This window comes from Cervus elaphus, chromosome 16, assembly GCF_910594005.1.
Source record: "Cervus elaphus chromosome 16, mCerEla1.1, whole genome shotgun sequence".
Lineage (NCBI taxonomy): Eukaryota > Metazoa > Chordata > Mammalia > Artiodactyla > Cervidae > Cervus > Cervus elaphus.
The window spans coordinates 46,937,661-47,081,839 of NC_057830.1; positions in this window are offsets into that span (position 1 = coordinate 46,937,661).

The window sequence follows — 144,179 nt, forward strand, 5'->3', positions numbered from 1 at the left end:
CACCTCAAGAGGAGGCTTCTCTCAGCTCTAGGTATGTGAGAGGGACCCTGAGTTTGCGGCCTCAAGTGGAATGGACACCGCGATGCCCTGACTCGAAATAAGGCCGGATATCCCTGCAGTGACTTGAATGCAGGCTCGTCTTGCATCTCCCAAGGCGAAAGGATGTCTGAATCCCCTGTGGAGACCACAGAGAAAGACCTAGTTCCCCACCTCATCGCGACCGGAGGCCTCACATCCATTGAAAACTCCAGAAGTACGCGGAGATCAATGCCTCCAAAGGAGACGATGCCTGACTCCTCGTGAAACTTGATAGGAGTCCCAGGATTCCTGTGGCACATGGAAAGGTACCCTTGGTCTCCCGCCTCAGGTGGAGAGGCGTCCCAATTGCCCTGCCAAGCCTCGAGGAGAATCCCGAGTTGTCCCTCGCAACTAGACAGGAGTCCTGTCGTCACTGAAGAAACACTTGTGTGGAAGGGCCATCCCCGTCTTAACTCGAGAATATACCCCAGGTTCCCGCCGCAACTCGAGAAAAACCATGAGACTTCCCACTCGCTGTGAGATGAGGCCTGATTCCCCTGCACTGCGTGCAGAGCAATTCCGTGTTGCACATCACACATGAAAGGAGCCTTGATTTCCTTGATGGCACTCCAGAGAAACCCCAAGAACACTGTTTCAAGGCTAGAGGGATCCTGAGGTCACTGTAGCAACAAGAAAGAGCTCCTTGGACCAAAAATCAACTCGAGATGAGAGGTTAGTCCCTGGCTTCGACTCCAGAGGAAACCACCTTACCACAAGCACCTCAAGAGGAAACTTCTCTCAGCTCTAGGTATGTGAGAGGGACCCTGAGTTTGCGGCCTTAAGTGGAATGGACACTGCAATGCACTGAGGCAAAATAAGGCCGGATATTCCTGCAGTGACTTGAATGCAGGCTCGTCTTGCATCTCCCAAGATGAAAGGATGTCTGAATCCCCTGTGGAGACCACAGAGAAAGACCTAGTTACCCACTTCATGGCGACCAGAGGCCTCACATCCATTGAAAACTCCGGAGGTAAGCGGATATCAGTGCCTCCAAAGGAGACGATGCCTGACTGCTCGTGAAACTTGATAGGAGTCCCAGGATTCCTGTGGCACGTGGAAAGGGACCCTTGGTCTCCCGCCTCAGCTGGAGAGGCGTCCCAATTTCCCTGCCAACCCTCGAGGAGAATCACGAGTTGTCCCTCGCAACTAGGCAGGAGTCCTGACGTCGCTGAACAAACACGTGGGTGGAAGCGCCATCCCCGTCGTAACTCGAGAATATACCCCAGGTTCCCGCCGCAACTCGAGAAAAACCATGAGACTTCCCCCTCGCCGCGAGATGAGGCCCAATTCCCCTGCACTGCGTGCAGAGCAATTCTGTCTTGCACATCACACATGAAAGGAGCCTTGATTTCCTTGATGGCACTCCAGAGAAACACCAAGAACACTCTTTCAAGGCTGGAGGGATCCTGAGGTCACTGTAGCAAACAAGAATGAGCTCCGTGGACCAAAAATCAACTCTAGATGAGAGGGTAGTCCCTGGCTTCGACTCCAGAGGAAACCACCTTACCACAAGCACCTCAAGAGGAGGCTTCTCTCAGCTCTAGGTATGTGAGAGGGACCCTGAGTTTGCGGCCTCAAGTGGAATGGACACCGCGATGCCCTGACTAGAAATAAGGCCGGATATCCCTGCAGTGACTTGAATGCAGGCTCGTCTTCCATCTCCCAAGACTAAAGGATGTCTGAATCCCCTGTGGAGACCACAGAGAAAGACCTAGTTCCCCACCTCATCGCGACCGGAGGCCTCACATCTTTGAAAATTCCAGAGGTACCCAGAGGTCATTGCCTGCAAAGAATACGACGCCTGACTCCTCGTGAAACTTGATAGGAGTCCCAGGATTCCTGTGGCACGTGGAAAGGGACCCTTGGTCTCCCGCCTCAGCTGGAGAGGCGTCCCAATTGCCCTGCCAAGCCTCGAGGAGAATCCCGAGTTGTCCCTCGCAACTAGGCAGGAGTCCTGCCGTCGCTGAACAAAAACGTGTGTGGAAGGGCCATCCCCGTCGTAACTCGTGAATATACCCCAGGTTCCCACCGCAACTCGAGAAAAACCATGAGACTTCCCCCTCGCCGCGAGATGAGGCCCTATTCCCCTGCACTGTGTGCAGAGCAATTCCGTGTTGCACATCACACATGAAAGGAGCCTTGATTTCCTTGATGGCACTCCAGAGAAACCCTAAGAACACTGTTTCAAGGCTAGAGGGATCCTGAGGTCACTGTAGCAACACGAAAGAGCTCCGTGGTCCAAGAATCAACTCGAGATGAGAGGTTAGTCCCTGGCTTCGACTCCAGAGGAATACCACCTGACCACAAGCACCTCAAGAGGAGGCTTCTTTCAGCTCTAGATATGTGAGAGGGACCTTGAGTTTGCGGCCTCAAGTGGAAAGGACCCCGCGATGCCCTGACTCGAAATAAGGCCGGATATCCCTGCAGTGACTTGAATGCAGGCTCGTCTTGCATCTCCCAAGAAGAAAGGATGTCTGAATCCCCTGTGGAGACAACAGAGAAAGACCTAGTTCCCCACCTCATCGCGACCGGAGGCCTCACATCCTTTGAAAACTCCAGAGGTACGCGGAGATCAGTGCCTCCAAAGGAGACGATGCCTGACTCCTCGTGAAACTTGATAGGAGTCCCAGGATTACTGTGGCACGTGGAAAGGGACCCTTGGTCTCCCGCCTCAGCTGGAGAGGCGTCCCAATTGCCCTGCCAAGCCTCGAGGAGAATCCCGATTTGTCCCTCGCAACTAGGCAGGAGTCCTGCCGTCGCTGAACAAAAACGTGTGTGGAAGGGCTATCCCCGTCGTAACTCGAGAATATACCCCAGGTTCCCACCGCAACTCGAGAAAAACCATGAGACTTCCCCCTCGCCGCGAGATGAGGCCCGATTCCCCTGCACTGTGTGCAGAGCAATTCCGTGTTGCACATCACACATGAAAGGAGCCTTGATTTCCTTGATGGCACTCCAGAGAAACCCTAAGAACACTGTTTCAAGGCTAGAGGGATCCTGAGGTCACTGTAGCAACACGAAAGAGCTCCGTGGTCCAAGAATCAACTCGAGATGAGAGGTTAGTCCCTGGCTTCGACTCCAGAGGAATACCACCTGACCACAAGCACCTCAAGAGGAGGCTTCTCTCAGCTCTAGGTATGTGAGAGGGACCTTGAGTTTGCGGCCTCAAGTGGAAAGGACCCCGCGATGCCCTGACTCGAAATAAGGCCGGATATCCCAGCAGTGACTTGAATGCAGGCTCGTCTTGCATCTCCCAAGAAGAAAGGATGTCTGAATCCCCTGTGGAGACAACAGAGAAAGACCTAGTTCCCCACCTCATCGCGACCTGAGGCCTCACATCCTTTGAAAACTCCAGAGGTACGCGGAGATCAGTTCCTCAAAAGGAGACGATGCCTGACTCCTCGTGAAACTTGATAGGAGTCCCAGGATTCCTGTGGCACGTGGAAAGGGACCCTTGGTCTCCCGCCTCAGCTGGAGAGGCGTCCCAATTGCCCTGCCAAGCCTCGAGGAGAATCCCGAGTTGTCCCTCGCAACTAGGCAGGAGTCCTGACGTTGCTGAAGAAACACGTGTGTGGAAGGGCCATCCCCGTCGTAACTCGAGAATATACCCCAGGTTCCCGCCGCAACTCGAGAAAAACCATGAGACTTCCCACTCGCCGTCAGATGAGGCCCGATTCCCCTGAACTGTGTGCAGAGCTATTCCGTGCTGCACATCACACATGAAAGGAGCCTTGATTTCCTTGATGGCACTCCAGAGAAACACCAAGAAAACTGTTTCAAGGCTAGAGGAATCCTGAGGTCACTGTAGCCACATGAAAGAGCTCCGTGGACCAAAAATTAACTCGAGATGAGAGGTTAGTCCCTGGTTTCGACTCCAGAGGAAACCACCTTACCAGAACCACCTCAAGAGGAGGCTTCTCTCAGCTCTAGGTATGTGAGAGGGACTCTGATTTTGCAGCCTCAAGTGGAATGGACACCGCGATGCGCTGACTCGAAATAAGGCCGGATATCCCTGCAGTGACTTGAATGCAGGCTCGTCTTGCATCTCCCAAGACGAAAGGATGTCTGAATCCCCTGTGCAGACCACAGAGAAAGGCCTAGTTCCCCACCTCATCGCGACCGGAGGCCTCATATACTTTGAAAACTCGAGAGGTACACTGAGATCAGTGCCTCCAAAGGAGACGATGCCTGACTCCTCGTGAAACTTGATAGGAGTCCCAGGATTCCTGTGGCACGTGGAAAGGGACACTTGGTCTCCCGCCTCAGCTGGAGAGGCGTCCCAATTGCCCTGCCAAGCCTCGAGGAGAATCCCGAGTTGTCCCTCGCAACTAGGCAGGAGTCCTGCCGTCGCTGAACAAACACGTGTGTGGAAGGGCCATCCCCGTCGTAACTCGAGAATATACCCCAGGTTCCCGCCGCAACTCGAGAAAAACCATGAGACTTCCCCCTCGCCTCCAGATGAGGCCCGATTCCCCTGCACTGTGTGCAGAGCAATTCCGTGTTGCACATCACACATGAAAGGAGCCTTGATTTCCTTGATGGCACTCCAGAGAAACCTCAAGAACACTGTTTCAAGGCTAGAGGGATCCTGAGGTCACTGTAGCCACATGAAAGAGCTCCGTGGACCAAAAATTAACTCGAGATGAGAGGTTAGTCCCTGGTTTCGACTTCAGAGGAAACCACCTTACCAGAACCACCTCAAGAGGAGGCTTCTCTCAGCTCTAGGTATGTGAGAGGGACTCTGATTTTGCAGCCTCAAGTGGAATGGACACCGCGATGCGCTGACTCGAAATAAGGCCGGATATCCCTGCAGTGACTTGAATGCAGGCTCGTCTTGCATCTCCCAAGACGAAAGGATGTCTGAATCCCCTGTGCAGACCACAGAGAAAGGCCTAGTTCCCCACCTCATCGCGACCGGAGGCCTCACATACTTTGAAAACTCGAGAGGTACACTGAGATCAGTGCCTCCAAAGGAGACGATGCCTGACTCCTCGTGAAACTTGATAGGAGTCCCAGGATTCCTGTGGCACGTGGAAAGGGACCCTTGGTCTCCCGCCTCAGCTGGAGAGGCGTCCCAATTGCCCTGCCAAGCCTCGAGGAGAATCCCGAGTTGTCCCTCGCAACTAGGCAGGAGTCCTGTCGTCGCTGAACAAACACGTGTGTGGAAGGGCCATCCCCGTCGTAACTCGAGAATATACCCCAGGTTCCCGCCGCAACTCGAGAAAAACCATGAGACTTCCCCCTCGCCGCCAGATGAGGCCCGATTCCCCTGCACTGTGTGCAGAGCAATTCCGTGTTGCACATCACACATGAAAGGAGCCTTGATTTCCTTGATGGCACTCCAGAGAAACCTCAAGAACACTGTTTCAAGGCTAGAGGGATCCTGAGGTCACTGTAGCAACACGAAAGAGCTCCGTGGACCACAAATCAACTGGAGATTAGAGGTTAGTCCCTGGCTTCGACTCCAGAGGAATACCACCTTACCACAAGCACCTCAAGAGGAGGCTTCTCTCAGCTCTAGGTATGTGAGAGGAACCCTGATTTTGCGGCCTCAAGTGGAATGGACACTGCGATGCCCTGACTCGAAATAATGCTGGATATCCTGCAGTGACTTGAATGCAGGCTTGTCTTGCATCTCCGAAGATGAAAGGATGTCTGAATCCCCTGTGGAGACCACAGAGAAGACCTAGTTCCCCACCTCATCGTTACCGGAGACCTCACATCCTTTGAAAACTCCAGAGGTATGCGAAGATCAGTGCCTCCAAAGGAGACGATGCCTGACTTCTCGTGAATCTTGATAGGAGTCCCAGGATTCCTGTGGCACGTGGAAAGGGACCCTTGGTTTCCCGCCTCAGCTGGAGAGGCGTCCCAATTGCCCTGCCAAGCCTCGAGGAGAATCCCGAGTTGTCCCTCGCAACTAGGCAAGAGTCCTGCCGTCGCTGAACAAACACGTGTGTGGAAGGGCCATCCCCGTCGTAACTCCAGAATATACCCCAGGTTCCCGCCGCAACTCGAGAAAACCCATGAGACTTCCCCCTCGCCACGAGATGAGGCCCGATTCCCCTGGACTGCGTGCAGAGCAATTCCGTGTTGCACATCACACATGAAAGGAGCCTCAATTTCCTTGATGGCACTCCAGAGAAACCCCAAGAACACTGTTTCAAGGCTAGAGGGATCCTGAGGTCACTGTAGCCACACGAAAGAGTTCCGTGGACCAAAAATCAACTCGAGATGAGGGGTTAGTCCCTGGCTTCGACTCCAGAGGAAACCACCTTACCACAAGCACCTCAAGAGGAGGCTTCTCTAAGCTCTAGGTATGTGAGAGGGACCCTGAGTTTGCGGCCTCAAGTGGAATGAACACTGCGATGCCCTGACGCGAAATAAGGCCGGATATCCCTACAGTGACTTGAATGCAGGCTCGTCTTGCATCTCCCAAGATGAAAGGATGTCAGAATCCCCTGTGGAGACCACAGAGAAAGACCTAGTTCCCCACTTCATGGAGACCAGAGGCCTCACATCCTTTGAAAACTCCGGAGGTAAGCGGACATCAATGCCACCAAAGGAGACGATGCCTGACTGCTCGTGAAACTTGATAGGAGTCCCAGGATTCCTGTGGCACGTGGAAAGGGACTCTTGGTCTCCCGCCTCAGCTGGAGAGGCGTCCCAATTGCCCTGCCAAGCCTCGAGGAGAATCCCGAGTTGTCCCTCGCAACTAGGCAGGAGTCCTGACGTCGCTGAACAAACACGTGTGTGGAAGCGCCATCCCCGTCGTAACTCGAGAATATACCCCAGGTTCCCGCCGCAACTCGAGAAAAACCATGAGACGGCCCCTCGCCGCTAGATGAGGCCCAATTCCCCTGCACTGCGTGCAGAGCAATTCTGTCTTGCACTTCACACATGAAAGGAGCCTTGATTTCCTTGATGGCACTCCAGAGAAACCCCAAGAACACTCTTTCAAGGCTAGAGGGATCCTGAGGTCACTGTAGCAAACAAGAATGAGCTCCGTGGACCAAAAATCAACTCGAGATGAGAGGGTAGTCCCTGGCTTCGACTCCAGAGGAATACCACCTTACCACAAGCACCTCAAGAGGAGGCTTCTCTCAGCTCTAGGTATGTGAGAGGGACCCTGAGTTTGCGGCCTCAAGTGGAATGGACACCGCGATGCCCTGACTAGAAATAAGGCCGGATATACCTGCAGTGACTTGAATGCAGGCTCGTCTTGCATCTCCCAAGACTAAAGGATGTCTGAATCCCCTGTGGAGACCACAGAGAAAGACCTAGTTCCCCACCTCATCGCGACCGGAGGCCTCACATCTTTGAAAATTTCAGAGGTACGCAGAGATCATTGCCTGCAAAGAATACGATGCCTGACTCCTCGTGAAATTTGATAGGAGTCCCAGGATTCCTGTGGCACGTGGAAAGGGACCCTTGGTCTCCCGCCTCAGCTGGAGAGGCGTCCCAATTGCCCTGCCAAGCCTCGAGGAGAATCCCGAGTTTTCCCTCGCAACTAGGCAGGAGTCCTGCCGTCGCTGAACAAACACTTGTGTGGAAGGGCCATCCCCGTCGTAACTCGAGAATATACCCCAGGTTCCCACCGCAACTCGAGAAAAACCATGAGACTTCCCCCTCGCCGCGAGATGAGGCCCGATTCCCCTGCCCTGCGTGCAGAATAATTCTGAGTTGCACATCACACATGAAAGGAGCCTTGATTTCCTTGATGGCAACCACAGAGAAACCCCAAGAACACTGTTTCAAGGCTAGAGGCATCCTGAGGTCACTGTAGCAACACGAAAGAGCTCCGTGGACCAAAAATCAACTCGAGATGAGAGGTTAGTCCCTGGCTTCGACTCTAGAGGAATACCACCTTACCACAAGCACCTCTAGAGGAGGCTTCTCTCAGCTCTAGCTATGTGAGAGGGACCTTGAGTTTGCGGCCTCAAGTGGAAAGGACACCGCGATGCCCTCACTCAAAATAAGGCCGGATATCCCTGCAGTGACTTGAATGCAGGCTCGTCTTGCATCTCCCAAGACGAAAGGATGTCGGAATCCCCTGTGGAGACCACAGAGAAAGACCTAGTTCCCCACTTCATGGCGACCAGAGGCCTCACATCCTTTGAAAACTCCAGAGGTACGCGGACATCAGTGCCTCCAAAGGAGACGATGCCTGACTCCTCGTGAAACTTGATAGGAGTCCCAGGATTCCTGTGGCACGTGGAAAGGGACCCTTGGTCTCCCGCCTCAGCTCGAGAGGCGTCCCAAATGCCCTGCCAAGCCTTGAGGAAAATTCCGAGTTTTCCCTCGCAACTAGGCAGGAGACCTGCCGTCGCTGAACAAACACTTGTGTGGAAGGGTTATCCCCGTCGTAACTCGAGAATATACCCCAGGTTCCCGCTGCAACTCGCGAGAAACCATGAGACTTCCCCCTCGCCGCGAGAGGAGGCCCGATTCCCCTGCACTGCATGCAGAGCAATTCTGTGTTGCACATCACACATGAAAGGAGCCTTGATTTCCTTGATGGCACTCCAGAGAAACTCCAAGAACACTGTTTTAAGGCTAGAGGCATCCTGAGGTCACTGTAGCAACAAGAAAGAGCTCCGTGGACCAAAAATCAATGCGAGATGAGAGGGTAGTCCCTGGCTTCGACTCCAGCGGAATACCACCTTACCAGAAGCACCTCAAGAGGAGGCTTCTCTCAGCTCTGGGTATGTGAGAGGAACCCTGAGTTTGCGGCCTCAAGTGAATGGACACCGCGATGCCCTGACTCGAAATAAGGGCAGATATCCCTGCAGTGACTTGAATGCAGGCTCGTCTTGCATCTCCCAAGACGAAAGGATGTCAGAATCCCCTGTGGAGACCACAGAGAAAGACCTAGTTCCCCACCTCATCGCGACCGGAGGCCTCACATCCTTTGAAAATTCCAGAGGTACGCAGAGATCAGTGCCTCCAAAGAATACGAATCCTGACTCCTCGTGAAATTTGATAGGAGTCCCAGGATTCCTGTGGCACGTGGAAAGGGACCCTTGGTCTCCCGCCTCAGCTGGAGAGGCGTCCCAATTGCCCTGCCAAGCCTCGAGGAGAATCCCGAGTTGTCCCTCGCAACTAGGCAGGAGTCCTGCCGTCGCTGAACAAACACTTGTGTGGAAGGGCCATCCCCGTCGTAACTCGAGAATATACCCCAGGTTCCAACCGCAACTCGAGAAAAACCATGAGACTTCCCCCTCGCCGCGAGATGAGGCCCGATTCCCCTGCCCTGCGTGCAGAGTAATTCTGAGTTGCACATCACACATGAAAGGAGCCTTGATTTCCTTGATGGCAGCCACAGAGCAACCCCAAGAACACTGTTTCAAGGCTAGAGGCATCCTGAGGTCACTGTAGCAACACGAAAGAGCTCCGTGGACCAAAAATCAACTCGAGATGAGAGGTTAGTCCCTGGCTTCGACTCTAGAGGAATACCACCTTACCACAAGCACCTCTAGAGGAGGCTTCTCTCAGCTCTAGCTATGTGAGAGGGACCCTGAGTTTGCGGCCTCAACTGGAAAGGACACCGCGATGCCCTGACTCAAAATAAGGCCGGATATCACTGTAGTGACTTGAATGCAGGCTCGTCTTGCATCTCCCAAGACGAAAGGATGTCTGAATCCCCTGTGGAGACCACAGAGCAAGACCTAGTTCCCCACCTCATCGCGACCGGAGGCCTCACATCCTTTGAAAACTCCAGAGGTACGCGGAGATCAGTGCCTCCAAAGGAGACGATGCCTGACTCCTAGTGAAACTTCTTAGGAGTCCCAGGATTCCTGTGGCACGTGGAAAGGGACCCTTGGTCTCCCGCCTCAGCGGGAGAGGCGTTCCAATTGCCCTGCCAATCCTCGAGGAAAATCCCGAGATGTACCTCGCAACTAGGCAGGAGTCCTGACGTCGCTGAATAAACACGTGGGTGGAAGTGTCATCCCCGTCGTAACTCGAGAATATACCCCAGGTTCCCGCCGCAACTCGAGAAAAACCATGAGACTTCCCCCTCGCCGCAAGATGAGGCCCGATTCCCCTGAACTGCGGGCAGAGCAATTCCGTGTTGCACATCACACATGAAAGGAGCCTTGATTTCCTTGATGGCACTCCAGAGAAACCCCAAGAACACTGTTTCAAGGCTAGAGGGATCCTGAGGTCACTGTAGCAACAAGAAAGAGCTCCGTGGACCAGAAATCAACTCGAGATGAGAGGTTAGTCCCTGGCTTCGACTCCAGAGGAATACCACCTTACCACAAGCACCTCAAGAGGAGGCTTCTCTCAGCTCTAGCTATGTGAGAGGGACCCGGAGTTTGTGGCCTCAAGTGGAATGGACACCGCGACGCCCTGACGCGAAATAAGGCTGGATATCCCTGCAGTGACTTGAATGCAGGCTCGTCTTGCATCTCCCAAGACGAAAGGATGTCTGAATCCCCTGTGGAGACCACAGAGAAAGACCTAGTTCCCCACTTCATGGAGACCAGAGGCCTCACATCCTTTAAAAATTCCGGGGGTAAGCGGACATCAGTGCCTCCAAAGGAGACGATGCCTGACTGCTCGTGAAACTTGATAGGAGTCCCAGGATTGCTGTGGCACGTGGAAAGGGACCCTTGGTCTCCCGCCTCAGCTCGAGAGGCGTCCCAAATGCCCTGCTAAGCCTCGAGGAGAATCCCGAGTTTTCCCTCGAAACTAGGCAGGAGTCCTGCCGTCGCTGAACAAACACTTGTGTGGAAGGGCTATCCCCGTCGTAACTCGAGAATATACCCCAGGTTCCCGCCGCAACTCGAGAAAAACCATGAGACTTCCCCCTCGCCGCGAGATGAGGCCCGATTCCCCTGCACTGCGTGCAGAGCAATTCCGTGTTGCACATCACACATGAAAGGAGCATTGATTTCCTTGATGGCACTCCAGAGAAACCCCAAGAACACTGCTTCAAGGCTAGAGGGATCCTGAGGTCACTGTAGTAACAAGAAAGAGCTCCGTGGACCAAAAATCAACGCGAGATGAGAGGGTAGTCCCTGGCTTCGACTCCAGAGGAATACCACCTTACCACAAGCACCTCAAGAGGAGGCTTCTCTCAGCTCTAGGTATGTGAGAGGGACCCTGAGTTTGCGGCCTCAAGTGGAATGGACACCGCGATGCCCTGACTCGAAATAAGGGCAGATATCCCTGAAGTGACTTGAATGCAGGCTCGTCTTGCATCTCCCAAGACCAAAGGGTGTCTGAATCCCCTGTGGAGACCACAGAGAAAGACCTAGTTCCCCACCTCATCGCGACCGGAGGCCTCACATCCTTTGAAAATTCCAGAGGTACGCAGAGATCAGTGCCTCCAAAGAATACGATGCCTGACTCCTCGTGAAATTTGATAGGAGTCCCAGGATTCCTGTGGCACGTGGAAAGGGACCCTTGGTCTCCCGCCTCAGCTGGAGAGGCGTCCCAATTGCCCTGCCAAGCCTCGAGGAGAATCCCGAGTTTTCCCTCGCAACTAGGCAGGAGTCCTGCCGTCGCTGAACAAACACTTGTGTGGAAGGGCCTTCCCCGTCGTAACTCGAGAATATACCCCAGGTTCCCACCGCAACTCGAGAAAAACCATGAGAGTTCCCCCTCGCCGCGAGATGAGGCCCGATTCCCCTGCCCTGCGTGCAGAGTAATTCTGAGTTACACATCACACATGAAAGGAGCCTTGATTTCCTTGATGGCAACCACAGAGAAACCCCAAGAACACTGTTTCAAGGCTAGAGGGATCCTGAGGTCACTGTAGCAACACGAAAGAGCTCCGTGGACCAAAAATCAACTCGAGATGAGAGGTTAGTCCCTGGCTTCGACTCTAGAGGAATACCACCTTACCACAAGCACCTCTAGGGGAGGCTGCTCTCAGCTCTAGGTATGTGAGAGGGACCCTGAGTTTGCGGCCTCAAGTGGAATGGACACCGCGAGGCCCTGACTCGAAATAAGGCCGGATATCCCTGCAGTGACTTGAATGCAGGCTCGTCTTGCATCCCCCAAGACGAAAGGCTGTCTGAATCCCCTGTGGAGACCACAGAGAAAGACCTAGTTCCCCACCTCATTGCAACCGGAGGCCTCACATCCTTTAAAAACTCCAAAGGTACCCGGAGATCAGTGCCTCCAAAGGAGACGATGCCTGACTCCTCGTGAAACTTGATAGGAGTCCCCGGATTCCTGTGGCACGTGGAAAGGGACCCTTGGTCTCCCGCCTCAGCTGGAGAGGTGTCACAATTGTCCTGCCAAGCCTCGAGGAGAATCCCGAGTTGTCCCTCGCAACTAGGCAGGAGTCCTGCCGTCGCTGAACAAACACTTGTGTGGAAGGGCTATCCCCCTCGTAACTCGAGAATATACCCCAGGTTCCCGCCGCAACTCGAGAGAAACCATGAGACTTCCCCCTCGCCGCGAGAGGAGGCCCGATTCCCCTGCACTGCATGCAGAGCAATTCCGTGTTGCACATCACACATGAAAGGAGACTTGATTTCCTTGATGGCACTCCAGAGAAACTCCAAGAACACTGTTTCAAGGCTAGAGGCATCCTGAGGTCACTGTAGCAACAAGAAAGAGCTCCGTGGACCAAAAATCAATGCGAGATGAGAGGGTAGTCCCTGGCTTCGACTCCAGAGGAATACCACCTTACCAGAAGCACCTCAAGAGGAGGCTTCTCTCAGCTCTGGGTATGTGAGAGGAACCCTGAGTTTGCGGCCTCAAGTGGAATGGACACCGCGATGCCCTGACTTGAAATAAGGGCAGATATCCCTGCAGTGACTTGAATGCAGGCTCGTCTTGCATCTCCCAAGACCAAAGGATGTCTGAATCCCCTGTGGAGACCACAGAGAAAGACCTAGTTCCCCACTTCATCGCGACCGGAGGCCTCACATCCTTTGAAAATGCCAGAGGTACGCAGAGATCAGTGCCTCCAAAGAATACGATGCCTGACTCCTCGTGAAATTTGATAGGAGTCCCAGGATTCCTGTGGCACGTGGAAAGGGACCCTTGGTCTCCCGCTTCAGCTGGAGAGGCGTCCCAATTGCCCTGCCAAGCCTCGAGGAGAATCCCGAGTTGTCCCTCGCAACTAGGCAGGAGTCCTGCCGTCGCTGAACAAACACTTGTGTGGAAGGGCCATCCCCGTCGTAACTCGAGAATATACCCCAGGTTCCAACCGCAACTCGAGAAAAACCATGAGACTTCCCCCTCGCCGCGAGATGAGGCCCGATTCCCCTGCCCTGCGTGCAGAGTAATTCTGAGTTGCACATCACACATGAAAGGAGCCTTGATTTCCTTGATGGCAACCACAGAGCAACCCCAAGAACACTGTTTCAAGGCTAGAGGCATCCTGAGGTCACTGTAGCAACACGAAAGAGCTCCGTGGACGAAAAATCAACTCGAGATGAGAGGTTAGTCCCTGGCTTCGACTCTAGAGGAATACCACCTTACCACAAGCACCTCTATAGGAGGCTTCTCTCAGCTCTAGCTATGTGAGAGGGACCCTGAGTTTGCGGCCTCAACTGGAAAGGACACCGCGATGCCCTGACTCAATATAAGGCCGGATATCCTTGCAGTGACTTGAATGCAGGCTCGTCTTGCATCTCCCAAGACGAAAGGATGTCTGAATCCCCTGTGGAGACCACAGAGCAAGACCTAGTTCCCCACCTCATCGCGACCGGAGGCCTCACATCCTTTGAAAACTCCAGAGGTACGCGGAGATCAGTGCCTCCAAAGGAGACGATGCCTGACTCCTCGTGAAACTTCTTAGGAGTCCCAGGATTCCTGTGGCACGTGGAAAGGGACCCTTGGTCTCCCGCCTCAGCGGGAGAGGCGTTCCAATTGCCCTGCCAATCCTCGAGGAAAATCCCGAGATGTACCTCGCAACTAGGCATGAGTAATGACGTTGCTGAATACACACGTGGGTGGAAGGGCCATCCCCGTCGTAACTCGAGAATATACCCCAGGTTCCCGCCGCAACTCGAGAAAAACCATGAGACTTCCCCCTCGCCGCAAAATGAGGCCCGATTCCCCTGAACTGCGGGCAGAGCAATTCCGTGTTGCACATCACACATGAAAGGAGCCTTGATTTCCTTGATGGCACTCCAGAGAAACCCCAAGAACACTGTCTCAAGGCTGGAGGGATCCTGAGGTCACTGTAGCAACAAGAAAGAGCTCCGTGGACCAAAAATCAACTCGAGATGAGAGGTTAGTCCCTGGCTTCGACTCCAGAGGAATACCACCTTACCACAAGCACCTCAAGAGGAGGCTTCTCTCAGCTCTAGCTATGTGAGAGGGACCCGGAGTTTGTGGCCTCAAGTGGAATGGACACCGCGACGCCCTGACGCGAAATAAGGCTGGATATCCCTGCAGTGACTTGAATGCAGGCTCGTCTTGCATCTCCCAAGACGAAAGGATGTCTGAATCCCCTGTGGAGACCACAGAGAAAGACCTAGTTCCCCACTTCATAGCGACCAGAGGCCTCACATCCTTTGAAAACTCCAGAGGTACGCGGCCATAAGTGCCTCCAAAGGAGATGATGCCTGACTCTTCGTGAAACTTGATAGGAGTCCCAGGATTCCTGTGGCACGTGGAAAGGGACCCTTGGTCTCCCGCCTCAGCTGGAGAGGCGTCCCAATTGCCCTGCCAAGCCTCGAGGAGAATCCCGAGTTGTCCCTCGCAACTAGGCAGGAGTCCTGACGTCGCTGAACAAACACGTGGGTGGAAGGGCCATCCCCGTCGTAACTCGAGAATATACCCCAGGTTCCCGCCGCAACTCGAGAAAAACCATGAGACTTCCCCCTCGCTGCTAGATGAGGCCCAATTCCCCTGCACTGCACGCAGAGCAATTCTGTCTTGCACATCACACATGAAAGGAGCCTTGATTTCCTTGATGGCACTCCAGAGAAACCCCAAGAACACTCTTTCAAGGCTAGAGGGATCCTGAGGTCACTGTAGCAACAAGAAAGAGCTCCGTGGACCAAAAATCAACACGAGATGAGAGGTTAGTCCCTGGCTTCGACTCCAGAGGAATACCACCTTACCACAAGCACCTCAAGAGGAGGCTTCTCTCAGCTCTAAGTATGTGAGAGGGACCCTGATTTTGCGGTCTAAAGTGGAATGGGCACTGCGATGCCCTGACTCGAAATAAGGCCGGATATCCCTGCAGTGACTTGAATGCAGGCTCGTCTTGCATCTCCCAAGACGAAAGGATGTCTGAATCCCCTGTGGAGACCACAGAGAAAGACCTAGTTCCCCACCTCATCGCGACCGGAGGCCTCACATCCTTTGAAAACTTCAGAGGTACGCGGAGATCAGTGCCTCCAAAGGAGACGATGCCTGACTCCTCGTGAAACTTGATAGGAGTCCCAGGATTCCTGTGGCACGTGGAAAGGGACCCTTGGTCTCCCGCCTCAGCTGGAGAGGCGTCCCAATTGCCCTGCCAAGCCTCGAGGAGAATCCTGAGTTGTCCCTCGCAACTAGGCAGGAGTCCTGACGTCGCTGAACAAACACGTGGGTGGAAGGGCCATCCCCGTCGTAACTCGAGAATATACCCCAGGTTCCCACCGCAACTCGAGAAAAACCATTAGACTTCCCCCTCGCCGCGAGATGAGGCCCGATTCCCCTGCACTGCATGCAGAGCAATTCCGTTTTGCACATCAAACATGAAAGGAGCCTTGATTTCCTTGATAGCACTCCAGAAAAACCCCAAGAACACTGTTTCAAGGCTAGAGCGATCCTGAGGTCACTGTAGCAACACGAAAGAGCTCCATGGACCAAAAATCAACTCGAGATGAGAGGTTAGTCCCTGGCTTTGACTCCAGAGGAATACCACCTTACCACAAGCACCTCAAGAGGAGGCTTCTTTCAGCTCTAAGTATGTGACAGGGATCCTGATTTTGCGTCCTAAAGTGGAATGGACACTGCAATGCCCTGAGGCGAAATAAGGCCGGATATCACTGTAGTGACTTGAATGCAGGCTCGTCTTGCATCTCCCAAGACGAAAGGATGTCTGAATCCCCTGTGGAGACCACAGAGAAAGACCTAGTTCCCCACCTCATCGCGACCGGAGGACTCACATCCTTTGAAAACTCCAGAGGTATGCGGACATCAGTGCCTCCAAAGGAGACGATGCCTGACTCCTCGTGAAACTTGATAGGAGTCCGAGGATTCCTGTGGAACGTGGAAAGGGACCCTTGGTCTCCCGCCTCAGCTGGAGAGGCGTCCCAATTGCCCTGCCAAGCCTCGAGGAGAATCCCGAGTTGTCCCTCGCAACTAGGCAGGAGTCCTGACGTCGCTGAACAAACACGTGTGTGGCAGGGCCATGCCCGTCGTAACTCGAGAATATACCCCAGGTTCCCGCCGCAACTCGAGAAAAACCATGAGACTTCCCCCTCGCCGCGAGATGAGGCCCGATTCCCCTGCACTGCGTGCAGAGCAATTCAGTGTTGCACATCACACATGAAAGGAGCCTTGATTTCCTTGATGGCACTCCAGAGAAACCCCAAGAACACTGTTTCAAGGCTAGAGGGATCCTGAGGTCAATGTAGCAACACGAAAGAGCTCCGTTGCCCAAAAATCAACTCAAGAAGAGAGGTTAGTCCCTGGCTTCGACTCCAGAGGAATATCACCTTACCACAAGCACCTCAAGAGGAGGCTTCTCTCAGCTCTAGGTATGTGAGAGGGACCCTGATTTTGCGGCCTCAAGTGGAATGGACACCGCGATGCCCTGACTCGAAATAAGGCCGGATATCCCTGCAGTGACTTGAATGCAGGCTCGTCTTGCATCTCCCAAGACGAAAGGATGTCTGAATCCCCTGTGGAGACCACAGAGAAAGACCTAGTTCCCCACCTCATCGCGACCGGAGGCCTCACATCCTTTGAAAACTCCAGAGGTACGCGGAGATCAGTGCCTCTAAAGGAGACGATGCCTGACTCCTCGTGAAACTTGATAGGAGTCCCAGGATTCCTGTGGCACGTGGAAAGGGACACTTGGTCTCCCGCCTCAGCTGGAGAGGCGTCCCAATTGCCCTGCCAAGCCTCGAGGAGAATCCCGAGTTGTCCCTCGCAACTAGGCAGGAGTCCTGCCGTCGCTGAACAAATACGTGTGTGGAAGGGCCATCCCCGTCGTAACTCGAGAATATACCCCAGGTTCCCGCCGCAACTCGAGAAAAACCATGAGACTTCCCCCTCGTCGCGAGATGAGGCCCGATTCCCCTGCACTGTGTGCAGAGCAATTCCGTGTTGCACATCAAACATGAAAGGAGCCTTGATTTCCTTGATGGCACTCCAGAGAAACCCCAAGAGCACTGTTTCAAGGCTAGAGGGATCCTGAGGTCACTGTAGCAACACGAAAGAGCTCCATGGACCAAAAATCAACTCGAGATGAGAGGTTAGTCCCTGGCTTCGACTTCAGAGGAATACCACCTTACCACAAGCACCTCAAGAGGAGGCTTCTCTCAGCTCTAAGTATGTGAGAGGGACCCTGATTTTGCGGCCTAAAGTGGAATGGGCACTGCGAAGCCCTGACTCGAAATAAGGCCGGATATCCCTGCAGTGACTTGAATGCAGGCTCGTCTTGCATCTCCGAAGACGAAAGGATGTCTGAATCCCCTGTGGAGACCATAGAGAAAGACCTAGTTCCCCACCTCATGGCGACCGGAGGCCTCACATGCTTTGAAAACTCCAGAGGTACGCGGAGATCAGTGCCTCCAAAGGAGACGATGCCTGACTCCTCGAGAAACTTGATAGGAGTCCCAGGATTCCTGTGGCACGTGGAAAGGGACCCTTGGTCTCCGGCCTCAGCTGGAGAGGCGTCCCAATTGCCCTGCCAAGCCTCGAGGAGAATGCCGAGTTGTCCCTCGCAACTAGGCAGGAGTCCTGACTTCGCTGAACAAACACGTGGGTGGAAGGGCCATCCCCGTCGTAACTTGAGGATATACCCCAGGTTCCCGCCGCAACTCGAGAAAAACCATGAGACTTCCCCCTCGCCGCGAGATGAGGCCCGATTCCCCTGCACTGCGTGCAGAGCAATTGTGTGTTGCACATCACACATGAAAGGAGCCTTGATTTCCCTGATGGTACTCCAGAGAAACCTAAAGAACACTGTTTCAAGGCTAGAGGGATCCTCAGGTCAACGTAGCAACACGAAAGAGCTCCGTGTCCCAAAATTCAACTCGAGAAGAGAGGTTAGTCCCTGGCTTCGACTCCAGAGGAATACCACCTTACCACAAGCACCTCAAGAGGAGGCTTCTCTCAGCTCTAGGTATGTGAGAGGGACCCTGAGTTTGCGGCCTCAAGTGGAATGGACACCGCGATGCCCTGACTCGAAATCAGGCCGGATATCCCTGCAGTGACTTGAATGCAGGCTCGTCTTGCATCTCCCAAGACGAAGGGATGTCTGAATCCCCTGTGGAGACCACAGAGAAAGACCTAGTTCCCCACCTCATCGCGACCGGAGGCCTCACATCCTATGAAAACTCCAGAGGTACGCGGAGATCAGCGCCTCCAAAGGAGACGATGGCTGACTCCTCGTGAAACTTGATAGGAGTCCCAGGATTCCTGTGGCACGTGGAAAGGGACCCTTGGTCTCCCGCCTCAGCTGGAGAGGCGTCCCAATTGCCCTGCCAAGCCTCGAGGAGAATCCTGAGTTGTCCCTCGCAACTAGGCAGGAGTCCTGCCGTCGCTGAACAAACACGTGTGTGGAAGGGCCATCCCCGTCGTAACTCGAGAATATACCCCAGGTTCCCGTCGCAACTCGAGAAAAACCATGAGACTTCCCCCTCGCCGCGAGATGAGGCCCGATTCCCCTGCACTGCATGCAGAGCAATTCCGTGTTGCACATCAAACATGAAAGGAGCCTTGATTTCCTTGATGGCACTCCAGAGAAAACCCAAGAACACTGTTTGAAGGCTAGAGCGATCCTGAGGTCACTGTAGCAACACGAAAGAGATCCATGGACCAGAAATCAACTCGAGATGGGAGGTTAGTCCCTGGCTTCAACTCAAGAGGAATACCACCTAACCACAAGCACCTCAAGAGGAGGCTTCTCTCAGCTCTAGTTATGTGAGAGGGACCCTGAGTTTGCGGCCTCAAGTGGAATGGACACCGCGATGCCCTGACTCGAAATCAGGCCGGATATCCCTGCAGTGACTTGAATGCAGGCTCGTCTTGCATCTCCCAAGACGAAAGGATGTCTGAATCCCCTGTAGAGACCACAGAGAAAGACCTAGTTCCCCACCTCACCGCGACCGGAGGCCTCACATCCTTTGAAAACTACAGAGGTACGCGGAGATCAGTGCCTCCAAAGGAGACGATGCCTGACTCCTCGTGAAACTTGATAGGAGTCCCAGGATTCCTGTGGCAAGTGGAAAGGGACCCTTGGTCTCCCGCCTCAGCTGGAGAGTCGTCCCAATTGCCCTGCCAAGCCTCGAGGAGAATCCCGAGTTGTCCCTCGCAACTAGGCAGGAGTCCTGACTTCGCTGAACAAACACGTGGGTGGAAGGGCCATCCCCGTCGTAACTCGAGAATATACCCCAGGTTCCCGCCCCAACTCGAGAAAAACCATGAGACTTCCCCCTCGACGCGAGATGAGGCCCGATTCCCCTGCACTGTGTGCAGAGCAATTCCGTGTTGCACATCAAACATGAAAGGAGCCTTGATTTCCTTGATGGCACTCCAGAGAAACCCCAAGAGCACTGTTTCGAGGCTAGAGGGATCCTGAGGTCACTGTAGCAACACGAAAGAGCTCCATGGACCAAAAATCAACTCGAGATGAGAGGTTAGTCCCTGGCTTCGACTCCAGAGGAATACCACCTTACCACAAGCACCTCAAGAGGAGGCTTCTCTCAGCTCTAAATATGTGAGAGGGACCCTGATTTTGCGGCCTAAAGTGGAATGGGCACTGGGATGCCCTGACTCGAAATTAGGCTGGATATCCCTGCAGTGACTTGAATGCAGGCTCGTCTTGCATCTCCCAAGACGAAAGGATGTCTGAATACCCTGTGGAGACCACAGAGAAAGACCTAGTTCCCCACCTCATCGCGACCGGAGGCCTCACATCCTTTGAAAACTCCAGAGGTACGTGGAGATCAGTGCCTCCAAAGGAGACGATGCCTGACTCCTCGTGAAACTTGATAGGAGTCCCAGGATTCCTGTGGCACGTGGAAAGGGACCCTTGGTCTCCCGCCTCAGGTGGAGAGGCGTCCCAATTGCCCTGCCAAGCCTCGAGGAAAATGCCGAGTTGTCCCTCGCAACTAGGCAGGAGTCCTGCCGTCGCTGAACAAACACGTGGGTGGAAGGGCCATCCCCGTCGTAACTTGAGAATATAGCCCAGGTGCCCGCCGAAACTCGAGAAAAACCATGAGACTTCCCCTTCGCCGCGAGATGAGGCCCGATTCCCCAGCACTGCGTGCAGAGCAATTGTGTGTTGCACATCACACATGAAAGGAGCCTTGATTTCCCTGATGGCACTCCAGAGAAACCCAAAGAACACTGTTAAAAGGCTAGAGGGATCCTCAGGTCAATGTAGCAACACGAAAGAGCTCCGTGTCCCAAAATTCAACTCGAGAAGAGAGGTTTGTCCCTGGTTTCGACTCCAGAGGAATACCACCTTACCACAAGCACCTCAAGAGGAGGCTTCTCTCAGCTCTAGGTATGTGAGAGGGACCCTGAGTTTGCGGCCTCAAGTGGAATGGACACCGCGAAGCCCTGACTCGAAATCAGTCCGGATATCCCTGCAGTGACTTGAATGCAGGCTCGTCTTGCATCTCCCAAGACGAAAGGATGTCTGAATCCCCTGTGGAGACCACAGAGAAAGACCTAGTTCCCCACCTCATCGCGACCGGAGGCCTCACATTCTATGAAAACTCCAGAGGTACGCGGAGATCAGTGCCTCCAAAGGAGACGATGCCTGACTCCTCGTCAAACTTGATAGGAGTCCCAGGATTCCTGTGGCACGTGGAAAGGGACCCTTGGTCTCCCACGTCAGCTGGAGAGGCGTCCCAATTGCCCTGCCAAGCCTCGAGGAGGATCCCGAGTTGTCCCTCGCAACTAGGCAGGAGTCCTGCCGTCGCTGGACAAACACGTGTGTGGAAGGGCCATCCCCGTCGTAACTCGAGAATATACCCCAGGTTCCCGCCGCAACTCGAGAAAAACCATGAGACTTCCCCCTTGCCGCGAGATGAGGCCCGATTCCCCTGCACTGCATGCAGAGCAATTCCGTGTTGCACATCAAACATGAAAGGAGCCTTGATTTCCTTGATGACACTCCAGAGAAAACCCAAGAACACTGTTTGAAGGCTAGAGCGATCCTGAGGTCACTGTAGCAACAGGAAAGGGCTCCGTGGACCAAAAATCAACTCGAGATGAGAGGTTAGTCCCTGGCTTCGACTCCAGAGGAATACCACCTTACCACAAGCACCTCAAGAGGAGGCTTCTCTCAGCTCTAGCTATGTGAGAGGGACCCTGAGTTTGCGGCCTCAAGTGGAATGGACACCGCGATGCCCTGACTCGAAATAAGGCCGGATATCCCTGCAGTGACTTGAATGCAGGCTCGTCTTGCATCTCCCAAGATGAAAGGATGTCTGAATCCCCTGTGGAGACCACAGAGAAAGACCTAGTTCCCCACCTCATCGCGACCGGAGGCCTCACATTCTATGAAAACTCCAGAGGTACGCGGAGATCAGTGCCTCCAAAGGAGACGATGCCTGACTCCTCGTGAAACTTGATAGGAGTCCCAGGATTCCTGTGGCACGTGGAAAGGGACCCTTGGTCTCCCACGTCAGCTGCAGAGGCGTCCCAATTGCCCTGCCAAGCCTCGAGGAGGATCCCGAGTTGTCCCTGGCAACTAGGCAGGAGTCCTGCCATCGCTGGACAAACACGTGTGTGGAAGGGCCATCCCCGTCGTAACTCGAGAATATACCCCAGGTTCCCGCCGCAACTCGAGAAAAACCATGAGACTTCCCCCTCGCCGCGAGATGAGGCCCGATTCCCCTGCACTGTGTGCAGAGCAATTCCGTGTTGCACATCAAACATGAAAGGAGCCTTGATTTCCTTGATGACACTCCAGAGAAAACCCAAGAACACTGTTTCAAGGATAGAGCGATCCTGAGGTCACTGTAGCAACAGGAAAGGGCTCCGTGGACCAAAAATCAACTCGAGATGAGAGGTTAGTCCCTGGCTTCGACTCCAGAGGAATACCACCTTACCACAAGCACCTCAAGAGGAGGCTTCTCTCAGCTCTAGGTATGTGAGAGGGACCCTGAGTTTGCGGCCCCAAGTGGAATGGACACCGCGATGCCCTGACTCGAAATAAGGCCGGATATCCCTGCAGTGACTTGAATGCAGGCTCGTCTTGCATCTCCCAAGATGAAAGGATGTCTGAATCCCCTGTGGAGACCACAGAGAAAGACCTAGTTCCCCACCTCATCGCGACCGGAGGCCTCACATTCTATGAAAACTCCAGAGGTACGCGGAGATCAGTGCCTCCAAAGGAGACGATGGCTGACTCCTCGTGAAACTTGATAGGAGTCCCAGGATTCCTGTGGCACCTGGAAAGGGACCCTTGGTCTCCCACCTCAGCTGGAGAGGCGTCCCAATTGCCCTGACAAGCCTCGCGGAGAATCCTGAGTTGTCCCTCGCAACTAGGCAGGAGTCCTGATGTCGCTGAACAAACACGTGGGTGGAATGGCCATCCCCGTCGTAACTCGAGAATATACCCCAGGTTCCCGCCGCAACTCGAGAAAAACCATGAGATTTCCCCTTCGCCGCGAGATGAGGCCCGCTTCCCCTGCACTGCATGCAGAGCAATTCCGTTTTGCACATCAAACATGAAAGGAGCCTTGATTTCCTTGATGGCACTCCAGAGAAACCCCAAGAACACTGTTTCAAGGCTAGAGCGATCCTGAGGTCACTGTAGCAACACGAAAGAGCTCCATGGACCAAAAATCAACTCGAGATGAGAGGTTAGTCCCTGGCTTCGACTCCAGAGGAATACCACCTTACCACAAGCACCTCAAGAGGAGGCTTCTTTCAGCTCTAAGTATGTGACAGGGACCCTGATTTTGCGGCCTAAAGTGGAATGGACACTGCAATGCCCTGACGCGAAATAAGGCCGGATATCGCTGTAGTGACTTGAATGCAGACTCGTCTTGCATCTCCCACGATGAAAGGATGTCTGCATCCCCTGTGGAGACCACAGAGAAAGACCTAGTTCCCCACCTCATCGCGGCCGGAGGCCTCACATCCTTTGAAAACTCCAGAGGTATGCGGAGATCAGTGCCTCCAAAGGAGACGATGCCTGACTCCTCGTGAAACTTGATAGGAGTCCCAGGATTCCTGTGGCACGTGGAAAGGGACCCTTGGTCTCCCGCCTCAGCTGGAGAGGCGTCCCAATTGCCCTGCCAAGCCTCGAGGAGAATCCCGAGTTGTCCCTCGCAACTAGGCAGGAGTCCTGACGTCGCTGAACAAACACGTGTGTGGCAGGGCAATGCCCGTCGTAACTCGGGAATATACCCCAGGTTCCCGCCGCAACTCGAGAAAAACCATGAGACTTCCCCCTCGCCGCGAGATGAGGCCCGATTCCCCTGCACTGCGTGCAGAGTAATTCAGTGTTGCACATCACACATGAAAGGAGCCTTGATTTCCTTGATGGCACTCCAGAGAAACCCCAAGAACACTGTTTCAAGGCTAGAGGGATCCTGAGGTCAATGTAGTAACACGAAAGAGCTCCGTGGACCAAAAATCAACTCGAGATGAGAGGTTAGTCCCTGGCTTCGACTCCAGAGCAATACCACCTTACCACAAGCACCTCAAGAGGAGGCTTCTCTCAGCTCTAGGTATGTGAGAGAGACCCTGAGTTTGCGGCCTCAAGTGGAATGGACACCGCGATGCCCTGACTCGAAATAAGGCCGGATATCCCTGCAGTGACTTGAATGCAGGCTCGTCTTGCATCTCCCAAGACGAAAGGATGTCTGAATCCCCTGTGGAGACCACAGAGAAAGACCAAGTTCCCCACCTCATCGCGACGGGAGGCCTCACATCCTATGAAAACTTCAGAGGTACGCGGAGATCAGTGCCTCCAAAGGAGACGATGCCTGACTCCTCGTGAAACTTGATCGGAGTCCCAGGATTCCTGTGGCACGTGGAAAGGGACCCTTGGTCTCCCACGTCAGCTGGAGAGGCGTCCCAATTGCCCTGCCAAGCCTCGAGGAGGATCCCGAGTTGTCCCTCGCAACTAGGCAGGAGTCCTGCCGTCGCTGAACAAACACGTGTGTGGAAGGGCCATCCCCGTCGTAACTCGAGAATATACCCCAGGTTCCCGCCGCAACTCGAGAAAAACCATGAGACTTCCCCCTCGCCGCGAGATGAGGCCCGATTCCCCTGCACTGCATGCAGAGCAATTCCGTTTTGCACATCAAACATGAAAGGAGCCTTGATTTCCTTGATGGCACTCCAGAGAAACCCCAAGAACACTGTTTCAAGGCTAGAGGGATCCTGAGGTCAATGTAGTAACACGAAAGAGCTCCGTGGACCAAAAATCAACTCGAGATGAGAGGTTAGTCCCTGGCTTCGACTCCAGAGCAATACCACCTTACCACAAGCACCTCAAGAGGAGGCTTCTCTCAGCTCTAGGTATGTGAGAGGGACCCTGAGTTTGCGGCCCCAAGTGGAATGGACACCGCGATGCCCTGACTCGAAATAAGGCCGGATATCCCTGCAGTGACTTGAATGCAGGCTCGTCTTGCATCTCCCAAGATGAAAGGATGTCTGAATCCCCTGTGGAGACCACAGAGAAAGACCTAGTTCCCCACCTCATCGCGACCGGAGGCCTCACATTCTATGAAAACTCCAGAGGTACGCGGAGATCAGTGCCTCCAAAGGAGACGATGGCTGACTCCTCGTGAAACTTGATAGGAGTCCCAGGATTCCTGTGGCACCTGGAAAGGGACCCTTGGTCTCCCACCTCAGCTGGAGAGGCGTCCCAATTGCCCTGACAAGCCTCGCGGAGAATCCTGAGTTGTCCCTCGCAACTAGGCAGGAGTCCTGATGTCGCTGAACAAACACGTGGGTGGAATGGCCATCCCCGTCGTAACTCGAGAATATACCCCAGGTTCCCGCCGCAACTCGAGAAAAACCATGAGATTTCCCCTTCGCCGCGAGATGAGGCCCGCTTCCCCTGCACTGCATGCAGAGCAATTCCGTTTTGCACATCAAACATGAAAGGAGCCTTGATTTCCTTGATGGCACTCCAGAGAAACCCCAAGAACACTGTTTCAAGGCTAGAGCGATCCTGAGGTCACTGTAGCAACACGAAAGAGCTCCGTGGACCAAAAATCAACTCGAGATGAGAGGTTAGTCCCTGGCTTCGACTCCAGAGGAATACCACCTTACCACAAGCACCTCAAGAGGAGGCTTCTTTCAGCTCTAAGTATGTGACAGGGACCCTGATTTTGCGGCCTAAAGTGGAATGGACACTGCAATGCCCTGACGCGAAATAAGGCCGGATATCGCTGTAGTGACTTGAATGCAGACTCGTCTTGCATCTCCCACGATGAAAGGATGTCTGCATCCCCTGTGGAGACCACAGAGAAAGACCTAGTTCCCCACCTCATCGCGGCCGGAGGCCTCACATCCTTTGAAAACTCCAGAGGTATGCGGAGATCAGTGCCTCCAAAGGAGACGATGCCTGACTCCTCGTGAAACTTGATAGGAGTCCCAGGATTCCTGTGGCACGTGGAAAGGGACCCTTGGTCTCCCGCCTCAGCTGGAGAGGCGTCCCAATTGCCCTGCCAAGCCTCGAGGAGAATCCCGAGTTGTCCCTCGCAACTAGGCAGGAGTCCTGACGTCGCTGAACAAACACGTGTGTGGCAGGGCAATGCCCGTCGTAACTCGGGAATATACCCCAGGTTCCCGCCGCAACTCGAGAAAAACCATGAGACTTCCCCCTCGCCGCGAGATGAGGCCCGATTCCCCTGCACTGCGTGCAGAGTAATTCAGTGTTGCACATCACACATGAAAGGAGCCTTGATTTCCTTGATGGCACTCCAGAGAAACCCCAAGAACACTGTTTCAAGGCTAGAGGGATCCTGAGGTCAATGTAGTAACACGAAAGAGCTCCGTGGACCAAAAATCAACTCGAGATGAGAGGTTAGTCCCTGGCTTCGACTCCAGAGCAATACCACCTTACCACAAGCACCTCAAGAGGAGGCTTCTCTCAGCTCTAGGTATGTGAGAGAGACCCTGAGTTTGCGGCCTCAAGTGGAATGGACACCGCGATGCCCTGACTCGAAATAAGGCCGGATATCCCTGCAGTGACTTGAATGCAGGCTCGTCTTGCATCTCCCAAGACGAAAGGATGTCTGAATCCCCTGTGGAGACCACAGAGAAAGACCAAGTTCCCCACCTCATCGCGACGGGAGGCCTCACATCCTATGAAAACTTCAGAGGTACGCGGAGATCAGTGCCTCCAAAGGAGACGATGCCTGACTCCTCGTGAAACTTGATCGGAGTCCCAGGATTCCTGTGGCACGTGGAAAGGGACCCTTGGTCTCCCACGTCAGCTGGAGAGGCGTCCCAATTGCCCTGCCAAGCCTCGAGGAGGATCCCGAGTTGTCCCTCGCAACTAGGCAGGAGTCCTGCCGTCGCTGAACAAACACGTGTGTGGAAGGGCCATCCCCGTCGTAACTCGAGAATATACCCCAGGTTCCCGCCGCAACTCGAGAAAAACCATGAGACTTCCCCCTCGCCGCGAGATGAGGCCCGATTCCCCTGCACTGCATGCAGAGCAATTCCGTTTTGCACATCAAACATGAAAGGAGCCTTGATTTCCTTGATGGCACTCCAGAGAAAACCCAAGAACACTGTTTCGAGGCTAGATCGATCCTGAGGTCACTGTAGCAACACGAAAGAGCTCCATGGACCAAAAATCAACTCGAGATGAGAGGTTAGTCCCTGGCTTCGACTCCAGAGGAATACCACCTTACCACAAGCACCTCAAGAGGAGGCTTCTTTCAACTCTAAGTATGTGACAGGGACCCTGATTTTGCGGCCTAAAGTGGAATGGACACTGCAATGCCCTGACGCGAAATAAGGCCGGATATCGCTGTAGTGACTTGAATGCAGGCTCGTCTTGCATCTCCCAAGATGAAAGGATGTCTGAATCCCCTGTGGAGACCACAGAAAAAGACCTAGTTCCCCACCTCATCGCGGCCGGAGGCCTCACATCCTTTGAAAACTCCAGAGGTATGCGGAGATCAGTGCCTCCAAAGGAGACGATGCCTGACTCCTCGTGAAACTTGATAGGAGTCCCAGGATTCCTGTGGCACGTGGAAAGGGACCCTTGGTCTCCCGCCTCAGCTAGAGAGGCGTCCCAATTGCCCTGCCAAGCCTCGAGGAGAATCCCGAGTTGTCCCTCACAACTAGGCAGGAGTCCTGACGTCGCTGAACAAACACGTGTGTGGCAGGGCCATGCCCGTCGTAACTCGAGAATATACCCCAGGTTCCCGCCGCAACTCGAGAAAAACCATGAGACTTCCCCCTCGCCGCGAGATGAGGCCCGATTCCCCTGCACTGCGTGCAGAGCAATTCAGTGTTGCACATCACACATGAAAGGAGCCTTGATTTCCTTGATGGCACTCCAGAGAAACCCCAAGAACACTGTTTCAAGGCTAGAGGAATCCTGAGGTCAATGTAGCAACACGAAAGAGCTCCGTGGACCAAAAATCAACTCAAGATGAGAGGTTAGTCCCTGGCTTCGATTCCAGAGGAATACCACCTTACCACAAGCACCTCAAGAGGAGGCTTCTCTCAGCTCTAGGTATGTGAGAGGGACCCTGAGTTTGCGGCCTCAAGTGGAATGGACACCGCGATGCCCTGACTCGAAATAAGGCCGGATATCCCTGCAGTGACTTGAATGCAGGCTCGTCTTGCATCTCCCAAGACGAAAGGATGTCTGAATCCCCTGTGGAGACCACAGAGAAAGACCTAGTTCCCTACCTCATCGCGGCCGGAGGCCTCACATCCTATGAAATCTCCAGAGGTACGCGGAGATCAGTGCCTCCAAAGGAGACGATGCCTGACTCCTCGTGAAACTTGATAGGAGTCCCAGGATACCTGTGGCACGTGGAAAGGGACCCTTGGTCTCCCACGTCAGCTGGAGAGGCGTCCCAATTGCCCTGCCAAGCCTCGAGGAGAATCCCGAGTTGTCCCTCACAACTAGGCAGGAGTCCTGCCGTCGCTGAACAAACACGTGTGTGGAAGGGCCATCCCCGTCGTAACTCGAGAATATACCCCAGGTTCCCGCCGCAACTCGAGAAAAACCATGAGACTTCCCCCTCGCCGCGAGATGAGGCCCGATTCCCCTGCACTGCATGCAGAGCAATTCCGTGTTGCACATCAAACATGAAAGGAGCCTTGATTTCCTTGATGGCACTCCAGAGAAAACCCAAGAACACTGTTTGAAGGCTAGAGCGATCCTGAGTTCACTGTAGCAACAGGAAAGGGCTCCGTGGACCAAAAATCAACTCGAGATGAGAGGTTAGTCCCTGGCTTCGACTCCAGAGGAATACCACCTTACCACAAGCACCTCAAGAGGTGGCTTCTCTCAGCTCTAAGTATGTGACAGGGACCCTGATTTTGCGGCCTAAAGTGGAATGGACACTGCAATGCCCTGACGCGAAATAAGGCCGGATATCCCTGCAGTGACTTGAATGCAGGCTCGTCTTACATCTCCCAAGACGAAAGGATGTCTGAATCCCCTGTGGAGACCACAGAGAAAGACCTAGTTCCCCACCTCATCGCGACCGGAGGCCTCACATCCTTTGAAAACTCCAGAGGTACGCGGAGATCAGTGCCTCCAAAGGAGACGATGCCTGACTCCTCGTGAAACTTGATAGGAGTCCCAGGATTCTTGTGGCACGTGGAAAGGGACACTTGGTCTCCCGCCTCAGCTGGAGAAGCGTCGCAATTGCCCTGCCAAGCCTCGAGGAGAATCCCGAGTTGTCCCTCGCAACTAGGCAGGAGTCCTGACGTCGCTGAACAAACACGTGTGTGGCAGGGCCATGCCCGTCGTAACTCGAGAATATACAACAGGTTCCCGCCGCAACTCGAGAAAAACCATGAGACTTCCCCCTCGCCACGAGATGAGGCCCGATTCCCCTGCACTGCGTGCAGAGCAATTCCGTGTTGCACATCACACATGAAAGGAGCCTTGATTTCCTTGATGGCACTCCAGAGAAACCCCAAGAACACTGTTTCAAGGCTAGAGGGATCCTGAGGTCAATGTAGCAACACGAAAGAGCTCCGTGGACCAAAAATCAACTCGAGATGAGAGGTTAGTCCCTGGCTTCGACTCCAGAGGAATACCACCTTACCACAAGCACCTCAAGAGGAGGCTTCTCTCAGCTCTAGGTATGTGAGAGGGACCCTGAGTTTGCGGCCTCAAGTGGAATGGACACCGCGATGCCCTGACTCGAAATAAGGCCGGATATCCCTGCAGTGACTTGAATGCAGGCTCGTCTTGCATCTCCCAAGATGAAAGGATGTCTGAATCCCCTGTGGAGACCACAGAGAAAGACCTAGTTCCCCACCTCATCGCGACGGGAGGCCTCACATCCTAGGAAAACTCCAGAGGTACGCGGAGATCAGTGCCTCCAAAGGAGACGATGCCTGACTCCTCGTGAAACTTGATAGGAGTCCCAGGATTCCTGTGGCACGTGGAAAGGGACCCTGGGTCTCCCGCCTCAGCTGGAGAGGCGTCCCAATTGCCCTGCCAAGCCTCGAGGAGAATCCCGAGTTGTCCCTCGCAACTAGGCAGGAGTCCTGACGTCGCTGAACAAACACGTGGGTGGAAGGGCCATTCCCGTCGTAACTTGAGAATATACCCCAGGTTCCCACCGCAACTCGAGAAAAACCATGAGACTTCCCCCTCGCCGCGAGATGAGGCCTGATTCCCTGCACTGCGTGCAGAGCAATTCAGTGTTGCACATCACACATGAAAGGAGCCTTGATTTCCTTGATGGCACTCCAGAGAATCCCCAGGAACACTGTTTCAAGGCTAGAGGGATCCTGAGGTCAATGTAGCAACAGGAAAGAGCTCCGTGGCCCATAAATCAACTCGAGATGAGAGGTTAGTCCCTGGCTTCGACTCCAGAGGAATACCACCTTACCACAAGCACCTCAAGAGGAGGCTTCTCTCAGCTCTAGGTATGTGAGAGGGACCCTGAGTTTGCGGCCTCAAGTGGAATGGACACCGCGATGCCCTGACTCGAAATAAGGCCGGATATCCCTGCAGTGACTTGAATGCAGGCTCGTCTTGCATCTCCCAAGACGAAAGGATGTCTGAATCCCCTGTGGAGACCACAGAGAAAGACCTAGTTCCCCACCTCATCGCGACGGGAGGCCTCACATCCTATGAAAACTCCAGAGGTACGCGGAGATCAGTGCCTCCAAAGGAGACGATGCCTGACTTCTCGTGAAACTTGATAGGAGTCCCAGGATTCCTGTGGCACGTGGAAAGGGACCCTTGGTCTCCCGCCTCAGCTGGAGAGGCGTCCCAATTGCCCTGCCAAGCCTCGAGGAGAATCCCGAGTTGTCCCTCGCAACTAGGCAGGAGTCCTGACGTCGCTGAACAAACACGTGGGTGGAAGGGCCATCCCCGTCGTAACTTGAGAATATACCCCAGGTTCCCACCGCAACTGGAGAAAAACCATGAGACTTCCCCCTCGCCGCGAGATGAGGCCTGATTCCCCTGCACTGCGTGCAGAGCAATTCAGTGTTGCATATCACACATGAAAGGAGCTTTGATTTCCTTGATGGCACTCCAGAGAAACCCCAGGAACACTGTTTCAAGGCTAGATCGATCCTGAGCTCAATGTAGCAACAGGAAAGAGCTCCCTGGCCCAAAAATCAACTCGAGAAGAGAGGTTAGTCCCTGGCTTCGACTCCAGAGGAATACCACCTTACCACAAGCACCTCAAGAGGAGGCTTCTCTCAGCTCTAGGTATGTGAGAGGGACCCTGAGTTTGCGGCCTCAAGTGGAATGGACACCGCGATTCCCTGACTCGAAATAAGGCCGGATATCCCTGCAGTGACTTGAATGCAGGCTCGTCTTGCATCTCCCAAGACGAAAGAATGTCTGAATCCCCTGTGGAGACCACAGAGAAAGACCTAGTTCCCCACCTCATCGCGACCGGAGGCCTCACATCTTTTGAAAACTCCAGAGGTACGCGGAGATCAGTGCCTCCAAAGAAGACGATGCCTGACTCCTCGTGAAACATGATAGGAGTCCCAGTATTCCTGTGGCACGTGGAAAGGGACACTTGGTCTCCCGCCTCAGCTGGAGAGGCGTCCCAATTGCCCTGCCAAGCCTCGAGGAGAATCCCGAGTTGTCCCTCGCAACTAGGCAGGAGTCCTGACGTCGCTGAACAAACACGTGTGTGGCACGGCCATGCCTGTCGTAACTCGAGAATATACCCCAGGTTCCCGCTGCAACTCGAGAAAAACCATGAGACTTCACCCTCGCCGCGAGATGAGGCCCGATTCCCCTGCACTGTGTGCAGAGTAATTCCGTGTTGCACATCACTCATGAAAGGAGCCTTGATTTCCTTGATGGCACTCCAGAGAAACCCCAAGAACACTGTTTCAAGGCTAGAGGAGTCCTGAGGTCACTGTAGCAACACGAAAGAGCTCCGTGGCCGAAAAATCAACTCGAGAAGAGAGGTTAGTCCCTGGCTTCGACTCCAGAGGAATACCACCTTACCACAAGCACCTCAAGAGGAGGCTTCTCTCAGCTCTAGGTATGTGAGAGGCACCCTGAGTTTGCGGCCTCAAGTGGAATGGACACCGGGATGCCCTGACTCGAAATAAGGCCGGATATCCCTGCAGTGACTTGAATGCAGGCTCGTCTTGCATCTCCCAAGACGAAAGGATGTCTGAATCCCCTGTGGAGACCACAGAGAAAGACCTAGTTCCCCACCTCATCGCGACCGGAGGCCTCACATCCTTTGAAAACTCCAGAGGGACGCGGAGATCAGTGCCTCCAAAGGAGACGATGCCTGACTCCTCGTGAAACTTGAGAGGAGTCCCAGGATTCCTGTGGCACGTGGAAAGGGACCCTTGGTCTCCCGCCTCAGCTGGAGAGGCGTCCCAATTGCCCTGCCAAGCCTCGAGGAGAATCCCGAGTTGTCCCTCGCAACTAGGCAGGAGTCCTGCCGGCGCTGAACAAACACTTGGGTAGAAGGGCCATCCCCGTCGTAACTCGAGAATATACCCCAGGTTCCCGCCGCAACTCGAGAAAAACCATGAGACTTCCCCTCGCCGCGAGATGAGGCCCGATTCCCCTGCACTGTGTGCAGAGCAATTCCGTGTTGCACATCACACATGAAAGGAGCCTTGATTTCCTTGATGGCACTCCAGAGAAACCACAAGAACACTCCTTCAAGGCTAGAGGGATCCTGAAGTCACTGTAGCAACACGAAAGAGCACCTTGGACCAAAAATAAACTAGAGATGAGGGGTTAGTCCCTGGCTTCGACTCCAGAGGAATACCACCTTACCACAAGCACCTCAAGAGGAGGCTTCTCTCAGCTCTAGGAATGTGAGAGGGACCCTGAGTTTGCGGCCTCAAGTGGAATTGGCACCGCGATGCCCTGACTCGAAATAAGGCCGGATATCCCTGCGTGACTTGAATGCAGGCTCGTCTTGCTTCTCCCAAGACGAAAAGATGTCTGAATCCCCTGTGGAGACCACAGAGAAAGACCTAGTTCCCCACCTCATCGCGACCGGAGGCCTCACATCCTATGAAAACTCCAGAGGTACGCGGAGATCAGTGCCTCCAAAGGAGACGATGCCTGACTCCTCATGAAACTTGATAGGAGTCCCAGGATTCCTGTGGCAACCGGAAAGGGACCCTGGGTCTCCCGCCTCAGCTGGAGAGGCGTCCCAATTGCCCTGCCAAGCCTCGAGGAGAATCCCGAGTTGTCCCTCGCAACTAGGCAGGAGTCCTGCCGTCGCTGAACAAACACGTGTGTGGAAGGGCCATCCCCGTCGTAACTCCAGAATATACCCCAGGTTCCCGCCGCAACTCGAGAAAAACCATGAGAGTTCCCCCTCGCCGCGAGATGAGGCCCGATTCCCCTGCACTGCATGCAGAGCAATTCCGTGTTGCACATCAAACATGAAAGGAGCCTTGATTTCCTTGGTGGCACTCCAGAGAAACCCCAAGAACACTGTTTCAAGGCTAGAGGGATCCTGAGGTCAATGTAGCAACACGAAAGAGCTCCGTTGCCCAAAAATCAACTCGAGTAGAGAGGTTAGTCCCTGGCTTCGACTGCAGAGGAATACCACCTTACCACAAGCACCTCAAGAGGAGGCTTCTCTCAGCTCTAGGTATGTGAGAGGGACCCTGAGTTTGCGGCCTCAAGTGGAATGGACACCGCGATGCCCTGACTCGAAATAAGGCCGGATATCCCTGCAGTGACTTGAATGCAGGCTCGTCTTGCATCTCCCAAGACGAAAGGATGTCTGAATCCCCTGTGGAGACCACAGAGAAAGACCTAGTTCCCCACCTCATCGCGACCGGAGGCCTCACATCCTTTGAAAACTCCAGAGGTACGCGGAGATCAGTGCCTCCAAAGGAGACGATGCCTGACTCCTCGTGAAACTTGATAGGAGTCCCAGGATTCCTGTGGCACGTGGAAAGGGACCCTTGGTCTCCCGCCTCAGGTGGAGAGGCGTCTCAATTGCCCTGCCAGGCCTCGAGGAAAATGCCGAGTTGTCCCTCGCAACTAGGCAGGAGTCCTGACGTCGCTGAACAAACACGTGGGTGGAAGGGCCATCCCCGTCGTAACTCGAGAATATACCTCAGGTTCCCATCGCAACTCGAGAAAAACCATGAGACTTCCCCCTCGCCGCGAGATGAGGCCCGATTCCCCTGCACTGCGTGCAGAGCAATTCAGTGTTGCACATCACACATGAAAGGAGCCTTGATTTCCTTGATGGCACTCCAGAGAAACCCCAAGAACACTGTTTCAAGGCTAGAGGGATCCTGAGGTCAATGTAGCAACACGAAAGAGCTCCGTGGCCCAAAAATCAACTCGAGAAGAGAGGTTAGTCCCTGGCTTCGACTCCAGAGGAATACCCCCTTACCACAGGCACCTCAAGAGGAGGCTTCTCTCAGCTCTAGGTATGTGAGAGGGACCCTGAGTTTGCGGCCTCAAGTGGAATGGACACCGCGATGCCCTGACTCGAAATAAGGCCGGATATCCCTGCAGTGACTTGAATGCAGGCTCGTCTTGCATCTCCCAAGACGAAAGGATGTCTCAATCCCCTGTGGAGACCACAGAGAAAGACCTAGTTCCCCACCTCATCGCGACCGGAGGCCTCACATCCTATGAAAACTCCAGAGGTACGTGGAGATCAGTGCCTCCAAAGGAGACGATGCCTGACTCCTCGTGAAATTTGATCGGAGTCCCAGGATTCCTGTGGCACGTGGAAAGGGACCCTTGGTCTCCCACCTCAGCTGGAGAGGCGTCCCAATTGCCCTGCGAAGCCTCGAGGAGAATCCCGAGTTGTCCCTCGCAACTAGGCAGGAGTCCTGACGTCGCTGAACAAACACGTGGGTGGAAGGGCCATCCCCGTCCTAACTCGAGAATATACCCCAGGTTCCCGCCGCAACTCGAGAAAAACCATGAGACTTCCCCCTCGCCGCGAGATGTGGCCCGATTCCCCTGCACTGCATACAGAGCAATTCCGTGTTGCACATCAAACATGAAAGGAGCCTTGATTTCCTTGATTGCACTCCAGAGAAACCCCAAGAACACTGTTTCAAGGCTAGAGCGATCCTGAGGTCACTGTAGCAACACGAAAGAGCTCCGTGGACCAAAAATCAACTCGAGATGAGAGGTTAGTCCCTGGCTTCGACTCCAGAGGAATACCACCTTACCGCAAGCACCTAAAGAGGAGGCTTCTCTCAGCTCTAGGTATGTGAGAGGGACCCTGAGATTGCGGCCTCAAGTGGAATGGACACCGGGATGCCCTGACTCGAAATAAGGCCGGATATCCCTGCAGTGACTTGAATGCAGGCTCGTCTTGCATCTCCCAAGACGAAAGGATGTCTGAATCCCCTGTGGAGACCACAGAGAAAGACCTAGTTCCCCACCTCATCGCGACCAGAGGCCTCACATCTTTTGAAAACTACAGAGGTACGCGGAGATCAGTGCCTCCAAAGGAGACGATGCCTGACTCCTCGTGAAACTTGATCGGAGTCCCAGGATTCCTGTGGCACGTGGAAAGGGACCCTTGGTCTCCCACCTCAGCTGGAGAGGCGTCCCAATTGCCCTGCCAAGCCTCGAGGAGAATCCCGAGTTGTCCCTCGCAACTAGGCAGGAGTCCTGACGTCGCTGAACAAACACGTGGGTGGAAGGGCCATCCCCGTCGTAACTCGAGAATATACCCCAGGTTCCCGCCGCAACTCGAGAAAAACCATGAGACTTCCCCCTCGCCGCGAGATGTGGCCCGATTCCCCTGCACTACATGCAGAGCAATTCCGTGTTGCACATCACACATGAAAGGAGCCTTGATTTCCTTGATGGCACTCCAGAGAAACCCCAAGAACACTGTTTCAAGGCTAGAGCGATCCTGAGGTCACTGTAGCAACACGAAAGAGCTCCGTGGACCAAAAATCAACTCGAGATGAGAGGTTAGTCCCTGGCTTCGACTCCAGAGGAATACCACCTTACCACAAGCACCTCAAGAGGAGGCTTCTCTCAGCCCTAGGTATGTGAGAGGGACCCTGAGTTTTCGGCCTCAAGTGGAATGGTCACCGCGATGCCCTGACTCAAAATAAGGCCGTATATCCCTGCAGTGACTTGAATGCAGGCTCGTCTTGCATCTACCAAGACGAAAGGATGTCTGAATCCCCTGTGGAGACCACAGAGAAAGACCTAGTTCCCCACCTCATCTCGACCGGAGGCCTCACATCCTTTGAAAACTCCAGAGGTGCGCGGAGATCAGTGCCTCCAAAGGAGACGATGCCTGACTCCTCGTAAAACTTGATAGGAGTCCCAGGATTCCTGTGGCACGTGGAAAGGGACCCTTGGTCTCCCGCCTCAGCTGGAGAGGCATCCCAATTGCCCTGCCAAGCCTCGAGGAGAATCCCGAGTTGTCCCTCGCAACTAGGCAGGAGTCCTGCCGTCGCTGAACAAACACGTGGGTGGAAGGGCCATCCCCGTCGTAACTCGAGAATACACCCCAGGTTCCCGCCGTAACTCGAGAAAAACCATGAGACTTCCCCCTCGCCGCGAGATGAGGCCCGATTCCCCTACACTGCGTGCAGAGCAATTCCGTGTTGCACATCACACATGAAAGGAGCCTTGATTTCCTTGATGGCACTCCAGAGAAACCCCAAGTACACTGTTTCAAGGCTATAGGGATCCTGAAGTCACTGTAGCAACACGAAAGAGCTCCGTGGACCAGAAATCAACTCGAGATGGGAGGTTAGTCCCTGGCTTCAACTCCAGAGGAATACCACCTTACCACAAGCACCTCAAGAAGAGGCTTCTCTCAGCTCTAGGTATGTGAGAGGGACCCTGAGTTTGCGGCCTCAAGTGAAATGAACACCGCGATGCCCTGACTTGAAATAAGGCCGGATATCCCTGCAGTGACTTGAATGCAGGCTCGTCTTGCATCTCCTAAGACGAAAGGATGTCTGAATCCCCTGTGGAGACCACAGAGAAAGACCTAGTTCCCCACCTCATCGCGATCGGAGGCCTCACATTCTTTGAAAACTCAAGAGGTACGCGGCGATCAGTGCCTCCAAAGGGGACGATGCCTGACTCCTGGTGAAACTTGATAGGAGTCCCAGGATTCCTGTGGCACGTGGAAAGGGACCCTTGGTCTTCCGCCTCAGCTTGAGAGGCGTCCCAATTGCCCTACCAAGCTTCGAGGAGAATCCCGAGTTGTCCCTTGCAACTAGGCAGGAGTCCTGACGTGGCTGAACAAACACGTGTGTGGAAGGGCCATCCCCATCGTAACTCGAGAATATACCCCAGGTTCCCGCAGCATATCGAGAAAAAACATGAGACTTCCCCCTCGCCGCAAAATTAGGCCCGATTCCCCTGCACTGCGTGCAGAGCAATTCCGTGTTGCACATCACACATGAAAGGAGCCTTGATTTCCTTGATGGCACTCCAGAGAAACCCCAAGAACACTCTTTCAAGGCTAGAGGGATCCTGAGGTTACTGTGGCAACACGAAAGAGCTCCGTGGATCAAAAATCAACTCGAGATGAGGGGTTAGTCCCTGGCTTCGACTCCAGAGGAATACCACCTTACCACAAGCACCTCAAGAGGAGGCTTCTCTCAGCTCTAGGTATGTGAGAGGGACCCTGAGTTTGCGGCCTCAAGTGGAATAGACACCGCGATGCCCTGACTCGAAATAAGGCCGGATATACCTGCAGTGACTTGAATGCAGGCTCGTCTTGCATCTCCCAAGACGAAAGTATGTCTGAATCCCCTGTGGAGACCACAGAGAAATACCTAGTTCCCCACATCATCCCGACCGGAGGCCTCACATCCTTTGAAAATTCAAGAGGTACGCGGCGATCAGTGCCTCCAAAGGAGACGATGCCTGACTCCTCGTGAAACTTGATAGGAGTCCCAGGATTCCTGTGGCACGTGGAAAGGGACCCTTGGTCTCCCGCTTCAGCTGGAGAGGCGTCCCAATTGCCCTGCCAAGCCTCGAGGAGAATCCCGAGTTGTCCCTCGCAACTAGGCAGGAGTCCTGACGTCGCTGAACAAACACGTGGGTGGAAGGGCCATCCCCGTCGTAACTCGAGAATACACCCCAGGTTCCCGCCGCACCTCGAGAAAAACCATGAGACTTCCCCCTCGCCGCGAGATGAGGCCCGATTCCCCTGCACTGCGTGCAGAGCAATTCCGTGTTGCACATCACACATGAAAGGAGCCTTGATTTCCTTGATGGCACTCCAGAGAAACCCCTAGTACACTGTTTCAAGGCTATAGGGATCCTGAAGTCACTGTAGCAACACGAAAGAGCTCCGTGGACCAGAAATCAACTCGAGATGGGAGGTTAGTCCCTGGCTTCAACTCCAGAGGAATACCACCTTACCACAAGCACCTCAAGAAGAGGCTTCTCTCAGCTCTAGGTATGTGAGAGGGACCCTGAGTTTGCGGCCTCAAGTGGAATGGACACCGCGATGCCCTGACTTGAAATAAGGCCGGATATCCCTGCAGTGACTTGAATGCAGGCTCGTCTTGCATCTCCCAAGACGAAAGGATGTCTGAATCCCCTGTGGAGACCACAGAGAAAGACCTAGTTCCCCACCTCATCGCGACCGGAGGCCTCACATCCTTTGAAAACTCCAGAGGTACGCGGCGATCAGTGCCTCCAAAGGGGACGATGCCTGACTCCTGGTGAAACTTGATAGGAGTCCCAGGATTCCTGTGGCACGTGGAAAGGGACCCTTGGTCTTCCGCCTCAGCTGGAGAGGCGTCCCAATTGCCCTACCAAGCCTCGAGGAGAATCCCGAGTTGTCCCTTGCAACTAGGCAGGAGTCCTGACGTGGCTGAACAAACACTTGTGTGGAAGGGCCATCCCCGTCGTAACTCGAGAATATACCCCAGGTTCCCGCAGCATATCGAGAAAAACCATGAGACTTCCCCCTCGCCGCAAAATGAGGCCCGATTCCCCTGCACTGCGTGCAGAGCAATTCCGTGTTGCACATCACACATGAAAGGAGTCTTGATTTCCTTGATGGCACTCCAGAGAAACCCCAAGAACACTCTTTCAAGGCTAGAGGGATCCTGACGTCACTGTAGCAACAAGAAAGAGCTCCGTGGACCAAAAATCAACTCGAGATGAGAGGGTAGTCCCTGGCTTCGACTCCAGAGGAATACCACCTTACCACAAGCACCTCAAGAGGAGGCTTCTCTCAGCTCTAGGTATGTGAGAGAGACCCTGAGTTTGCGGCCTCAAGTGGAATGGACACCGCGATGCCCTGACTCGAAATAAGGCCGGATATCCCTGCAGTGACTTGAATGCAGGCTCGTCTTGCATCTCCCAAGACGAAAGGATGTCTGAATCCCCTGTGGAGACCACAGAGAAAGACCTAGTTCCCCACCTCATCGCGACCGGAAGCTTCACATCCTTTGAAAATTCCAGAGGTACGCAGAGATCAGTGCCTCCAAAGGAGACGATGTCTGACTCCTCGAGAAACCTGATAGGAGTCCCAGGATTCCTGTGGCACGTGGAAAGGGACCCTTGGTCTCCCCCCTCAACTGGAGAGGCGTCCCAATTGCCCTGCCAAGCCTCGAGGAGAATCCCGAGTTGTCCCTCGCAACTAGGCAGGAGTCCAGCCGTCGCTGAACAAACACTTGGGTGGAAGGTGCATTCCCGTCGTAACTCGAGAATATACCCCAGGTTCCCACCGAAACTCGCGAAAAACCATGAGACTTCCCCCTCGCCGCGAGATGAGGCCCGATTCCCCTGCACTGCGTGCAGAGCAATTTCGTGTTGCACATCACACATGAAAGGAGCCTTGATTTCCTTGATGGCACTCCAGAGAAACCCCAAGAAGACTGTTTCCAGGCTAGAGGGATCCTGAGGTCACTGTAGCAACACGAAATAGCTCCGTGGACCAGAAAGCAACTCGAGATGAGAGGTTAGTCCCTGGCTTCGACTCCAGAGGAATACCACCTTACCACAAGCACCTCAAGAGGAGGCTTCTCTCAGCTCTAGCTATGTGAGAGGGACCCTGAGTTTGCAGCCTCAAGTGGAATGGACACCGCGAAGCCCTGACTCGAAATAAGGGCGGATATCCCTGCAGTGACTTGAATGCAGGCTCGTCTTGCATCTCCCAAGACGAAAGGATGTCTGAATCCCCTGTGGAGACCACAGAGAAAGACCTAGTTCCCCACCTCATCGCGACCGGAGGCCTCACATCCTTTGAAAACTCCAGAGGTACGCGGAGATCAGTGCCTCCAAAGGAGACGATGCCTGACTCCTCGTGAAACTTGATAGGAGTCCCAGGATTCCTGTGGCACGTGGAAAGGGACCCTTGGTCTCCCGCCTCAGCTGGAGAGGCGTCCCAATTGCCCTGCCAAGCCTCGAGGAGAATCCCGAGTTGTCCCTCGCAACTAGGCAGGAGTCCTGACGTCGCTGAACAAACACGTGGGTGGAAGGGCCATCCCCGTTGTAACTCGAGAATATATCCCAGGTTCCCGCCGCAACTCGATAAAAAGCATGAGACTTCCCCCTCGCCGCGAGATGAGGCCCGATTCCCCTGCACTGCGTGCAGAGCAATTCCGTGTTGCACATCACACATGAAAGGAGCCTTGATTTCCTTGATGGCACTCCAGAGAAACCCAAGAACACTGTTTCGAGGCTAGAGGGCTCCTGAGGTCACTGTAGCAACACGAAAGAGCTCCGTGGACCAAAAATCAACTCGAGATGAGAGGTTAGTCCCTGGCTTCGACTCCAGAGGAATACCACCTTACCACAAGCACCTCAAGAGGAGGCTTCTCTCAGCTCTAGGTATGTGAGAGAGACCCTGAGTTTGCGGCCTCAAGTGGAATGGACACCGCGATGCCCTGACTCGAAATAAGGCCGGATATCCCTGCAGTGACTTGAATGCAGGCTCGTCTTGCATCTCCCAAGACGAAAGGATGTCTGAATCCCCTGTGGAGACCACAGAGAAAGACCTAGTTCCCCACCTCATCGCGACCGGCGGCCTCACATCCTTTGAACATTCCAGAGGTACACAGAGATCAGTGCCTCCAAAGGAGACGATGCCTGACTCCTCGAGAAACTTGATAGGAGTCCCAGGATTCCTGTGGCACGTGGAAAGGGACCCTTGGTCTCCCCCCTCAGCTGGAGAAGCGTCCCAATTGCCCTGCCAAGCCTCGAGGAGAATCCCGAGTTGTCCCTCGCAGCTAGGCAGGAGTTCTGCCGTCGCTGAACAAACACTTGTGTGGAAGGGCCATCCCCGTCGTAACTCGAGAATATACCCCAGGTTCCCGCCGCAACTCGAGAAAAACCATGAGACTTCCCCCTCGCCGCGAGAGGAGGCCCGATTCCCCTGCACTGCGTGCAGAGCAATTCCGAGTTGCACATCACACATGAAAGGAGCCTTGATATCCATGATGGCACTCCAGAGAAACCCCAAAAACACTGTTTCAAGGCTAGAGGCACCCTGAGGTCACTGTAGCAACACGAAAGAGCTCCGTGGACCAAAAATCAACTCGAGATGAGAGGTTAGTCCCTGGCTTCGACTCCAGAGGAATACCACCTTACCACAAGCACCTCAAGAGGAGGCTTCTCTCAGTTCTAGGTATGTGAGAGGGACACTGATTTTGCGGTCTCAAGTGGAATGGACACCGCGATGCCCTGACTCAAAATAAGGCCGGATATCCCTGCAGTGACTTGAATGCAGGCTCGTCTTGCATTTCCCAAGACGAAAGGATGTCTGAATCCCCTGTGGATACCACAGAAAAAGACCTAGTTCCCCACCTCATTGCGACCGGTGGCCTCACATCCTTTGAAAACTCCAGAGGTACGCGGAGATCAGTGCCTCCAAAGGAGACGATGCCTGACTCCTCGTCAAACTTGATAGGAGTCCCAGGATTCCTGTGGCACGTGGAAAGGGATCCTTGGTCTCCCGCCTCAGCTGGAGAGGCGTCCCAATTGCCCTGCCAAGCCTCGAGGAGAATCCCGAGTTGTCCCTCGCAACTAGGCAGGAGTCCTGACGTCGCTGAACAAACACGTGGGTGGACGGGCCATCCCCGTCGAAATTCGAGAATATACCCCAGGTTCCCGCCGCAACTCGCGAAAAACCGTGAGACTTCCCCCTCGCCGCGAGATGAGGGCCGATTCCCCTGCACTGCGTGCAGAGCAATTCCGTGTTGCACATCACACATGAAAGGAGCCTTGATTTCCTTGATGGCACTCCAGAGAAACCCCAAGAACACTGTTTCAAGGCTAGAGGGATCCTGAGGTCACTGTAGCAACACGAAAGAGCTCCGTGGACTAAAAATCAACTCGAAATGAGAGGTTAGTCCCTGGCTTCGACTCCAGAGATATACCACCTAACCAAAAGCACCTCAAGAGGAGGCTTCTCTCAGCTCTAGGTATGTGAGAGGGACCCTGAGTTTGCGGGCTAAAGTGGAATGGACACTGTGATGCCCTGACGCTAAATAAGGCCGGATATCCCTGCAGTGATTTGAATGCAGGCTCGTCTTGCATCTCCCAAGACGAAAGGATGTCTGAATCCCCTGTGGAGACCACAGAGAAAGACCTAGTTTCTCACCTTATCGCGACCGGAGGCCTCTCATCCTTTGAAAACTCCAGAGGTACGGGGAGATCAGAGCCTCCAAAGGAGACGATGCCTGACTCCTCTGAAACATGATAGGAGTCCCAGGATTCCTGTGGCACGTGGAAAGGGACCCTTGGTCTCCCGCCTCAGCTGGAGAGGCGTCCCAATTGCCCTGCCAAGCCTCGAGGAGAATCCCGAGTTGTCCCTCGCAACTAGGCAGGAGTCCTGACGTCGCTGAACAAACACGTGGGTGGAAGGGCCATCCCCGTCGTAACTCGAGAATACACCCCAGGTTCCCGCCGTAACTCGAGAAAAACCATGAGACTTCCCCCTCGCCGCGAGATGAGGCCCGATTCCCCTGCACTGCGTGCAGAGCAATTCCGTGTTGCACATCACACATGAAAGGAGCCTTGATTTCCTTGATGGCACTCCAGAGAAACCCCAAGTACACTGTTTCAAGGCTATAGGGATCCTGAAGTCACTGTAGCAACACGAAAGAGCTCCGTGGACCAGAAATCAACTCGAGATGGGAGGTTAGTCCCTGGCTTCAACTCCAGAGGAATACCACCTTACCACAAGCACCTCAAGAAGAGGCTTCTCTCAGCTCTAGGTATGTGAGAGGGACCCTGAGTTTGCGGCCTCAAGTGAAATGGACACCGCGATGCCCTGACTTGAAATAAGGCCGGATATCCCTGCAGTGACTTGAATGCAGGCTCGTCTTGCATCTCCTAAGACGAAAGGATGTCTGAATCCCCTGTGGAGACCACAGAGAAAGACCTAGTTCCCCACCTCATCGCGATCGGAGGCCTCACATTCTTTGAAAACTCAAGAGGTACGCGGCGATCAGTGCCTGCAAAGGGGACGATGCCTGACTCCTGGTGAAACTTGATAGGAGTCCCAGGATTCCTGTGGCACGTGGAAAGGGACCCTTGGTCTTCCGCCTCAGCTTGAGAGGCGTCCCAATTGCCCTACCAAGCTTCGAGGAGAATCCCGAGTTGTCCCTTGCAACTAGGCAGGAGTCCTGACGTGGCTGAACAAACACGTGTGTGGAAGGGCCATCCCCATCGTAACTCGAGAATATACCCCAGGTTCCCGCAGCATATCGAGAAAAAACATGAGACTTCCCCCTCGCCGCAAAATTAGGCCCGATTCCCCTGCACTGCGTGCAGAGCAATTCCGTGTTGCACATCACACATGAAAGGAGCCTTGATTTCCTTGATGGCACTCCAGAGAAACCCCAAGAACACTCTTTCAAGGCTTGAGGGATCCTGAGGTTACTGTGGCAACACGAAAGAGCTCCGTGGATCAAAAATCAACTCGAGATGAGGGGTTAGTCCCTGGCTTCGACTCCAGAGGAATACCACCTTACCACAAGCACCTCAAGAGGAGGCTTCTCTCAGCTCTAGGTATGTGAGAGGGACCCTGAGTTTGCGGCCTCAAGTGGAATAGACACCGCGATGCCCTGACTCGAAATAAGGCCGGATATACGTGCAGTGACTTGAATGCAGGCTCGTCTTGCATCTCCCAAGACGAAAGGATGTCTGAATCCCCTGTGGAGACCACAGAGAAATACCTAGTTCCCCACCTCATCCCGACCGGAGGCCTCACATCCTTTGAAAATTCAAGAGGTACGCGGAGATGAGTGCCTCCAAAGGAGACGATGCCTGACTCCTCGTGAAACTTGATAGGAGTCCCAGGATTCCTGTGGCACGTGGAAAGGGACCCTTGGTCTCCCGCTTCAGCTGGAGAGGCGTCCCAATTGCCCTGCCAAGCCTCGAGGAGAATCCCGAGTTGTCCCTCGCAACTAGGCAGGAGTCCTGACGTCGCTGAACAAACACGTGGGTGGAAGGGCCATCCCCGTCGTAACTCGAGAATACACCCCAGGTTCCCGCCGCACCTCGAGAAAAACCATGAGACTTCCCCCTCGCCGCGAGATGAGGCCCGATTCCCCTACACTGCGTGCAGAGCAATTCCGTGTTGCACATCACACATGAAAGGAGCCTTGATTTCCTTGATGGCACTCCAGAGAAACCCCTAGTACACTGTTTCAAGGCTATAGGGATCCTGAAGTCACTGTAGCAACACGAAAGAGCTCCGTGGACCAGAAATCAACTCGAGATGGGAGGTTAGTCCCTGGCTTCAACTCCAGAGGAATACCACCTTACAACAAGCACCTCAAGAAGAGGCTTCTCTCAGCTCTAGGTATGTGAGAGGGACCCTGAGTTTGCGGCCTCAAGTGGAATGGACACCGCGATGCCCTGACTTGAAATAAGGCCGGATATCCCTGCAGTGACTTGAATGCAGGCTCGTCTTGCATCTCCCAAGACGAAAGGATGTCTGAATCCCCTGTGGAGACCACAGAGAAAGACCTAGTTCCCCACCTCATCGCGACCGGAGGCCTCACATTCTTTGAAAACTCAAGAGATACGCGGCGATCAGTGCCTCCAAAGGGGACGATGCCTGACTCCTGGTGAAACTTGATAGGAGTCCCAGGATTCCTGTGGCACGTGGAAAGGGACCCTTGGTCTTCCGCCTCAGCTGGAGAGGCGTCCCAATTGCCCTACCAAGCCTCGAGGAGAATCCCGAGTTGTCCCTTGCAACTAGGCAGGAGTCCTGACGTGGCTGAACAAACACTTGTGTGGAAGGGCCATCCCCGTCGTAACTCGAGAATATACCCCAGGTTCCCGCAGCATATCGAGAAAAACCATGAGACTTCCCCCTCGCCGAAAAATGAGGCCCGATTCCCCTGCACTGCGTGCAGAGCAATTCCGTGTTGCACATCACACATGAAAGGAGCCTTGATTTCCTTGATGGCACTCCAGAGAAACCCCAAGAACACTGTTTCAAGGCTAGAGGGATCCTGAGGTTACTGTGGCAACACGAAAGAGCTCCGTGGATCAAAAATCAACTCGAGATGAGGTGTTAGTCCCTGGCATCGACTCCAGAGGAATACCACCTTACCACAAGCACCTCAAGAGGAGGCTTCTCTCAGCTCTAGGTATGTGAGAGGGACCCTGAGTTTGCGGCCTCAAGTGGAATAGACACCGCGATGCCCTGACTCGAAATAAGGCCGGATATACCTGCAGTGACTTGAATGCAGGCTCGTCTTGCATCTCCCAAGACGAAAGGATGTCTGAATCCCCTGTGGAGACCACAGAGAAATACCTAGTTCCCCACCTCATCCCGACCGGAGGCCTCACATCCTTTGAAAATTCCAGAGGTACGCGGCGATCAGTGCCTCCAAAGGAGACGATGCCTGACTCCTCGTGAAACTTGATAGGAGTCCCAGGATTCCTGTGGCACGTGGAAAGGGACCCTTGGTCTCCCGCCTCAGCTGGAGAGGCGTCCCAATTGCCCTGCCAAGCCTAGAGGAGAATCCCGAGTTGTCCCTCGCAACTAGGCAGGAGTGCTGACGTCGCTGAACAAACACGTGGGTGGATGCGCCATCCCCATCGTAACTCTATAATATAGCCCCGGTTCCCGCCGCAACTCGAGAAAAACCATGAGACTTTCCCCTCGCCGCGAGATGAGGCCCGATTCCCCTACACTGCGGGCAGAGAAATTCCGTGTTGCACATCACACATGAAAGGAGCCTTGATTTCCTTCATGGCACCCCAGAGAAACCCCAAGAACACTGTTTCCAGGCTAGAGGGATCCTGAGGTCACTGTAGCAACACGAAAGAACTCCGTGGACCAAAAATCAACTCGAGATGAGAGGTTAGTCCCTGGCTTCGACTCCAGAGGAATACCACCTAACCACAAGCACCTCAAGAGGAAGCTTGTCTCAGCTTTAGGTATGTGAGAGGGACCCTGAGTTTGCAGCCTGAAGTGGAATGGACATGCAATGCCCTGACTCGAAATAAGGCCGGATAAGCCTGCATTGACATAAATGCAGGCTCGTCTTGCATCTCCCAAGACGAAAGGATGTCTGAATCCTCTGTGGAGACCACAGAGAAAGACCTAGTTCCCCACCTCATCGCGACCGGATGCCTCACATCCTTTGAAAACTACAGAGGTACGCGGAGATCAGTACCTCCAAAGGAAACGATGCCTGACTCCTCATGAAACTTGATAGGAGTCCCAGGATTCCTGTGGCACGTGGAAAGGGACACTTGGTCTCCCGCCTCAGCTGGAGAGGCGTCCCAATTGCCCTGCCAAGCATCGAGGAGAATCCCGAGTTGTCCCTCGCAACTAGGCAGGAGTCCTGACGTCCCTGAACAAACACGGGTGAGTAAGGGCTATCCCCGTCGTAACTCGAGAATATACCCCAGGTTCCCGCCGCAACTCGAGAAAAACCATGAGATTTCCCCCTCAAAGCGAGATGAGGCCCGATTCCCTGCCCTGCGTGCAGAGCAATTCCGTGTTGCACATCACACATGAAAGGAGCCTTGATTTCCTTGACGGCACTGCAGAGAAACCCCAAGAACACTGTTTCTAGGCTAGAGGGATCCTGAGGTCACTGTAGCAACACGAAAGAGCTCCGTGGACCAAAAAGCAACTTGAGATGAGGGGTTAGTCCCTGGCTTCAACTCCAGAGGAATACCACCTTACCACAAGCACCTCAAGAGGAGGCTTCTCTCAGCTCTAGGTATGTGAGAGGGACCCTGAGTTTGCGGCCTCAAGTGGAATGGACACCGCGATGCCCTGACTCGAAATAAGGCCGGATATCCCTGCAGTGACTTGAATGCAGGCTCGTCTTGCATCTCCCAAGAAGAAAGGATGTCTGAATCCCCTGTGGAGACCACAGAGAAAGACCTAGTTCCCCACCTCTTCGCGACCGGAGGCCTCACATCCTTTGAAAACTCCAAAGGTACGCGGAGATCAGTGCCTCCAAAGGAGACGATGCCTGACTCCTCGTGAAACTTGATAGGAGTTCCAGGATTCCTGTGGAACGTGGAAAGGGACCCTTGGTCTCCCGCCTCAGCTGGAGAGGCGTCCCAATTGCCCTGTCAAGCCTCGAGGAGAATCTAGAGTTGTCCCTCGCAACTAGGCAGGAGTCCTGACGTGGCTGAACAAACACGTGGGTAGAAGGACCATCCCCGTCGTAACTCGAGAATACACCCCAGGTTTCCGCCGCAACTCGAGAAAAACCATGAGACTTCCCCCTCGCTGAGAGATGAAGCCCGATTCCCCTACACTGCCGGCAGAGAAATTACGTGTTGCACATCACACGTGAAAGGAACCTTGATTTCCTTCACGGCACTCCAGAGAAACCCCAAGAACACTGCTTCCAGGCTAGAGGGATCCTCAGGTCACTGTAGCAACACGAAAGAGCTCCGTGGACCAAAAATCAACTCGAGATGAGGGGTTAGTCCCTGGCTTCGACTCCAGAGGAATACCACCTTACCACAAGCACCTCAAGAGGAGGCTTCTCTCAGCTCTAGGTATGTGAGAGGGACCCTGAGATTGCGGCCTCAAGTGGAATGGACACTGTGAAGCCCTGACTCGAAATAAGGCCGGATATCCCTGCAGTGACTTGAATGCAGGCTCGTCTTGCATCTCCCAAGACGAAAGGATGTCTGAATCCCCTTTGGAGACCACAGAGAAAGACCTAGTTCCCCACCTCATCGCGACCGGAGGCCTCACATCCTTTGAAAACTCCAGAGGTACGCGGAGATCAGTGCCTCCAAAGGAGACGATGCCTGACTCTTCATGAATCTTGATAGGAGTCCCAGGATTCCTGTGGCACGTGGAAAGGTACCCTTGGTCTCCCGCCTGAGCTGGAGAGGCGTCCCAATTGCCCTGCCAAGCCTCAAGGAGAATCCCGAGTTGTCCCTCGCAACTAGGCAGGAGTCCTGACGTCGCTGAACAAACACGTGTGTGGAAGGGCCATCCCCGTCGTAACTCGAGAATATACCCCAGGTTCCCGCCGCAACTCGAGAAAAACCATGAGACTTCCCCCTCGCCGCGAGATGAGGCCCGATTCCCCTGCACTGCGTGCAGAGCAATTCCGTGTTGCACATCACACATTAAAGAGCCTTGATTTCCTTGATGGCACTCCAGAGAAACCCCAAGAACACTATTTCAAGGCTAGAGGGATCCTGAGGTCACTGTAGCAACACAAAAGAGCTCCGTGGACCAAAAATCAACTCGAGATGAGGGGTTAGTCCCTGTCTTCGACTCCAGAGGAATACCACCTTACCACAAGCACCTCAAGAGGAGGCTTCTCTCAGCTCTAGGTTTGTGAGAGGGACCCTGAGATTGCGGCCTCAAGTGGAATGGACACTGTGAAGCCCTGACTCGAAATAAGGCCGGATATCCCTGCAGTGACTTGAATGCAGGCTCGTCTAGCATCTCCCAAGACGAAAGGATGTCTGAATCCCCTGTGGAGACCACAGAGAAAGACCTAGTTCCCCACCTCATCGCGACCGGAGGCCTCACATCCTTTGAAAACTCCAGAGGTACGTGGAGATCAGTGCCTCCAAAGGAGCCAATGCCTGACTCCTCGTCAAACTTGATAGAAGTCCCAGGATTCCTGTGGCACGTGGAAAGGGACACTTGGTCTCCCGCCTCAGCTGGAGAGGCGTCCCAATTGCCCTGCCAAGCCTCGAGGAGAATCCCGAGTTGTCCCTCGCAACTAGGCAGGAGTCCTGACGTCGCTGAACAATCACGTGGGTGAAAGGGCCATCCCCGTCGTAACTCGATAATATACCCCAGGTTCCCGCCGCAACTCGAGAAAAACCATGAGACTTCCCCCTCGCCGCGAGATGAGGCCCGATTCCCCTACACTGCCTGCAGAGCAATTCCGTGTTGCACATCACACATGAAAGGAGCCTTGATTTCCTTCATGGCACTCCAGAGAAACCCCAAGAACACTGTTTCAAGGCTAGAGGGATCCTGAGGTCACTGTAGCTACAAGAAAGAGCTCCGTGGACCAAAAAGCAACTCGAGATGAGAGGTTAGTCCCTGGCTTCGACTCCAGAGGAATACCACCTTACCACAAGCACCTCAAGAGGAGGCTTCTCTCAGCTCTAGCTATGTGAGAGGGACCCTGAGTTTGCGGCCTCAAGTGGAATGGACACCGCGATGCCCTGACTCGAAATAAGGCCGGATATCCCTGCAGTGACTTGAATGCAGGCTCGTCTTGCATCTCCCAAGATGAAAGGATGTCTGAATCCCCTGTGGAGACCACAGAGAAAGACCTAGTTCCCCACCTCATCGCGACCTGAGGCCTCACATTCTTTGATAAATCCAGAGGTACGCAGAGATTAGTGCCTCCAAAAGAGACGATGCCTGACTCCTCGTGAAACTTGACAGGATTCCCAGGATTCCTGTGGCACGTGGAAAGGGACACTTGGTCTCCCGCCTCAGCTGGAGAGACATCCCAATTGCCCTGCCAAGCCTCGAGGAGAATCCCGAGTTGTCCCTCGCAACTAGGCATTAGTCCTGACGTCGCTGAACAAACACGTGTGTGGAAGGGCCATCCCCGTCGTAACTCGAGAATATACCCCAGGTTCCCGCCGCAACTCGTGAAAAACCATAAGACTTCCCCCTCGCTGCGAGATGAGGCCCGATTCGCCTGCACTGCGGGCAGAGAAATTCCGTGTTGCACATCACACGTGAAAGGAACCTTGATTTTCTTCATGGCACTCCAGAGAAACCCCAAGAACACTGTTTCCAGGCTAGAGGGATCCTGAGGTCACTGTAGCAACACGAAAGAACTCCGTGGACCAAAAATCAACTCGAGATGAGAGGTTAGTCCCTAACTTCGACTCCAGAGGAATTCCACCTAACCACAAGCACCTCAAGAGGAAGCTTGTCTCAGCTTTAGGTATGTGAGAGGGACCCTGAGTTTGCAGCCTGAAGTGGAATGGACATGCAATGCCCTGACTCGAAATAAGGCCGGATAACCCTGCATTGACATAAATGCAGGCTCGTCTTGCATCTCCCAAGACGAAAGGATGTCTGAATCCTCTGTGGAGACCACAGAGAAAGACCTAGTTCCCCACCTCATCGCGACCGGATGCCTCACATCCTTTGAAAACTACAGAGGTACGCGGAGATCAGTACCTCCAAAGGAAACGATGCCTGACTCCTCATGAAACTTGATAGGAGTCCCAGGATTCCTGTGGCACGTGGAAAGGGACACTTGGTCTCCCGCCTCAGCTGGAGAGGCGTCCCAATTGCCCTGCCAAGCATCGAGGAGAATCCCGAGTTGTCCCTCGCAACTAGGCAGGAGTCCTGACGTCCCTGAACAAACACGGGTGAGTAAGGGCTATCCCCGTCGTAACTCGAGAATATACCCCAGGTTGCCGCCGCAACTCGAGAAAAACCATGAGATTTCCCCCTCAACGCGAGATGAGGCCCGATTCCCTGCCCTGCGTGCAGAGCAATTCCGTGTTGCACATCACACATGAAAGAAGCCTTGATTTCCTTGACGGCACTCCAGAGAAACCCCAAGAACACTGTTTCAAGGCTAGAGGGATCCTGAGGTCACTGTAGCAAGACGAAAGAGCTCCGTGGACCAAAAAGCAACTTGAGATGAGGGGTTAGTCCCTGGCTTCAACTCCAGAGGAATACCACCTTACCACAAGCACCTCAAGAGGAGGCTTCTCTCAGCTCTAGGTATGTGAGAGGGACCCTGAGTTTGCGGCCTCAAGTGGAATGGACACCGCGATGCCCTGACTAGAAATAAGGCCGGATATCCCTGCAGTGACTTGAATGCAGGCTCGTCTTGCATCTCCCAAGAAGAAAGGATGTCTGAATCCCCTGTGGAGACCACAGAGAAAGACCTAGTTCCCCACCTCTTCGCGACCGGAGACCTCACATCCTTTGAAAACTCCAAAGGTACGCGGAGATCAGTGCCTCCAAAGGAGACGATGCCTGACTCCTCGTGAAACTTGATAGGAGTTCCAGGATTCCTGTGGCACGTGGAAAGGGACCCTTGGTCTCCCGCCTCAGCTGGAGAGGCGTCCCAATTGCCCTGTCAAGCCTCGAGGAGAATCCGGAGTTGTCCCTCACAACTAGGCAGGAGTCCTGACGTGGCTGAACAAACACGTGGGTAGAAGGACCATCCCCGTCGTAACTCGAGAATACACCCCAGGTTTCCGCCGCAACTCGAGAAAAACCATGAGACTTCCCCCTCGCTGAGAGATGAAGCCCGATTTCCCTACACTGCGGGCAGAGAAATTACGTGTTGCACATCACACGTGAAAGGAACCTTGATTTCCTTCATGGCACTCCAGAGAAACCCCAAGAACACTGTTTCTAGGCTAGAGGGATCCTGAGGTCACTGTAGCAACACGAAAGAGCTCCGTGGACCAAAAATCAACTCGAGATAAGGGGTTAGTCCCTGGCTTCGACTCCAGAGGAATACCACCTTACCACAAGCACCTCAACAGGAGGCTTCTCTCAGCTCTAGGTATGTGAGAAGGACCCTGAGTTTGCGGCCTCAAATGGAATGGACAACGCGATGCCCTGACTCGAAATAAGGCCGGATATCCCTGCAGTGACTTGAATGCAGGCTCGTCTTGCATCTCCCAAGACGAAAGGATGTCTGAATCCCCTGTGCAGACCACAGAGAAAGACCTAGTTCCCCACCTCATCGCGACCGGAGGCCTCACATCCTTTGAAAATTCCAGAGGTACTCGGAGATCAGTGGCTCCAAAGAAGCCAATGCCTGACTCCTCGTCAAACTTGATAGGAGTCCCAGGATTTCTGTGGCACGTGGAAAGGGACACTTGGTCTCCCGCCTCAGCTGGAGAGGCGTCCCAATTGCCCTGCCAAGCCTCGAGGAGAATCCCGAGTTGTCGCTCGCAACTAGGCAGGAGTCCTGACGTCGCTGAACAAACACGTAGGTGGAAGGGCCATCCCCGTCGTAACTCGAGAATATACCCCAGGTTCCCGCCGCAACTCGAGAAAAACCATGAGACTTCCCCCTCGCCACGAGATGAGGCCCGATTACCCTACACTGCGTGCAGAGCAATTCCGTGTTGCACATCACACATGAAAGGAGCCTTGATTTCCTTCATGGCACTCCAGAGAAACCCCAAGAACACTCTTTCAAGGCTAGAGGGATCCTGAGGTCACTGTAGCTACACGAAAGAGCTCCGTGGACCAAAAAGCAACTCGAGATGAGAGGTTAGTCCCTGGCTTCGACTCCAGAGGAATACCACCTTACCACAAGCACCTCAAGAGGAGGCTTCTCTCAGCTCTAGGTATGTGAGAGGGACCCTGAGTTTGCGGCCTCAAGTGGAATGGACACCGCGATGCCCTGACTCGAAATAAGGCCGGATATCCCTGCAGTGACTTGAATGCAGGCTCGTCTTGCATCTCCCAAGATGAAAGGATGTCTGAATCCCCTGTGGAGACCACAGAGAAAGACCTAGTTCCCCACCTCATCGCGACCAGAGGCCTCACATTCTTTGATAAATCCAGAGGAACGCAGAGATTAGTGCCTCCAAAGGAGACGATGCCTGACTCCTCGTGAAATTTGACAGGAGTCCCAGGATTCCTGTGGCACGTGGAAAGGGACACTTGGTCTCCCGCCTCAGCTGGAGAGGCGTCCCAATTGCCCTGCCAAGCCTCGAGGAGAATCCCGAGTTGTCCCTCGCAACTAGGCAGGAGTCCTGACGTCGCTGAACAAACACGTGTGTGGAAGGGCCATCCCCGTCGTAACTCGAGAATATACCCCAGGCTCCCGCCGCAACTCGAGAAAAACCATGAGACTTCCCCCTCGCCGCGAGATGGGGCCCGATTCCCCTGCACTGCGTGCAGAGCAATTCCGTGTTGCACATCACACATGAAAGGAGCCTTGATTTCCTTGATGGCACTCCAGAGAAACCCCAAGAACACTGTTTCAAGGCTAGAGGGATCCTGAGGTCACTGTAGCAACACAAAAGAGCTCCGTGGACCAAAAATCAACTCGAGATGAGGGGTTAGTCCCTGGCTTCGACTCCAGAGGAATACCACCTTACCACAAGCACCTCAAGAGGAGGCTTCTCTCAGCTCTAGGTATGTGAGAGGGACCCTGAGATTGCGGCCTCAAGTGGAATGGACACTGTGAAGCCCTGACTCGAAATAAGGTCGGATATCCCTGCAGTGACTTGAATGCAGGCTCGTCTTGCATCTCCCAAGACGAAAGGATGTCTGAATCCCCTGTGGAGACCACAGAGAAATACCTTGTTCCCCACCTCATCGCGACCGGAGGCCTCACATCCTTTGAAAACTCCAGAGGTACGCGGAGATCAGTGCCTCCAAAGGAGACGATGCCTGACTCTTCATGAAACTTGATAGGAGTCCCAGGATTCCTGTGGCACGTGGAAAGGGATCCTTGGTCTCCCGCCTGAGCTGGAGAGGCGTCCCAATTGCCCTGCCAAGCCTCAAGGAGAATCCCGAGTTGTCCCTCGCAACTAGGCAGGAGTCCTGACGTCGCTGAACAAACACGTGTGTGGAAGGGCCATCCCCGTCGTAACTCGAGAATATACCCCAGGTTCCCGCCGCAACTCGAGAAAAACCATGAGACTTCCCCCTCGCCGCGAGATGAGGCCCGATTCCCCTGCACTGCGTGCAGAGCAATTCCGTGTTGCACATCACACATTAAAGAGCCTTGATTTCCTTGATGGCACTCCAGAGAAACCCAAGAACACTATTTCAAGGCTAGAGGGATCCTGAGGTCACTGTAGTAACACAAAAGAGCTCCGTGGACCAAAAATCAACTCGAGATGAGGGGTTAGTCCCTGTCTTCGACTCCAGAGGAATACCACCTTACCACAAGCACCTCAAGAGGAGGCTTCTCTCAGCTCTAGGTTTGTGAGAGGGACCCTGAGATTGCGGCCTCAAGTGGAATGGACACTGTGAAGCCCTGACTCGAAATAAGGCCGGATATCCCTGCAGTGACTTGAATGCAGGCTCGTCTTGCATCTCCCAAGACGAAAGGATGTCTGAATCCCCTGTGGAGACCACAGAGAAAGACCTAGTTCCCCACCTCATCGCGACCGGAGGCCTCACATCCTTTGAAAACTCCAGAGGTACGCGGAGATCAGTGCCTCCAAAGGAGCCAATGCCTGACTCCTCGTCAAACTTGATAGAAGTCCCAGGATTCCTGTTGCACGTGGAAAGGGACACTTGGTCTCCCGCCTCAGCTGGAGAGGCGTCCCAATTGCCCTGCCAAGCCTCGAGGAGAATCCCGAGTTGTCGCTCGCAACTAGGCAGGAGTCCTGACGTCGCTGAACAATCACGTGGGTGAAAGGGCCATCCCCGTCGTAACTCGATAATATAGCCCAGGTTCCCGCCGCAACTCGAGAAAAACCATGAGACTTCCCCCTCGCCACGAGATGAGGCCCGATTCCCCTACACTGCCTGCAGAGCAATTCCGTGTTGCACATCACACATGAAAGGAGCCTTGATTTCCTTCATGGCACTCCAGAGAAACCCCAAGAACACTGTTTCAAGGCTAGAGGGATCCTGAGGTCACTGTAGCTACAAGAAAGAGCTCCGTGGACCAAAAAGCAACTCGAGATGAGAGGTTAGTCCCTGGCTTCGACTCCAGAGGAATACCACCTTACCACAAGCACCTCAAGAGGAGGCTTCTCTCAGCTCTAGCTATGTGAGAGGGACCCTGAGTTTGCGGCCTCAAGTGGAATGGACACCGCGATGCCCTGACTCGAAATAAGGCCGGATATCCCTGCAGTGACTTGAATGCAGGCTCGTCTTGCATCTCCCAAGATGAAAGGATGTCTGAATCCCCTGTGGAGACCACAGAGAAAGACCTAGTTCCCCACCTCATCGCGACCTGAGGCCTCACATTCTTTGATAAATCCAGAGGTACGCAGAGATTAGTGCCTCCAAAAGAGACGATGCCTGACTCCTCGTGAAACTTGACAGGATTCCCAGGATTCCTGTGGCACGTGGAAAGGGACACTTGGTCTCCCGCCTCAGCTGGAGAGACATCCCAATTGCCCTGCCAAGCCTCGAGGAGAATCCCGAGTTGTCCCTCGCAACTAGGCAGAAGTCTTGACGTCGCTGAACAAACACGTGTGTGGAAGGGCCATCCCCGTCGTAACTCGAGAATATACCCCAGGTTCCCGCCGCAACTCGTGAAAAACCATAAGACTTCCCCCTCCCCGCGAGATGAGGCCCGATTCGCCTGCACTGCGTGCAGAGTAATTCCGTGTTGCACATCATACATGAAAGGAGCCTTGATTTCCATGATGGCACTCCAGAGAAACCCCAAGAACACTGTTTCAAGGCTGGAGGGATCCTGAGGTCACTGTAGCAACACGAAAGAGCTCCGTGGACCAAAAAGCAACTCGAGATGAGGGGATAGTCCCTGGCTTCGACTCCAGAGGAATACCACCTTACCGCAAGCACCTCAAGAGGAGGCTTCTCTCAGCTCTAGGTATGTGAGAGGGACCCTGAGTTTGCGGGCTAAAGTGGAATGGACACTGTGATGCCCTGACGCTAAATAAGGCCGGATATCCCTGCAGTGATTTGAATGCAGGCTCGTCTTGCATCTCCCAAGACGAAAGGATGTCTGAATCCCCTGTGGAGACCACAGAGAAAGACCTAGTTTCTCACCTTATCGCGACCGGAGGCCTCTCATCCTTTGAAAACTCCAGAGGTACGGGGAGATCAGAGCCTCCAAAGGAGACGATGCCTGACTCCTCTGAAACATGATAGGAGTCCCAGGATTCCTGTGGCACGTGGAAAGGGACCCTTGGTCTCCCGCCTCAGCTGGAGAGGCGTCCCAATTGCCCTGCCAAGCCTCGAGGAGAATCCCGAGTTGTCCCTCGCAACTAGGCAGGAGTCCTGACGTCGCTGAACAAACACGTGGGTGGAAGGGCCATCCCCGTCGTAACTCGAGAATACACCCCAGGTTCCCGCCGTAACTCGAGAAAAACCATGAGACTTCCCCCTCGCCGCGAGATGAGGCCCGATTCCCCTACACTGCGTGCAGAGCAATTCCGTGTTGCACATCACACATGAAAGGAGCCTTGATTTCCTTGATGGCACTCCAGAGAAACCCCAAGTACACTGTTTCAAGGCTATAGGGATCCTGAAGTCACTGTAGCAACACGAAAGAGCTCCGTGGACCAGAAATCAACTCGAGATGGGAGGTTAGTCCCTGGCTTCAACTCCAGAGGAATACCACCTTACCACAAGCACCTCAAGAAGAGGCTTCTCTCAGCTCTAGGTATGTGAGAGGGACCCTGAGTTTGCGGCCTCAAGTGAAATGGACACCGCGATGCCCTGACTTGAAATAAGGCCGAATATCCCTGCAGTGACTTGAATGCAGGCTCGTCTTGCATCTCCTAAGACGAAAGGATGTCTGAATCCCCTGTGGAGACCACAGAGAAAGACCTAGTTCCCCACCTCATCGCGATCGGAGGCCTCACATTCTTTGAAAACTCAAGAGGTACGCGGCGATCAGTGCCTCCAAAGGGGACGATGCCTGACTCCTGGTGAAACTTGATAGGAGTCCCAGGATTCCTGTGGCACGTGGAAAGGGACCCTTGGTCTTCCGCCTCAGCTTGAGAGGCGTCCCAATTGCCCTACCAAGCTTCGAGGAGAATCCCGAGTTGTCCCTTGCAACTAGGCAGGAGTCCTGACGTGGCTGAACAAACACGTGTGTGGAAGGGCCATCCCCATCGTAACTCGAGAATATACCCCAGGTTCCCGCAGCATATCGAGAAAAAACATGAGACTTCCCCCTCGCCGCAAAATTAGGCTCGATTCCCCTGCACTGCGTGCAGAGCAATTCCGTGTTGCACATCACACATGAAAGGAGCCTTGATTTCCTTGATGGCACTCCAGAGAAACCCCAAGAACACTCTTTCAAGGCTAGAGGGATCCTGAGGTTACTGTGGCAACACGAAAGAGCTCCGTGGATCAAAAATCAACTCGAGATGAGAGCTTAGTCCCTGGCTTCGACTCCAGAGGAATACCACCTTACCACAAGCACCTCAAGAGGAGGCTTCTCTCAGCTCTAGGTATGTGAGAGGGACCCTGAGTTTGCGGCCTCAAGTGGAATAGACACCGCGATGCCCTGACTCGAAATAAGGCCGGATATACCTGCAGTGACTTGAATGCAGGCTCGTCTTGCATCTCCCAAGACGAAAGTATGTCTGAATCCCCTGTGGAGACCACAGAGAAATACCTAGTTCCCCACCTCATCCCGACCGGAGGCCTCACATCCTTTGAAAATTCAAGAGGTACGCGGCGATCAGTGCCTCCAAAGGAGACGATGCCTGACTCCTCGTGAAACTTGATAGGAGTCCCAGGATTCCTGTGGCACGTGGAAAGGGACCCTTGGTCTCCCGCTTCAGCTGGAGAGGCGTCCCAATTGCCCTGCCAAGCCTCGAGGAGAATCCCGAGTTGTCCCTCGCAACTAGGCAGGAGTCCTGACGTCGCTGAACAAACACGTGGGTGGAAGGGCCATCCCCGTCGTAACTCGAGAATACACCCCAGGTTCCCGCCGCACCTCGAGAAAAACCATGAGACTTCCCCCTCGCCGCGAGATGAGGCCCGATTCCCCTACACTGCGTGCAGAGCAATTCCGTGTTGCACATCACACATGAAAGGAGCCTTGATTTCCTTGATGGCACTCCAGAGAAACCCCTAGTACACTGTTTCAAGGCTATAGGGATCCTGAAGTCACTGTAGCAACACGAAAGAGCTCCGTGGACCAGAAATCAACTCGAGATGGGAGGTTAGTCCCTGGCTTCAACTCCAGAGGAATACCACCTTACCACAAGCACCTCAAGAAGAGGCTTCTCTCAGCTCTAGGTATGTGAGAGGGACCCTGAGTTTGCGGCCTCAAGTGGAATGGACACCGCGATGCCCTGACTCGAAATAAGGCCGGATATCCCTGCAGTGACTTGAATGCAGGCTCGTCTTGCATCTCCCAAGACGAAAGGATGTCTGAATCCCCTGTGGAGACCACAGAGAAAGACCTAGTTCCCCACCTCATCGCGACCAGAAGCCTCACATCCTTTGAAAATTCCAGAGGTACGCAGAGATCAGTGCCTCCAAAGGAGACGATGTCTGACTCCTCGAGAAACCTGATAGGAGTCCCAGGATTCCTGTGGCACGTGGAAAGGGACCCTTGGTCTCCCCCCTCAACTGGAGAGGCGTCCCAATTGCCCTGCCAAGCCTCGAGGAGAATCCCGAGTTGTCCCTCGCAACTAGGCAGGAGTCCAGCCGTCGCTGAACAAACACTTGGGTGGAAGGTGCATTCCCGTCGTAACTCGAGAATATACCCCAGGTTCCCACCGAAACTCGCGAAAAACCATGAGACTTCCCCCTCGCCGCGAGATGAGGCCCGATTCCCCTGCACTGCGTGCAGAGCAATTTCGTGTTGCACATCACACATGAAAGGAGCCTTGATTTCCTTGATGGCACTCCAGAGAAACCCCAAGAAGACTGTTTCCAGGCTAGAGGGATCCTGAGGTCACTGTAGCAACACGAAATAGCTCCGTGGACCAGAAAGCAACTCGAGATGAGAGGTTAGTCCCTGGCTTCGACTCCAGAGGAATACCACCTTACCACAAGCACCTCAAGAGGAGGCTTCTCTCAGCTCTAGCTATGTGAGAGGGACCCTGAGTTTGCAGCCTCAAGTGGAATGGACACCGCGAAGCCCTGACTCGAAATAAGGGCGGATATCCCTGCAGTGACTTGAATGCAGGCTCGTCTTGCATCTCCCAAGACGAAAGGATGTCTGAATCCCCTGTGGAGACCACAGAGAAAGACCTAGTTCCCCACCTCATCGCGACCGGAGGCCTCACATCCTTTGAAAACTCCAGAGGTACGCGGAGATCAGTGCCTCCAAAGGAGACGATGCCTGACTCCTCGTGAAACTTGATAGGAGTCCCAGGATTCCTGTGGCACGTGGAAAGGGACCCTTGGTCTCCCGCCTCAGCTGGAGAGGCGTCCCAATTGCCCTGCCAAGCCTCGAGGAGAATCCCGAGTTGTCCCTCGCAACTAGGCAGGAGTCCTGACGTCGCTGAACAAACACGTGGGTGGAAGGGCCATCCCCGTTGTAACTCGAGAATATATCCCAGGTTCCCGCCGCAACTCGATAAAAAGCATGAGACTTCCCCCTCGCCGCGAGATGAGGCCCGATTCCCCTGCACTGCGTGCAGAGCAATTCCGTGTTGCACATCACACATGAAAGGAGCCTTGATTTCCTTGATGGCACTCCAGAGAAACCCAAGAACACTGTTTCGAGGCTAGAGGGCTCCTGAGGTCACTGTAGCAACACGAAAGAGCTCCGTGGACCAAAAATCAACTCGAGATGAGAGGTTAGTCCCTGGCTTCGACTCCAGAGGAATACCACCTTACCACAAGCACCTCAAGAGGAGGCTTCTCTCAGCTCTAGGTATGTGAGAGAGACCCTGAGTTTGCGGCCTCAAGTGGAATGGACACCGCGATGCCCTGACTCGAAATAAGGCCGGATATCCCTGCAGTGACTTGAATGCAGGCTCGTCTTGCATCTCCCAAGACGAAAGGATGTCTGAATCCCCTGTGGAGACCACAGAGAAAGACCTAGTTCCCCACCTCATCGCGACCGGCGGCCTCACATCCTTTGAACATTCCAGAGGTACACAGAGATCAGTGCCTCCAAAGGAGACGATGCCTGACTCCTCGAGAAACTTGATAGGAGTCCCAGGATTCCTGTGGCACGTGGAAAGGGACCCTTGGTCTCCCCCCTCAGCTGGAGAAGCGTCCCAATTGCCCTGCCAAGCCTCGAGGAGAATCCCGAGTTGTCCCTCGCAGCTAGGCAGGAGTTCTGCCGTCGCTGAACAAACACTTGTGTGGAAGGGCCATCCCCGTCGTAACTCGAGAATATACCCCAGGTTCCCGCCGCAACTCGAGAAAAACCATGAGACTTCCCCCTCGCCGCGAGAGGAGGCCCGATTCCCCTGCACTGCGTGCAGAGCAATTCCGAGTTGCACATCACACATGAAAGGAGCCTTGATATCCATGATGGCACTCCAGAGAAACCCCAAAAACACTGTTTCAAGGCTAGAGGCACCCTGAGGTCACTGTAGCAACACGAAAGAGCTCCGTGGACCAAAAATCAACTCGAGATGAGAGGTTAGTCCCTGGCTTCGACTCCAGAGGAATACCACCTTACCACAAGCACCTCAAGAGGAGGCTTCTCTCAGTTCTAGGTATGTGAGAGGGACACTGATTTTGCGGTCTCAAGTGGAATGGACACCGCGATGCCCTGACTCAAAATAAGGCCGGATATCCCTGCAGTGACTTGAATGCAGGCTCGTCTTGCATTTCCCAAGACGAAAGGATGTCTGAATCCCCTGTGGATACCACAGAAAAAGACCTAGTTCCCCACCTCATTGCGACCGGTGGCCTCACATCCTTTGAAAACTCCAGAGGTACGCGGAGATCAGTGCCTCCAAAGGAGACGATGCCTGACTCCTCGTCAAACTTGATAGGAGTCCCAGGATTCCTGTGGCACGTGGAAAGGGATCCTTGGTCTCCCGCCTCAGCTGGAGAGGCGTCCCAATTGCCCTGCCAAGCCTCGAGGAGAATCCCGAGTTGTCCCTCGCAACTAGGCAGGAGTCCTGACGTCGCTGAACAAACACGTGGGTGGACGGGCCATCCCCGTCGAAATTCGAGAATATACCCCAGGTTCCCGCCGCAACTCGCGAAAAACCGTGAGACTTCCCCCTCGCCGCGAGATGAGGGCCGATTCCCCTGCACTGCGTGCAGAGCAATTCCGTGTTGCACATCACACATGAAAGGAGCCTTGATTTCCTTGATGGCACTCCAGAGAAACCCAAAGAACACTGTTTCAAGGCTAGAGGGATCCTGAGGTCACTGTAGCAACACGAAAGAGCTCCGTGGACTAAAAATCAACTCGAAATGAGAGGTTAGTCCCTGGCTTCGACTCCAGAGATATACCACCTAACCAAAAGCACCTCAAGAGGAGGCTTCTCTCAGCTCTAGGTATGTGAGAGGGACCCTGAGTTTGCGGGCTAAAGTGGAATGGACACTGTGATGCCCTGACGCTAAATAAGGCCGGATATCCCTGCAGTGATTTGAATGCAGGCTCGTCTTGCATCTCCCAAGACGAAAGGATGTCTGAATCCCCTGTGGAGACCACAGAGAAAGACCTAGTTTCTCACCTTATCGCGACCGGAGGCCTCTCATCCTTTGAAAACTCCAGAGGTACGGGGAGATCAGAGCCTCCAAAGGAGACGATGCCTGACTCCTCTGAAACATGATAGGAGTCCCAGGATTCCTGTGGCACGTGGAAAGGGACCCTTGGTCTCCCGCCTCAGCTGGAGAGGCGTCCCAATTGCCCTGCCAAGCCTCGAGGAGAATCCCGAGTTGTCCCTCGCAACTAGGCAGGAGTCCTGACGTCGCTGAACAAACACGTGGGTGGAAGGGCCATCCCCGTCGTAACTCGAGAATACACCCCAGGTTCCCGCCGTAACTCGAGAAAAACCATGAGACTTCCCCCTCGCCGCGAGATGAGGCCCGATTCCCCTACACTGCGTGCAGAGCAATTCCGTGTTGCACATCACACATGAAAGGAGCCTTGATTTCCTTGATGGCACTCCAGAGAAACCCCAAGTACACTGTTTCAAGGCTATAGGGATCCTGAAGTCACTGTAGCAACACGAAAGAGCTCCGTGGACCAGAAATCAACTCGAGATGGGAGGTTAGTCCCTGGCTTCAACTCCAGAGGAATACCACCTTACCACAAGCACCTCAAGAAGAGGCTTCTCTCAGCTCTAGGTATGTGAGAGGGACCCTGAGTTTGCGGCCTCAAGTGAAATGGACACCGCGATGCCCTGACTTGAAATAAGGCCGAATATCCCTGCAGTGACTTGAATGCAGGCTCGTCTTGCATCTCCTAAGACGAAAGGATGTCTGAATCCCCTGTGGAGACCACAGAGAAAGACCTAGTTCCCCACCTCATCGCGATCGGAGGCCTCACATTCTTTGAAAACTCAAGAGGTACGCGGCGATCAGTGCCTCCAAAGGGGACGATGCCTGACTCCTGGTGAAACTTGATAGGAGTCCCAGGATTCCTGTGGCACGTGGAAAGGGACCCTTGGTCTTCCGCCTCAGCTTGAGAGGCGTCCCAATTGCCCTACCAAGCTTCGAGGAGAATCCCGAGTTGTCCCTTGCAACTAGGCAGGAGTCCTGACGTGGCTGAACAAACACGTGTGTGGAAGGGCCATCCCCATCGTAACTCGAGAATATACCGCAGGGTCCCGCAGCATATCGAGAAAAAACATGAGACTTCCCCCTCGCCGCAAAATTAGGCCCGATTCCCCTGCACTGCGTGCAGAGCAATTCCGTGTTGCACATCACACATGAAAGGAGCCTTGATTTCCTTGATGGCACTCCAGAGAAACCCCAAGAACACTCTTTCAAGGCTAGAGGGATCCTGAGGTTACTGTGGCAACACGAAAGAGCTCCGTGGATCAAAAATCAACTCGAGATGAGGGGTTAGTCCCTGGCTTCGACTCCAGAGGAATACCACCTTACCACAAGCACCTCAAGAGGAGGCTTCTCTCAGCTCTAGGTATGTGAGAGGGACCCTGAGTTTGCGGCCTCAAGTGGAATAGACACCGCGATGCCCTGACTCGAAATAAGGCCGGATATACCTGCAGTGACTTGAATGCAGGCTCGTCTTGCATCTCCCAAGACGAAAGTATGTCTGAATCCCCTGTGGAGACCACAGAGAAATACCTAGTTCCCTACCTCATCCCGACCGGAGGCCTCACATCATTTGAAAATTCAAGAGGTACGCGGCGATCAGTGCCTCCAAAGGAGACGATGCCTGACTCCTCGTGAAACTTGATAGGAGTCCCAGGATTCCTGTGGCACGTGGAAAGGGACCCTTGGTCTCCCGCTTCAGCTGGAGAGGCGTCCCAATTGCCCTGCCAAGCCTCGAGGAGAATCCCGAGTTGTCCCTCGCAACTAGGCAGGAGTCCTGACGTCGCTGAACAAACACGTGGGTGGAAGGGCCATCCCCGTCGTAACTCGAGAATACACCCCAGGTTCCCGCCGCACCTCGAGAAAAACCATGAGACTTCCCCCTCGCCGCGAGATGAGGCCCGATTCCCCTACACTGCGTGCAGAGCAATTCCGTGTTGCACATCACACATGAAAGGAGCCTTGATTTCCTTCATGGCCCTCCAGAGAAACCCCTAGTACACTGTTTCAAGGCTATAGGGATCCTGAAGTCACTGTAGCAACACGAAAGAGCTCCGTGGACCAGAAATCAACTCGAGATGGGAGGTTAGTCCCTGGCTTCAACTCCAGAGGAATACCACCTTACAACAAGCACCTCAAGAAGAGGCTTCTCTCAGCTCTAGGTATGTGAGAGGGACCCTGAGTTTGCGGCCTCAAGTGGAATGGACACCGCGATGCCCTGACTTGAAATAAGGCCGGATATCCCTGCAGTGACTTGAATGCAGGCTCGTCTTGCATCTCCCAAGACGAAAGGATGTCTGAATCCCCTGTGGAGACCACAGAGAAAGACCTAGTTCCCCACCTCATCGCGACCGGAGGCCTCACATTCTTTGAAAACTCAAGAGATACGCGGCGATCAGTGCCTCCAAAGGGGACGATGCCTGACTCCTGGTGAAACTTGATAGGAGTCCCAGGATTCCTGTGGCACGTGGAAAGGGACCCTTGGTCTTCCGCCTCAGCTGGAGAGGCGTCCCAATTGCCCTACCAAGCCTCGAGGAGAATCCCGAGTTGTCCCTTGCAACTAGGCAGGAGTCCTGACGTGGCTGAACAAACACTTGTGTGGAAGGGCCATCCCCGTCGTAACTCGAGAATATACCCCAGGTTCCCGCAGCATATCGAGAAAAACCATGAGACTTCCCCCTCGCCGAAAAATGAGGCCCGATTCCCCTGCACTGCGTGCAGAGCAATTCCGTGTTGCACATCACACAGGAAAGGAGCCTTGATTTCCTTGATGGCACTCCAGAGAAACCCCAAGAACACTGTTTCAAGGCTAGAGGGATCCTGAGGTTACTGTGGCAACACGAAAGAGCTCCGTGGATCAAAAATCAACTCGAGATGAGGTGTTAGTCCCTGGCATCGACTCCAGAGGAATACCACCTTACCACAAGCACCTCAAGAGGAGGCTTCTCTCAGCTCTAGGTATGTGAGAGGGACCCTGAGTTTGCGGCCTCAAGTGGAATAGACACGGCGATGCCCTGACTCGAAATAAGGCCGGATATACCTGCAGTGACTTGAATGCAGGCTCGTCTTGCATCTCCCAAGACGAAAGGATGTCTGAATCCCCTGTGGAGACCACAGAGAAATACCTAGTTCCCCACCTCATCCCGACCGGAGGCCTCACATCCTTTGAAAATTCCAGAGGTACGCGGCGATCAGTGCCTCCAAAGGAGACGATGCCTGACTCCTCGTGAAACTTGATAGGAGTCCCAGGATTCCTGTGGCACGTGGAAAGGGACCCTTGGTCTCCCGCCTCAGCTGGAGAGGCGTCCCAATTGCCCTGCCAAGCCTAGAGGAGAATCCCGAGTTGTCCCTCGCAACTAGGCAGGAGTGCTGACGTCGCTGAACAAACACGTGAGTGGATGCGCCATCCCCATCGTAACTCTATAATATAGCCCCGGTTCCCGCCGCAACTCGAGAAAAACCATGAGACTTTCCCCTCGCCGCGAGATGAGGCCCGATTCCCCTACACTGCGGGCAGAGAAATTCCGTGTTGCACATCACACATGAAAGGAGCCTTGATTTCCTTCATGGCACCCCAGAGAAACCCCAAGAAAACTGTTTCCAGGCTAGAGGGATCCTGAGGTCACTGTAGCAACACGAAAGAACTCCGTGGACCAAAAATCAACTCGAGATGAGAGGTTAGTCCCTGGCTTCGACTCCAGAGGAATACCACCTAACCACAAGCACCTCAAGAGGAAGCTTGTCTCAGCTTTAGGTATGTGAGAGGGACCCTGAGTTTGCAGCCTGAAGTGGAATGGACATGCAATGCCCTGACTCGAAATAAGGCCGGATAAGCCTGCATTGACATAAATGCAGGCTCGTCTTGCATCTCCCAAGACGAAAGGATGTCTGAATCCTCTGTGGAGACCACAGAGAAAGACCTAGTTCCCCACCTCATCGCGACCGGATGCCTCACATCCTTTGAAAACTACAGAGGTACGCGGAGATCAGTACCTCCAAAGGAAACGATGCCTGACTCCTCATGAAACTTGATAGGAGTCCCAGGATTCCTGTGGCACGTGGAAAGGGACACTTGGTCTCCCGCCTCAGCTGGAGAGGCGTCCCAATTGCCCTGCCAAGCATCGAGGAGAATCCCGAGTTGTCCCTCGCAACTAGGCAGGAGTCCTGACGTCCCTGAACAAACACGGGTGAGTAAGGGCTATCCCCGTCGTAACTCGAGAATATACCCCAGGTTCCCGCCGCAACTCGAGAAAAACCATGAGATTTCCCCCTCAAAGCGAGATGAGGCCCGATTCCCTGCCCTGCGTGCAGAGCAATTCCGTGTTGCACATCACACATGAAAGGAGCCTTGATTTCCTTGACGGCACTCCAGAGAAACCCCAAGAACACTGTTTCTAGGCTAGAGGGATCCTGAGGTCGCTGTAGCAACACGAAAGAGCTCCGTGGACCAAAAAGCAACTTGAGATGAGGGGTTAGTCCCTGGCTTCAACTCCAGAGGAATACCACCTTACCACAAGCACCTCAAGAGGAGGCTTCTCTCAGCTCTAGGTATGTGAGAGGGACCCTGAGTTTGCGGCCTCAAGTGGAATGGACACCGCGATGCCCTGACTCGAAATAAGGCCGGATATCCCTGCAGTGACTTGAATGCAGGCTCGTCTTGCATCTCCCAAGAAGAAAGGATGTCTGAATCCCCTGTGGAGACCACAGAGAAAGACCTAGTTCCCCACCTCTTCGCGACCGGAGGCCTCACATCCTTTGAAAACTCCAAAGGTACGCGGAGATCAGTGCCTCCAAAGGAGACGATGCCTGACTCCTCGTGAAACTTGATAGGAGTTCCAGGATTCCTGTGGCACGTGGAAAGGGACCCTTGGTCTCCCGCCTCAGCTGGAGAGGCGTCCCAATTGCCCTGTCAAGCCTCGAGGAGAATCCCGAGTTGTCCCTCGCAACTAGGCAGGAGTCCTGACGTGGCTGAACAAACACGTGGGTAGAAGGACCATCCCCGTCGTAACTCGAGAATACACCCCAGGTTTCCGCCGCAACTCGAGAAAAACCATGAGACTTCCCCCTCGCTGAGAGATGAAGCCCGATTCCCCTACACTGCCGGCAGAGAAATTACGTGTTGCACATCATACGTGAAAGGAACCTTGATTTCCTTCATGGCACTCCAGAGAAACCCCAAGAACACTGTTTCCAGGCTAGAGGGATCCTCAGGTCACTGTAGCAACACGAAAGAGCTCCGTGGGCCAAAAATCAACTCGAGATGAGGGGTTAGTCCCTGGCTTCGACTCCAGAGGAATACCACCTTACCACAAGCACCTCAAGAGGAGGCTTCTCTCAGCTCTAGGTATGTGAGAGGGACCCTGAGATTGCGGCCTCAAGTGGAATGGACACTGTGAAGCCCTGACTCGAAATAAGGCTGGATATCCCTGCAGTGACTTGAATGCAGGCTCGTCTTGCATCTCCCAAGACGAAAGGATGTCTGAATCCCCTGTGGAGACCACAGAGAAAGACCTAGTTCCCCACCTCATCGCGACCGGAGGCCTCACATCCTTTGAAAACTCCAGAGGTACGCGGAGATCAGTGCCTCCAAAGGAGACGATGCCTGACTCTTCATGAATCTTGATAGGAGTCCCAGGATTCCTGTGGCACGAGGAAAGGTACCCTTGGTCTCCCGCCTGAGCTGGAGAGGCGTCCCAATTGCCCTGCCAAGCCTCAAGGAGAATCCCGAGTTGTCCCTCGCAACTAGGCAGGAGTCCTGACGTCGCTGAACAAACACGTGTGTGGAAGGGCCATCCCCGTCGTAACTCGAGAATATACCCCAGGTTCCCGCCGCAACTCGAGAAAAACCATGAGACTTCCCCCTCGCCGCGAGATGAGGCCCGATTCCCCTGCACTGCGTGCAGAGCAATTCCGTGTTGCACATCACACATTAAAGAGCCTTGATTTCCTTGATGGCACTCCAGAGAAACCCCAAGAACACTATTTCAAGGCTAGAGGGATCCTGAGGTCACTGTAGCAACACAAAAGAGCTCCGTGGACCAAAAATCAACTCGAGATGAGGGGTTAGTCCCTGTCTTCGACTCCAGAGGAATACCACCTTACCACAAGCACCTCAAGAGGAGGCTTCTCTCAGCTCTAGGTTTGTGAGAGGGACCCTGAGATTGCGGCCTCAAGTGGAATGGACACTGTGAAGCCCTGACTCGAAATAAGGCCGGATATCCCTGCAGTGACTTGAATGCAGGCTCGTCTAGCATCTCCCAAGACGAAAGGATGTCTGAATCCCCTGTGGAGACCACAGAGAAAGACCTAGTTCCCCACCTCATCGCGACCGGAAGCCTCACATCCTTTGAAAACTCCAGAGGTACGTGGAGATCAGTGCCTCCAAAGGAGCCAATGCCTGACTCCTCGTCAAACTTGATAGAAGTCCCAGGATTCCTGTGGCACGTGGAAAGGGACACTTGGTCTCCCGCCTCAGCTGGAGAGGCGTCCCAATTGCCCTGCCAAGCCTCGAGGAGAATCCCGAGTTGTCCCTCGCAACTAGGCAGGAGTCCTGACGTCGCTGAACAATCACGTGGGTGAAAGGGCCATCCCCGTCGTAACTCGATAATATACCCCAGGTTCCCGCCGCAACTCGAGAAAAACCATGAGACTTCCCCCTCGCCGCGAGATGAGGCCCGATTCCCCTACACTGCCTGCAGAGCAATTCCGTGTTGCACATCACACATGAAAGGAGCCTTGATTTCCTTCATGGCACTCCAGAGAAACCCCAAGAACACTGTTTCAAGGCTAGAGGGATCCTGAGGTCACTGTAGCTACAAGAAAGAGCTCCGTGGACCAAAAAGCAACTCGAGATGAGAGGTTAGTCCCTGGCTTCGACTCCAGAGGAATACCACCTTACCACAAGCACCTCAAGAGGAGGCTTCTCTCAGCTCTAGCTATGTGAGAGGGACCCTGAGTTTGCGGCCTCAAGTGGAATGGACACCGCGATGCCCTGATTCGAAATAAGGCCGGATATCCCTGCAGTGACTTGAATGCAGGCTCGTCTTGCATCTCCCAAGATGAAAGGATGTCTGAATCCCCTGTGGAGACCACAGAGAAAGACCTAGTTCCCCACCTCATCGCGACCTGAGGCCTCACATTCTTTGATAAATCCAGAGGTACGCAGAGATTAGTGCCTCCAAAAGAGACGATGCCTGACTCCTCGTGAAACTTGACAGGATTCCCAGGATTCCTGTGGCACGTGGAAAGGGACACTTGGTCTCCCGCCTCAGCTGGAGAGACATCCCAATTGCCCTGCCAAGCCTCGAGGAGAATCCCGAGTTGTCCCTCGCAACTAGGCATTAGTCCTGACGTCGCTGAACAAACACGTGTGTGGAAGGGCCATCCCCGTCGTAACTCGAGAATATACCCCAGGTTCCCGCCGCAACTCGTGAAAAACCATAAGACTTCCCCCTCGCTGCGAGATGAGGCCCGATTCGCCTGCACTGCGGGCAGAGAAATTCCGTGTTGCACATCACACGTGAAAGGAACCTTGATTTTCTTCATGGCACTCCAGAGAAACCCCAAGAACACTGTTTCCAGGCTAGAGGGATCCTGAGGTCACTGTAGCAACACGAAAGAACTCCGTGGACCAAAAATCAACTCGAGATGAGAGGTTAGTCCCTAACTTCGACTCCAGAGGAATTCCACCTAACCACAAGCACCTCAAGAGGAAGCTTGTCTCAGCTTTAGGTATGTGAGAGGGACCCTGAGTTTGCAGCCTGAAGTGGAATGGACATGCAATGCCCTGACTCGAAATAAGGCCGGATAACCCTGCATTGACATAAATGCAGGCTCGTCTTGCATCTCCCAAGACGAAAGGATGTCTGAATCCTCTGTGGAGACCACAGAGAAAGACCTAGTTCCCCACCTCATCGCGACCGGATGCCTCACATCCTTTGAAAACTACAGAGGTACGCGGAGATCAGTACCTCCAAAGGAAACGATGCCTGACTCCTCATGAAACTTGATAGGAGTCCCAGGATTCCTGTGGCACGTGGAAAGGGACACTTGGTCTCCCGCCTCAGCTGGAGAGGCGTCCCAATTGCCCTGCCAAGCATCGAGGAGAATCCCGAGTTGTCCCTCGCAACTAGGCAGGAGTCCTGACGTCCCTGAACAAACACGGGTGAGTAAGGGCTATCCCCGTCGTAACTCGAGAATATACCCCAGGTTGCCGCCGCAACTCGAGAAAAACCATGAGATTTCCCCCTCAACGCGAGATGAGGCCCGATTCCCTGCCCTGCGTGCAGAGCAATTCCGTGTTGCACATCACACATGAAAGAAGCCTTGATTTCCTTGACGGCACTCCAGAGAAACCCCAAGAACACTGTTTCAAGGCTAGAGGGATCCTGAGGTCACTGTAGCAAGACGAAAGAGCTCCGTGGACCAAAAAGCAACTTGAGATGAGGGGTTAGTCCCTGGCTTCAACTCCAGAGGAATACCACCTTACCACAAGCACCTCAAGAGGAGGCTTCTCTCAGCTCTAGGTATGTGAGAGGGACCCTGAGTTTGCGGCCTCAAGTGGAATGGACACCGCGATGCCCTGACTAGAAATAAGGCCGGATATCCCTGCAGTGACTTGAATGCAGGCTCGTCTTGCATCTCCCAAGAAGAAAGGATGTCTGAATCCCCTGTGGAGACCACAGAGAAAGACCTAGTTCCCCACCTCTTCGCGACCGGAGACCTCACATCCTTTGAAAACTCCAAAGGTACGCGGAGATCAGTGCCTCCAAAGGAGACGATGCCTGACTCCTCGTGAAACTTGATAGGAGTTCCAGGATTCCTGTGGCACGTGGAAAGGGACCCTTGGTCTCCCGCCTCAGCTGGAGAGGCGTCCCAATTGCCCTGTCAAGCCTCGAGGAGAATCCGGAGTTGTCCCTCACAACTAGGCAGGAGTCCTGACGTGGCTGAACAAACACGTGGGTAGAAGGACCATCCCCGTCGTAACTCGAGAATACACCCCAGGTTTCCGCCGCAACTCGAGAAAAACCATGAGACTTCCCCCTCGCTGAGAGATGAAGCCCGATTTCCCTACACTGCGGGCAGAGAAATTACGTGTTGCACATCACACGTGAAAGGAACCTTGATTTCCTTCATGGCACTCCAGAGAAACCCCAAGAACACTGTTTCTAGGCTAGAGGGATCCTGAGGTCACTGTAGCAACACGAAAGAGCTCCGTGGACCAAAAATCAACTCGAGATAAGGGGTTAGTCCCTGGCTTCGACTCCAGAGGAATACCACCTTACCACAAGCACCTCAACAGGAGGCTTCTCTCAGCTCTAGGTATGTGAGAAGGACCCTGAGTTTGCGGCCTCAAATGGAATGGACAACGCGATGCCCTGACTCGAAATAAGGCCGGATATCCCTGCAGTGACTTGAATGCAGGCTCGTCTTGCATCTCCCAAGACGAAAGGATGTCTGAATCCCCTGTGCAGACCACAGAGAAAGACCTAGTTCCCCACCTCATCGCGACCGGAGGCCTCACATCCTTTGAAAATTCCAGAGGTACTCGGAGATCAGTGGCTCCAAAGAAGCCAATGCCTGACTCCTCGTCAAACTTGATAGGAGTCCCAGGATTTCTGTGGCACGTGGAAAGGGACACTTGGTCTCCCGCCTCAGCTGGAGAGGCGTCCCAATTGCCCTGCCAAGCCTCGAGGAGAATCCCGAGTTGTCGCTCGCAACTAGGCAGGAGTCCTGACGTCGCTGAACAAACACGTAGGTGGAAGGGCCATCCCCGTCGTAACTCGAGAATATACCCCAGGTTCCCGCCGCAACTCGAGAAAAACCATGAGACTTCCCCCTCGCCACGAGATGAGGCCCGATTCCCCTACACTGCGTGCAGAGCAATTCCGTGTTGCACATCACACATGAAAGGAGCCTTGATTTCCTTCATGGCACTCCAGAGAAACCCCAAGAACACTCTTTCAAGGCTAGAGGGATCCTGAGGTCACTGTAGCTACACGAAAGAGCTCCGTGGACCAAAAAGCAACTCGAGATGAGAGGTTAGTCCCTGGCTTCGACTCCAGAGGAATACCACCTTACCACAAGCACCTCAAGAGGAGGCTTCTCTCAGCTCTAGGTATGTGAGAGGGACCCTGAGTTTGCGGCCTCAAGTGGAATGGACACCGCGATGCCCTGACTCGAAATAAGGCCGGATATCCCTGCAGTGACTTGAATGCAGGCTCGTCTTGCATCTCCCAAGATGAAAGGATGTCTGAATCCCCTGTGGAGACCACAGAGAAAGACCTAGTTCCCCACCTCATCGCGACCAGAGGCCTCACATTCTTTGATAAATCCAGAGGAACGCAGAGATTAGTGCCTCCAAAGGAGACGATGCCTGACTCCTCGTGAAATTTGACAGGAGTCCCAGGATTCCTGTGGCACGTGGAAAGGGACACTTGGTCTCCCGCCTCAGCTGGAGAGGCGTCCCAATTGCCCTGCCAAGCCTCGAGGAGAATCCCGAGTTGTCCCTCGCAACTAGGCAGGAGTCCTGACGTCGCTGAACAAACACGTGTGTGGAAGGGCCATCCCCGTCGTAACTCGAGAATATACCCCAGGCTCCCGCCGCAACTCGAGAAAAACCATGAGACTTCCCCCTCGCCGCGAGATGAGGCCCGATTCCCCTGCACTGCGTGCAGAGCAATTCCGTGTTGCACATCACACATGAAAGGAGCCTTGATTTCCTTGATGGCACTCCAGAGAAACCCCAAGAACACTGTTTCAAGGCTAGAGGGATCCTGAGGTCACTGTAGCAACACAAAAGAGCTCCGTGGACCAAAAATCAACTCGAGATGAGGGGTTAGTCCCTGGCTTCGACTCCAGAGGAATACCACCTTACCACAAGCACCTCAAGAGGAGGCTTCTCTCAGCTCTAGGTATGTGAGAGGGACCCTGAGATTGCGGCCTCAAGTGGAATGGACACTGTGAAGCCCTGACTCGAAATAAGGCCGGATATCCCTGCAGTGACTTGAATGCAGGCTCGTCTTGCATCTCCCAAGACGAAAGGATGTCTGAATCCCCTGTGGAGACCACAGAGAAAGACCTTGTTCCCCACCTCATCGCGACCGGAGGCCTCACATCCTTTGAAAACTCCAGAGGTACGCGGAGATCAGTGCCTCCAAAGGAGACGATGCCTGACTCTTCATGAAACTTGATAGGAGTCCCAGGATTCCTGTGGCACGTGGAAAGGGATCCTTGGTCTCCCGCCTGAGCTGGAGAGGCGTCCCAATTGCCCTGCCAAGCCTCAAGGAGAATCCCGAGTTGTCCCTCGCAACTAGGCAGGAGTCCTGACGTCGCTGAACAAACACGTGTGTGGAAGGGCCATCCCCGTCGTAACTCGAGAATATACCCCAGGTTCCCGCCGCAACTCGAGAAAAACCATGAGACTTCCCCCTCGCCGCGAGATGAGGCCCGATTCCCCTGCACTGCGTGCAGAGCAATTCCGTGTTGCACATCACACATTAAAGAGCCTTGATTTCCTTGATGGCACTCCAGAGAAACCCCAAGAACACTATTTCAAGGCTAGAGGGATCCTGAGGTCACTGTAGTAACACAAAAGAGCTCCGTGGACCAAAAATCAACTCGAGATGAGGGGTTAGTCCCTGTCTTCGACTCCAGAGGAATACCACCTTACCACAAGCACCTCAAGAGGAGGCTTCTCTCAGCTCTAGGTTTGTGAGAGGGACCCTGAGATTGCGGCCTCAAGTGGAATGGACACTGTGAAGCCCTGACTCGAAATAAGGCCGGATATCCCTGCAGTGACTTGAATGCAGGCTCGTCTTGCATCTCCCAAGACGAAAGGATGTCTGAATCCCCTGTGGAGACCACAGAGAAAGACCTAGTTCCCCACCTCATCGCGACCGGAGGCCTCACATCCTTTGAAAACTCCAGAGGTACGCGGAGATCAGTGCCTCCAAAGGAGCCAATGCCTGACTCCTCGTCAAACTTGATAGAAGTCCCAGGATTCCTGTTGCACGTGGAAAGGGACACTTGGTCTCCCGCCTCAGCTGGAGAGGCGTCCCAATTGCCCTGCCAAGCCTCGAGGAGAATCCCGAGTTGTCGCTCGCAACTAGGCAGGAGTCCTGACGTCGCTGAACAATCACGTGGGTGAAAGGGCCATCCCCGTCGTAACTCGATAATATAGCCCAGGTTCCCGCCGCAACTCGAGAAAAACCATGAGACTTCCCCCTCGCCACGAGATGAGGCCCGATTCCCCTACACTGCCTGCAGAGCAATTCCGTGTTGCACATCACACATGAAAGGAGCCTTGATTTCCTTCATGGCACTCCAGAGAAACCCCAAGAACACTGTTTCAAGGCTAGAGGGATCCTGAGGTCACTGTAGCTACAAGAAAGAGCTCCGTGGACCAAAAAGCAACTCGAGATGAGAGGTTAGTCCCTGGCTTCGACTCCAGAGGAATACCACCTTACCACAAGCACCTCAAGAGGAGGCTTCTCTCAGCTCTAGCTATGTGAGAGGGACCCTGAGTTTGCGGCCTCAAGTGGAATGGACACCGCGATGCCCTGACTCGAAATAAGGCCGGATATCCCTGCAGTGACTTGAATGCAGGCTCGTCTTGCATCTCCCAAGATGAAAGGATGTCTGAATCCCCTGTGGAGACCACAGAGAAAGACCTAGTTCCCCACCTCATCGCGACCTGAGGCCTCACATTCTTTGATAAATCCAGAGGTACGCAGAGATTAGTGCCTCCTAAAGAGACGATGCCTGACTCCTCGTGAAACTTGACAGGATTCCCAGGATTCCTGTGGCACGTGGAAAGGGACACTTGGTCTCCCGCCTCAGCTGGAGAGACATCCCAATTGCCCTGCCAAGCCTCGAGGAGAATCCCGAGTTGTCCCTCGCAACTAGGCAGAAGTCTTGACGTCGCTGAACAAACACGTGTGTGGAAGGGCCATCCCCGTCGTAACTCGAGAATATACCCCAGGTTCCCGCCGCAACTCGTGAAAAACCATAAGACTTCCCCCTCCCCGCGAGATGAGGCCCGATTCGCCTGCACTGCGTGCAGAGTAATTCCGTGTTGCACATCATACATGAAAGGAGCCTTGATTTCCATGATGGCACTCCAGAGAAACCCCAAGAACACTGTTTCAAGGCTGGAGGGATCCTGAGGTCACTGTAGCAACACGAAAGAGCTCCGTGGACCAAAAAGCAACTCGAGATGAGGGGATAGTCCCTGGCTTCGACTCCAGAGGAATACCACCTTACCGCAAGCACCTCAAGAGGAGGCTTCTCTCAGCTCTAGGTATGTGAGAGGGACCCTGAGTTTGCGGCTTCAAGTGTAATGGACACCGCCATGCCCTGACTCGAAATAAGGCCGGATATCCCTGCAGTGACTTGAATGCAGGCTCGTCTTGCATCTCCCAAGATGAAAGGATGTCTGAATCCCCTGTGGAGACCACAGAGAAAGACCTAGTTCCCGACCTCATCGCGACTGGAGGCCTCACATCCTTTGAAAACTCCAGAGGTACGCAGAGATCAGTGCCTCCAAAGGAGACGATGCCTGACTCCTCGTGAAACTTGATAGGAGTCCCAGGATTCCTGTGGCACGTGGAAAGGGACCCTTGGTCTCCCGCCTCAGCTGGAGAGGCGTCCCAATTGCCCTGTCAAGCCTCGAGGAGAATCCCGAGTTGTCCCTCGCAACTAGGCAGGAGTCCTGACGTGGCTGAACAAACACGTGGGTGGAAGGGCCATTCCCGTCGTAACTCGAGAATACACCCCCGGTTCCCGCCGCAACTCGAGAAAAACCATGAGACTTCCCCCTCGCCGCGAGATGAGGCCCGATTCCCCTACACTGCGGGCAGAGAAATTCCGTGTTGCACATCACACGTGAAAGGAACCTTGATTTTCTTCATGGCACTCCAGAGAAACCCCAAGAACACTGTTTCCAGGCTAGAGGGATCCTCAGGTCACTGTAGAAACACAAAAGAACTCCGTGGACCAAAAATCAACTCGAGATGAGAGGTTAGTCCCTGGCTTCGACTCCAGAGGAATACCACCTTACCACAAGCACCTCAAGAGGAGGCTTCTCTCAGCTCTAGGTATGTGAGACGTACCGTGAGTTTGCGGCCTCAACTGGAATGGACACCGTGATGCCCTGACTCGAAATAAGGCCGGATATCCCTGCAGTGACTTGAATGCAGGCTCGTCTTGCATCTCCCAAGACGAAAGGATGTCTGAATCCCCTGTGGAGACCACAGAGAAAGACCTAGTTCCCCACCTCATCACGACCGGAGGCCTCACATCCTTTGAAAACTCCAGAGGTACGCGGAGATCAGTGCCTCCAAAGGAGACGATGCCTGACTCTTCGAGAAACTTGATAGGAGTCCCAGGATTTCTGTGGCACGTGGAAAGGGACCCTTGGTCTCCCGCCTCAGCTGGAGAGGCGTCCCAATTGCCCTGCCAAGCGTCGAGGAGAATCCCGAGTTGTCCCTCGCAACTAGGAAGGAGTCATGACGTCGCTGAATAAACACGTGGGTGGAAGGGCCATCCCCGTCGTAACTCGAGAATATACCCCAGGTTCTCACCGCAACTCGAGAAAAACCATGAGACTTCCCCCTCGTCGTGAGATGAGGCCCGATTCCCCTGCACTGCATGCAGAGCAATTCCGTGTTGCACATCAAACATGAAAGAAGCCTTGATTTCCTTGATGGCACTCCAGAGAAACCCCAAGAACACTGTTTCAAGGCTAGAGGGATCCTGAGGTCACTGTAGCAACACGAAAGAGCTCCGTGGACCAAAAATCAACTCGAGATGAGAGGGTATTCCCTGGCTTCGACTCCAGAGGAATACCACCTTACCACAAGCACCTCAAGAGGAGGCGTCTCTCAGCTCTAGCTCTGTGAGAGGGACCCCGATTTTGTGGCCTCAAGTGAAATGGACACCGCGACGCCCTGACTCGAAATAAGGCCGGATATCCCTGCAGTGACTTGAATGCAGGCTCGTCTTGCATCTCCCAAGACGAAAGGATGTCTGAATCCCCTGTGGAGACCACAGAGAAAGACCTAGTTCCCCACCTCATCGCGACCGGAGGCCTCACATCCTTTGAAAACTCCAGAGGTACGCGGAGATCAGTGCCTCCAAAGGAGACGATGCCTGACTCCTCGTGAAACTTGATAGGAGTCCCAGGATTCCTGTGGCACGTGGAAAGGGACCCTTGGTCTCCCACCTCAGCTGGAGAGGCGTCCCAATTGCCCTGCCAAGCCTCGAGGAGAATCCCGAGTTGTCCTTCGCAACTAGGCAGGAGTCCTGACGTCACTGAATAAACATGTGTGTGGAAGGGCCATTCCCGTCGTAACTCGAGAATATACCCCAGGTTCCCGCCGCAACTCGAGAAAAACCATGAGACTTCCCCCTCGCCGTGAGATAAGGCCCGATTCCCCTGCACTGCATGCAGAGCACTTCCATGTTGCACATCAAACATGAAAGGAGCCTTGATTTCCTTGATGGCACTCCAGAGAAAACCCAAGAACACTGTTACAAGGCTAAAGGGATCCTGAGGTCACTTTTGCAAAACGACAGAGCTCCGTGGACCAAAAATCAACTCGAGATGAGAGGTTAGTCCCTGGCTTCGACTCCAGAGGAATACCACCTTACCACAAGCACCTCAAGAGGAGGCGTCTCTCAGCTCTAGGTATGTGAGACGTACCCTGAGTTTGCGGCCTCAAGTGGAATGGACACCGTGATACCCTGACTCGAAATAAGGCCGGATATCCCTGCAGTGACTTGAATGCTGGCTCGTCCTGCATCTCTGAAGACGAAAGGATGTCTTAATCCCCTGTGGAGACCACAGAGAAAGACCTAGTTCCCCACCTCATCGCGACCGGAGGCCTCACATCCTTTGAAAACTCCAGAGGTACGCGGAGATCAGTGCCTCTAAAGGAGACGATGCCTGACTCCTCGTGAAACTTGATACGAGTCCCAGGATTCCTGTGGCACGTGGAAAGGGACCCTTGGTGTCCCGCCTCAGCTGTAGAGGCGTCCCAATTGCCCTGCCAAGCCTCGAGGAGAATCCCGAGTTGTCCCTCACAACTAGGCAGGAGTCCTGACGTCACTGATCAAACACGTGGTTGGAAGGGCCATCCCCGTCGTAACTCGAGAATATACCCCAGGTTCCCGCCGTAACTCGAGAAAAACCATGAGACTTCCCCCTCGCCGTGAGATAAGGCCCGATTCCCCTGCACAGCATGCAGAGCAATTATATGTTGCACATCAAACATGAAAGGAGCCTTGATTTCCTTGATGGCACTCCAGAGAAAACCCAAGAACACTGTTTCAAGGCTAAAGGGATCCTGAGGTCACTTTTGCAAAACGAAAGAGCTCCGTGGACCAAAAATCAACTCGAGATGAGAGGTTAGTCCCTGGCTTCGACTCCAGAGGAATACCACCTTACCACAAGCACCTCAAGAGGAGGCTTCTCTCAGCTCTAGGTATGTGAGACGTACCGTGAGTTTGCGGTCTCAACTGGAATGGACACCGTGATACCCTGACTCGAAATAAGGCCGGATATCCCTGCAGTGACTTGAATGCAGGCTCGTCTTGCATCTCCCAAGACGAAAGGATGTCTAAATCCCCTGTGGAGACCACAGAGAAAGACCTAGTTCCCCACCTCATCGCGACCGGAGGCCTCACATCCTTTGAAAACTCCAGAGGTACACTGAGATCAGTGCCTCCAAAGGAGACGACGCCTGACTCCTCGTGAAACTTGATAGGAGTCCCAGGATTCCTGTGGCATGTGGAAAGGGACCCTTGGTCTCCCGCCTCAGCTGGACAGGCGTCCCAATTGCCCTGCCAAGCCTCGAGGAGAATCACGAGTTTTCCCTCGCAACTAGGCAGGAGTCCTGCCGTCGCTGTACAAAAACGTGTGTGGAAGGGCCATTCCGGTCGAAACTCAAGAATATACCCCAGGTTCCCGCTGCAACTCGAGAAAAACCATGAGACGTCCCCCTCGCCGCGAGATGAGGCCAGATTCCCCTGCACTGCGTGCAGAGCACTTCCATGTTGCACATCAAACATGAAAGGAGCCTTGATTTCCTTGATGGCACTCCAGAGAAAACCCAAGAACACTGTTACAAGGCTAAAGGGATCCTGAGGTCACTTTTGCAAAACGACAGAGCTCCGTGGACCAAAAATCAACTCGAGATGAGAGGTTAGTCCCTGGCTTCGACTCCAGAGGAATACCACCTTACCACAAGCACCTCAAGAGGAGGCGTCTCTCAGCTCTAGGTATGTGAGACGTACCCTGAGTTTGCGGCCTCAAGTGGAATGGACACCGTGATACCCTGACTCGAAATAAGGCCGGATATCCCTGCAGTGACTTGAATGCTGGCTCGTCCTGCATCTCTGAAGACGAAAGGATGTCTTAATCCCCTGTGGAGACCACAGAGAAAGACCTAGTTCCCCACCTCATCGCGACCGGAGGCCTCACATCCTTTGAAAACTCCAGAGGTACGCGGAGATCAGTGCCTCTAAAGGAGACGATGCCTGACTCCTCGTGAAACTTGATACGAGTCCCAGGATTCCTGTGGCACGTGGAAAGGGACCCTTGGTGTCCCGCCTCAGCTGTAGAGGCGTCCCAATTGCCCTGCCAAGCCTCGAGGAGAATCCCGAGTTGTCCCTCACAACTAGGCAGGAGTCCTGACGTCACTGATCAAACACGTGGTTGGAAGGGCCATCCCCGTCGTAACTCGAGAATATACCCCAGGTTCCCGCCGTAACTCGAGAAAAACCATGAGACTTCCCCCTCGCCGTGAGATAAGGCCCGATTCCCCTGCACAGCATGCAGAGCAATTATATGTTGCACATCAAACATGAAAGGAGCCTTGATTTCCTTGATGGCACTCCAGAGAAAACCCAAGAACACTGTTTCAAGGCTAAAGGGATCCTGAGGTCACTTTTGCAAAACGAAAGAGCTCCGTGGACCAAAAATCAACTCGAGATGAGAGGTTAGTCCCTGGCTTCGACTCCAGAGGAATACCACCTTACCACAAGCACCTCAAGAGGAGGCTTCTCTCAGCTCTAGGTATGTGAGACGTACCGTGAGTTTGCGGTCTCAACTGGAATGGACACCGTGATACCCTGACTCGAAATAAGGCCGGATATCCCTGCAGTGACTTGAATGCAGGCTCGTCTTGCATCTCCCAAGACGAAAGGATGTCTAAATCCCCTGTGGAGACCACAGAGAAAGACCTAGTTCCCCACCTCATCGCGACCGGAGGCCTCACATCCTTTGAAAACTCCAGAGGTACACTGAGATCAGTGCCTCCAAAGGAGACGACGCCTGACTCCTCGTGAAACTTGATAGGAGTCCCAGGATTCCTGTGGCATGTGGAAAGGGACCCTTGGTCTCCCGCCTCAGCTGGACAGGCGTCCCAATTGCCCTGCCAAGCCTCGAGGAGAATCACGAGTTTTCCCTCGCAACTAGGCAGGAGTCCTGCCGTCGCTGTACAAAAACGTGTGTGGAAGGGCCATTCCGGTCGAAACTCGAGAATATACCCCAGGTTCCCGCTGCAACTCGAGAAAAACCATGAGACGTCCCCCTCGCCGCGAGATGAGGCCAGATTCCCCTGCACTGCGTGCAGAGCAATTCCGTGCTGCACATCACACATGAAAGGAGCCTTGATTTCCTTGATGGCACTCCAGAGAAAACCCAAGAACACTCTTTCAAGGCTAGAGGGATCCTGAGGTCACTGTAGCAACACGAAAGAGCTCTGTTTACCAAAAATCAACTCGAGATAAGAGGGTAGTCCCTGGCTTCGACTCCAGAGGAATACCACCTTACCACAAGCACCTCAAGAGGAGGCTTCTCTCAGCTCTAGCTATGTGAGAGGGACCCTGAGTTTGTGGCCTCAAGTGGAATGGACACCGCGACGCCCTGACATGACATAAGGCCGGATATCCCTGCAGTGACTTGAATGCAGGCTCGTCTTGCATCTCCCAAGACGAAAGGATGTCTGAATCCCCTGTGGAGACCACAGAGAAAGACCTAGTTCCCCACCTCATCGCGACCGGAGGCCTCACATCCTTTGAAAACTCCAGAGGTACACTGAGATCAGTGCCTCCAAAGGAGACGATGCCTGACTCCTCGTGAAACTTGATAGGAGTCCCAGGATTCCTGTGGCACGTGGAAAGGGACCCTTGGTCTCCCGCCTCAGCTGGAGAGGCGTTCTAATTGCCCTGCCAAGCCTCGAGGAGAATCCCGAGTTGTCCCTCGCAACTAGGAAGGAGTCCTGACGTCGCTGAATAAAAACGTGGGTGGAAGGGCCATCCCCGTCGTAACTCGAGAATATACCCCAGGTTCTCGCCGCAACTCGAGAAAAACCATGAGACTTCCCCCTCGCCACGAGATGAGGCCCGATTCCCCTACACTGCTTGCAGAGCAATTCCGTGTTGCACATCACACATGAAAGGAGCCTTGATTTCCTTCATGGCACTCCAGAGAAACCCCAAGAACACTCTTTCAAGGCTAGAGGGATCCTGAGGTCACTGTAGCTACACGAAAGAGCTCCGTGGACCAAAAAGCAACTCGAGATGAGAGGTTAGTCCCTGGCTTCGACTCCAGAGGAATACCACCTTACCACAAGCACCTCAAGAGGAGGCTTCTCTCAGCTCTAGGTATGTGAGAGGGACCCTGAGTTTGCGGCCTCAAGTGGAATGGACACCGCGATGCCCTGACTAGAAATAAGGCCGGATATCCCTGCAGTGACTTGAATGCAGGCTCGTCTTGCATCTCCCAAGATGAAAGGATGTCTGAATCCCCTGTGGAGACCACAGAGAAAGACCTAGTTCCCCACCTCATCGCGACCAGAGGCCTCACATTCTTTGATAAATCCAGAGGAACGCAGAGATTAGTGCCTCCAAAGGAGACGATGCCTGACTCCTCGTGAAACTTGACAGGAGTCCCAGGATTCCTGTGGCACGTGGAAAGGGACACTTGGTCTCCCGCCTCAGCTGGAGAGGCGTCCCAATTGCCCTGCCAAGCCTCGAGGAGAATCCCGAGTTGTCCCTCGCAACTAGGCAGGAGTCCTGACGTCGCTAAACAAACACGTGTGTGGAAGGGCCATCCCCGTCGTAACTCGAGAATATACCCCAGGTTCCCGCCGCAACTCGAGAAAAACCATGAGACTTCCCCCTCGCCGCGAGATGAGGCCCGATTCCCCTGCACTGCGTGCAGAGCAATTCCGTGTTGCACATCACACATTAAAGAGCCTTGATTTCCTTGATGGCACTCCAGAGAAACCCCAAGAACACTGTTTCAAGGCTAGAGGGATCCTGAGGTCACTGTAGCAAAACAAAAAAGCTCCGTGGACCAAAAATCAACTCGAGATGAGGGGTTAGTCCCTGGCTTCGACTCCAGAGGAATACCACCTTACCACAAGCACCTCAAGAGGAGGCTTCTCTCAGCTCTAGGTATGTGAGAGGGACCCTGAGATTGCGGCCTCAAGTGGAATGGACACTGTGAAGCCCTGACTCGAAATAAGGCCGGATATCCCTGCAGTGACTTGAATGCAGGCTCGTCTTGCATCTCCCAAGACGAAAGGATGTCTGAATCCCCTGTGGAGACCACAGAGAAAGACCTTGTTCCCCACCTCATCGCGACCGGAGGCCTCACATCCTTTGAAAACTTCAGAGGTACGCGGAGATCAGTGCCTCCAAAGGAGACGATGCCTGACTCTTCATGAAACTAGATAGGAGTCCCAGGATTCCTGTGGCACGTGGAAAGGTACCCTTGGTCTCCCGCCTGATCTGGAGAGGCGTCCCAATTGCCCTGCCAAGCCTCAAGGAGAATCCCGAGTTGTCCCTCGCAACTAGGCAGGAGTCCTGACGTCGCTGAACAATCACGTGGGTGAAAGGGCCATCCCCGTCGTAACTCGATAATATAGCCCAGGTTCCCGCCGCAACTCGAGAAAAACCATGAGACTTCCCCTTCGCCACGAGATGAGGCCCGATTCCCCTACACTGCCTGCAGAGCAATTCCGTGTTGCACATCACACATGAAAGGAGCCTTGATTTCCTTGATGGCACTCCAGAGAAACCCCAAGAACACTGTTTCAAGGCTAGAGGGATCCTGAGGTCACTGTAGCTACAAGAAAGAGCTCCGTGGACCAAAAAGCAACTCGAGATGAGAGGTTAGTCCCTGGCTTCGACTCCAGAGGAATACCACCTTACCACAAGCACCTCAAGAGGAGGCTTCTCTCAGCTCTAGCTATGTGAGAGGGACCCTGAGTTTGCGGCCTCAAGTGGAATGGACACCGGGATGCCCTGACTCGAAATAAGGCCGGATATCCCTGCAGTGACTTGAATGCAGGCTCGTCTTGCATCTCCCAAGATGAAAGGATGTCTGAATCCCCTGTGGAGACCACAGAGAAAGACCTAGTTCCCCACCTCATCGCGACCTGAGGCCTCACATTCTTTGATAAATCCAGAGGTACGCAGAGATTAGTGCCTCCAAAAGAGACGATGCCTGACTCCTCGTGAAACTTGACAGGATTCCCAGGATTCCTGTGGCACGTGGAAAGGGACACTTGGTCTCCCGCCTCAGCTGGAGAGACATCCCAATTGCCCTGCCAAGCCTCGAGGAGAATCCCGAGTTGTCCCTCGCAACTAGGCAGAAGTCCTGACGTCGCTGAACAAACACGTGTGTGGAAGGGCCATCCCCGTCGTAACTCGAGAATATACCCCAGGTTTCCGCCGCAACTCGAGAAAAACCATAAGACTTCCCCCTCGCCACGAGATGAGGCCTGATTCGCCTGCACTGCGTGCAGAGCAATTCCGTGTTGCACATCATACATGAAAGGAGCCTTGATTTCCATGATGGCACTCCAGAGAAACCCCAAGAACACTGTTTCAAGGCTGGAGGGATCCTGAGGTCACTGTAGCAACACGAAAGAGCTCCGTCGACCAAAAAGCAACTCGAGATGAGGGGATAGTCCCTGGCTTCGACTCCAGAGGAATACCACCTTACCGCAAGCACCTCAAGAGGAGGCTTCTCTCAGCTCTAGGTATGTGAGAGGGACCCTGAGTTTGCGGCTTCAAGTGTAATGGACACCGCTATGCCCTGACTCGAAATAAGGCCGGATATCCCTGCAGTGACTTGAATGCAGGCTCGTCTTGCATCTCCCAAGATGAAAGGATGTCTGAATCCCCTGTGGAGACCACAGAGAAAGACCTAGTTCCCCACCTCATCGCGACTGGAGGCCTCACATCCTTTGAAAACTCCGGAGGTACGCGGAGATCAGTGCCTCCAAAGGAGACGATGCCTGACTCCTCGTGAAACTTGATAGGAGTCCCAGGATTCCTGTGGCACGTGGAAAGGGACCCTTGGTCTCCCGCCTCACCTGGAGAGGCGTCCCAATTGCCCTGTCAAGCCTCGAGGAGAATCCCGAGTTGTCCCTCGCAACTAGGCAGGAGTCCTGACGTGGCTGAACAAACACGTGGGTGGAAGGGCCATCCCCGTTATAACTCGAGAATACACCCCAGGTTCCCGCCGCAACTCGAGAAAAACCATGAGACTTCCCCCTCGCCGCGAGATGAGGCCCGATTCCCCTACACTGCGGGCAGAGAAATTCCGTGTTGCACATCACACGTGAAAGGAACCTTGATTTTCTTCATGGCACTCCAGAGAAACCCCAAGAACACTGTTTCCAGGCTAGAGGGATCCTCAGGTCACTGTAGCAACACAAAAGAGCTCCGTGCATCAAAAATCAACTCGAGATGAGAGGTTAGTCCCTGGCTTCGACTCCAGAGGAATACCACCTTACCACAAGCACCTCAAGAGGAGGCTTCTCTCAGCTCTAGGTATGTGAGACGTACCGTGAGTTTGCGGCCTCAACTGGAATGGACACCGTGATACCCTGACTGGAAATAAGGCCGGATATCCCTGCAGTGACTTGAATGCAGGCTCGTCTTGCATCTCCCAAGACGAAAGGATGTCTGAATCCCCTGTGGAGACCACAGAGAAAGACCTAGTTCCCCACCTCATCACGACCGGAGGCCTCACATCCTTTGAAAACTCCAGAGGTACGCGGAGATCAGTGCCTCCAAAGGAGACGATGCCTGACTCCTCGAGAAACTTGATAGGAGTCCCAGGATTCCTGTGGCACGTGGAAAGGGACCCTTGGTCTCCCGCCTCAGCTGGAGAGGCGTCCCAATTGCCCTGCCAAGCGTCGAGGAGAATCCCGAGTTGTCCCTCGCAACTAGGAAGGAGTCATGACGTCGCTGAATAAACACGTGGGTGGAAGGGCCATCCCCGTCGTAACTCGAGAATATACCCCAGGTTCTCACCGCAACTCGAGAAAAACCATGAGACTTCCCCCTCGTCGTGAGATGAGGCACGATTCCCTTGCACTGCATGCAGAGCAATTCCGTGTTGCACATCAAACATGAAAGAAGCCTTGATTTCCTTGATGGCACTCCAGAGAAACCCCAAGAACACTGTTTCAAGGCTAGAGGGATCCTGAGGTCACTGTAGCAACACGAAAGAGCTCCGTGGACCAAAAATCAACTCGAGATGAGAGGGTATTCCCTGGCTTCGACTCCAGAGGAATACCACCTTACCACAAGCACCTCAAGAGGAGGCGTCTCTCAGCTCTAGCTCTGTGAGAGGGACCCCGATTTTGTGGCCTCAAGTGAAATGGACACCGCGACGCCCTGACTCGAAATAAGGCCGGATATCCCTGCAGTGACTTGAATGCAGGCTCGTCTTGCATCTCCCAAGACGAAAGGATGTCTGAATCCCCTGTGGAGACCACAGAGAAAGACCTAGTTCCCCACCTCATCGCGACCGGAGGCCTCACATCCTTTGAAAACTCCAGAGGTACGCGGAGATCAGTGCCTCCAAAGGAGACGATGCCTGACTCCTCGTGAAACTTGATAGGAGTCCCAGGATTCCTGTGGCACGTGGAAAGGAACCCTTGGTCTCCCACCTCAGCTGGAGAGGCGTCCCAATTGCCCTGCCAAGCCTCGAGGAGAATCCCGAGTTGTCCTTCGCAACTAGGCAGGAGTCCTGACGTCACTGAACAAACATGTGTGTGGAAGGGCCATTCCCGTCGTAACTCGAGAATATACCACAGGTTCCCGCCGCAACTCGAGAAAAACCATGAGACTTCCCCCTCGCCGTGAGATAAGGCCCGATTCCCCTGCACTGCATGCAGAGCACTTCCATGTTGCACATCAAACATGAAAGGAGCCTTGATTTCCTTGATGGCACTCCAGAGAATACCCAAGAACACTGTTACAAGGCTAAAGGGATCATGAGGTCACTTTTGCAAAACGACAGAGCTCCGTGGACCAAAAATCAACTCGAGATGAGAGGTTAGTCACTGGCTTCGACTCCAGAGGAATACCACCTTACCACAAGCACCTCAAGAGGAGGCGTCTCTCAACTCTAGGTATGTGAGACCTACCCTGAGTTTGCGGCCTCAAGTGGAATGGACACCGTGATACCCTGACTCGAAATAAGGCCGGATATCCCTGCAGTGACTTAAATGCTGGCTCGTCCTGCATCTCTGAAGACGAAAGGATGTCTTAATCCCCTGTGGAGACCACAGAGAAAGACCTAGTTCCCCACCTCATCGCGACCGGAGGCCTCACATCCTTTGAAAACTCCAGAGGTACGCGGAGATCAGTGCCTCCAAAGGAGACGATGCCTGACTCCTCGTGAAACTTGATACGAGTCCCAGGATTCCTGTGGCACGTGGAAAGGGACCCTTGGTCTCCCGCCTCAGCTGTAGAGGCGTCCCAATTGCCCTGCCAAGCCTCGAGGAAAATCCCGAGTTGTCCCTCACAACTAGGCAGGAGTCCTGACGTCACTGAACAAACACGTGGTTGGAAGGGCCATCCCCGTCGTAACTCGAGAATATACCCCAGGTTCCCGCCGCAACTCGAGAAAAACCATGAGACTTCCCCCTCGCCGTGAGATAAGGCCCGATTCCCCTGCACTGCATGCAGAGCAATTCCATGTTGCACATCAAACATGAAAGGAGCCTTGATTTCCTTGATGGCACTCCAGAGAAAACCCAAGAACACTGTTTCAAGGCTAAAGGGATCCTGAGGTCACTTTTGCAAAACGAAAGAGCTCCGTGGACCAAAAATCAACTCGAGATGAGAGGTTAGTCCCTGGCTTCGACTCCAGAGGAATACCACCTTACCACAAGCACCTCAAGAGGAGGCTTCTCTCAGCTCTAGGTATGTGAGACGTACCGTGAGTTTGCGGCCTCAACTGGAATGGACACCGTGATACCCTGACTCGAAATAAGGCCGGATATCCCTGCAGTGACTTGAATGCAGGCTCCTCTTGCATCTCCCAAGACGAAAGGATGTCTGAATCCCCTGTGGAGACCACAGAGAAAGACCTAGTTCCCCACCTCATCGCGACCGGAGGCCTCACATCCTTTGAAAACTCCAGAGGTACACTGAGATCAGTGCCTCCAAAGGAGACGATGCCTGACTCCTCGTGAAACTTGATAGGAGTCCCAGGATTCCTGTGGCACGTGGAAAGGGACCCTTGGTCTCCCGCCTCAGCTGGACAGGCGTCCCAATTGCCCTGCCAAGCCTCGAGGAGAATCACGAGTTGTCCCTCGCAACTAGGCAGGAGTCCTGCCGTCGCTGTACAAAAACGTGTGTGGAAGGGCCATTCCGGTCGAAACTCGAGAATATACCCCAGGTTCCCGCTGCAACTCGAGAAAAACCATGAGACGTCCCCCTCGCCGCGAGATGAGGCCAGATTCCCCTGCACTGCATGCAGAGCTATTCCGTGTTGCACATCAAACATGAAAGAAGCCTTGATTTCCTTGATGGCACTCCAGAGAAACCCCAAGAACACTGTTTCAAGGCTAGAGGGATCCTGAGGTCACTGTAGCAACACGAAAGAGCTCCGTGGACCAAAAATCAACTCGAGATGAGAGGGTAGTCCCTGGCTTCGACTCCAGAGGAATACCACCTTACCACAAGCACCTCAAGAGGAGGCTTCTCTCAGCTCTAGCTCTGTGAGAGGGACCCCGATTTTGTGGCCTCAAGTGAAATGGACACCGCGACGCCCTGACTCGAAATAAGGCCGGATATCCCTGCAGTGACTTGAATGCAGGCTCGTCTTGCATCTCCCAAGACGAAAGGATGTCTGAATCCCCTGTGGAGACCACAGAGAAAGACCTAGTTCCCCACCTCATCGCGACCGGAGGCCTCACATCCTTTGAAAACTCCAGAGGTACGCGGAGATCAGTGCCTCCAAAGGAGACGATGCCTGACTCCTCGTGAAACTTGATAGGAGTCCCAGGATTCCTGTGGCACGTGGAAAGGGACCCTTGGTCTCCCGCTTCAGCTGGAGAGGCGTCCCAATTGCCCTGCCAAGCCTCGAGGAGAATCCCGAGTTGTCCCTCGCAACTAGGCAGGAGTCCTGACGTCGCTGAACAAACACGTGTGTGGAAGGGCCATCCCCGTTGTAACTCGAGAATATACTCCAGGTTCCCGCCGCAACTCGAGAAAAACCATGAGACTTCCCCCTCACCGTGAGATGAGGCCCGATTCCCCTGCACTGCGTGCAGAGCAATTCCGTGTTGCACATCACACATGAAAGGAGCCTTGATTTCCTTGATGGCACTCCAGAGAAACCCCAAGAACACTGTTTCAAGGCTAGAGGGATCCTGAGGTCACTGTAGCTACACGAAAGAGGTCCGTGGACCAAAAATCAACTCCGGGTGAGAGGTTAGTCCCTGGCTTCGACTCCAGAGGAATACCACCTTACCACAAGCACCTCAAGAGGAGGATTCTCTCAGCTCTAGGTATGTGAGAAGGACCCTGAGTTTGTGGACTCAAGTGGAATGGACACCGCGATGCCCTGACTCGAAATAAGGCCGCATATCCCTGCAGTGACTTGAATGCAGGCTCGTCTTGCATCTCCCAAGACGAAAGGATGTCTGAATCCCCTGTGGAGACCACAGAGAAAGACCTAGTTCCCCACTTCATTGCGACCGGAGGCCACACATACTTTGAAAATTCCAGAGGTACACTGAGATGAGTGCCTCCAAAGGAGACGATGCCTGACTCCTCGTGAAACTTGATAGGAGTCCCAGGATTCCTGTGGCACGTGGAAAGGAACCGTTGGTCTCCCGCCTCAGCTGGGGAGGCGTCCCAATTGCCCTGCCAAGCCTCGAGGAGAATCCCGAGTTGTCCCTCGCAACTAGGCAGGAGTCCTGACGTCGCTGAACAAACACGTGTGTGGAAGGGCCATCCCCGTTGTAACTCGAGAATATACTCCAGGTTCCCGCCGCAACTCGAGAAAAACCATGAGACTTCCCCCTCACCGTGAGATGAGGCCCGATTCCCCTGCACTGCGTGCAGAGCAATTCCGTGTTGCACATCACACATGAAAGGAGCCTTGATTTCCTTGATGGCACTCCAGAGAAACCCCAAGAACACTGTTTCAAGGCTAGAGGGATCCTGAGGTCACTGTAGCTACACGAAAGAGGTCCGTGGACCAAAAATCAACTCCGGGTGAGAGGTTAGTCCCTGGCTTCGACTCCAGAGGAATACCACCTTACCACAAGCACCTCAAGAGGAGGATTCTCTCAGCTCTAGGTATGTGAGAAGGACCCTGAGTTTGTGGACTCAAGTGGAATGGACACCGCGATGCCCTGACTCGAAATAAGGCCGCATATCCCTGCAGTGACTTGAATGCAGGCTCGTCTTGCATCTCCCAAGACGAAAGGATGTCTGAATCCCCTGTGGAGACCACAGAGAAAGACCTAGTTCCCCACCTCATCGCGACCGGAGGCCTCACATACTTTGAAAACTCCAGAGGTACGCGGAGATCAGTGCCTCCAAAGGAGACGATGCCTGACTCCTCGTGAAACTTGATAGGAGTCCCAGGATTCCTGTGGCACGTGGAAAGGGACCCTTGGTCTCCCGCCTCAGCTGGAGAGGCGTCGCAGTTGCCCTGCCAAGCCTCGAGGAGAATCCCGAGTTGTCCCTCGAAACTAGGCAGGAGTCCTGCCGTCGCTGAACAAACACGTGGGTGGAAGGGCCATCCCCGTCGTAACTCGAGAATATATCCCAGGTTCCCGCCGCAACTCGAGAAAAACCATGAGACGTCCCCCTCGCCGCGAGATAATGCCAGATTCCCCTGCAGTGCGTGCAGAGCAATTCCGTGCTGCACATCACACATGAAAGGAGCCTTGATTTCCTTGATGGCACTCCAGAGAAACCCCAAGAACACTGTTTCAAGGCTAGAGGGATCCTGAGGTCACTGTAGCAACACGAAAGAGCTCCGTGGACCAAAAATCAAATCGAGATGAGAGGTTAGTTCCTGGCTTCGACTCCAGAGGAAACCACCTTACCACAAGCACCTCAAGAGGAGGCTTCTCTCAGCTCTAGGTATGTGAGAGGGACCCTGAGTTTGCGGCCTCAAGTGGAATGGACACCGCGATGCCCTGACTCGAAATAAGGCCGGATATCCCTGCAGTGACTTGAATGCAGTCTCGTCTTGCATTTCCCAAGACGAAAGGACGTCTGAATCCCCTGTGGAGACCACAGAGAAAGACCTAGTTCCCCACCTCATTGCAACCGGAGGCCTCACATCGTTTGAAAACTCCAGAGTTACGCGGAGATGAGTGCCTCCAAAGGAGACGATGCCTGACTCCTCGTGAAACTTGATAGGTGTCCCAGGATTCCTGTGGCACGTGGAAAGGGACCCTTGGTCTCCCGCCTCAGCTGGACATGCGTCCCAATTGCCCTGCCAAGCCTAGAGGAGAATCCCGAGTTCTCCCTCGCAACTAGGCAGGAGTCCTGACGTCGCTGAACAAACACGTGGGTGGAAGGGCCATCCCCGTCATAACTCGAGAATATACCCCAGGTTCCCGAGGCAACTCGAGAAAAATCATGAGACTTCCCCTCGCTGTGAGATGAGGCCCGATTCCCCTGCCCTGCGTGCAGAGCAATTCCGTGTTGCACATCACACATGAAAGGAGCCTTGATTTCCTTGATGGCACTCCAGAGAAACCCCAAGAACACTCTTTCAAGGCTCGAGGGATCCTGAGGTCACTGTAGCTACACGAAAGAGCTCCGTGGACCAAAAATCAACTCGAAATAAGAGGGTAGTCCCTAGCTTCGACTCCAGAGGAAACTACCTTACCACAAGCACCTCAAGAGGAGGCTTCTCTCATCTCTAGGTATGTGAGAGGCCCCTGAGTTTGCGGCCTCAAGTGGAATGGACATCGCGATGCCCTGACTCGAAATAAGGCCGGATATCCCTGCGGTGACTTGAATGCAGGCTCGTCTTGCATCTCCCAAGACGAAAGGATGTCTGAATCCCCTGTGGAGACCACAGAGAAAGACCTAGTTCCCCACCTCATCGCGACCGGAGGCCTCACATAGTTTTAAAACTCCAGAGGTACACTGAGATCAGTGCCTCCAAAGGAGACGATGCCTGACTTCTCGTGAAACTTGATAGGAGTCCCAGGATTCCTGTGGCACGTGGAAAGGGACCCTTGGTCTCCCGCCTCAGCTGGAGAGGCGTCCCAATTGCCATGGCAAACCTCGAGGAGAATCCCGAGTTGTCCCTCGCAACTAGGCAGGAGTCCTGACGTCGCTGAACAAACACGTGGGTGGAAGGTCCATCCCCGTCGTAACTCGAGAATATACCCCAGGTTCCCGCCGCAACTCGAGAAAAACCATGAGACTTCCCCCTCGCCGCAAGATGAGCCCGATTCCCCTGCACTGCATTCAAAGCAATTCCTTATTGCACATCAAACATGAAAGGAGCCTTGATTTCCTTGATGGCACTCCAGAGAAACCCCAAGAACACTGTTTCAAGGCTAGAGGGATCCTGAAGTCACTGTAGCAACAAGAAAGAGCTCCGTTGACCAAAAATCAGCACGAGATGAATGGTTAGTCCCTGTCTTCGACTCCAGAGGAATACCACCTTACCACAAGCACCTCAAGAGGAGGCTTCTCTTAGCTCTAGGTATGTGAGAGGGACCCTGAGTTTGCGGCCTCAAGTGGAATGGACACTGCGATGCCCTGACGCGAAATAAGGCCGGATATCCCTGCAGTGACTTGAATGCAGGCTCGTCTTGCATCTCCCAAGACGAAAGGATGTCTGAATCCCCTCTGGAGACCACAGAGAAAAACCTAGTTCCCCACCTCATCGCGACCGGAGGCCTCACATCCTTTGAAAACTCCAGACGTACGCGGAGATCAGTGCCTTCAAGGGAGACGATGCCTGACTCCTCGTGAAACTTGATAGGAGTCCCAGGATTCCTGTGGCACGTGGAAAGGGACCCTTGGTCTCCCGCCTCAGCTGGAGAGGCGTCCCAATTGCCCTGCCAAGCCTCGAGGAGAATCCCGAGTTTTCCCTCGCAACTAGGCAGGAGTCCTGCCGTCGCTGAACAAACACGTGTGTGGAAGGGCCATCCCCGTCGTAACTCGAGAATATACCCCAGGTTCCCGCCGCAACTCGAGAAAAACCATGAGACTTCCCCCTCGCCGCGAGATGAGGCCAGATTTCCCTGCACTGCGTGCAGAGCAATTCCGTGTTACACATCACACATGAAAGGAGCCTTGATTTCCTTGATGGCACTCCAGAGAAACCCCAAGAACACTCTTTCAAGGCTAGAGTGATCCTGAGGTCACTGTAGCAACACAAAAGAGCTCTGTGGACCAAAAATCAACTCGAGATAAGAGGGTAGTCCCTGGCTTCGACTCCAGAGGAATACCACCTTACCACAAGCACCTCAAGAGGAGGCTTCTCTCAGCTCTAGGTATGTGAGAAGGACCCTGAGTTTGTGGCCTCAAGTGGAATGGACACCGCGATGCCCTGACTTGAAATAAGGCCGCATATCCCTGCAGTGACTTGAATGCAGGCTCGTCTTGCATCTCCCAAGACGAAAGGATGTCTGAATCCCCTGTGGAGACCACAGAGAAAGACCTAGTTCCCCACCTCATCGCGACCGGAGGCCTCACATCCTTTGAAAACTCCAGAGGTACGCGGAGATCAGTGCCTCCAAAGGAGACGATGCCTGACTCCTCGTGAAACTTGATAGGAGTCCCAGGATTCCTGTGGCACGTGGAAAGGGACCCTTGGTCTCCCGCCTCAGCTGGAGAGGCGTCCCAATTGCCCTGCCAAGCCTCGAGGAGAATCCCGAGTTGTCCCTCGCAACTAGGCAGGAGTCCTGCCGTCGCTGAACAAACACGTGGGTGGAAGGGCCATCCCCGTCGTAACTCGAGAATATATCCCAGGTTCCCGCCGCAACTCGAGAAAAACCATGAGACGTCCCCCTCGCCGCGAGATGAGGCCAGATTCCCCTGCAGTGCGTGCAGAGCAATTCCGTATTGCACATCAAACATGAAAGGAGCCTTGATTTCCTTGATGGCACTCCAGAGAAAACCCAAGAACACTGTTACAAGGCTAAAGGGATCATGAGGTCACTTTTGCAAAACGACAGAGCTCCGTGGACCAAAAATCAACTCGAGATGAGAGGTTAGTCCCTGGCTTCGACTCCAGAGGAATACCACCTTACCACAAGCACCTCAAGAGGAGGCGTCTCTCAACTCTAGGTATGTGAGACCTACCCTGAGTTTGCGGCCTCAAGTGGAATGGACACCGTGATACCCTGACTCGAAATAAGGCCGGATATCCCTGCAGTGACTTAAATGCTGGCTCGTCCTGCATCTCTGAAGACGAAAGGATGTCTTAATCCCCTGTGGAGACCACAGAGAAAGACCTAGTTCCCCACCTCATCGCGACCGGAGGCCTCACATCCTTTGAAAACTCCAGAGGTACGCGGAGATCAGTGCTTCCAAAGGAGACGATGCCTGACTCCTCGTGAAACTTGATACGAGTCCCAGGATTCCTGTGGCACGTGGAAAGGGACCCTTGGTCTCCCGCCTCAGCTGTAGAGGCGTCCCAATTGCCCTGCCAAGCCTCGAGGAGAATCCCGAGTTGTCCCTCACAACTAGGCAGGAGTCCTGACGTCACTGAACAAACACGTGGTTGGAAGGGCCATCCCCGTCGTAACTCGAGAATATACCCCAGGTTCCCGCCGCAACTCGAGAAAAACCATGAGACTTCCCCCTCGCCGTGAGATAAGGCCCGATTCCCCTGCACTGCATGCAGAGCAATTCCATGTTGCACATCAAACATGAAAGGAGCCTTGATTTCCTTGATGGCACTCCAGAGAAAACCCAAGAACACTGTTTCAAGGCTAAAGGGATCCTGAGGTCACTTTTGCAAAACGAAAGAGCTCCGTGGACCAAAAATCAACTCGAGATGAGAGGGTAGTCCCTGGCATCGACTCCAGAGGAATACCACCTTACCACAAGCACCTCAAGAGGAGGCTTCTCTCAGCTCTAGGTATGTGAGACGTACCGTGAGTTTGCGGCCTCAACTGGAATGGACACCGTGATACCCTGACTCGAAATAAGGCCGGATATCCCTGCAGTGACTTGAATGCAGGCTCCTCTTGCATCTCCCAAGACGAAAGGATGTCTGAATCCCCTGTGGAGACCACAGAGAAAGACCTAGTTCCCCACCTCATCGCGACCGGAGGCCTCACATCCTTTGAAAACTCCAGAGGTACACTGAGATCAGTGCCTCCAAAGGAGACGATGCCTGACTCCTCGTGAAACTTGATAGGAGTCCCAGGATTCCTGTGGCACGTGGAAAGGGACCCTTGGTCTCCCGCCTCAGCTGGACAGGCGTCCCAATTGCCCTGCCAAGCCTCGAGGAGAATCACGAGTTGTCCCTCGCAACTAGGCAGGAGTCCTGCCGTCGCTGTACAAAAACGTGTGTGGAAGGGCCATTCCGGTCGAAACTCGAGAATATACCCCAGGTTCCCGCTGCAACTCGAGAAAAACCATGAGACGTCCCCCTCGCCGCGAGATGAGGCCAGATTCCCCTGCACTGCGTGCAGAGCAATTCCGTGCTGCACATCACACATGAAAGAAGCCTTGATTTCCTTGATGGCACTCCAGAGAAACCCCAAGAACACTCTTTCAAGGTTAGAGGGATCCTGAGGTCACTGTAGCAACACGAAAGAGCCCTGTGGACCAAAAATCAACTCGAGATAAGAGGGTAGTCCCTGGCTTCGACTCCAGAGGAATACCACCTTACCACAAGCACCTCAAGAGGAGGCTTCTCTCAGCTCTAGGTATGTGAGAGGGACCCTGAGTTTGTGGCCTCAAGTGGAATGGACACCGCGACGCCCTGACACGACATAAGGCCGGATATCCCTGCAGTGACTTGAATGCAGGCTCGTCTTGCATCTCCCAAGACGAAAGGATGTCTGAATCCCCTGTGGAGACCACAGAGAAAGACCTAGTTCCCCACCTCATCGCGACCGGAGGCCTCACATCCTTTGAAAACTCCAGAGGTACACTGAGATCAGTGCCTCCAAAGGAGACGATGCCTGACTCCTCGTGAAACTTGATAGGAGTCCCAGGATTCCTGTGGCACGTGGAAAGGGACCCTTGGTCTCCCGCCTCAGCTGGAGAGGCGTTCCAATTGCCCTGCCAAGCCTCGAGGAGAATCCCGAGTTGTCCCTCGCAACTAGGCAGGAGTCCTGACGTCGCTGAATAAAAACGTGGGTGAAAGGGCCATCCCCTTCGTAACTCGAGAATATACCCCAGGTTCTCGCCGCAACTCGAGAAAAACCATGAGACTTCCCCCTCGCCGTGAGATCAGGCCCGATTCCCCTGCACTGCATGCAGAGCAATTCCGTGTTGCACATCACACATGAAAGGAGCCTTGATTTCCTTGATGGCACTCCAGAGAAACCCCAAGAACACTGTTTCAAGGCTAGAGGGATCCTGAGGTCACTGTAGCAACACGAAAGAGCTCCGTGGACCAAAAATCAAATCGAGATGAGAGGTTAGTTCCTGGCTTCGACTCCAGAGGAAACCACCTTACCACAAGCACCTCAAGAGGAGGCTTCTCTCAGCTCTAGCTATGTGAGAGGGACCCTGAGTTTGCGGCCTCAAGTGGAATGGACACCGCGATGCCCTGACTCGAAATAAGGCCGGATATCCCTGCAGTGACTTGAATGCAGTCTCGTCTTGCATTTCCCAAGACGAAAGGACGTCTGAATCCCCTGTGGAGACCACAGAGAAAGACCTAGTTCCCCACCTCATTGCAACCGGAGGCCTCACATCGTTTGAAAACTCCAGAGTTACGCGGAGATCAGTGCCTCCAAAGGAGACGATGCCTGACTCCTCGTGAAACTTGATAGGTGTCCCAGGATTCCTGTGGCACGTGGAAAGGGACCCTTGGTCTCCCGCCTCAGCTGGACATGCGTCCCAATTGCCCTGCCAAGCCTAGAGGAGAATCCCGAGTTCTCCCTCGCAACTAGGCAGGAGTCCTGACGTCGCTGAACAAACACGTGGGTGGAAGGGCCATCCCCGTCATAACTCGAGAATATACCCCAGGTTCCCGAGGCAACTCGAGAAAAATCATGAGACTTCCCCTCGCTGTGAGATGAGGCCCGATTCCCCTGCCCTGCGTGCAGAGCAATTCCGTGTTGCACATCACACATGAAAGGAGCCTTGATTTCCTTGATGGCACTCCAGAGAAACCCCAAGAACACTCTTTCAAGGCTCGAGGGATCCTGAGGTAACTGTAGCAACACGAAAGAGCTCCGTGGACCAAAAATCAACTCGAAATAAGAGGGTAGTCCCTAGCTTCGACTCCAGAGGAAACTACCTTACCACAAGCACCTCAAGAGGAGGCTTCTCTCATCTCTAGGTATGTGAGAGGCCCCTGAGTATGCGGCCTCAAGTGGAATGGACACCGCGATGCCCTGACTCGAAATAAGGCCGGATATCCCTGCGGTGACTTGAATGCAGGCTCGTCTTGCATCTCCCAAGACGAAAGGATGTCTGAATCCCCTGTGGAGACCACAGAGAAAGACCTAGTTCCCCACCTCATCGCGACCGGAGGCCTCACATAGTTTTAAAACTCCAGAGGTACACTGAGATCAGTGCCTCCAAAGGAGACGATGCCTGACTCCTCGTGAAACTTGATAGGAGTCCCAGGATTCCTGTGGCACGTGGAAAGGACCCTTGGTCTCCCGCCTCAGCTGGAGAGGCGTCCCAATTGCCATGGCAAACCTCGAGGAGAATCCCGAGTTGTCCCTCGCAACTAGGCAGGAGTCCTGACGTCGCTGAACAAACACGTGGGTGGAAGGTCCATCCCCGTCGTAACTCGAGAATATACCCCAGGTTCCCGCCGCAACTCGAGAAAAACCATGAGACTTTCCCCTCGCCGCAAGATGAGCCCGATTCCCCTCCACTGCATTCAAAGCAATTCCTTATTGCACATCAAACATGAAAGGAGCCTTGATTTCCTTGATGGCACTCCAGAGAAACCCCAAGAACACTGTTTCAAGGCTAGAGGGATCCTGAAGTCACTGTAGCAACAAGAAAGAGCTCCGTTGACCAAAAATCAGCACGAGATGAGAGGTTAGTCCCTGTCTTCGACTCCAGAGGAATACCACCTTACCACAAGCACCTCAAGAGGAGGCTTCTCTCAGCTCTAGGTATGTGAGAGGGACCCTGAGTTTGCGGCCTCAAGTGGAATGGACACTGCGATGCCCTGACGCGAAATAAGGCCGGATATCCCTGCAGTGACTTGAATGCAGGCTCGTCTTGCATCTCCCAAGACGAAAGGATGTCTGAATCCCCTCTGGAGACCACAGAGAAAAACCTAGTTCCCCACCTCATCGCGACCGGAGGCCTCACATCCTTTGAAAACTCCAGACGTACGCGGAGATCAGTGCCTTCAAGGGAGACGATGCCTGACTCCTCGTGAAACTTGATAGGAGTCCCAGGATTCCTGTGGCACGTGGAAAGGGACCCTTGGTCTCCCGCCTCAGCTGGAGAGGCGTCCCAATTGCCCTGCCAAGCCTCGAGGAGAATCCCGAGTTTTCCCTCGCAACTAGGCAGGAGTCCTGCCGTCGCTGAACAAACACGTGTGTGGAAGGGCCATCCCCGTCGTAACTCGAGAATATACCCCAGGTTCCCGCCGCAACTCGAGAAAAACCATGAGACTTCCCCCTCGCCGCGAGATGAGGCCCGATTTCCCTGCACTGCGTGCAGAGCAATTCCGTGTTACACATCACACATGAAAGGAGCCTTGATTTCCTTGATGGCACTCCAGAGAAACCCCAAGAACACTCTTTCAAGGCTAGAGTGATCCTGAGGTCACTGTAGCAACACAAAAGAGCTCTGTGGACCAAAAATCAACTCGAGATAAGAGGGTAGTCCCTGGCTTCGACTCCAGAGGAATACCACCTTACCACAAGCACCTCAAGAGGAGGCTTCTCTCAGCTCTAGGTATGTGAGAAGGACCCTGAGTTTGTGGCCTCAAGTGGAATGGACACCGCGATTCCCTGACTCGAAATAAGGCCGCATATCCCTGCAGTGACTTGAATGCAGGCTCGTCTTGCATCTCCCAAGACGAAAGGATGTCTGAATCCCCTGTGGAGACCACAGAGAAAGACCTAGTTCCCCACCTCATCGCGACCGGAGGCCTCACATACTTTGAAAACTCCAGAGGTACGCGGAGATCAGTGCCTCCAAAGGAGACGATGCCTGACTCCTCGTGAAACTTGATAGGAGTCCCAGGATTCCTGTGGCACGTGGAAAGGGACCCTTGGTCTCCCGCCTCAGCTGGAGAGGCGTCCCAGTTGCCCTGCCAACCCTCGAGGAGAATCCCGAGTTGTCCCTCGCAACTAGGCAGGAGTCCTGCCGTCGCTGAACAAACACGTGTGTGGAAGGGCCATCCCCGTCGTAACTCGAGAATATATCCCAGGTTCCCGCCGCAACTCGAGAAAAACCATGAGACGTCCCCCTCGCCGCGAGATGAGGCCAGATTCCCCTGCAGTGCGTGCAGAGCAATTCCGTATTGCACATCAAACATGAAAGGAGCCTTGATTTCCTTGATGGCACTCCAGAGAAAACCCAAGAACACTGTTACAAGGCTAAAGGGATCATGAGGTCACTTTTGCAAAACGACAGAGCTCCGTGGACCAAAAATCAACTCGAGATGAGAGGTTAGTCCCTGGCTTCGACTCCAGAGGAATACCACCTTACCACAAGCACCTCAAGAGGAGGCGTCTCTCAACTCTAGGTATGTGAGACCTACCCTGAGTTTGCGGCCTCAAGTGGAATGGACACCGTGATACCCTGACTCGAAATAAGGCCGGATATCCCTGCAGTGACTTAAATGCTGGCTCGTCCTGCATCTCTGAAGACGAAAGGATGTCTTAATCCCCTGTGGAGACCACAGAGAAAGACCTAGTTCCCCACCTCATCGCGACCGGAGGCCTCACATCCTTTGAAAACTCCAGAGGTACGCGGAGATCAGTGCCTCCAAAGGAGACGATGCCTGACTCCTCGTGAAACTTGATAGGAGTCCCAGGATTACTGTGGCACGTGGAAAGGGACCCTTGGTCTCCCGCCTCAGCTGTAGAGGCGTCCCAATTGCCCTGCCAAGCCTCGAGGAGAATCCCGAGTTGTCCCTCACAACTAGGCAGGAGTCCTGACGTCACTGAACAAACACGTGGTTGGAAGGGCCATCCCCGTCGTAACTCGAGAATATACCCCAGGTTCCCGCCGCAACTCGAGAAAAACCATGAGACTTCCCCCTCGCCGTGAGATAAGGCCCGATTCCCCTGCACTGCATGCAGAGCAATTCCATGTTGCACATCAAACATGAAAGGAGCCTTGATTTCCTTGATGGCACTCCAGAGAAAACCCAAGAACACTGTTTCAAGGCTAAAGGGATCCTGAGGTCACTTTTGCAAAACGAAAGAGCTCCGTGGACCAAAAATCAACTCGAGATGAGAGGTTACTCCCTGGCTTCGACTCCAGAGGAATACCACCTTACCACAAGCACCTCAAGAGGAGGCTTCTCTCAGCTCTAGGTATGTGAGACGTACCGTGAGTTTGCGGCCTCAACTGGAATGGACACCGTGATACCCTGACTCGAAATAAGGCCGGATATCCCTGCAGTGACTTGAATGCAGGCTCCTCTTGCATCTCCCAAGACGAAAGGATGTCTGAATCCCCTGTGGAGACCACAGAGAAAGACCTAGTTCCCCACCTCATCGCGACCGGAGGCCTCACATCCTTTGAAAACTCCAGAGGTACACTGAGATCAGTGCCTCCAAAGGAGACGATGCCTGACTCCTCGTGAAACTTGATAGGAGTCCCAGGATTCCTGTGGCACGTGGAAAGGGACCCTTGGTCTCCCGCCTCAGCTGGACAGGCGTCCCAATTGCCCTGCCAAGCCTCGAGGAGAATCACGAGTTGTCCCTCGCAACTAGGCAGGAGTCCTGCCGTCGCTGTACAAAAACGTGTGTGGAAGGGCCATTCCGGTCGAAACTCGAGAATATACCCCAGGTTCCCGCTGCAACTCGAGAAAAACCATGAGACGTCCCCCTCGCCGCGAGATGAGGCCAGATTCCCCTGCACTGCGTGCAGAGCAATTCCGTGCTGCACATCACACATGAAAGGAGCCTTGATTTCCTTGATGGCACTCCAGAGAAACCCCAAGAACACTCTTTCAAGGCTAGAGGGATCCTGAGGTCACTGTAGCAACACGAAAGAGCTCTGTGGACCAAAAATCAACTCGAGATAAGAGGGTAGTCCCTGGCTTCGACTCCAGAGGAATACCACCTTACCACAAGCACCTCAAGAGGAGGCTTCTCTCAGCTCTAGGTATGTGAGAGGGACCCTGAGTTTGTGGCCTCAAGTGGAATGGACACCGCGACGCCCTGACACGACATAAGGCCGGATATCCCTGCAGTGACTTGAATGCAGGCTCGTCTTGCATCTCCCAAGACGAAAGGATGTCTGAATCCCCTGTGGAGACCACAGAGAAAGACCTAGTTCCCCACCTCATCGCGACCGGAGGCCTCACATCCTTTGAAAACTCCAGAGGTACACTGAGATCAGTGCCTCCAAAGGAGACGATGCCTGACTCCTCGTGAAACTTGATAGGAGTCCCAGGATTCCTGTGGTACGTGGAAAGGGACCCTTGGTCTCCCGCCTCAGCTGGAGAGGCGTTCCAATTGCCCTGCCAAGCCTCGAGGAGAATCCCGAGTTGTCCCTCGCAACTAGGAAGGAGTCCTGACGTCGCTGAATAAAAACGTGGGTGGAAGGGCCATCCCCGTCGTAACTCGAGAATATACCCCAGGTTCTCGCCGCAACTCGAGAAAAACCATGAGACTTCCCCCTCGCCGTGAGATCAGGCCCGATTCCCCTGCACTGCATGCAGAGCAATTCCGTGTTGCACATCAAACATGAAAGAAGCCTTGATTTCCTTGATGGCTCTCCAGAGAAACCCCAAGAACACTGTTTCAAGGCTAAAGGGATCCTGAGGTCACTGTAGCAACACGAAAGAGCTCCGTGGACCAAAAATCAACTCGAGATGAGAGGGTAGTCCCTGGCTTCGACTCCAGAGGAATACCACCTTACCACAAGCACCTCAAGAGGAGGCTTCTCTCAGCTCTAGGTATGTGAGAGGGACCCCGATTTTGTGGCCTCAAGTGAAATGGACACCGCGACGCCCTGACTCGAAATAAGGCCGGATATCCCTGCAGTGACTTGAATGCAGGCTCGTCTTGCATCTCCCAAGACGAAAGGATGTCTGAATCCCCTGTGGAGACCACAGAGAAAGACCTAGTTCCCCACCTCATCGCGACCGGAGGCCTCACATCCTTTGAAAACTCCAGAGGTACGCGGAGATCAGTGCCTCCAAAGGAGACGATGCCTGACTCCTCGTGAAACTTGATAGGAGTCCCAGGATTCCTGTGGCACGTGGAAAGGGACCCTTGGTCTCCCTCGTCAGCTGGAGAGGCGTCCCAATTGCCCTGCCAAGTCTCGAGGAGAATCCCGAGTTGTCCCTCGCAACTAGGCAGGAGTCCTGACGTCGCTGAACAAACACGTGTGTGGAAGGGCCATCCCCGTTGTAACTCGAGAATATACTCCAGGTTCCCGCCGCAACTCGAGAAAAACCATGAGACTTCCCCCTCACCGTGAGATGAGGCCCGATTCCCCTGCACTGCGTGCAGAGCAATTCCGTGTTGCACATCACACATGAAAGGAGCCTTGATTTCCTTGATGGCACTCCAGAGAAACCCCAAGAACACTGTTTCAAGGCTAGAGGGATCCTGAGGTCACTGTAGCTACACGAAAGAGGTCCGTGGACCAAAAATCAACTCCGGGTGAGAGGTTAGTCCCTGGCTTCGACTCCAGAGGAATACCACCTTACCACAAGCACCTCAAGAGGAGGCTTCTCTCAGCTCTAGGTATGTGAGAGGGACCCTGAGTTTGCGGCCTCAAGTGGAATGGACACCGCGATGCCCTGACTCGAAATAAGGCCGGATATCCCTGCAGTGACTTGAAGGCAGGCTCGTCTTGCATCTCCGAAGATAAAAGGATGTCTGAATCCCCTGTGGAGACGACAGAGAAAGACCTAGTTCCCCACCTCATCGCGACCGGAGGCCTCACATCCTTTGAAAACTCCAGAGGTACGCGGAAATCAGTGCCTCCAAAGGAGACGATGCCTGACTCCTCGTGAAACTTGATAGGAGTCCCAGGATTCCTGTGGCACGTGGAAAGGGACCCTTGGTCTCCCACCTCAGTTGGAGAGGCGTTCCAATTGCCCTGCCAAGCCTCGAGGAGAATCCCGAGTTGTCCCTCGCAACTAGGAAGGAGTCCTGACGTCGCTGAATAAACACGTGGGTGGAAGGGCCATCCCCGTCGTAACTCGAGAATATACCCCAGGTTCTCGCTGCAACTCGAGAAAAACCATGAGACTTCCCCCTCGCCGTTAGATGAGGCCCGATTCCCCTGCACTGCCTGCAGAGCAATTCCGTGTTGCACATGAAACCTGAAAGAAGCCTTGATTTCCTTGATGGCACTCCAGAGAAACCCCAAGAACTCTGTTTCAAGGCTAGAGGGATCCTGAGGTCACTGTAGCAACATGAAAGAGTTCCGTGGACCAAAAATCAACTCGACATGAGAGGTTAGTCCCTGGCTTCGACTCCAGAGGAATACCACCTTACCACAAGTACCACAAGAGGAGGCTTCTCTCAGCTCTAGGTATGTGAGAGGGACCCTGAGTTTGCGGCCTCAAGTGGAATGGACACCGCGATTCCCTGACTCGAATTAAGGCCGCATATCCCTGCAGTGACTTGAATGCAGGCTCGTCTTGCATCTCCCAAGACGAAAGGATGTCTGAATTCCCTGTGGAGACCACAAAGAAAGACCTAGTTCCCCACTTCATCGCGACCGGAGGCCTCACATCCTTTGAAAACTCCAGAGGTACGCGGAGATCATTGCCTCCAAAGGAGACGATGCCTGACTCCTCGTGAAAATTGATAGGAGTCCCAGGATTCCTGTGGCACGTAGAAAGGGACCCTTGGTCTCCCGCCTCAGCTGGAGAGGCGTCCCAATTGCCCTCCCAAGCCTCGAGGAGAATCCCGAGTTGTCCCTCGCAACTAGGCAGGAGTCCTGACGTCGCTGAACAAACACGTGTGTGGAAGGTCCATCCCCGTCGTAACTCGAGAATATACCCCAGGTTCCCGCTGCAACTCGAGAAAAACCATGAGACGTCCCCCTCGCTGCGAGACGAGGCCCGATTCCCCTGCACTGCGCGCAGAGCAATTCCGTGTTGCACATCACACATGAAAGGAGCCTTGATTTCCTTGATGGCACTCCAGAGAAACCCCAAGAACACTCTTTCAAGGCTAGAGGGATCCTGAGGTCACTGTAGCAACACGAAAGAGCTCTGTGGACCAAAAATCAACTCGAGATAAGAGGGTAGTCCCTGGCTTCGACTCCAGAGGAATACCACCTTACCACAAGCACCTCAAGAGGAGGCTTCTCTCAGCTCTAGGTATGTGAGAGGGACCCTGAGTTTGTGGCCTCAAGTGGAATGGACACCGCGACGCCCTGACTCGACATAAGGCCGGATAACCCTGCAGTGACTTGAATGCAGGCTCGTCTTGCATCTCCAAGACGAAAGGATGTCTGAATCACCTGTGGAGACCACAGAGAAAGACCTAGTTCCCCACCTCATCGCGACCGGAGGCTTCACATCCTTTGAAAACTCCAGAGGTACGCGGAGATCAGTTCCTCCAAAGGAGACGATGCCTGACTCCTCGTGAAACTTGATACGAGTCCCAGGATTCCTGTGGCACGTGGAAAGGGACCCTTGGTCTCCCGCCTCAGCTGGAGAGGCGTCCCAGTTGCCCTGCCAACCCTCGAGGAGAATCCCGAGTTGTCCCTCGCAACTAGGCAGGAGTCCTGCCGTCGCTGAACAAACACGTGGGTGGAATGGCCATCCCCGTCGTAACTCGAGAATATATCCCAGGTTCCCGCCGCAACTCGAGAAAAACCATGAGACGTCCCCCTCGCCGCGAGATAAGGCCAGATTCCCCTGCAGTGCGTGCAGAGCAATTCCGTGCTGCACATCACACATGAAAGGAGCCTTGATTTCCTTGATGGCACTCCAGAGAAACCCCAAGAACACTGTTTCAAGGCGAGAGGGATCCTGAGGTCACTGTAGCAACAGAAAAGAGCTCTGTGGACCAAAAATCAACTCGAGATAAGAGGGTAGTCCCTGGCTTCGACTCCAGAGGAATACCACCTTACCACAAGCACCTCAAGAGGAGGATTCTCTCAGCTCTAGGTATCTGAGAAGGACCCTGAGTTTGTGGACTCAAGTGGAATGGACACCGCGATGCCCTGACTCGAAATAAGGCCGCATATCCCTGCAGTGACTTGAATGCAGGCTCGTCTTGCATCTCCCAAGACGAAAGGATGTCTGAATCCCCTGTGGAGACCACAGAGAAAGACCTAGTTCCCCACCTCATCGCGACCGGAGGCCTCACATAGTTTTAAAACTCCAGAGGTACACTGAGATCAGTGCCTCCAAAGGAGACGATGCCTGACTCCTCGTGAAACTTGATAGGAGTCCCAGGATTCCTGTGGCACGTGGAAACGGACCCTTGGTCTCCCGCCTCAGCTGGAGAGGCGTCCCAATTGCCATGGCAAACCTCGAGGAGAATCCCGAGTTGTCCCTCGCAACTAGGCAGGAGTCCTGACGTCGCTGAACAAACACGTGGGTGGAAGGTCCATCCCCGTCGTAACTCGAGAATATACCCCAGGTTCCCGCCGCAACTCGAGAAAAACCATGAGACTTCCCCCTCGCCGCAAGATGAGCCCGATTCCCCTGCACTGCATTCAAAGCAATTCCTTATTGCACATCAAACATGAAAGGAGCCTTGATTTCCTTGATGGCACTCCAGAGAAACCCCAAGAACACTGTTTCAAGGCTAGAGGGATCCTGAAGTCACTGTAGCAACAAGAAAGAGCTCCGTTGACCAAAAATCAGCACGAGATGAGAGGTTAGTCCCTGTCTTCGACTCCAGAGGAATACCACCTTACCACAAGCACCTCAAGAGGAGGCTTCTCTCAGCTCTAGGTATGTGAGAGGGACCCTGAGTTTGCGGCCTCAAGTGGAATGGACACTGCGATGCCCTGACGCGAAATAAGGCCGGATATCCCTGCAGTGACTTGAATGCAGGCTCGTCTTGCATCTCCCAAGACGAAAGGATGTCTGAATCCCCTCTGGAGACCACAGAGAAAAACCTAGTTCCCCACCTCATCGCGACCGGAGGCCTCACATCCTTTGAAAACTCCAGACGTACGCGGAGATCAGTGCCTCCAAAGGAGACGATGCCTGACTCCTCGTGAAACTTGATAGGAGTCCCAGGATTCCTGTGGCACGTGGAAAGGGACCCTTGGTCTCCCGCCTCAGCTGGAGAGGCGTCCCAATTGCCCTGCCAAGCCTCGAGGAGAATCCCGAGTTTTCCCTCGCAACTAGGCAGGAGTCCTGCCGTCGCTGAACAAACACGTGTGTGGAAGGGCCATCCCCGTCGTAACTCGAGAATATACCCCAGGTTCCCGCCGCAACTCGAGAAAAACCATGAGACTTCCCCCTCGCCGCGAGATGAGGCCCGATTTCCCTGCACTGCGTGCAGAGCAATTCCGTGCTGCACATCACACATGAAAGGAGCCTTGATTTCCTTGATGGCACTCCAGAGAAACCCCAAGAACACTCTTTCAAGGCTAGAGTGATCCTGAGGTCACTGTAGCAACACAAAAGAGCTCTGTGGACCAAAAATCAACTCGAGATAAGAGGGTAGTCCCTGGCTTCGACTCCAGAGGAATACCACCTTACCACAAGCACCTCAAGAGGAGGCTTCTCTCAGCTCTAGGTATGTGAGAAGGACCCTGAGTTTGTGGCCTCAAGTGGAATGGACACCGCGATGCCCTGACTCGAAATAAGGCCGCATATCCCTGCAGTGACTTGAATGCAGGCTCGTCTTGCATCTCCCAAGACGAAAGGATGTCTGAATCCCCTGTGGAGACCACAGAGAAAGACATAGTTCCCCACCTCATCGCGACCGGAGGCCTCACATACTTTGAAAACTCCAGAGGTACGCGGAGATCAGTGCCTCCAAAGGAGACGATGCCTGACTCCTCGTGAAACTTGATAGGAGTCCCAGGATTCCTGTGGCACGTGGAAAGGGACCCTTGGTCTCCCGCCTCAGCTGGAGAGGCGTCCCAGTTGCCCTGCCAACCCTCGAGGAGAATCCCGAGTTGTCCCTCGCAACTAGGCAGGAGTCCTGCCGTCGCTGAACAAACACGTGTGTGGAAGGGCCATCCCCGTCGTAACTCGAGAATATATCCCAGGTTCCCGCCGCAACTCGAGAAAAACCATGAGACGTCCCCCTCGCCGCGAGATGAGGCCAGATTCCCCTGCAGTGCGTGCAGAGCAATTCCGTATTGCACATCAAACATGAAAGGAGCCTTGATTTCCTTGATGGCACTCCAGAGAAACCCCAAGAACACTGTTTCAAGGCTAGAGGGATCCTGAGGTCACTGTAGCTACACGAAAGAGCTCCGTGGACCAAAAATCAACTCGAGATGAGAGGTTAGTCCCTGGCTTCGACTCCAGAGGAATACCACCTTACCACAAGCACCTCAAGAGGAGGCTTCTCTCAGCTCTAGCTATGTGAGAGGGACCCTGAGTTTGCGGCCTCAAGAGGAATGGACACCACGATTCCCTGACTCAAAATAAGGCCAGATATCTCTGCAGTGACTTGAATGCCGCCTCGTCTTGCATCTACCATGATGAAAGGATGTTTGAATCCCCTGTGGAGACCACAGAGAAAGACCTAATTCCCCACCTCATCGCGACCTGAGGCTTCAAATCCTTTGAAAACTCCAGAGGTATGCGGAGATCAGTGCCACCAAAAGGGACGATGGCTGACTCCTCGTGAAACTTGATAGGAGTCCCAGGATTCCTGTGGCACGTGGAAAGGGACCCTTGGTCTCCCGCCTCAGCTGGAGAGGCGTCCCAATTGCCCTGCCAAGCTTCGAGGAGAATCCCGAGTTGTCCCTCGCAACTAGACAGGAGTCCTGACGTCACTGAATAAACATGTGGGTGGAAAGGCCATCCCCATTGTAACTCGAGAATATACCCCAGGTTCACGCCGCAACTCGAGAAAAACCATGAGACGTCCCCCTCGCCGCGAGATGAGGCCAGATTCCCCTGCAGTGCGTGCAGAGCAATTCCGTGTTGCACATCACACATGAAAGGAGCCTTGATTTCCTTGATGTCACTCCAGAGAAACCCCAAGAACACTGTTTCACGGCTAGAGGGATCCTGAGGTCACTGTAGCTACACGAAAGAGCTCCGTGGACCAAAAATCAACTCGAGATGAGAGGTTAGTCCCTGGCTTCGACTCCAGAGGAAACCACCTTACCACAAGCACCTAAAGAGGAGGCTTCTCTCAGCTCTAGGTATGTGAGAGGGACCCTGAGTTTGCGGCCTCAAGTGGAATGGACACCGTGATGCCCTGACTCGAAATAAGGCCGGATATCCCTGCAGTGACTTGAATGCAGGCTCGTCTTGCATCTCCCAAGACGAAAGGATGTCTGAATCCCCTGTGGAGACCACAGAGAAAGACCTAGTTCCCCACCTCATCGCGACCGGAGGCCTCACATCCTTTGAAAACTCCAGAGGTACGCGGAGATTAGTGCCTCCAAAGGAGACGATGCCTGACTCCTTGTGAAACTTGATAGGAGTCCCAGGATTCCTGTGGCACGTGGAAAGGGACCCTTGGTCTCCCGCCTCAGCTGGAGAGACGTCCCAATTGCCCTGCCAAGCCTCGAGGAGAATCCCGAGTTGTCCCTCGTAACTAGGCAGGAGTCCTAACGTCGCTGAACAAACACTTGGGTGGAAGGGCCATCCCCCTCGTAACTCGAGAATATACCCCAGGTTCCCGCCGCAACTCGAGAAAAACCATGAGACGTCCCCCTCGCCGCGAGATGAGGCCCGATTCCCCTGCACTGCATGCAGAGCAATTCCGTGTTGCACATCACACAAGAAAGGAGCCTTGATTTCCTTGATGGCACACCAGAGAAACCCCAAGAACACTGTTTCAAGGCTAAAGGGATCCTGAGGTCACTGTAGCCACACGAAAGAGCTCCGTGGACCAAAAATCAACTCGAGATGAGAGGTTAGTCCCTGGCTTCGACTCCAGAGGAATACCACCTTACCACAAGCACCACAGGAGCAGGCTTCTCTCAGCTCTAGGTATGTGAGAGGGACCCTGAGTTTGCGGCCTCAAGTTGAATGGAAACCGCGATGCCCTGACTCGAATTAAGGCCGCATATCCCTAGATTGACTTGAATGCAGGCTCGTCTTGCATCTCCCAAGACGAAAGGATGTCTGAATCCCCTGTGGAGACCACAGAGAAAGACCTAGTTCCCCACCTCATCGCGACCGGAGGCCTCAAATCCTTTGAAAACTCCAGAGGTACGCGGAGATCAGTGCCTCCAAAGGAGACGATGCCTGACTCCTCGTGAAAGTTGATAGGAGTCCCAGGATTCCTGCGGCACGTGGAAAGGGACCCTTGGTCTCCCGCCTCAGCTGGAGAGGCGTCCGAATTCCCCTGCCAAGCCTCGAGGAGAATCCCGAGTTGTCCCTCGCAACTAGGCAGTAGTCCTAACGTCGCTGAACAAACACGTGTGTGGAAGGGCCATCCCTGTCGTAACTCGAGAATATACCCCAGGTTCCCGCCGCAACTCGAGAAAAACCATGAGACGTCCCCCTCACCGTGAGATGAGGCCAGATTCCCCTGCAGTGCGTGCAGAGCAATTCCGTGCTGCACAACACACATGAAAGGAGCCTGGATTTCCTTGATGGCACTCCAGAGAAACCCCAAGAACACTGTTTCAAGGCTAGAGGGATCCTGAGGTCACTGTAGCTACACGAAAGAGCTCCGTGGACCAAAAATCAACTCGAGATGAGATGTTAGTCCCTGGATTCGACTCCAGAGGAAACCACCTTACCACAAGCACCTCAAGAGGAGGCTTCTCTCAGCTCTAGGTATGTGAGAGGGACCCTGAGTTTGCGCCCTAAGGTGGAATGGACACCGCGATGCCCTGACTCGAAATAAGGCCGGATATCCCTGCAGTGACTTGAATGCAGGCTCGTCTTGCATCTCCCAAGACGAAAGGATGTCTGAATCCCCTGTGGAGACCACAGAGAAAGACCTAGTTCCCCACCTCATCGCGACCGGAGGCCTCACATCCTTTGAAAACTCCAGAGGTACGCGGAGATTAGTGCCTCCAAAGGAAACGATGCCTGACTCCTTGTGAAACTTGATAGGAGTCCCAGGATTCCTGTGGCACGTGGAAAGGGACCCTTGGTCTCCCGCCTCAGCTGGACAGGCATCCCAATTGCCCTGCCAAGCCTCGAGGAGAATCCCGATTTGTCCCTCGCAACTAGGCAGGAGTCCTAACGTCGGTGAACAAACACTTGGGTGGAAGGGCCATCCCCCTCGTAACTCGAGAATATACCCCAGGTTCCCGCCGCAACTCGAGAAAAACCATGAGACGTCCCCCTCGCCGCGAGATGAGGCCCGATTCCCCTGCACTGCATGCAGAGCAATTCCGTGTTGCACATCACACAAGAAAGGAGCCTTGATTTCCTTGATGGCACTCCAGAGAAACCCCAAGAACACTCTTTCAAGGCTAGAGGGATCCTGAGGTCACGGTAGCAAGACGAAAAAGCTCTGTGGACCAAAAATCAACTCGAGATAAGAGGGTAGTCCCTGGCTTCGACTCCAGAGGAATACCACCTTACCACAAGCACGTCAAGAGGAGGCTTCTCTCAGCTCTAGGTATGTGAGAGGGACCCTGAGTTTGTAGCCTCAAGTGGAATGGACACCGCGATGCCCTGACTCGAAATAAGGCCGGATATCCCTGCAGTGACTTGAATGCAGGCTCGTCTTGCATCTCCCAAGACGAAAGGATGTCTGAATCCCCTGTGGAGACCACAGAGAAAGACCTAGTTCTCCACCTCATCGCGACCGGAGGCCTCACATCCTTTGAAAACTCCAGAGGTACGCGGAGATCAGTGCCTCCAAAGGAGACGATGCCTGACTCCTCGTGAAACTTGATAGGAGTCCCAGGATTCCTGTGGCACGTGGAAAGGGACCCTTGGTCTCCCGCCTCAGCTGGAGAGGCGTCCCAGGTGCACTGCCAACCTTCGAGGACAATCCCGAGTTGTCCCTCGCAACTAGGCAGGAGTCCTGACGTGGCTGAACAAACACGTGGGTGGAAGGGCCATCCCCGTCGTAACTCGAGAATATACCCCAGGTTCCCGCCGCAACTCGAGAAAAACCATGAGACTTCCCACTCGCCGCGAGATGAGGCCCGATTCCCCTGCACTGCGTGCAGAGCAATTCCGTGTTGCACATCACACATGAAAGGAGCCTTGATTTCATTGATGGCACTCCAGAGAAACCCCAAGAACACTGTTTCAAAGCTAGAGGGATCCTGAGGTCACTGTAGCCACACGAAAGAGCTCCGTTGACCAAAAATCAACTCGAGATGAGAGGTTAGTCCCTGGCTTCGACTCCAGAGGAATACCACCTTACCACAAGCACCACAGGACCAGGCTTCTCTCAGCTCTAGGTATGTGAGAGGGTCCCTGAGTTTGCGGCCTAAAGTGGAATGGACTCCGCGATGCCCTGACTCGAATTAAGGCCGCATATCCCTGCAGTGACTTGAATGCAGGCTCGTCTTGCATCTCCCAGGATGAAAGGATGTCTGAATCCCCTGTGGAGACCACAGAGAAAGACCTAGTTCCCCACCTCATCGTTACCGGAGGCCTCAAATCCTTTGAAAACTCCAGAGGTACGCGGAGATCAGTGCCTCCAAAGGAGACGATGCCTGACTCCTCTTGAAACTTGATAGGAGTCCCAGGATTCCTGTGGCACGTGCAAAGGAACCCTTGGTCTCCCGCCTCAGCTGAAGAGGCGTCCCAATTCCCCTGCCAAGCCTCGAGGAGAATCCCGAGTTGTCCCTCGCAACTAGGCAGGAGTCCTAACGTCGCTGAACAAACACGTGTGTGGAAGGTCCATCCCTGTCGTAACTCGAGAATATACCCCAGGTTCCCGCCGCAACTCGAGAAAAACCATGAGACGTCCCCCTCGCCGCGAGATGAGGCCAGATTCCCCTGCAGTGCGTGCAGAGCAATTCCGTGCTGCACAGCACACATGAAAGGAGCCTTGATTTCCTTGATGGCACTCCAGAGAAACCCCAAGAACACTGTTTCAAGGCTAGAGGGATCCTGAGGTCACTGTAGCTTCACGAAAGAGCTCCGTGGACCAAAAATCAACTCGAGATGAGAGGTTAGTCCCTGGATTCGACTCCAGAGGAAACCACCTTACCACAAGCACCTCAAGAGGAGGCTTCTCTCAGCTCTAGGTATGTGAGAGGGACCCTGAGTTTGCGGCCTCAAGTGGAATGGACACCGCGATGCCCTGATTCGAAATAAGGCCGCATATCCGTGCAGTGACTTGAATGCAGGCTCGTCTTGCATCTACCATGATGAAAGGATGTTTGAATCCCCTGTGGAGACCACAGAGAAAGACATAATTCCCAACCTCATCGCGACCTGAGGCCTCAAATTCTTTGAAAACTCCAGAGGTACGCGGAGATCAGTGTCTCCAAAAGGGACGATGACTGACTCCTCGTGAAACTTGATAGGAGTCCCAGGATTCCTGTGGCACGTGGAAAGGGACCCTTGGCCTCCCGCCTCAGCTGGAGAGGCGTCCCAATTGCCCTGCCAAGCCTCGAGGAGAATCCCGAGTTGTCCCTCGCAACTAGACAGGAGTCCTGACGTCGCTGAATAAACACGTGGGTGGAAGGGCCATCCCTGTCGTAACTCGATAATATACCCCAGGTTCTCGCCGCAACTCGAGAAAAACCATGAGACTTCCCCCTCGCCGTGAGATGAGGCCCGATTCCCCTGCACTGCATGCAGAGCAATTCCGTGCTGCACATCACACATGAAAGGAGTCTTGATTTCCTTGATGGCACTCCAGAGAAACCCCAAGAACACTGTTTCAAGGCTAGAGGGATCCTGAGGTCACTGTAGCAACATGAAAGAGCTCCGTGGACCACAAATCAACTCGAGATGAGAGGTTAGTCCCTGGCTTCGACTCCAGAGGCATACCACCTTACCCCAAGCACCTCAAGAGGAGGCTTGTCTCAGCTCTAGGTATGTGAGAGGGACCGTAATTTTGCGGCCTCAAGTGGAATGAACACTGCGATGCCCTGACGCGAAATAAGGCCGGATATCCCTGCAGTGACTTGAATGCAGGCTCGTCTTGCATCTCCCAAGATGAAAGGATGTCTGAATCCCCTGTGGAGACCACAGAGAAAGACCTAGTTCCCCACCTCATCGCGACCGGAGGCCTCACATCCTTTGAAAACTCCAGAGGTACGCGGAGATTAGTGCCTCCAAAGGAGACGATGCCTGACTCCTCGTGAAACTTGATAGGAGTCCCAGGATTCCTGTGGCACGTGGAAAGGGACCCTTGGTCTTCCGCCTCAGCTGGAGAGGCGTCCCAATTGCCCTGCCAAGCCTCGAGGAGAATCCCGAGTTCTCCCTCGCAACTAGGCAGGAGTCGTGACGTCGCTGAACAAACACGTGGGTGGAAGGGCCATCCCCGTCGTAACTCGAGAATATATCCCAGGTTCCCGCCGCAACTCGAGAAAAACCATGAGACGTCCCCCTCGCCGCGAGATAAGGCCAGATTCCCCTGCAGTGCGTGCAGAGCAATTCCGTGCTGCACATCACACATGAAAGGAGCCTTGATTTCCTTGATGGCACTCCAGAGAAACCCCAAGAACACTGTTTCAAGGCTAGAGGGATCCTGAGGTCACTGAAGCAAAACGAAAGAGCTCCGGGGACAAAGAATCAACTCGAGATGAGGGGTTAGTCCCTGGCTTCGACTCCAGAGGAATACCACCTTACCACAAGCACCTCAAGAGGAGGCTTCTCTCAGCTCTAGGTATGTGAGAGGGACCCTGAGTTTGCGGCCTCAAGTGGAATGGACACTGCGATGCCCTGACGCGAAATAACGCCGGATATCCCTGCAGTGCCTTGAATGCAGGCTCGTCTTGCTTCTCCCAAGACGAAAGGATGTCTGAATCCCCTGTTGAGACCACAGAGAAAGACCTAGTTCCCCACCTCATCGCGACCGGAGGCCTCACATCCTTTGAAAACTCCAGACGTACACGGAGATCAGTGCCTCCAAGGGAGACGATGCCTGACTCCTCGTGAAACTTGATAGGAGTCCCAGGATTCCTGTGGCACGAGGAAAGGGACCCTTGGTCTCCCGCCTCAGCTGGAGAGGCGTCCCCATTGCCCTGCCAAGCCTCGAGGAGAATCCCGAGTTTTCCCTCGCAACTAGGCAGGAGTCCTGACGTCGCTGAACAAACACGTGGGTGGAAGGGCCATCCCTGTCGTAACTCGATAATATACCCCAGGTTCTCGCCGCAACTCAAGAAAAACCATGAGACTTCCCTCTCGCCGTGAGATGAGGCCCGATTACCCTGCACTCCGTGCAGAGCAATTCTGTGTTGCACATCACACATGAAAGGAGCCATGATTTCCTTGATGGCACTCCAGAGAAACCCCAAGAACACTGTTTCAAGGCTAGAGGATCCTGAGGTCACTGAAGCAACACGAAAGAGCTCCGTGGACCAAAAATCAACTCGAGATGAGAGGTTAGTCCCTGACTTCGACTCCAAAGGAAACCACCTTACCACAAGCACCTCAAGAGGAGGCTTCTCTCAGCTCTAGGTATGTGAGAGGGACCCTGAGTTTGCGGCCTCAAGTGGAATGGACACCGCGATGCCCTGGCTCGAAATAAAGCCGGATGTCCCTGCAGTGACTTGAATGCAGGCTCGTCTTGCATCTCCCAAGACGAAAGGATGTCTGAATCCCCTGTAGAGACCACAGAGCAAGACCTAGTTACCCACCTCATCGCGACCGGAGGCCTCACATACTTTGAAAACTCCAGAGGTACGCGGAGATCAGTGCCTCCAAAGGAGACGATGCCTGACTCCTCGTGAAACTTGATAGGAGTCCCAGGATTCCTGTGGCACGTGGAAAGGGACCCTTGGTCTCCCGCCTCAGCTGGAGAGGCGTCCCAGGTGCACTGCCAACCTTCGAGGACAATCCCGAGTTGTCCCTCGCAACTAGGCAGGAGTCCTGACGTGGCTGAACAAACACGTGGGTGGAAGGGCCATCCCCGTCGTAACTCGAGAATATACCCCAGGTTCCCACCGCAACTCGAGAAAAACCATGAGACTTCCCCCTCGCCGCTAGATGAGGCCCAATTCCCCTGCACTGCGTGCAGAGCAATTCCGTGTTGCACATCACACATGAAAGGAGCCTTGATTTCCTTGATGGCACTCCAGAGAAACCCCAAGAACACTGTTTCAAGGCTAGAGGGATCCTGAGGTCACTGTAGCCACACGAAAGAGCTCCGTTGACCAAAAATCAACTCGAGATGAGAGGTTAGTCCCTGGCTTCGACTCCAGAGGAATACCACCTTACCACAAGCACCACAGGACCAGGCTTCTCTCAGCTCTAGGTATGTGAGAGGGTCCCTGAGTTTGCGGCCTCAAGTGGAATGGACTCCGCGATGCCCTGACTCGAATTAAGGCCGCATATCCCTGCAGTGACTTGAATGCCGGCTCGTCTTGCATCTCCCAGGATGAAAGGATGTCTGTATCCCCTGTGGAGACCACAGAGAAAGACCTAGTTCCCCACCTCATCGTTACCGGAGGCCTCAAATCCTTTGAAAACTCCAGAGGTACGCGGAGATCAGTGCCTCCAAAGGAGACGATGCCTGACTCCTCTTGAAACTTGATAGGAGTCCCAGGATTCCTGTGGCACGTGCAAAGGAACCCTTGGTCTCCCGCCTCAGCTGAAGAGGCGTCCCAATTCCCCTGCCAAGCCTCGAGGAGAATCCCGAGTTGTCCCTCGCAACTAGGCAGGAGTCCTAACGTCGCTGAACAAACACGTGTGTGGAAGGTCCATCCCTGTCGTAACTCGAGAATATACCCCAGGTTCCCGCCGCAACTCGAGAAAAACCATGAGACGTCCCCCTCGCCGCGAGATGAGGCCAGATTCCCCTGCAGTGCGTGCAGAGCAATTCCGTGCTGCACAGCACACATGAAAGGAGCCTTGATTTCCTTGATGGCACTCCAGAGAAACCCCAAGAACACTGTTTCAAGGCTAGAGGGATCCTGAGGTCACTGTAGCTTCACGAAAGAGCTCCGTGGACCAAAAATCAACTCGAGATGAGAGGTTAGTCCCTGGATTCGACTCCAGAGGAAACCACCTTACCACAAGCACCTCAAGAGGAGGCTTCTCTCAGCTCTAGGTATGTGAGAGGGACCCTGAGTTTGCGGCCTCAAGTGGATTGGACACCGCGATGCCCTGACTCGAAATAAGGCCGCATATCCGTGCAGTGACTTGAATGCAGGCTCGTCTTGCATCTACCATGATGAAAGGATGTTTGAATCCCCTGTGGAGACCACAGAGAAAGACATAATTCCCAACCTCATCGCGACCTGAGGCCTCAAATCCTTTGAAAACTCCAGAGGTACGCGGAGATCAGTGTCTCCAAAAGGGACGATGACTGACTCCTCGTGAAACTTGATAGGAGTCCCAGGATTCCTGTGGCACGTGGAAAGGGACCCTTGGCCTCCCGCCTCAGCTGGAGAGGCGTCCCAATTGCCCTGCCAAGCCTCGAGGAGAATCCCGAGTTGTCCCTCGCAACTAGACAGGAGTCCTGACGTCGCTGAATAAACACGTGGGTGGAAGGGCCATCCCTGTCGTAACTCGATAATATACCCCAGGTTCTCGCCGCAACTCGAGAAAAACCATGAGACTTCCCCCTCGCCGTGAGATGAGGCCCGATTCCCCTGCACTGCATGCAGAGCAATTCCGTGCTGCACATCACACATGAAAGGAGTCTTGATTTCCTTGATGGCACTCCAGAGAAACCCCAAGAACACTGTTTCAAGGCTAGAGGGATCCTGAGGTCACTGTAGCCACACGAAAGAGCTCCGTTGACCAAAAATCAACTCGAGATGAGAGGTTAGTCCCTGGCTTCGACTCCAGAGGAATACCACCTTACCACAAGCACCACAGGACCAGGCTTCTCTCAGCTCTAGGTATGTGAGAGGGTCCCTGAGTTTGCGGCCTCAAGTGGAATGGACTCCGCGATGCCCTGACTCGAATTAAGGCCGCATATCCCTGCAGTGATATGAATGCCGGCTCGTCTTGCATCTCCCAGGATGAAAGGATGTCTGTATCCCCTGTGGAGACCACAGAGAAAGACCTAGTTCCCCACCTCATCGTTACCGGAGGCCTCAAATCCTTTGAAAACTCCAGAGGTACGCGGAGATCAGTGCCTCCAAAGGAGACGATGCCTGACTCCTCTTGAAACTTGATAGGAGTCCCAGGATTCCTGTGGCACGTGCAAAGGAACCCTTGGTCTCCCGCCTCAGCTGAAGAGGCGTCCCAATTCCCCTGCCAAGCCTCGAGGAGAATCCCGAGTTGTCCCTCGCAACTAGGCAGGAGTCCTAACGTCGCTGAACAAACACGTGTGTGGAAGGTCCATCCCTGTCGTAACTCGAGAATATACCCCAGGTTCCCGCCGCAACTCGAGAAAAACCATGAGACGTCCCCCTCGCCGCGAGATGAGGCCAGATTCCCCTGCAGTGCGTGCAGAGCAATTCCGTGCTGCACAGCACACATGAAAGGAGCCTTGATTTCCTTGATGGCACTCCAGAGAAACCCCAAGAACACTGTTTCAAGGCTAGAGGGATCCTGAGGTCACTGTAGCTTCACGAAAGATTCCGTGGACCAAAAATCAACTCGAGATGAGAGGTTAGTCCCTGGATTCGACTCCAGAGGAAACCACCTTACCACAAGCACCTCAAGAGGAGGCTTCTCTCAGCTCTAGGTATGTGAGAGGGACCCTGAGTTTGCGGCCTCAAGTGGATTGGACACCGCGATGCCCTGACTCGAAATAAGGCCGCATATCCGTGCAGTGACTTGAATGCAGGCTCGTCTTGCATCTACCATGATGAAAGGATGTTTGAATCCCCTGTGGAGACCACAGAGAAAGACATAATTCCCAACCTCATCGCGACCTGAGGCCTCAAATCCTTTGAAAACTCCAGAGGTACGCGGAGATCAGTGTCTCCAAAAGGGACGATGACTGACTCCTCGTGAAACTTGATAGGAGTCCCAGGATTCCTGTGGCACGTGGAAAGGGACCCTTGGCCTCCCGCCTCAGCTGGAGAGGCGTCCCAATTGCCCTGCCAAGCCTCGAGGAGAATCCCGAGTTGTCCCTCGCAACTAGACAGGAGTCCTGACGTCGCTGAATAAACACGTGGGTGGAAGGGCCATCCCTGTCGTAACTCGATAATATACCCCAGGTTCTCGCCGCAACTCGAGAAAAACCATGAGACTTCCCCCTCGCCGTGAGATGAGGCCCGATTCCCCTGCACTGCATGCAGAGCAATTCCGTGCTGCACATCACACATGAAAGGAGTCTTGATTTCCTTGATGGCACTCCAGAGAAACCCCAAGAACACTGTTTCAAGGCTAGAGGGATCCTGAGGTCACTGTAGCAACATGAAAGAGCTCCGTGGACCACAAATCAACTGGAGATGAGAGGTTAGTCCCTGGCTTCAACTCCAGAGGAATACCACCTAACCACAAGCACCTCAAGAGGAGGCTTCTCTCAGCTCTAGGTATGTGAGAGGGACCCTGAGTTTGCGGCCTCAAGTCGAATGGACACCGCGATGCCCTGACTCGAAATAAGGCCGGATATAATTGCAGTGACTTGAATGCAGGCTCGTCTTGCATCTCCCAAGACGAAAGGATGTCTGAATCCCCTGTGGAGACCACAGAGAAAGACGTAGTTCCCCACCTCATCACGACCGGAGGCCTCACATCCTTTGAAAACTCCAGAGGTACGCGGAGATCAATGCCTCCAAAGGAGACGATACCTGACTCCTCGTGAAACTTGATAGGAGTCCCAGGATTTCTGTGGCACGTGGAAAGGGACCCTTAGTCTCCCGCCTCAGCTGGAGAGGCGTCCCAATTGCCCTGCCAAGCCTCGAGGAGAATCCCGAGTTGTCCCTCGTAACTAGGAAGGAGTCCTGACGTCGCTGAATAAACACGTGGGTGGAACGGCCATCCCCTTCGTAACTCGAGAATATACCCCAGGTTCTCGCCGCAACTCGAGAAAAACCATGAGACTTCCCCCTCGCCGTGAGATGAGGCCCGATTCCCCTGCACTGCATGCACAGCAATTCCGTGTTGCACATCACACATGAAAGGAGCCTTGATTTCCTTGATGGCACTCCAGAGAAAGCCCAAGAACACTGTTTCAAGGCTAGAGGGATTCTGAGGTCACTGTAGCAACACGAAAGAGCTCCGTGGACCAAAAATCAACTCGAGATGAGAGGTTAGTCCCTGGATTCGACTGCAGAGGAATAACACCTTACCACAAGCACCTCAAGAGGAGGCTTCTCTCAGCGCTAAGTATGTGAGAGGGACCCTGAGTTTGCGGCCTCAAGTGGAATGGACACTGCGATGCCGTGACGCGAAATAAGGCCAGATATCCCTACAGAGACTTGAATGCAGGCTCGTCTTGCATCTCCCAAGATGAAAGGATGTCTGAATCCCCTGTGGAGACCAAAGTGAAAGACCTAGTTCCCCACTTCATGGCGACCGGAGGCCTCACATCCTTTGAAATCTCCAGAGCTACGCGGAGATCAGTGCCTCCAAAGGAGACGATACCTGACTCCTCGTGAAAATTGATACAAGTCCCAGGATTCCTGTGGCACGTGGAAAGGGACCCTTGGTCTCCCGCCTCAGCTGGAGAGGCGTCCCAATTGCCCTGCCAAGCCTCGAGGAGAATCCCGAGTTTTCCCTCGCAACTAGGCAGGAGTCCTGACGTCGCTGAATAAACACGTGGGTGGAAGGGCCATCCCAGTCGTAACTCGAGAATATACCCCAGGTTCCCGCCGCAACTCGAGAAAATCCATGAGACTTCCCCCTCGCCGTTAGATGAGGCCCTATTCCCCTGCACTGCGTGCAGAGCAATTCCGTGTTGCACATCACACATGAAAGGAGCCTTGATTTCCTTGATGGCACTCCAGAGAAACCCCAAGAACACTGTTTCAAGGCTAGAGGAATCCTGAGGTCTCTGTAGCCACACGAAAGAGCTCCGTGGACCAAAAATCAACTCGAGATGAGAGGTTAGTCCCTGGCTTCGACTCCAGAGGAATACCACCTTACCACAAGCACCTCAAGAGGAGGCTTCTCTAAGCTCTAGGTATGTGAGAGGGACGCTGAGTTTGCAGCCTCAAGTGGAATGGACATTGCGATGCCCTGATGCGAAATAAGGCCGGATATCCCTGCAGTGACTTGAATGCCGCCTCGTCTTGCATCTCCCAAGACGAAAGGATGTCTGAATCCCCTGTGGAGACCACAGAGAAAGACCTAGTTCCCCACCTCATCGCGACCGGAGGCCTCACATCCTTTGAAAACTCCAGACGTACGCGGAGATCAGTGCCTCCAAGGGAGACGAAGCCTGACTCCTCGTGAAACTTGATAGGAGTCACAGGATTCCTGTGGCACGTGGAAAGGGACCCTTGGTCTCCCGCCTCAGCTGGAGAGGCGTCCCAATTGCCCTGCCAAGCCTCGAGGAGAATCCCGAGTTTTCCCTCGCAACTAGGCAGGAGTCCTGACGTCGCTGAACAAACACGTGGGTGGAAGGGCCATCCCCGTCGTAACTCGAGAATATACCCCAGGTTCCCGCCGCAACTCGAGAAAAACCATGAGACTTCCCCCTCCCCGTGAGATGAGGCCTGATTCCCCTGCACTGCGTGCAGAGCAATTCCGTGTTGCACATCACACATGAAAGGAGCCTTGATTTCCTTGATGGCACTCCAGAGAAACCCCAAGAACACTGTTTCAAGGCTAGAGGGATCCTGAGGCACTGTAGCCACACGAAAGAGCTCCGTGGACCAAAAATCAACTCGAGATGAGAGATTAGTCCCTGGCTTCGACTCCAGCGGAATAACACCTTACCACAAGCACCTCAAGAGGAGGCTTCTCTCAGCTCTAGGTATGTGAGAGTGACCCTGAGTTTGCGGCCTCAGTTGGAATGAACACTGCGATGCCCTGACGCGAAATAAGGCCAGATATCCCTGCAGTGACTTGAATGCAGGCTCGTCTTGCATCTCCCAAGACGAAAGGATGTCTGAATCCCCTGTGGAGACCACAGAGAAAGACGTAGTTCCCCACCTCATCGCGACCGGAGGCCTCACATCCTTTGAAAACTCCAGAGGTACGCGGAGATCAATGCCTCCAAAGGAGACGTTACCTGACTCCTCGTGAAACTTGATAGGAGTCCCAGGATTCCTGTGGCACGTGGAAAGGGACCCTTGGTCTCCCGCCTCAGCTGGAGAGGCGTCCCAATTGCCCTGCCAAGCCTCGAGGAGAATCCCGAGTTGTCCCTCGCAACTAGGAAGGAGTCCTGACGTCGCTGAATAAACACGTGGGTGGAACGGCCATCCCCTTCGTAACTCGAGAATATACCCCAGGTTCTCGCCGCAACTCGAGAAAAACCATGAGACTTCCAAATCGCCGTGAGATGAGGCCCGATTCCCCTGCACTGCATGCAGAGCAATTCCGTGTTGCACATCACACATGAAAGGAGCCTTGATTTCCTTGATAGCACTCCAGAGAAACCCCAAGAACACTGTTTCAAGGCTAGAGGGATCCTGAGGTCACTGTAGCAACACGAATGAGCTCCGTGGACCAAAAGTCAACTCGAGATGAGAGGTTAGTCCCTGGCTTCGACTCCAGAGGAATACCACCTTACCACAAGCACCTCAAGAGGAGGCTTCTCTCAGCTCTTGGTATGTGAGAGGGACCCTGAGTTTGCGGCCTCAATTGGATGGACACTGCGATGCCGTGACGCGAAATAAGGCCAGATATCCCTGCAGTGACTTGAATGCAGGCTCGTCTTGCATCTCCCAAATGAAAGGATGTCTGAATCCCCTGTGGAGACCAAAGTGAAAGACCTAGTTCCTCACTTCATGGCGACCGGAGGCCTCACATCCTTTGAAATCTCCAGAGGTACGCGGAGATCAGTGCCTCCAAAGGAGCCGATGCCTGACTCCTCGTGAAACTTGATAGGAGTCCCAGGATTCCTGTGGCACGTGGAAAGGGACCCTTGGTCTCCCGCCTCAGCTGGAGAGGCGTCCCAATTGCACTGCCAAGCCTCGAGGAGAATCCCGAGTTTTCCCTCGCAACTAGGCAGGAGTCCTGACGTCGCTGAACAAACACGTGGGTGGAAGGGCCATCCCCGTCGTAACTCGAGAATATACCCCAGGTTCCCGCCCCAACTCGAGGAAAACCATGAGATTTCCCCCTCGCCGTGAAATGAGGCCCGATTCCCCTGCACTGCATGCAGAGCAATTCCGTATTGCACATCAAACATGAAAGGAGCCTTGATTTCCTTGATGGCACTCCAGAGAAACCCCGGGAACACTGTTTCAAGGCTAGAGGGATCCTGAGGTCACTGTAGCAACACGAAAGAGCTCCGTGGACCAAAAATCAACTCGAGATGAGAGGTTAGTCCCCGGCTTCGACTCCAGAGGAATACCACCTTACCACAAGCACCTCAAGAGGAGGCTTCTCTCAGCTCTAGGTATGTGAGAGGGACCCTGAGTTTGAAGCCTCAAGTGGAATGGACACTGCGATGCCCTGACGCGAAATAACGCCGGATATCCCTGCAGTGCCATGAAATCAGGCTCGTCTTGCATCTCCCAAGATGAAAGGATGTCTGAATCCCCTGTGGAGACCACAGAGAAAGACCTAGTTCCCCACCTCATCGCGACCGGAGTCCTCACATCCTTTGAAAACTCCAGAGGTACGCGGAGATCAATGCCTCCAAAGGAGACGATACCTGACTCCTCGTGAAACTAGATAGGAGTCCCAGGATTCCTGTGGCACGTGGAAAGGGACCCTTGGTCTCCCGCCTCAGCTGGAGAGGCGTCCCAATTGCCCTGCCAAGCCTCGAGGAGAATCCCGAGTTGTCCCTCGCAAGTAGGAAGGAGTCCTGACGTCGCTGAATAAACACGTGGGTGGAACGGCCATCCCCTTCGTAACTCGAGAATATACCCCAGGTTCTCACCGCAACTCGAGAAAAACCATGAGACTTCCCCCTCGCCGTGAGATGAGGCCCGATTCCCCTGCACTGCATGCAGAGCAATTCCGTGTTGCACATCAAACATGAAAGGAGCCTTGATTTCCTTGATGGCACTCCAGAGAAAGCCCAAGAACACTGTTTCAAGGCTAGAGGGATCCTGAGGTCACTGTAGCAACACGAATGAGCTCCGTGGACCAAAAATCAACTCGAGATGAGAGGTTAGTCCCTGGCTTCGACTCCAGAGGAATACCACCTTACCACAAGCACCTCAAGAGGAGGCTTCTCTCAGCTCTAGGTATGTGAGAGGGACCCTGAGTTTGCGGCCTCAAGTGGAATGGACACTGCGATGCCGTGACGCGAAATAAGGCCAGATATCCCTACAGTGACTTGAATGCAGGCTCGTCTTGCATCTCCCAAGATGAAAGGATGTCTGAATCCCCTGTGGAGACCAAAGTGAAAGACCTAGTTCCCCACTTCATGGCGACCGGAGGCCTCACATCCTTTGAAATCTCCAGAGGTACGCGGAGATCAGTGCCTCCAAAGGAGACGATACCTGACTCCTCGTGAAAATTGATACAAGTCCCAGGATTCCTGTGGCACGTGGAAAGGGACCCTTGGTCTCCCGCCTCAGCTGGAGAGGCGTCCCAATTGCCCTGCCAAGCCTGGAGGAGAATCCCGAGTTTTCCCTTGCAACTAGGCAGGAGTCCTGACGTCGCTGAACAAACACGTGGTTGGAAGGGCCATCCCCGTCGTAACTCGAGAATATACCCCAGGTTCCCGCCGCAACTGGAGGAAAACCATGAGACTTCCCCCTCGCCGCGAGATGAGGACCGATTCCCCTGCACTGCGTGCAGAGCAATTCCGTGTTGCACATCACACATGAAAGGAGCCTTGATTTTCTTGATGGCACTCCAGAGAAACCCCAAGAACACTGTTTCAAGACTAGAGGGATCCTGAGGTCACTGTAGCCACACGAAAGAGCTCCGTGGACCAAAAATCAACTCGAGATGAGAGGTTAGTCCCTGGCTTCAACTCCAGAGGAATACCACCTTACCACAAGCTCCTCAAGAGGAGGCTTCTCTCAGCTCTAGGTATGTGAGAGGGACCCTGAGTTTGCGGCCTCAAGTGGAATGGACACCGCGATGCCCTGACGCGAAATAAGGCCGGATATCCCTGCAGTGACTTGAATGCAGGCTCGTCTTGCATCTCCCAAGACGAAAGGATGTCTGAATCCCCTGTGGAGACCACAGAGAAAGACCTAGTTCCCCACCTCATCGCGACCGGAGTCCTCACATCCTTTGAAAACTTCAGAGGCACGCGGAGATTAGTGCCTCCAAAGGAGCCGATGCCTGACTCCTCGTGAAACTTGATAGGAGTCCCAGGATTCCTGTGGCACGTGGAAAGGGACCCTTGGTCTCCCGCCTCAGCTGGAGAGGCGTCCCAATTGCCCTGCCAAGCCTCGAGGAGAATCCCGAGTTTTCCCTCGCAACAAGGCAGGAGCCCTTACGTCGCTGAATAAACACGTGGGTGGAAGGGCCATCCCCGTCGTAACTCGAGAATATACCCCAGGTTCCCGCCGCAACTCGAGAAAATCCATGAGACTTCCCCATCGCCGTTAGATGAGGCCCTATTCCCCTGCACTGCGTGCAGAGCAATTCCGTGTTGCACATCACACATGAAAGGAGCCTTGATTTCCTTGATGGCACTCCAGAGAAACCCCAAGAACACTGTTTCAAGGCTAGAGGGATCCTGAGGTCACTGTAGCCACACGAAAGAGCTCCGTGGACCAAAAATCAACTCGAGATGAGAGGGTAGTCCCTGGCTTCGACTCCAGAGGAATACCACCTTGCCACAAGCACCTCAAGAGGACGCTTCTCTCAGCTCTAGGTATGTGAGAGGGACGCTGAGTTTGCGGCCTCAAGTGGAATGGACACCGCGATGCCCTGACGCGAAATAAGGCCGGATATCCCTGCAGTGACTTGAATGCAGGTTCGTCTTGCATCTCACAAGATGAAAGGATGTCTGAATCCCCTGTGAATACCACAGAGAAAGACCTAGTTCCCCACCTCATCGCGACCGGAGTCCTCACATCCTTTGAAAACTCCAGAGGTACGTGGACATCAGTGCCTCCAAAGGAGACGATGCCTGACTCTTCGTGAAACTTGATAGGAGTCCCAGGATTACTGTGGCACGTGGAAAGGGATCCTTGGTCTCCCGCCTCAGCTGGAGAGGCGTCCCAATTGCCCTGCCAAGCCTCGAGGAGAATCCCGAGTTGTCCCTCGCAACTAGGCAGGAGTCCTGACTTCGCTGAATAAACACGTGGGTGGAAGGGCCATCCCCGTCGTAACTCGAGAATATACCCCAGGTTCCCGCCGCAACTCGAGAAAAACCATGAGACTTCCCCCTCTCCGTGAGATGAGGCCCGATTCCCCTGCACTGCGTGCAGAGCAATTCCGTGTTGCACATCACACATGAAAGGAGCCTTGATTTCCTTGATGGCACTCCAGAGAAACCCCAAGAACACTGTTTCAAGGCTAGAGGGATCCTGAGGTCACTGTAGCCACACCGAAGAGCTCCGTGGACCAAAAATCAACTCGAGATGAGAGGTTAGTCCCTGGCTTCGACTCCAGAGGAATACCACCTTACCACAAGCACCTCAAGAGGAGGCTTCTCTCAGCTCTAGGTATGTGAGAGGGATCCTGAGTTTGCAGCCTCAAGTGGAATGGACATTGCGATGCCCTGACGCGAAATAACGCCGGATATCCCTGCAGTGCCTTGAATGCAGGCTCGTCTTGCATCTCCCAAGACGAAAGGATGTCTGAATCCCCTGTGGAGACCACCGAGACAGACCTAGTTCCCCACCTCATCGCGACCGGAGGCCTCACATCCTTTGAAAACTCCAGACGTACGCGGAGATCAGTGCCTTCAAGGAAGACGATGCCTGACTCCTCATGAAACTTGATAGGAGTCCCAGGATTCCTGTGGCACGTGGAAAGGGACCCTTGGTCTCCCGCCTCAGCTGGAGAGGCGTCCCAATGGCCCTGCCAAGCCTGGAGGAGAATCCCGAGTTTTCCCTCGCAACTAGGCAGGAGTCCTGCCGTCGCTGAACGAACACGTGGGTGGAAGGGCCATCCCCGTCGTAACTCGATAATATACCCCAGGTTCCCGCCGCAACTCGTGGAAAACCATGCGATTTCCCCCTCGCCGTGAAATGAGGCCCGATTCCCCTGCACTGCATGCAGAGCAATTCCGTGTTACACATCACACATGAAAGGAGCCTTGATTTCCTTGATGGCACTCCAGAGAAACCCCAAGAACACTTTTTCAAGGCTACAGAGATCCTGAGGTCACTGTAGCAACACGAAAGAGCTCCGTGAACCACAAATCAACTGGAGATGAGAGGTTAGTCCCTGGCTTCAACTCCAGAGGAATACCACCTTACCACAAGCACCTCAAGAGGAGGCTTCTCTCAGCTCTAGGTATGTGAGAGGGACGCTGAGTTTGCGGCCTCAAGTGGAATGGACACCGCGATGCCCTGACGCGAAATAAGGCCGGATATCCCTGCAGTGACTTGAATGCAGGTTCGTGTTGCATCTCACAAGATGAAAGGATGTCTGAATCCCCTGTGGAGACCACAGAGAAAGACCTAGTTCCCCACCTCATCGCGACCGGAGTCCTCACATCCTTTGAAAACTCCAGAGGTATGCGGAGATCAGTGCCTCCAAAGGAGACGATGCCTGACTCCTCGTGAAACCTGATAGGAGTCCCAGGATTCCTGTGGCACGTGGAAAGGGACCCTTGGTCTCCCGCCTCAGCTGGAGAGGCCTCCCAATTGCCCTGCAAAGCCTCGAGGAGAATCCCGAGTTGTCCCTCGCAACTAGGCAGGAGTCCTGACGTCGCTGAAAAAACACGTGGGTGGAAGGGCCATCCCCGTCGTAACTCGAGAATATACCCCAGGTTCCCGCCGCAACTCGAGAAAAACCATGAGACTTCCCCCTCGCCGCAAAATGAGGCCCGATTCCCCTGCACTGCATTTAAAGCAATTCCGGATTGCACATCAAACATGAAAGGAGCCTTGATTTCCTTGATGGCACTCCAGAGAAACCCCAGGAACACTGCTTCAAGGCTAGAGGGATCCTGAGGTTACTGTAGTAACACGAAAGAGCTCTGTGGACCAAAAATCAACTCGAGATGGGAGGTTAGTCCCTGGCTTCGACTCCAGAGGAATACCACCTTACCACAAGCACCTCAAGAGGAGGCTTCTCTCAGCTCTAGGTATGTGAGAGGGACCCTGAGTTTGAAGCCTCAAGTGGAATGGACACTGCGATGCCCTGACGCAAAATAACGCCGGATATCCCTGCAGTGACTTGAATGCAGGCTCGTCTTGCATCTCCCAAGACGAAATGATGTCTGAAATCCCTGTGGAGACCACAGAGAAAGACCTAGTTCCCCACCTCATCGCGACCGGAGGCCTCACATCCTTTGAAAACTCCAGAGGTACGCGAAGATCAGTGCCTCCAAGGGAGACGATGCCTGACTTCTCGTGAAACTTGATAGGAGTCCCAGGATTCCTGTGGCACGTGGAAAGGGACCCTTGGTCTCCCGCCTCAGTTGGAGAGGCGTCCCAATTGCCCTGCCAAGCCTCGAGGAGAATCCCGAGTTGTCCCTCGCAACTAGGCAGGAGTCCTGACGTCGCTGAACAAACAGGTGGGTGGAAGGAACATCCCCGTCGTAACTCGAGAATATACCCCAGGTTCCCGCCGCAACTCGAGAAAAACCATGAGACTTCCCCCTCGCCGTGAGATGAGGCCCGATTCCCCTGCACTGCGTGCAGAGCAATTCCGTGTTGCACATCACACATGAAAGGAACCTTGATTTCCTTGATGGCACTCCAGAGAAACCCCAAGAACACTGTTTCAAGGCTAGAGGGATCCTGAGGTCACTGTAGCCACACGAAAGAGCTCCGTGGACCAAAAATCAACTCGAGATGAGAGGTTAGTCCCTGGCTTCGACTACAGAGGAATACCACCTTACCACAAGCACCTCAAGAGGAGGCTTCTCTCAGCTCTAGGTATGTGAGAGGGACCCTGAGTTTGCAGCCTTAAGTGGAATGGACATTTCGATGCCCTGACGCGAATTAACGCCGGATATACCTGCAGTGCCTTGAATGCAGGTTCGTCTTGCATCTCCCAAGATGAAAGGATGTCTGAATCCCCTGTGGAGACCACAGAGAAAGACCTAGTTCCCCACCTCATCGCGACCGGAAGCCTCACATCCTTTGAAAACTCCAGACGTACGTGGAGATCAGTGCCTCCAAGGGAGACGATGCCTGACTCCTCATGAAACTTGATCGGAGTCCCAGGATTCCTGTGGCACGTGGAAAGGGACCCTTGGTCTCCCGCCTCAGCTGGAGAGGCGTCCCAATTGTCCTGCCAAGCCTCGAGGAGAATCCCGAGTTGTCCCTCGCAACAAGGAAGGAGTCCTGATGTCGCTGAACAAACACGTGTGTGGAAGGGCCATCCCCGTCGTAACTCGAGAATATACCCCAGGTTCCCGCCGCAACTCGAGAAAAACCATGAGACTTCCCCCTCGCCGCGAGATGAGGCCCGATTCCCCTGCACTGCGTGCAGAGCAATTCCGTGTTGCACATCACACATGAAAGGAGCCTTGATTTCCTTGATGGCACTCCAGAGAAACCCCAAGAACACTGTTTCAAGGCTAGAGAGATCCTGAGGTCACTGTAGCAACACGAAACAGCTCCGTGGACCACAAATCAACTGGAGATGAGAGGTTAGTCCCTGGCGTCAACTCCAGAGGAATACCACCTTACCACAATCACCTCAAGAGGAGGCTTCTCTCAGCTCTAGGTATGTGAGAGGGACCCTGAGTTTGTGGCCTCAAGTGAATGGACACCGCGATGCCCTGACACAAAATAAGGCCGGATATCCCTGCAGTGACTTGAATGCAGGCTCGTGTTGCATCTCCCAAGACGAAAGGATGTCTGAATCCCCTGTGGGGACCAGAGAGAAACATCTATTTCCACACCTCATCGCGACCAGAGGCCTCACATCCTTTGAAAACTCCAGAGGTACGCGGAGATCAGTGCCTCCAAAGGAGCCGATGCCTGACTCCTCGTGAAACTTGATAGGAGTCCCAGGATTCCTGTGGAACGTGGAAAGGGACCCTTCGTCTCCCGCGTCAGCTGGAGAGGCGTCCCAATTGCCCTGCCAAGCCTCGAGGGGAATCCCGAGTTGTCCCTCGCAACTAGGCAGGAGTTCTGGCGTCGCTGAACAAACACGTGGGTGGAAGGGCCATCCTCGTCGTAACTCGAGAATATACCCCAGGTTCCCGCCGCAACTCGAGAAAAACCATGAGACTTCCCCCTCGCCGCGAGATGAGGCCAGATTCCCCTGCAGTGCGTGCAGAGCAATTCCGTGTTGCACATCACACATGAAAGGAGCCTTGATTTCCTTGATGGCACTCCAGAGAACCCCAAGAACACTGTTTCAAGGCTAGAGGGATCCTGAGGTCACTGTAGCAACACGAAAGAGCTCCGTGGACTAAAAATCAACTCGAGATGAGAGGTTAGTCCCTGGCTTCGACTCCAGAGGAATACCACCTTACCACAAGCACCTCAAGAGGAGGCTTCTCTCAACTCTAGGTATGTGAGAGGGACCCTGAGTTTGCGGCCTCAAGTGGAATGGACACCGCGATGCCCTGACTCGAAAGAAGGCCAGATATCTCTGCAGTGACTTGAATGCCGGCTCGTCTTGCATCTACCAAGATGAAAAGATGTTTGAATCCCCTGTGGAGACCACAGAGAAAGACCTAATTCCCCACCTCATCGCGACCTGAGGCCTCAAATCCTTTGAAAACTCCAGAGGTACGCGGAGATCAGTGTCTCCAAAAGGGACGATGCCTGACTCCTCGTGAAACTTGATAGGAGTCCCAGTATTCCTTTGGCACGTGAAAAGGGACCCTTGGTCTCCCGCCTCAGCTGGAGAGGCGTCCCAATTGCCCTGCCAAGCCTCAAGGAGAATCCCGAGTTGTCCCTCGCAACTAGACAGGAGTCCTGACGTCACAGAATAAACATGTGGGTGGAAGGGCCATCCCCGTCGTAACTCGAGAATATAACCCAGGTTCCCGCCGCAACTCGAGGAAAACCATGAGACTTCCCCCTCGCCGCGAGATGAGGCCCGATTCCCCTGCACTGCCTGCAGAGCATTTCACTGTTGCACATCACACATGAAAGGAGCCTAGATTTCCTTGATGGCACTCCAGAGAAACCCCCAGAACACTCTTTTAAGGCTAGAGGGATCCTGAGGTCACTGAAGCAAAACGAAAGAGCTCCGTGGACCAAGAATCAACTCGAGATGAGGGGTTAGTCCCTGGCTTCGACTCCAGAGGAATACCACCTTACCACAAGCACCTCAAGAGGAGGCTTCTCTCAGCTCTAGGTATGTCAGAGGGACCCTGAGTTTGCGGCCTCAAGTGGAATGGACACCACGATGCCCTGACTCGAAATAAGGCCGGATATCCCTGCAGTGACTTGAATGCAGGCTCGTCTTGCATCTCCCAAGACGAAAGGATGTCTGAATCCCCTGTGGAGACCACAGAGAAAGACCTAGTTCCCCACCTCATCGCGACCGGAGGCCTCACATCCTTTGAAAACTCCAGAGGTACGCGGAGATCAGTGCCTCCAAAAGGGACGATGCCTGACTCCTCGTGAAACTTGATAGGAGTCCCAGGATTCCTGTGGCATGTGGAAAGGGACCCTTGGTCTCCCGCCTCAGCTGGAGAGGCGTCCCAATTGCCCTGCCAAGCCTCAAGGAGAATCCCGAGTTGTCCCTCGCAACTAGGCAGGAGTCCTGACGTCACTGAACAAACATGTGGGTGGAAGGGCCATCCCCGTCGTAACTCGAGAATATACCCCAGGTTTTCGCCGCAACTCGAGAAAAACCATGAGACTTCCCCCTCGCCGCGAGATGAGGCCCGATTACCCTGCACTCCGTGCAAAGCAATTCCGTGCTGCACATCACACATGAAAGGAGCCTTGATTTCCTTGATGGCACTCCAGAGAAACCCCAAGAACACTGTTTCAAGGCTAGAGGATCCTGAGGTCACTGAAGCAACACGAAAGAGCTCCGTGGACCAAGAATCAACTCGAGATGAGAGGTTAGTCCCTGGCTTCGACTCCAGAGGAATGCCACCTTACCACAAGCACCTCAAGAGGAGGCTTCTCTCAGCTCTAGGTATGTGAGAGGGACCCTGAGTTTGCGGCCTCAAGAGGAATGGACACCGCGATGCCCTGACTCGAAATAAGGCCGGATATCTCTGCAGTGACTTGAATGCACACTCGTCTTGCATCTCCCAAGATGAAAGGATGTCTGAATCCCCTGTGGAGACCACAGAGAAAGACCTAGTTCCCCACCTCATCGCGACCGGAGGCCTCACATCCTTTGAAAAGTCCAGAGGTACGCGGAGATCAGTGCCTCCAAAGGAGACGATGCCTGACTCCTCGTGAAGCTTGATAGGAGTCCCAGGATTCCTGTGGCACGTGGAAAGGGACCCTTGGTCTCCCGCCTCAGCTGGAGAGGCGTCCCAATTGCCCTCCCAAGCCTCGAGGAGAATCCCGAGTTGTCCCTCGCAACTAGGAAGGAGTCCTGACGTCGCTGAACAAACACGTGAGTGGAAGGGCCATCCCCGTCGTAACTCGAGAATATACCCAAGGTTCCCGCCGCAACTCGAGAAAAACCATGAGACGTCCCCCTCGCCGCGAGATGAGGCCAGATTCACCTGCAGTGCGTGCAGAGCAATTCCGTGCTGCACATCACGCATGAAAGGAGCCTTGATTTCCTTGATGGCACTCCAGAGAAACCCCAAGAACACTGTTTCAAGGCTAGAGGGATCCTGAGGTCACTGTAGCCACAAGAAAGAGCTCCGTGGACCAAAAATCAACTCGAGAGGAGAGGTTAGTCCCTGGCTTCGACTCCAGAGGAATACCACCTTACCACAAGCACCTCAAGAGGAGGCTTCTCTCAGCTCTAGGTATGTGAGAGGGACCCTGAGTTTGCAGCCTCAAGTGGAATGGACATTGCGATGCCCTGACGCGAAATAACGCCGGATATCCCTGCAGTGCCTTGAATGCAGGCTCGTCTTGCATCTCCCAAGACGAAAGGATGTCTGAATCGCCTGTGGAGACCACAGAGAAAGACGTAGTCCCCACCTCATCGCGACCGGAGGCCTCACATCCTTTGAAAACTCCAGAGGTACGCGGAGATTAGTGCCTCCAAAGGAGACGATTCCTGACTCCTCGTGAAACTTGATAAGAGTCCCAGGATTCCTGTGGCACGTGGAAAGGGACCCTTGGTCTCCCGACTCAGCTGGAGAGGCGTCCCAATTGCCCTGCCAAGCCTCGAGCAGAATCCCGAGTTTTCCCTCGCAACTAGGCAGGAGTCCTGCCGTCGCTGAACAAACACGTGGGTGGAAGGGCCATCCCCGTCGTAACTCGAGAATATACCCCAGGTTCCCGCCGCAACTCGAGGAAAACCATGAGACTTCCCCCTCGCCGTGAGATGAGGCCCGATTCCCCTGCACTGCGTGCAGAGCAATTCCGTGTTGCACATCACACATGAAAGGAGCCTTGATTTCCTTGATGGCACTCCAGAGAAACCCCAAGAACACTGTTTCAAGGCTAGAGAGATCCTGAGGTCACTGTAGCAACACGAAAGAGCTCCATGAACCACAAATCAACTGGAGATGAGAGGTTAGTCCCTGGCTTCAACTCCAGAGGAATACCACCTTACCACAAGCACCTCAAGAGGAGGCTTCTCTCAGCTCTAGGTATGTGAGAGGGACGATGAGTTTGCGGCCTCAAGTGGAATGGACACCGCGATGCCCTGACGCGAAATAAGGCCGGATATCCCTGCAGTGACTTGAATGCAGGCTCGTCTTGCATCTCACAAGATGAAAGGTTGTCTGAATCCCCTGTGAAGACCACAGAGAAAGACCTAGTTCCCCACCTCATCGCGACCGGAATCCTCACATCCTTTGAAAACTCCAGAGGTATGCGGAGTTCAGTGCCTCCAAAGGAGACGATGCCTGACTCTTCGTGAAACTTGATAGGAGTCCCAGGATTCCTGTGGCACGTGGAAAGGGACCCTTGGTCTCCCCCCTCAGCTGGAGAGGCGTCCCAATTGCCCTGCCAAGCCTCGAGGAGAATCCCGAGTTGTCCCTCGCAACTAGGCAGGAGTCCTGACGTCGCTGAACAAACACGTGTGTGGAAGGGCCATCCCCGTCGTAACTCGAGAATATACCCCAGGTTCCCGCCGCAACTCGAGAAAAACCATGAGACTTCCCCCTCGCCGCGAGATGAGGCCAAATTCCCCTACAGTGCGTGCAGAGCAATTCCGTGCTGCACATCACACATGAAAGGAGCCTTGATTTCCTTGATGGCACTCCAGAGAAACCCCAAGAACACTGTTTCAAGGCTAGAGGGATCCTGAGGTCACTGTAGCTAAACGATACAGCTCCGTGGACCAAAAATCAACTCGAGATGAGAGGTTAGTCCCTGGCTTCAACTCCAGAGGAATACCACTTTTCCACAAGCACCTCAAGAGGAGGCTTCTCTCAGCTCTAGGTATGTGAGAGGGACCCTGAGTTTGCGGCCTCAAGTGGAATGGACACCGCAACGCCCTGACTCGAAATAAGGCCGGATATCCCTGCAGTGACTTGAATGCAGGCTCGGCTTGCATTTCCCAAGACGAAAGGATGTCTGAATCCCCTGTGGAGACCACAGAGAAAGACCTAGTTCCCCACCTCATCGCGACCGGAGGCCTCACATACTATGAAAATTCCAGAGGTACACTGAGATCAGTGCCTCAAAGGAGATGATGCCTGACTCCTCGTGAAACTTGATAGGAGTCCCAGGATTCCTGTGGCTCGTGGAAAGGGACCCTTGGTCTCCCGCCTCAGCTGGAGAGGCGTCTCAATTGCCCTGCCAAGTCTCGAGGAGAATCCCGAGTTGTCCCTCGCAACTAGGCAGGAGTCCTGACATCGCTGAACAAACACGTGGGTGGAAGGGCCATCCCCGTCGTATCTCGAGAATATACCCCAGGTTCCCGCCGCAACTCGAGAAAAACCATGAGACTTCCCCCTCGCCGCAAGATGAGGGCCGATTCCCCTGCACTGCATTCAAAGCAATTCCGTATTGCACATCAAACATGAAAGGAGCCTTGATTTCCTTGATGGCACTCCAGAGAAACCCCAAGAACACTGTTTCAAGGCTAGAGGGATCCTGAGGTCACTGTAGCAACACGAAAGAGCTCCGTGGACCAAAATTCAACTCGAGATGAGAGGTTAGTCCCTGGCTTCGACACCAGAGGAATACCACCTTACCACAAGGACCTCAAGAGGAGGCTTCTCTCAGCTCTAGGTATGTGAGAGGGACCCTGAGTTTGCGGCCTCAAGTGGAATGGACACTGCGATGCCCTGACGCGAAATAACGCCGGATATCCCTGCAGTGACTTGAATGCAGGCTCGTCTTGCATCTCCCAAGACGAAAGGATGTCTGTATCCCCTGTGGAGAACACAGAGAAAAAACAAGTTCCCCACCTCATCACAACCGGAGGCCTCACATCCTTTGAAAACTTCAGACGTACATGGAGATCAGTGCCTCCAAGGGAGACGATGCCTGACTCCTAGTGAAAGTTGATAGGAGTCCCAGGATTCCTGTGGCACTTGGAAAGGGACACTTGGTCTCACGCCTCAGCTGGAGAGGCGTCCAAATTGCCCTGCCAAGCCTCAATGAGAATCCCGAGTTATCCCTCGCAACTAGGCAGGAGTCCTGCCGTCGCTGAACAAACACGTGGGTGGAAGGGCCATCCCCGTCGTAACTCGAGAATATACCCCAGGTTCCCGCCGCAACTCGAGAAAAACCATGAGACTTCCCCCTCACCGCGAGATGAGGCCAGATTCCCCTGCACTGCGTGCAGAGCAATTCCGTGTTGCACATCACACCTGAAAGGAGCCTTGATTTCCTTGATGGCACTACAGAGAAACCCCAAGAACACTGTTTCAAGGCTAGAGGGATCCTGAGGTCACTGTAGCAACACGAAAGAGCTCCGTGGACCACAAATCAACTGGAGATGAGAGGTTAGTCCCTGGCTTCAACTCCAGAGGAATACCACCTTACCACAAGCACCTCAAGAGGAGGCTTCTCTCAGCTCTAGGTATGTCAGAGGGACCCTGAGTTTGCGGCCTCAAGTGGAATGGACACCGCGATGCCCTGACTCGAAATAAGGCCGGATATCCCTGCAGTGACTTGAATGCAGGCTCGGCTTGCATATCCCAAGACGAAAGGATGTCTGAATCCCCTGTGGAGACCACAGAGAAAGACCTAGTTCCCCACCTCATCGCGACCGGAGGGCTCACATTCTTTGAAAATTCCAGAGGTACACTGAGATCAGTGTCTCCAAAGGAGACGATGCCTGACTCCTCGTGAAACTTGATAGGAGTCCCAGGATTCCTGTGGCACGTGGAAAGGGACCCTTGGTCTCCCGCCTCAGCTGGAGAGGCGTCCCAATTGCCCTCCCAAGCCTCGAGGAGAATCCCGAGTTGTCCCTCGCAACTAGGAAGGAGTCCTGACGTCGCTGAACAAACACGTGTGTGGAAGGGCCATCCCCGTCGTAACTCGAGAATATACCCCAGGTTCCCGCCGCAACTCGAGAAAAACCATGAGACGTCCCCCTCGCCGCGAGATGAGGCCAGATTCCCCTGCACTGCGTGCAGAGCAATTCCGTGCTGCACATCACACATGAAAGGAGCCCTGATTTCCTTGATGGCACTCCAGAGAAACCCCAAGAACACTGTTTCAAGGCTAGAGGGATCCTGAGGTCACTGTAGCTACACGAAAGAGCACCGTGGAGCAAAAATCAACTCGAGATGAGAGGTTAGTCCCTGGCTTCAACTCCAGAGGAATACCACCTTACCACAAGCACGTCAAGAGGAGGCTTCTCTCAGCTCTAGGTATGTGAGAGGGACCCTGAGTTTGCGGCCTCAAGTGGAATGGACACCGGGATGCCCTGATTCGAAATAAGGCCGGATATCCCTACAGTGACTTGAATGCAGGCTCGGCTTGCATTTCCCAAGATGAAAGGAAGTCTGAATCCCCTGTGGAGACCACAGAGAAAAACCTAGTTCCCCACCTCATCGCGACCGGAGGCCTCACATACTTTGAAAATTCCAGAGGTACACTGAGATCAGTGCCTCCAAAGGTGACGATGCCTGACTCCTCGTGAAACTTGATAGGAGTCCCAGGATTCCTGTGGCACGTGGAAAGGGACACTTGGTCTCCTGCCTCAGCTGGAGAGGCGTCCCAATTGCCCTGCCAAGTCTCGAGGAGAATCCCGAGTTGTCCCTCGCAACTAGGAAGGAGTCCTGACGTCGCTGAACAAACACGAGGGTGGAAGGGCCATCCCCGTCGTAACTCGAGAATATACCCCAGGTTCTCGCCGCAACTCGAGAAAAACCATGAGACTTCCCCCTCGCCCTGAGATGAGGCCCGATTCCCCTGCACTGCATACAGAGCAATTCCGTGTTACACATCAAACATGAAAGAAGCCTTGATTTCCTTAATGGCACTCCAGAGAAACCCCAAGAACACTGTTTCAAGGCTAGAGGGATCCTGAGGTCACTGTAGAAACACGAAAGAGCTCGTGGACCAAAAATCAACTCGAGATGAGAGGTTAGTCCCTGGCTTCGACTTCAGAGACATACCACCTTACCACAAGCACCTCAAGAGGAGGCTTCTCTCAGCTCTAGGTATGTGAGAGGGACCCTGAGTTTGCGGCCTCAAGTGGAATGTACACTGCGATGCCCTGACGCGAAATAAGGCCGGATATCCCTGCAGTGACTTGAGTGCAGGCTCATCTTGAATCTCCCAAGATGAAAGGATGTCTGAATCCCCTGTGGAGACCACAGAGAAAAACCTAGTTCCCCACCTCATCGCGAATGGAGGCCTCACATCCTTTGAAAACTCCAAAGGTACGCGGAGATCAGTGCCTCCAAAGGAGACGATGCCTGACTCCTCGTGAAACTTGATAGGAGTCCCAGGATTCCTGTGGCACGTGGAAAGGGACCCTTGGTCTCCCGCCTCAGCTGGAGAGGCGTCCCAATTGCCCTGCCAAGCCTCTAGGAGAATCCCGTGTTGTCCCTCGCAACTAGGAAGGAGTCCTGACGTGGCTGAACAAACACGTGGGTGGAAGGGCCATCCCCGTCGTAACTCGATAATATACCCCAGGTTCTCGCCGCAACTCGAGAAAAACCATGAGACTTCCCTCTCACCGTGAGATGAGGCCCGATTCCCCTGCACTGCATGCAGAGCAATTCCGTGTTGCACATCACACATGAAAGGAGTCTTGATTTCCTTGATGGCACTCCAGAGAAACCCCAAGAACACTGTTTCAAGGCTAGAGGGATCCTGAAGTCACTGTAGCCACACGAAAGAGCTCCGTGGACCACAAATCAACTCGAGATGAGAGGTTAGTCCCTGGATTCGACTCCAGAGGAATACCACCTTACCACAAGCACCTCAACAGGAGGCTTCTCTCAGCTCTAGGTATGTGAGAGGGACCCTGAGTTTGCGGCCTCAAGTGGAATGGACACCGCGATGCCCTGACTCGAAATAAGGCAGGATATCCCTGCAGTGACTTGAATGCAGGCTCGTCTTGCATCTCCCAAGACGAAAGGATGTCTGAATCCCCTGTGGAGGCCACAGAGAAAGACCTAGTTCCCCACCTCATCGCGACCGGAGGCCTCACATCCTTTGAAAACTCCAGACGTACGTGGAGATCAGTGCCTCCAAAGGAGACGATGCCTGACTCCTCGTGAAACTTGATAGGAGTCCCAGGATTCCTGTGGCACGTGGAAAGGGACCCTTGGTCTCCCGCCTCAGCTGGAGAGGCGTCCCAATTGCCCTGCCAAGCCTCGAGGAGAATCCCGAGTTGTCCCTCGCAACTAGGAAGGAGTCCTGACGTCGCTGAAAAAACACGTGGGTGGAAGGGCCATCCCCGTCGTAACTGGAGAATATACCCCAGGTTCCCGCCGCAACTCGAGAAAAACCATGAGACTTCCCCCTCGCCGCGAGATGAGGCCCGATTCCCCTGCACTGCGTGCAGAGCAATTCCGTGTTGCATATCACACATGAAACGAGCCTTGATTTCCTTGATGGCACTCCAGAGAAATCCCAAGAACACTCTTTCAAGGCTAGAGGGATCCTGAGGTCACTGTAGCAACACGAAAGAGCTCTGTGGACCAAAAATCAACTCGAGGTAAGAGGGTAATCCCTGGCTTCGACTCCAGAGGAATACCACCTTACCACAAGCACCTCAAGAGGAGGCTTCTCTCAGCTCTAGGTATGTGAGAGGGACCCTGAGTTTGCGGCCTCAAGTGGAATGTACACTGCGATGCCCTGACGCGAAATAAGGCTGGATATCCCTGCAGTGACTTGAATGCAGGCTCGTCTTGCATATCCCAAGATGAAAGGATGTCTGAATCCCCTGTGGAGACCACAGAGAAAGACCTAGTTCCCCACTTCCTGGCGACCGGGTGCCTCACATCCTTTGAAAATTCCAGAGGTACGCGGAGTTCAGTGCCTCCAAAGGAGACGATGCCTGACTCCTCGTGAAACTTGATAGGAGTCCCAGGATTCCTGTGGCACGTGGAAAGGGACCCTTGGTCTTCCGCCTCAGCTTGAGAGGCATCCCAATTGCCCTGCCAAGCCTCGAGGAGAATCCCGAGTTGTCCCTCGCAACTAGGAAGGAGTCCTGACGTCGCTGAACAAACACGTGGGTGGAAGGGCCATCCCCGTCGTAACTCGATAATATACCCCAGGTTCTCGCCGCAACTCCAGAAAAACCATGAGACTTCCCCCTCGCCGTGAGATGAGGCCCGATTCCCCTGCACTGCATGCAGAGCAATTCCGTGTTGCACATCACACATGAAAGGAGTCTTGATTTCCTTGATGGCACTCCAGAGAAATCCCAAGAACACTGTTTCAAGGCTAGAGGGATCCTGAGGTCACTGTAGCCACATGAAAGAGCTCCGTGGACCACAAATTAACTCGAGATGAGAGGTTAGTCCCTGGATTCGACTCCAGAGGAATACCACCTTACCACAAGCACCTCAAGAGGAGGCTTCTCTCAGCTCTAGGTATGTGAGAGGGACCCTGAGTTTGCGGCCTCAAGTGGAATGTGCACCGAGATGCCCTGACTCAAAATAAGGCCGCATATCCCTGCAGTGACTTGAATGCAGGCTCGTCTTGCATCTCCCAAGACGAAAGGATGTCTGAATCCACTGTGGAGACCACAGAGAAAGACCTAGTTTCCCACCTCATCGCGACCGGAGGCCTCACATCCTTTGAAAACTCCAGAGGTACGCGGAGATCAGTGCCTCCAAAGGAGACGATGCCTGACTCCTCGTGAAACTTGATAGGAGTCCCAGGATTCCTGTGGCACGTGGAAAGGGACCCTTGGTCTCCCGCCTCAGCTGGAGAGGCGTCCCAGTTGCCCTGCCAAACCTCGAGGAGAATCCCGAGTTTTCCCTCACAACTAGGCAGGAGTCGTGACGTCGCTGAACAAACACTTGTGTGGAAGGGCCATCCCCGTCGTAAAGCGAGAATGTACCCCAGGTTCCCGCCGCAACTCGAGAAAAACCATGAGACTTCCCCCTCGCCGCGAGATGAGGCCCGATTCCCCTGCACTGCGTGCAGAGCAATTCCGTGTTGCACATCACACATGAAAGGAGCCTTGATTTCCTTGATGGCACTCCAGAGAAACCCCAAGAACACTGTTTCAAGGCTAGTGGGATCCTGAGGTCACTGTAGCCACACGAAAGAGCTCCGTGGACCAAAAATCAACTCGAGATGAGAGGTTAGTCCCTGGCTTCAACTCCAGAGGAATACCACCTTACCACAAGCACCTCAAGAGGAGGCTTCTCTCAGCTCTAGGTATGTGAGAGGGACCCTGAGTTTGCGGCCTCAAGTGGAACGGACACCGCAATGCCCTGAAGTGAAATAAGGCCGGATATCCCTACAGTGACTTGAATGCAGGCTCGTCTTGCATCTTCCAAGATGAAAGGATGTCTGAATCCCCTGTGAAGACCACAGAGAAAGACCTAGTTCCCCACCTCATCGCGACCGGAGGCCTCACATCCTTTGAAAACTCCAGAGGTACGCGGAGATCAGTGCCTCCAAAGGAGACGATGCCTGACTCCTCGTGAAACTTGATAGGAGTCCCAGGATTCCTGTGGCACGTGGAAAGGGACCCTTGGTCTCCCGCCTCAGCTGAAGAGGCGTCCCAATTGCCCTGCCAAGCCTCGAGGAGAATCCCGTGTTGTCCCTCGGAACTAGGAAGGAGTCCTGACGTCGCTGAACAAACACGTGGGTGGAAGGGCCATCCCCGTCGTAACTCGATAATATACCCCAGGTTCTCGCCGCAACTCGAGAAAAACCATGAGACTTCCCCCTCACCGTGAGATGAGGCCCGATTCCCCTGCACTGCATGCAGAGCAATTCCGTGTTGCACATCACACATGAACGGAGTCTTGATTTCCTTGATGGCACTCCAGAGAAACCCCAAGAACACTGTTTCAAGGCTAGACGGATTCTGAGGTCACTGTAGCCACACGAAAGAGCTCCGTGGACCACAAATCAACTCGAGATGAGAGGTTAGTCCCTGGATTCGACTCCAGAGGAATACCACCTTACCACAAGCACCTCAAGAGGAGGCTTCTCTCAGCTCTAGGTATGTGAGAGGGACCCTGAGTTTGCGGCCTCAAGTGGAATGGACACTGCGATGCCCTGACGCGAAATAAGGCCGGATATCGCTGCAGTGACTTGAATGCAGGCTCGTCTTGCATCTCCCAAGATGAAAGGATGTCTGAATCCCCTGTGGAGACCACAGAGAAAGACCTAGTTCCCCACCTCATCGCGACCGGAGGCCTCACATCCTTTGAAAACTCCAGAGGTACGCGGAGATCAGTGCCTCCAAAGGAGACGATGCCTGACTCCTCGTGAAACTTGATAGGAGTCCCAGGATTCCTGTGGCACGTGGAAAGGGACCCTTGATCTCCCGCCTCAGCTGGAGAGGCGTCCCAATTTCCCTGCCAAGCCTCGAGGAGAATCCCGTGTTGTCCCTCGCAACTAGGAAGGAGTCCTGACGTCGCTGAACAAACACGTGGGTGGAAGGGCCATCCCCGTCGTAACTCGTTAATATACCCCAGGTTCTCGCCGCAACTAGAGAAAAACCATGAGACTTCCCCCTCGCCGTGAGATGAGGCCCGATTCCCCTGCACTGCATGCAGAGCAATTCCGTGTGACACATCACACATGAAAGGAGTCTTGATTTCTTTGATGGCACTCCAGAGAAACCCCAAGAACACTGTTTCAAGGCTAGAGGGATCCTGAGGTCACTGTAGCCACACGAAAGAGCTCCGTGGACCACAAATCAACTCGAAATGAGAGGTTAGTCCCTGGATTCGACTCCAGAGGAATACCACCTTACCACAAGCACCTCAAGAGGAGGCTTCTCTCAGCTCTAGGTATGTGAGAGGGACCCTGAGTTTGCGGCCTCAAGTGGAATGGACACCGCTATGCCCTGACTCAAAATAAGGCCGGATATCCCTGCAGTGACTTGAATGCAGGCTCGTCTTGCATCTCCCAAGACGAAAGGATGTCTGAATCCCCTGTGGAGACCACAGAGAAAGACCTAGTTCCCCACCTCATCGCGACCGGAGGCCTCACATCCTTTGAAAACTCCAGAGGTACACGGAGATCAGTGCCTCCAAAGGAGACGATGCCTGACTCCTCGTGAAACTTGATAGGAGTCCCAGGATTCCTGTGGCACGTGGAAAGGGACCCTTGGTCTCCCGCCTCAGCTGGAGAGGCGTCCCAATTGCCCTGCCAAGCCTCGAGGAGAATCCCGAGTTGTCCCTCGCAACTAGGCAGGAGTCCTGCCGTCGCTGAACAAACACGTGGGTGGAAAGGCCATCCCTGTCGTAACTCGAGAATATACCCCAGGTTCCCGCCGCAACTCGAGAAAAACCATGAGACGTCCCCCTCGCCGCGAGATGAGGCCCGATTCCCCTGCAGTGCGTGCAGAGCAATTCCGTGCTGCACATCACACATGAAAGGAGCCTTGATTTCCTTGATGGCACTCCAGAGAAACCCCAAGAACTCTGTTTCAAGGCTAGAGGGATCCTGAGGTCACTGTAGCAAAACGAAAGAGATCGTGGACCAAAAATCAACTCGAGATGAGAGGTTAGTCCCTGGCTTCGACTCCAGAGGCATACCACCTTACCACAAGCACCTCAAGAGGAGGCTTCTCTCAGCTCTAGGTATGTGAGAGGGACCGTGAGTTTGCGGCCTCAAGTGGAATGGACACCGGGATGCCCTGACTCGAAATAAGGCCGGATATCCCTGCAGTGACTTGAATGCAGGCTCGGCTGGCATTTCCCAAGACGAAATGAAGTCTGAATCCCCTGTGGAGACCACAGAGAAAGACCTAGTTCCCCACCTCATCGCGACCGGAGGCCTCACATACTTTGAAAATTCCAGAGGTACACTGAGATCAGTGCCTCCAAAGGAGACGATGCCTGACTCCTCGTGAAACTTGATAGGAGTCCCAGGATTCCTGTGGCACGTGGAAAGGAACCCTTGGTCTCCTGCCTCAGCTGGAGAGGCGTCCCAATTGCCCTGCCAAGTCTCGAGGAGAATCCCGAGTTGTCCCTCGCAACTAGGCAGGAGTCCTGACGTCGCTGAACAAACACGTGGGTGGAAGGGTCATCCCCGTCGTAACTCGAGAATATACCCCAGGTTCCCGCCGCAACTCGAGAAAAACCATGAGACTGCCGCCTCGCCGCAAGATGAGGCCCGATTCCCCTGCACTGCATTCAAAGCAATTCAGTATTGCACATCAATCATGAAAGGAGCCTTGATGTCCTTGATGGCACTCCAGAGAAACCCCAAGAACACTCTTTCAAGGCTAGAGGGATCCTGAGTTCACTGTAGCAACACGAAAGAGCTCCGTGGACCAAAAATCAACTCGAGATGAGAGGTTAGTCCCTGGCTTCAACACCAGAGGAATACCACCTTACCACAAGCGCCTCAAGAGGAGGCTTCTCTCAGCTCTAGGTATGTGAGATGGACCCTGAGTTTGTGGCCTCAAGTGGAATGGACACTGCGATGCCCTGACGCGAAATAACGCCGGATATCCCTGCAGTGACTTGAATGCAGGCTCGTCTTGCATCTCCCAAGACGAAAGGATGTCTGAATCCCCTGTGGAGACCACAGAGAAAGACTTAGTTCCCCACCTCATCGCGACCGGAGGCCTCACATTCTTTGAAAACTCCAGACGTACGTGGAGATCAGTGCCTACAAGGGAGACGATGCCTGACTCCTCGTGAAACTTGATAGGAGTCCCAGGATTCCTGTGGCACGTGGAAAGGGACCCTTGGTCTCCCGCCTCAGCTGGAGAGGCGTTCCAATTGCCCTGCCAAGCCTCGAGGAGAATCCCGAGTTGTCCCTCGCAACTAGGCAGGAGTCCTGACGTCGCTGAACAAACACGAGGGTGGAAGGGCCATCCCCGTCGTAACTCGAGAATATACCCCAGGTTCTCGCCGCAACTCGAGAAAAACCATGAGACTTCCCCCTCGCCGTGAGATGAGGCCCGATTCCCCTGCACTGCATGCAGAGCAATTCCGTGTTACACATCAAACATGAAAGAAGCCTTGATTTCCTTAATGGCACTCCAGAGAAACCCCAAGAACACTGTTTCAAGGCTAGAGGGATCCTGAGGTCACTGTAGCAACACAAAAGAGCTCGTGGACCAAAATCAACTCGAAATGAGAGGTTAGTCCCTGGCTTCGACTCCAGAGGCATACCACCTTACCACAAGCACCTCAAGAGGAGGCTTCTCTCAGCTCTAGGTATGTGAGAGGGACCCTGAGTTTGCGGCCTCAAGTCGAATGTTCACTGCGATGCCCTGACGCGAAATAAGGCCGGATATCCCGGCAGTGACTTGAATGCAGGCTCGTCTTGCATCTCCCAAGATGAAAGGATGTCTGAATCCCCTGTGGAGACCACAGAGAAAGACCTAGTTCCCCACTTCATGGCGACCGGGGGCCTCACATCCTTTGAAAACTCCAGAGGTACGCGGAGATCAGTGCCTCCAAAGGAGACGATGCCTGACTCCTCGTGAAACTTGATAGGAGTCCCAGGATTCCTGTGGCACGTGGAAAGGGACCCTTGGTCTCCCGCCTGAGCTGGAGAGGCATCCCAATTGCCCTGCCAAGCCTCGAGGAGAATCCCGAGTTGTCCCTCGCAACTAGGAAGGAGTCCTGACGTCGCTGAACAAACACGTGGGTGGAAGGGCCATCCCCGTCGTAACTCGATAATATACCCCAGGTTCTCGCCGCAACTCGAGAAAAACCATGAGACTTCCCCCTCGCCGTGAGATGAGGCCCGATTCCCCTGCACTGCATGCAGAGCAATTCCGTGTTGCACATCACACATGAAAGGAGTCTTGATTTCCTTGATGGCACTCCAGAGAAACCCCAAGAACACTGTTTCAAGGCTAGAGGGATCCTGAGGTCACTGTAGCCACATGAAAGAGCTCCGTGGACCAGAAATCAACTCGAGATGAGAGGTTAGTCCCTGGATTCGACTCCAGAGGAATACCACCTTACCACAAGCACCTCAAGAGGAGGCTTCTCTCAGCTCTAGGTATGTGAGAGGGACCCTGAGTTTGCGGCCTCAAGTGGAATGGACACCGCGATGCCCTGAAGTGAAATAAGGCTGGATATCCCTGCAGTGACTTGAATGCAGGCTCGTCTTGCATCTCCCAAGATGAAAGGA